The following is a 143115-nucleotide window of genomic DNA, read 5'->3' on the forward strand; positions in this document are numbered from 1 at the left end:
GAGTCTTGTTTGCTTTTTTTGTAATAGTGTCACACTGTTGACTCTCATTTAGCTTGTGGTCCCCTAGATCCCTTTCTGCAGCACTCCTTCCTAGACAGTTGCTTCCCATTCTGTATGTGTGAAACTGAATGTTCCTTCCTAAGTGAAGCACTTTGCATTTGTCCTTATTAAACTTCATCCTAATTACTTCACACCATTTCCCTAGTTTGTCCAGATCATTTTCAATTTTGACCCTATCCTCCAAAGCATTTACAAGCCCTTCCAGTGTGGTTTGATCTGCAAACTTAATTAGCATATTCTCTATGCCATCATTTAAATTGTTGATGAAGATATTAAACAAAACTCACCCCAAAACAGACCCCTGCGAAACCTCTCTTGTAATGCCCAGCCAGCAAGATTGTGAACTGTTAATAAATACTCTCTGAGAACAGTTATTCAGCTGATTATGCACTCACCTTCTAGTAGCCCCATCTAGAGCTGTATTTCCCTAGCATATTGATAAGAAGGTCATGTAACACAGTGTAAAATGCCTTACTAAATTCTAGGTATACTAGGTCCACTGCTGCTTCATTATCCACAAGGCTTGTTATCCCATCGAAGAAAGCTATCAGATTGGTTTGACATGATTTGTTCTTTACAAATCCATGCTGACTGTTCCCTATCACCTTATTACCTTCCAGATGTTTTCAGATGGCTTCCTTAATTACTTGCTCCATTATCTTCCCTGGCACAGAAGTTAAACTGATACATGTAAAGTAATGCACACTGGAAAAAATAACCCCAACTATACATATTATATGATGGGGGCTAATTTAGCTACAACTAATCAGGAAAGAAATCTTGGAGTTATCGTAGATAGTTCCCTGAAGACAACCACGAAGTGTGCAGCGGCAGTCAAAAAAGAAAACAGGATGTTAGGAATCATTAAAAAAGGGATAGAGAATAAGGCAGAGAACATCTTATTGCCCTTATATAAATTCATGGTATGCCCACATCTTGAATACTGCGTACATATGTGGTCTCCTCATCTCAAAAAAGATATACTGGCAATAGAAAAGGTTCAGAGAAGGGCAACTAAAATGATTAGGAGTTTGGAACGGGTCCCATATGAGGAGAGATTAAAGAGACTAGGACTTTTCATCTTGGAAAAGAGGAGACTAAGGGGGATATGATAGAGGTATATAAAATCATGAGTGGTGTGGAGAAAATGAATAGGGAAAAGTTATTTACTTGTTCCCATAATATAAGAACTAAGGGCCACCAAATGAAATTAGTGGGCAGCAGGTTTAAAATAAATAAAAGGAAGTTCTTCTTCACACAGCACATAGTCAACCTGTGGAACTCCTTTCCTGAGGAGGTTGTGAAGGCTAGGACTATAACAGGGTTTAAGAGAGAATTAGATAAATTCATGGAGATTAAGTCCATTAATGGCTATTAGCCAGGACGGGTAAGGAATGGTGTCCCTAGCCTCTGTTTGTCAGAGGGTGGAGATGAATGGCAGGAGAGAGATCCCTTGATCATTATCTGTTCAGTTCCTGCCCTCCAAGGTATCTGCCTCCCCCCCTGGGGCTCCTGGTATTGGCCACTGTCGGCAGACAGGGTACTGGGCTGGATGGACATTTGGTCTGTCCCAGTATGGAAATTCTTATGTTCTTATGTTATGTTCTTATGGTCTGTAGATTCCTGGGTTGTTCTTATTTCCCTTTTTATAAATGGGCACTAAATTTGCCCTTTCCAGTCTTCAGTCTCTCTCCCAATTTCCATGATTTTTCAAAGATGAAAGCCAAACGCTCAGATACCTCTTCTATCAGCTCCTTGAGTATTCTAGGATGCATTTAATCAGGCCTGGGAGACTTGCAGGCATCAAACTTTTCTAAATAATTTTTAACTTGTTCTTTTTTTTTATTTTAAATTCTAAACCTACTCCATTTCACAGAATTACAGAATCCTAGAGCTGGAAGAGACCTCAGGAGGTCATCAAGTCCAGCCCCCTGCCAAGGGCAGGACCAATCCCCAACTAAATCAACCCAGCCAGGGCTTTGTCAAGCTGGGACTTAGGAACCTTTAAGGATGGAGATTGTACCACTTTCCTAGGTAACTCATTCCAGTACTTCCCCACCCGCCTAGTGAATAGTTTTTTCTAATATCCAACCTAGAGCTCTCCCAGGGTATGTCTACACTACAAAGTTAGTTCGAACTAACTTTCATAGGCGCTACACTAGCGCTCCGTTAGTTCGAATTTAAATCGAACTAACGGAGTGCTTGGTTCGAACTAGGTAAACCCCATTCCACGAGGATTAAGCCTAGTTCGAACTTACTAGTTCGAATTAAGGGCTGTGTAGACCCTTAATTCGAACTAGTGGGAGGCTAGCCCTTCCCAGCTTTCCCTGGTGGCCACTCAGGCCAACACCAGGGAAACTCTTCTGCCTCCCTCCCGGCCCCGGAGCCCTTAAAGGGCCACGGGCTGGCTACACAGTTTGTGCCAGTTGCAAGGCTGCCAGCACCCGTGCCAGCACACCCAGCAGCTGACACCCCATGAGCCAGCCACCCGATGCCCCCCACCCCTCCCCCTCTTCCCAGGATCAGCCTGGCAGCTCCCAGGAGCCTGCCCGGGGCCATAAGAGGCGGGCGCCAGCATGGTCTAGTGCGGAGATCATGGACCTCATCGAGGTTTGGGGGGAAGCCTCCAATGTCCACGATCTCCGCACTAGCCACAGGAACGCGGCAGTGTACGGCTGCATTGCTGCCAGCCTGGCCGCCAGCGGCCACCAGCGCAGCCGGGAGCAGGTGCACTGTAAAATTAAGGACCTGCAGCAGTCCTACTCCCGGGCCTGCCTGCCAGGGGCCGACCCGGAGGCGTGCCCCCACTTCCAGGCTCAGGACCGCATCCTGGGGGCTCATGCCGTCCCTGCCCCCCGGGAGGTGATAGACCCTGGGGCAGAGGGACCGCTCCCAGATACCGAGGAGGAGGAGGAGGGCTCCGAGAGCGAGGAGGAGGGCTCCGAGAGCCAGGAGCCTACCGGCAGCCTGCCCAGGACCCAGGACCCCTGAGGCACCCCACAGAGCCGCTCGCCTGTGTCGTCCGAGGCCGGGGAGGTGTCCACATGTGAGTACCATCATGCTCCCCTTATGTGTACGGGAGGCTGGGGCGAGAGGGAGCTCAGGGACCGTGCGCCTGGGCCTTGCCCACCACAGAGCAGCAGCTGGGGATCCTGCAGGGGCCCTGGCCTTGCAGAGGGGGGCTGGGTTTCACACACCTGGGCCCCTGGGGTAATTGACCGCTGGTCTTGTTTCACCACAGCTGCAGGACCTGGGACTGCAGGGGGCACCACCCCGCCTGCAGCAGCCGCCCACGCCCGGGCCAGCAGGAGAGCCAGGAACCAGGAGGAGTACAAGAGGCCGCACCTCCGGTTCCTGGAGCACCAGCTCCACATCCAGGACCACTGGGTCTAGGAGAACCTGAGGCTGCGCCAGAGGAGCTTGGAGGCACTGGAGGAGCAGGGCCGTGCCCTGTGAGGCCACCTCCAGAGCCTGCTCGACCGCTTCCCAATTCCTCCTGCTCCTGCTCCCCCTGCTCCCGCTCCTGCTTCCTCCACACCCCCTGTCCCTCCTGCCCCACCCTCCACGACCATTCCCCACCGACGCCCCCGGACCCGCAGTGTTGCGAGACAGGAGAGGCAGACGGACCCCCACCCCTGAGCTTTCCTTTCCCTTCCTCCCTTCCCTCCCCTTCCAGCTCCCTCGTCCCAGGTTTCCCCCTCCCCTCTCCCACCCTCCTTCCTCCCTCCCCCCAACCCAGTTATGTTAAATAAAAAGACGTTTTTGTTGGAAAAACAGGTGTCTTTATTTGACAGTAGGTAGGGAGGGGAAAGGGGAAGGGGGGTAGAGTGGAAGAAGGCCCCAGTGGGGCATGCAAGGGAGAGGTCAGTCCTCCTCCTCCACCAGGAAGCTCTCACGTAAGGCCTCCCCGGATCTGGACAGTCCCCCGCTGGGCTTCCCGGATGGCGGCGGTGTGGGGCTGACCATAGTGGCCAGCCATGCGGTCAGCCTCAGCCATCCAGGCTGGCAGGAAAGCCTCCCCCTTTCTCTCACATAAATTGTGGAGCACAAAACATGATGCCACCACGGGAGGGATGTTGTGCTCGGCCAGGTCCAGACGGGTGAGGAGGCATCGAAAGCGGGCTTTCAGTCGCCCGAAGGCCCCCTCCACCACGATGCGGGCCCTGCTCAGCCTGGCATTGAAGGCCTGGCGGGAGGGATTGAGGTGCCCCGTGTAGGGCTTCATCAGTCACGGCTGCAGTGGGTAGGCGGCATCCCCCACCAGGCACACGGGCATGTCCACATCCCCAACCCTGATGTGGCGATCAGGGAAGAAGGTCCCGTCCTGCAGCCGCTGGCACACGGAGGAGTTGCGGTACACCCGGGCGTCGTGTGCTTTGCCGGACCAGCCCACATTAATGTCCGTGAACTGTCCCCGGTGGTCACACACGGCCTGCAGGATCATGGAGAAGTACCCCTTGCGGTTCACGTAACAGGACGCCTGGTGTTCCGGGGCACGGATGGGGATGTGCGTCCCGTCGATGGCCCCCCCGCAGTTGGGGAAGCCGAGGGTGCCGAATCCCTGGATGATGGCGTCCGGGTCAGCGAGGTGGACCACCCTGTGGAGCAGCACCCAGTTGATGGCCTTGACCACCTGCAGAGAGACAAAGCAAAGCGCCAATCAGTGGGGCGCCCGGGTGGCTGGGAGCATTCGTGCCCTGGCAGTGCCCACTCCCGGAAGCAACCCCCTGGCGGCGTGTAGTACAGCCGAGACAGACCGACCCCTCCAGTGTGGGGCGCTTTCGCCTCCTCCCGCCCCCCCTTTGTCCCTGGGGCGGCCCATCCCCTCCTTGCAACCCCCCTCCCCCCCGGCGCAGTGGCCGACGAGTGCCATACCTGCATGAGCACCGCTCCGACGGTGGATCTCCCCACGCCGAACTGGTTCCCGACGGATCGGTAGCTGTCTGGCGTGGAGAGCTTCCAGAGGGCGATGGCCACCCGCTTCTGGAGGGGGATGGCGGGCCTCATGCGAGTGTCCCTTCTGCGCAGAGCAGGGGCGAGCCACTCGCAGAGCTCCAGGAAGGTGTCCCTCCTCATCCTGAAGTTCTGGGTCCACTGTCGGTCTTCCCAGCGCTCCAGGACGATGCGGTCCCACCAGTCGCTGCTGGTGTCCAGACGCCAGATGCGGCAGGGCATGCTGGTGCCGGGGCGCCACCGCGGCTCCTCCACAGCCCCCAGGGCAGCCAGGTGGAGAGGCAGGAGGCTGACGTGCACCAGGTGGTGCCAGGCAGCCTTGAGCCATTGGTGGCAGGCTTGCAGCAGCAAGTCCAGAAAGTGCACCAGAAGGTGCAGGGTGAGCTCTGGCTCCATGTTGCCACCTGCGGCGGCGTCCCCGAAGGGAAGCACCGACACACACGGGCACAGAGACCAACACTTTGCTGTCCCTTGGTGAGGTTGGCAAGCAAGCAGGAAAAGCTGAGAACCGGCTGTCCAGGGGGGTCCCTTTAAGCACGAGCCTCAGATATCCTCAGACAGCAGCCACACAACCCAACTACTGACTTGATGCCCTGCCAGAACCGGTTTCAGCTGCCCTTAAATGCGCCCCTGCATCCAATCAGTGTGGACGCGCTAGTTCGAATTAGCAAAACGCTAATTCGAACTAGTTTTTAGGTCTAGCTGCGTTAGTTCGAATTAGCTTAGTTCGAATTAACTAATTCGAACTAAGTTAGTTTGAATTAGAGCTGTAGTGTAGACATACCCCCACTGTAACTTGAAACCATTCCTCCTTGTTCTGTCATCTGTTACTACTGAGAACATCCTCCATCCATCCTCTTTGGAACCCTCTTTCAGGTAGTTGAAGGCTGCTATCAAATCCCCCCTCAGTCTTCTTTTCTGCAGACTAAATAAGCCCAAATACCTGAGCCTCTTCTCATAGGTCATCTTCTTCAGCCCCCTTTGGCAGACTGGGCCGGGTCTGGGCACAGCTGAGGGTGTCCGCTCAGGGTGAATTGCTCAAAACTGGGGGCTCCATACAACCCCAGATTGGAGACCTTCCCAAATAAGCCACAAACTAGTCACACCGAGCACTTCAGCTGCCAATCTGGCCAGCCAGAAGCCTTACGAGCAAAATCCCTCCGACACCCCAGCTCTTCCTGTGCCCCCATCAGCCCCGGGCCTTACACACAGGTGAAGGGTTATAGAACCCAATCTCACCTACCCCGAACAGGTTCTTCCGGTCCCAAGAAACCAACCACAAGTCACAGGTCAATTAACACTCTGGATCTTACCCACAAGAGCACGCTGAGCCAATCCTTTCAAATCTACAATCTAAAGGTTTATTACTAAAGGAAAGAAAAGCATGAAAGTAAGGTTAAGAAAATACATTACATGCATCGAATCATCCAGTTCTCAATACAGGCTCTTAGCAGAGATGTTATAAACTGCTATCTTAAAAGGCTCTGGTGTACATCCTAGGTCAGCTACTCTGCCCCTCTGCTACCCCAAGTCGCCGCTGCCGCCTGCAGCCCCAGCTGGCCTGTCGCCGGCAGTTGCGCAGGGTTTTCCCCCCTCCCTGCAAAATGGCAGAGGGTTCGCCCCATGCTGCGCCGTTCCCTGCCAATCCCCCCCCCCCCTCAGACCCATCACAGTCCCCCTGCCGGAGTACCTCCTGTTACTATAGCATATCCAATAATCTGGCACCCCTTGGGTCCCAAAGGTGCCAGATTATCAGAAGTCTACTGTAGTTGGGACTGGTCCTGCCTTGGCTAGCAGGCTGGATTTGATGGCCTCCTGCGGTCTCTTCCAGCTCTATGATTTTGCTAGATGTTTAAAAAAAGCCTCATCCTGAAAAGGTTGTAAAAAGGACACTAAAAATGATGAGGGGTTCGAAACAGGTCCCATATGGAAAGAAATTTAAAAGACATGGACTTTTCAGCTTTGAAAAGATGACACTTAAGGGGGAATATGATAGAGGTCTATACGATCATGACTGGGACGTGGAAAATGTAAATAAGGAAAAGTTATTTACTTATTCTCACAATATAAGAACAAGGGGTCACCAAATGAAATTACTAGGAAGGTTTAAAACAAACAAAAGGAAGTTTTTCTTCACTCAGAGGTATCTGGGGTATCTGGTGCTGGCCACTGTCGGCAGACAGGATACTGGGCTGGATGGACCATTGGTCTGACCTGGTATGGCCATTCTTATGTTCTTATATGTTCTTATGCACCTCTTCTGCCTGGATAGGTGTCTGTAGTAGACCCCTAATATGACATCACCCTTGTTTTTTACCTCTTTTAACCTAACCCACAGACTCTCAACAAGTTTGTCTTCTATGTCCATCTCCACTTCAGTGCCAAGTGTATTCATTGTATCACAAGCTTTTTTGGGCACAACCCATTTTTTCAGATGATGAGCTGGAGAGAAATAACAGAAACCAAGTATTTTATAACAGGAAAAAAGGTACCAGTCAATTGTAGGACCAGTGCTTATGAGGCTAATTAAGTGGGCTGGAACAATGAGGTGTTAATGGCAGGCAAGACTAGCTTTATAATGCAACATCCAGGTGATGTCTTTGTTCAAGCCCGGAGAAACAGTGTCAAATTTGCAGATGAATACCAATTCTGCACTTAGGGTTGGTATTCATCTGCAAATGATAGTTTCCCTGGGCTTGAACAATTTATAGGTGCTGGGGTCATGCTCAGAGGCTTGCTATGTAGAATATTATGTGGTAAATAAGTGCTGGGGACACACACATTGACTAAGAGGGAAAAAAACAGTCCATTCAATATATAAAACAGGATCCCATTGAGAAAATATATGTGAACATGAACCTAAAGACTATCATAATGCACAAAAACAAGGGAGGGGAAAATTAAGGCTTAGGGCAAGGTCAACCTTACAAGCAGCATTTTGTAACTTTTCAGAGCTTGACTTTGCAACATCAATGTTCATAAGAACATAAGAATGACCATACTGGGTCAAACCAAAGGTCCATCTAGCCCAGTAGCCTGTCTGCCAACAGTGGCCAGGACCAGGTGCCCTGGAAGGGGTGGACCGAAGACAATGATCAAGCGATTTGTCTTGTGCCATCCATCTCCAGCCTCTGACAAACAAAGGCCAGGGACACCATTTCTATCCCCTGGCTAATAGCTTTTTATGGACCTAACCTCCATGAAATTATCTAACTTCTCTTTAAACTCTGTTATAGTCCCAGCCTTCACAGCCTCCTCTGGCCAGGAGTTCCACAGGTTGACTATGCTCTGTGTGAAGAAGAACTTTCTTTCATTAGTTTTAAACCTGTTACCCATTAATTTCATTTGGTGTCCTCCAGTTCTTCTATTATGTGAACTAATAAATAACTTTTCTTTATTCACCCTCTCCACATCACTTATGATTTTATATACCTCTATCATATCCCCCATCAGTATCCTCTTTTCTAAGCTGAAAAGTCCCAGTCGCTTTAGCCTCTCTTCATATGGATCCCATTCCAAATCTCTAATAATTTTAGTTGCCCTTTTCTGAACCGTTTCCAAGGCCAAAATATCTTTTTTGAGGTGAGGAGACCACATCTGTACACAGTATTCAAGATGTGGGTGTACCATAGTTTTATACGGGGGTAGTAAGATATTCTGTGTTTTATTTTCTATCCCTTTCTTAATAATTCCTAACATCCTATTTGCCTTTTTGACCACCGCTGCACACTGTGTGGAAGTTTTCAGAGAACTATCCATGATAACTCCAAGATCTCTTTCCTGATTTATTGTAACGAAATTAGCCCCCATCATACTGTACATATAGTTGGGGTTATTTTTTCCAACGTGCGTTACTTATCCACTTTAAATTTCATTTGCCATTTTGTTGCCCAATCACTCAGTTTGGTGAGATCTTTTTGAAGTTCTTCACAGTCTGCTTCTGTCTTGACTATCTTAAACAGTTTAATATCATCTGCAAACTTTACCACCTCACTGCTTACCCCTTTCTCCAAATCATGTATCTTTTCATGTAGCTTTTTGTTTGTTTGTTTGTTTGTTTGTTTGTTTGTTTTAATGTCATTATAAGCCTTCTGCCAATTGTTGTCAATGGCAAAAAGGACTGGGTTCAATTATCAGATGGTTTTGTCTGAAAACTTAATGAGCAACACTGGCTTGAGCCACCTTGAAACCAGGGAAAATTAAATACCCTCTCCTCTCTGCCCCCATTCCTCTTTCCAAGCACTCCTAATAGTCAATATTTCCCTTCCCAAGCACTGAGTATGTTGTACAAACAATGACAATTTTACTGGGGTGGGCGAAGGGCATAGAATAAACTGGGAAAGCCCATAACGATTAATCAGCAATATCTGTCTGCGTTTATACAGGTTGCATTTCTGCAATAGGCACTTGCCTCCCCTATTCACTGTTAGTGGAGTTCAGAGTTTGGGTAGATCTGTCTCCAGCCCCCAAGTTTGCTGGTTTACTTCCAGCCTACCACCTAATCCAACAGTAGTAATCACAACTGTTATTACAAAGTAATAGAGATGTAGCCGTTTTAGTCTAGTGTAGCTGAAACAAAAAACAGGACAATGTAGCACTTTCAAGAATAACAAGATGGTTTATTAGATGATGAGCTTTCGTGGGCCAGGCACACTTCCTCAGATCAAATTGTGGAGGAAAATAGGCATGACCATATATACCAAAGGATACAATCAAAAAAAGTGATTTGTCCTTTTTATATGTGTTCACTTTTTTTGATTGTATCCCTTTCGTATATATGGTCATGCCTATTTTCTTCCACAATTTGATCTGAGGAAGTGGGTCTGGCCCACGAAAGCTCATCACCTAATAAATCATCTTGTTAGTCTTTAAAGTGCTACATAGTCCTGTTTTTTATTATTACAAGGGGCACTCACTAGAGTCCTTCAGCTATACTACTGGAATTTATTATAATTTTAATGAAGAGCCATCCTCACAGCCCTTCTTTATAAAATCTTTTGAGAACCACAAGCAGTATACAGGACTTCAAATGGAATCTGTGCTATCTAGGATATGCTACTAGAACAAAATAAGACCTAATTTCTTTTTTTTCTCTTGGGTTATTTACATCCTTGTCCAGACTTTCCTACTTGACAGTCAATGGCTTTGATCAGGGTGACCCTCCAGCCCAGTTAGTGTGGTTTTCTTGCCTTTCGTTATCTGACAGGAAAAATAATGTTTTTTTTTAAAATTGATTGCTCATGTCCATTCCAGGTAGGTGTGCGCACGCCACGTGCACAGATTGCCGGAGAGTTTCCCCTTAGTGGTACCCATCGGCTTTTTTGGACCCCATGGACCTGTCAGCAAGCCCAGGGGAGTGCCCCTTCTGTTGTTGGCTCCTCATACTCTGGGCCTCGGATGCCGCCTTCGGCTACACTGCTGCCTCGGACCTGGCACACTCCAACTGAAGGGAATCCCCCAGAGCCTTGCTGAAACGGGTTGGGGACCAGGGCCCTCTGGATCACCCAGTGCCATCCTAGGCAAGAGCATGAGACTTTTCATTCTCCCTGGACGAAGCCATTGGCTTGGTTTCTCCATCCATTCCATCAATGGTTTTCTGGGCCCACCAGGACCTGCTCAAGAGGTTGGCACAAAGTCTGGGAGGACAGCTCAAGTGGGTATTGGAGGACTCCAACCTAGGAGTGGACATCCTAAATGCAGAAGCCCCGTCTTGGATGGCCCTGGCAGTAAATAAAAGGGTGGGCAGGATCACAAAGACCCTTTGGTAGATGCCTGCCTCCATTCCCCCCACTGACAAGAGGGCTGAGCAGAGGTATATCTTCTCTGAGATGGGACATGAGTACCTCTCCTCTCACCCTCTCCCAGGATCAATTGCAGTACAGGCAGCCAACCACCAGAAGTGCCAGAGTCAGCCTGCACCTACTCCTGAAAATGAGGCCAAAAAGTTGGCCCTCTTGGGTCATAAGGCCTATACTTTGGGGGGGAGGGGTCTCCTGCTCAAGGCTGTGAATCAACAGGTGCTCCTAAGCAGGTACACCTTTCACTCCTGGTCAGCAGTGGACACATTTAAAGAACTGCCGCCCCAGAACTCCAGGCAGGAGTACAAGGCCCTGTCTGAGGAGAGAAAGGTTGTCCCTAGTGGCTATGCAGGCTGCCTTGGATGCCACAGCTGTACCATGGCAACTGGGCTGGTTTTGTGGCAGAGTGCCTAGCTCCACGTTTCTGGCATTCTGCCAGAAGACCAAAACACTATCCAGGATCTGTGATTCAAGGGCACAGGCCTCTTCTCTGACAGCAGCCTGGATGGGCTGAAGGACTCTAGAGCAAACCTTAAGTCCCTATGGATCCACACCCCATCCCCGCAGTGGTGTTCTCTTCCTGGGGCCCCCCGTCGCTCATTCCATAGGTAAACAGGTCCATCTTTTCTAGACGCAGTGGGCGTAACAACAACAGGAATGGCAAGCAGCCATCCCATCCCTTTTCCGACTTAAGGGCGGGCCCCTCCAATAAGCCGTAGGGCCCCAGGCTGAACCTTTGAAGGTCTGCTCGGGGACAGTATACCAGCCACTATACAATGGCCCTTTGCCAATTGGCTATCCTCTTTCCTCCGTGCCTGGTCAGCTATCACGACAGACTACTGGGTCTTATGCACAGTGAAAAGCAGATACTCCATCCCTTTCTGGTGCCACCCCCCTTCTCATCCTCTTACCCCATCCCTCCTCAGGGACCCCTCTCACAAGCATCTCCTTATATTAGAGTTGCAACAGTGTTACCTACCAGCCCTGTGCTCTTGGGGAGCCAGGGAGTGGCATTCATGGAAAACCATCCCAGCCTTTCCCTAGGCCTCTGTTAGAATCATACAAAGCAATGAAAAGGCCAGGGAAGACACACTTAAACTAATTAAGGAAACACCCCAGCCTCATCTGCATTGAAGATAGAACTCACTAGCATACAGAATGGAGACCAGCTCTTCCAAGGCAGGAACTGCAGTGAACTATGCAGAGAAGCACCACCTGATGGGAAATCTCTACTCCAGATGCTAATGAACTCAGGCCTGCTCACACCCAAATTAGTCATTATCAGACCAATTCTAGTAATGATCCTATTGATATCTAAAATACTGAAACTGCCTAGTTGCACTGGGAGCTCGTTCAAGGAACATCACCCATAACCAGGCGTGATCAGTCTCTATTGTCTCGCCTCTTTCTCTTTGAACTATTGTCCTATCCCTATAAAAACTCCTACCTTTGCCCAAGAAAACTGTTCTGATACTTGGATTTAAACTGCATCAGTTCCATTGAGACTTCTTCATCTCCTGTCTGATCGTCCTGGGGGCTCTGCTCTGCTTGTCTCCTTCCCTCTGGACCCTTGGCTACCATCATCATCTGGGAACCCCAATCAGTGCAAGGTCCACGGAGTGGTGAGGTCTCTCTCTCTCCCACCACCTACCTCTCTCTAAGCCTAGCCTCCTGACTCTGCCCCATGTAAACTGTTATATGGTTAGCTAGCCCTAACATTTGTAATCAGTTCCAATTTAGATTTAATATATAACTGTTTTGTGTGTTTGGCTCCCAAAATATATATAAATATAACTTTCATTGTTAAGCTGGTTGCTTCTCTCTCTGGGTATGTCTACACTACAAAGTTAGTTCGAACTAACTTTCATAGGCGCTACGCTAGCGCTCCGTTAGTTCGAATTTAAATCGAACTAACGGAGTGCTTAGTTCGAACTAGGTAATCCTCATTCCACGAGGATTAAGCCTAGTTTGAACTTACTAGTTCGAATTTAGGGGTGTGTAGACCCTTAATTCGAACTAGTGGGAGGCTAGCCCTTCTCAGGTTCCCCCTGGTGGCCTCTCTGGGCACAACCAGGAAAACTCTTCTCCTCTCCCCCAGCCCCGGACCCTTAAAGGGGTAGACTCTGGCCAGACAGCACTGGAGACAGACAGCCCTGCCAGCAGTGTCTACCCCTGACTGAGTGGCCCCACCATGAGCCAGGCAGCCAGTGGCAGCGAGCCGTCCCCTGCCCAGTCCCCGAGCAACCAGGGGCCAGCCAGGGGCCGTAGACGGCGCGCGGCCCCCTGGACTAGTGCGGAGGTCTTGGATCTCATTGAGATTTGGGGGCAGGCCCCCAATCTCCAAGATCTCCGCACTAGGAGGAGGAACGCGGCCATCTACGGCTGCATAGCGACTGCCATGGCCCACAAGGGACACAGGCGCACCCAAGAGCAGGTGTGAATTAAACTGAAGCAGCTGCGGAAGGGGTACGCCAGGGCCACCAGGGGCGGCGCCGCTGCAGGGGATGACACCTGCCCCTACTTCCCCGCCCTCCACCAACTCTTGGGGGGCAGGGCGGTCCGTGCCAGCCCAGGGACAGCGAGCCGGGACTGGAGGGCCCTGACCTGGGCGCACCGGAGGGGCCACCGCCAGCTGTTCCAGCAGGGTCGTCCAGGGAGACCGTACCGGGTAAGTAGTTTGAATTAAGTAGTTCGGGGGGGGAGGTGAGAGGGAGACCAGAGACCGCGCGTGGGCCATGCCTTCCACGGATCACGCAGACACCTGTGCACGTGCGAGCACGTGCCATGCCACCCTTGGGCAGGTGGCTCCAGCTGCGTGACACCCAGGGGCCATTGCCCAATAGGCACATGCTTGTGCAAAGAGACGTGACATGCTCCCGACCCCGGGGCAGGACCCAGCAGGATGATTTCCCTTCACATGTCCCCTCTACACGGAGGCAGGGGACATCGCCCCTCCCCCCCACCGCCCCGGCCACACTATACATGGCACAGGGACATGGGTGCAGTCTTGGGGCAGCTCCCAGTCCCGGGGAGAGCCAGACATCCTGACCATGGCCTCTGTACAAGCACAGCGGCTGTGACGGTGCAGGACATGGTCACCCTCACGTTGCGGAGTGGGGGAGGGGGCTGGGCATCATCCTCTGCGTCCCCAGGGAGAACTGACCCCTTCTCTTCTTTCTCTACAGATGCACCAGCTGCTCGTGCAGGGCGCACCACCCTGCCCGGGACACGCTCCCGCACCCGCGGCCTGCTCCGGACCGCCAGCACGGAGCAGGAGTACCGGGACCAGCACCTGGGGTCCTTGAGAGCCGTGCACCGCACACTGCAGGCCTGGATGCGGGAAGACCTGCAGGTCCGCCACGAGCTGCTGGCTGAGGTCCGAGGGCTGAGCACCAACCTGCAGCTCCTGCTGCAGAGCATGGTGCCCCGTGCTGGTCCTGTGCCTGCTGCCCCCCCAACTGCTGCCCCCCCCACCTCTTCCTTCTCAACCCCCACAACCTCTTCCTCAATGTCCACACCCCCCACCTCAACCTCTGCACCTTCCACCCCATCCCCCCGGGGACGCCGAGGCCCCCTCCCTTGCCGTGCTGGGAGGCGGTTGGCCCAGAGAGACCCCCACCCCTGATCCTTGAGTTTCCCCACCCCCTCCTTTCCCTTGCTTCCCCCTTTCAGCTCCCTCCTCCCAGTTTTCCCCCTCCCCTCTCCCACCCTCTCTCTTCCCCTCTCCCACCTCCTTTTCCCAGTTTCCCCGAGTTTTGTTAAATAAAGAGAGTTTCTAGTTTTGACCACACGTTATCTTTATTTTGTACATCAGGAAGAGGGGCTAGGGAAGGGTAAGTGGAAGGAGGTGAGGGAGGAATGGGGCACGAGCCCCCGATGGGAAGGACTGGGCTGGCTCTGCGGGCTTCTGGGGGTGGAAGCTCTCCTGCAGTCCCCCAATTGCCCCCTCTCCCCAGATGGCAGCCTGCGGCAAGTGCAGCCGGGCTGATGTCCGAGTGCTGTGATGTGCCCAGTGTGGGTACTCCGGGCACTCCAAGCCAGGACTGCTTTGCAAGCGGGGCACCCCTGAGAACTGTCTGTCCGGGGTGGGGGTCGGGTCCCTTTAAGCGCAGCCCTGGGCTAGCCTGAGACAGCATCTCCACGCTCTAAGTCCTCCTCTGATGCCCTGCCGGCACTGCTTCCGGCCATCCTTAAGCCCGGTTCAGGGTCCACTTAATGTGGACATGCTAGTTCGAATTAGCAAAATGCTAATTTGAACTAGTTTTTTAGTGTGGCTCCGTTAGTTCGAATTAGCGCTGTAGTGTAGACATACCCTCTTTCTTTCTCTTTTGCTCATTCTTCCTCAAGGGGTGTTGTTTTGGCTTCCCAATTCGCTCTTCAACAATGCTTCTTGTACCCAAGGTACAGATCTCTGTAGTGCCCAGAATCCTGTGGGGTTTGCTCATCGTGTGATTTACCAGTGAATGACTGTGGTGTGAAAGTGGGGATTAGATGCTGAACCTGCGGGCATATGAGGGTGGCAGCTTAAAGTGCTGTTTAATCCAGCCCACTGAGTCCAAAGGCTCATGAGGGTGCAGCGTGGCATTGCTGTTAACCCAGCCGGCTAAGTCCAGGGACATATGAGGGGTCTGCTTGTGAGTGCTGAGTACACAGTCCTTTCAGGTGTGCTCTGGTAGTAGGTGTGAGTGTCTGTTTGTGTTAAGCACAGACCTAGTTCCTGCAGGAGAGCTCCAGTGGGAGGGGGAATTGGCAGCAGGGAGAATTCAGCTCCATATGAGAGCACAAGTAAGCACAAGCAGCACATCGATAGAATTGATAACCTTCCCCAGTCCCATAAGAGTAACCCTGATAAATGAGCATACCCCAGAGTATTGGGCAAATCTGGTAACAACAGAGCTGTGGAAGAGGTCCCAGCAGACTTCAGGAGCAGCGGGTTCTACACCCTCTGTTTATTGATTCCAAAAGCCAAGGATGGGGTTTGTCCTATTTTGGTCCTGAGGGGCCTGAATGCCTTTATAATGAAGTCAAAATTCAAGATAGTGATGTTGGCTTCTATCATCCCTTCTCTAGCCAGGGAAGACTGGTATGCTACCCTCAGTCTCAAAGATATTTATTTCCACATCTTGATTTGCGGACCCTCACAGGCACTTCCTCCAGTGCATGGTGGGTTGGGTTCATTATCAGTTTACGGCCCTTCTCTTTCGCCTCTCTGCAGGCCCCGGGGTGTTCACCGAATGCATGGTAGTCATGGTTGTATTTCTGCGAAAAAGACGGGTTCAAGGTGTACCTGTATCTAGATGACTGGCTCAAAAGGGACTCTTCTCCCTCCCAGGTTCTAGCTCACATATCCCTAGTCAGAGAAACCTTCCTCAGATTAACCCTCGTTCTGAACAAGGCCAAATCTACTCTGACTCCCACTGAAAAGATAGAGTTTGTGGGGACCTGCCTCGACATGACAGTGGCCAGGGCTTCCCTGCCAGCAGCTCATTTCCTAGTAATAAAGGAAGCCGTCCCCCGTCACCACAGCCTGGTATTGCATGAGACAGCTAGGCTGTGTCTACAATGGGCCACTTATTCCGGAAAATCAGCTGCTTTTCCGGAATAAGCTGCGAGCTGTCTACACTGACCCTTGAATTTCCGGAAAAGCAACGATGCTCTACTGTACAAAATCAGCTGCTATTCTGGAAAAACTATTCTGCTCCCGCTCGGGCATAAGTCCTTATTCCGGAACACTGTTCCGGAAAAGGGCCGGTATAGACAGCGCAGTAGTCTTTTCCGGAAAAAAGCCCCGATCGCGAAAATGGTGATCGGGGCTCTTTTCCGGAAAAGCGCGTCTACATTGGCCACAGACGCTTTTCCGGAAAAGGGGCTTTTCCAGAAAAGCAGCCTGCCAATGTAGACACTCCTTTTCCGGAAAAACTGAAAACGGAATAGTATTCCGTTTTAAGCATTTCCGGAAATTCATGCCAGTGTAGACACAGCCCTAGGGTTTATGATGGCGTACACGTATGTGGTGCGGCATGTCAGGCTCAGGCTTTGTCCACTTCAGCTGTGGCTGGTGCAGGTTCGCATCCTGGCTTTTCAAATCATGGATATGATGATGATGGTGCCCAAGGACATGCTGAGGTCCCTTTACTGGTGGCTGGAGGAAGACATGGTCTGTGTAGGGATGCCATTCAGCAACCAGGAGTGGTGTGAGGCTGGCTGCAGCAGCTGGTGCCCAAGGTGGAAGGCGCAATCGGCGCCCCCTCCTGCACGGCCGTTAATGGCCCTTATGTCATCATCAGGCATCCGGGCCGGCGGCACCCTAGGCAACTGCCTGGTTTGACTAGGCTCACGGGCTGCCCCTGTCAGCAACTCTTCCCCATCCATCTAGTTGGTGACAGACATCTCCAACACAGGGTGGGGAGCCCACCGCGGAACTACAGACTCAAGGTATGTGGTCCCCTGCAGATCTGTCCCAGCATATCAATTTCAGGGGTCAGGGTCAGGGGCCCCGGTGGCCACTGCTGGCTCTGGGCTGGCTGGCTTGGAGCTGGCACAGGCACTGCGGCCAGGGTCTACCCCTTCAATGTCTCCAGGGCTGGGGGAGAGGAAAGTAAGTTTTCCTGGTTGTGCCCAGAGTGGCCACCAGGGCTTCCTGGGAAGGGTTGGAGGCCCCCTATTTCGAATTAAGTGTCTACATAGCACTTAATTTGAAATAGCTATTTCGAATTTGGCATTACTCCTTGTAGAATGAGGTTTACCAAATTCAAATTAAGCGCCTGTATAGACGCTATTAAAGTTAATTCAAAATAACTGCTGTTATTTCGAATTAACTTTGCAGTGTAGACATACCCTTAGAGAGTCTCTAATGGTATTTTGTAGGTTGTGTACAAAATTCAAAATGTTAGTTCCTGGAAGGAGGGTTAGCTCCCTCCCATTGCTGATTTACTAACTGCAGGGGACCCCTAACTTTGTGGCCATACATCAGTTCAAAGGGTGAGAATCCCAAACTGGGATTTGGGACATCTCTATAAGCAAATATAGCTGTTGCAAAGCCAGGTCCTAGTCATTGGAGCATTTGTTCACGAACTTGCATTTCATGGCTCGTAAGTCCCATTAAATCTTTCCAGTGGGCCATTTAATTGATGGTGATAGTAGGTAGCAATTAGGTGTTTCACCTCATGAGCTTCCCAGAGGTGTTTCATGGCCTCTGCCAGGAAATTAGTCCCTGAATCCGTGAGGATCTCTGAGAGACAACCTACCCTGGCAAAGATATCTGTTAATGCCTGGCACACATTCCTGGCCGTAGTGCTCCCTAGAGCAACTGCTTCAGGCCGTCAGATGGCAAAATCCACAAGGGTCAGTATGAACTGTTTCCCTCTTCAGGTCTTTTTAGGGAAAGGCCCCATAATTTCAATAGCTATATGCTGGAATGGGACCTCCATAATGGGGAGAGGCTGGAATAGTGCCTTGACCTGGTCTTGGGGCTTTCCCACCTGCTTGCACAGCTCACAAGCCCAGACATAGACAGACACCTCTTTGCCTACTTTGGTTCTGTTCACCTCAGCATGGCCACTAGGGTGATAATGAGCTAAGCTCAAGAGCTTTTCCCAGTACTTAGTTGGAACTACCAACTGTCTCTGAGGACTCCAGTCCTCCTTGTGCCCACCAGAACGAGACTCTCGGTATAAAAGTCCTCTTTCTACCACAAACCTGGATCCGTTAGAGCAGTGTTTCTCAATCACTGATATGAATACGCTTAAGGGTACTCAAGAGAATCTGGGGGGGTACGTCAACACTACTGAAATTTAGAGAAAACTGAATTTTTGTTTTAAGCTTTATAGTGTTTTATTATTTTTGAACTTTTTACACCCAAATATTTCATCGCCCACCTGGCTATGATTAAGTTGTTTAAACAAATGTGTTGCAATGGTAGAAAAAAATTGGGTGTCTGAAAACTGTAGGTATTGGGAGTACTTATAATTTTTTTTAAAGGGGTACATTATAAAAAAAAGGTTGAGAAACACTATGTTAGAAGAGCTGAGAGACGGTAGGTCCCTTCTGGCTGCCATCCAAGCTCCCTTGAGGCTGTCATCTGTTTGCTGTTCTGCCCAGAACTGCTCTCTCGATGCCGGAGATGTTGGTTCCTTGCTGGGTTGTGGACTTGCTCTTAGTCCCCCTGGAAGCGATGCAGGTGAGGTGGTGCATGACCACTTTCTGCGGGTGCACTGGGTTGCATTACAAGCTCATGTGGGGCCTCTTGCTCAGATTTATCTGCTGCTGCAGGCACCATGGCACCCTCTCTGGCTGGTTCCGATCCTGACACCAGCTGCTCCATCCATTCCAAATCATGGGCTGGTTCCATCTGGAGTTCAGGAACTGGATCCGCTGCTGCTGTTATAATCACTTGTCTGGGGTCTGGCTCTGTCACCCCATGTGCTGGGGTGTCTGGGTGTGCAGACTGGTCCCTGGTAGGTGGCTCAGGAACAGTTTTAGGTGTGGAGGCCTGCTTAGCCTTGCTGCAAGTGACCACTTCCACCTTCTTAACTTGGTTCACATGGCTGGCTAAGTCTTCCCCCACCAGCATAGGAATGGGGTAATCATCCTAGAAATGCAAAAGTCCAAGTTCCTGACCAGTCCTTGTACTTAACTGATAACTCGGTGGTAGGCAGATCAAAAGGGTCTGCCTTGAAAAGTTGAATGGTGACTAGGGCTTCTGGGTCAATGAGTTTGGGGTCCACTAGGAATTGGAGGATCAGTGACACCTGTGATCTAGTGTCCCTCCACATCACAATCCCCCTTCTGCCCACACTCACAGTCTCACTTTGTTATGGGGGTATCTGTGAGGCATCTGGGCCTGAGGTTTCTTGGGGTGACTCCAGAGTGATGAGCTGCAGTCTGTTGGTGCTCTTGGGACAATTGGCCTTTACATGCTCTGGTTCATTACATTTAAAACATCGCATGACTGGTGTATCACTTGAGTGAGGTGGGTGGCTGGAGGATGGGGTGGAAGGAGGAGAGGGCATCCATGGCCTCCCTTGAGGTAGATAGGGCCCTTCTCGCGAGGTGGATTCTTGGATGGTCCTCTGCTGTGGGATGCCATCTCTGGGTGTCCCTTCTGATACTTGCCTGGCTGTTAGTTTTATTTTCCTCCATTACTTCCATCCACCTGGCTCCTATATATCCCGCCTCTCTTATATCCTTAGGGTTCCCATCTCAGATATATCTCTGGAGCTCTAGGAGCTGTTCCATCTGCATCAGGAGATCTAGCTCTTCCATAGTCTTCACATTTGCTCCTGATACCCAGGCATCCCAGTTTCTTTTAATCTCATACACAATTTAGGGCCCTGTCGTATCCAGTTTCCACCGTAAGGTTCTGACGCAGTAACAGGCATGTTCAACGGTGAGCCCCATCTCAAGTCTGACCCTTCATTTAAAAAGTTCATAGTCATTCATGTTTCCCTGGGCATTTCAACTGCCACTTGTGTAGGGGTCTATTGAATTGTGATCTCAGCTCCACGCCATGTACTGATCTTCAGGGATGCTGTACCCAAGACAGGTTCTTTCAAAACTTTCTACAAAAACCTCTACATCAGTGCTCACCAGCCAGTAGATCAGGATCTACCAGTAGACCTTGGAGCTTCTGGATACATCTACACTGTGTCTAAATTGGGTTGATTTTGCACAAAAGCACCTGCTTTGGCGCAAAAACATGCTGCCTGTCTACACTGGCGGGGAGTTCTTGCCCAAGAACACTGACGTTCTAATGTGTGCAATCAGTGCTTCTTGCACAAGAACTATGATGCTCCCGCTCAGGAATAAGCCCTTTTGCACAACTGTTCTTGCGCAAGAGGCCAGTGTAGACAGGCAACATGAATTTCTTGCGCAAGAAAGCCCTATGGCTAAAATGCCCATCGGCGCTTTCTTGCGCAAGAAAGCGTCTACACTGGCACAGATGCTTTTGTGCAAAAGCACATCTCTTGTGCAAAAGCACATGCCAGTGTAGACGCTCGCTTGTGCAAATACTTTAACGCAAAAACTCTTGCGTTAAAAGTATTTGCGCAAAATCTTGCCAATGTAGACATAGCCCTACACTGTAGCATTCTTGCGGAAAAGCTTATGCAAATGAAGCTCGGGGTGGAATATCACCATGGTTCATTTGCATAATTAATTCCTCATATTTTCAGGAAGAACGGCTCTTGCGCAAGAGAGGGGTTTTGCACAAAAAGGAGCTGACTACACGGCTCTTTTTTGCACAAAAGCCTCTTGCGCAAAAACGGCTGCTCATTAATTATGCAAATGAAGCTTCATTTGCATCAGCTTTTCCGCCAGAAGGCTACAGTGGAGATGTAGTCTCTGACAGGTGATCCTGACTGGTTTGGTCAGGAAGCTATCAAGTGCTGGAACTTCAGTTGCCCTTCCACCCACTGTCATTCTGCTCCTGCCCTCTGCCTTGAAGCTGCTGCCCTGGGAGCCTCCTGCTTGCCGTGCAGGACTGGGGAGAAAGAAGTGGGGGCACAGATATCAGGGTGTCCCTCTTCCCCCCACTCTTGTACCCTGTCTTCACATAGAGAGAAGGGGATGGAGGGAGCTTAGCAATGCAAATCTCTGTAACACTGTGTGTATCTGTCATTCCCACAAATGCACACTGTCCTTTACTCTTATCTCCCAACTGAACACATTCATGGGGGGTTGTTGTTACTTCTGTTACTGCTTGAAAAGTGTGTTTTGGGGGGTTTTGACTGGTCTGTGCATTTCATCATTTTCATTTCTCTCTTGTGGCTAAATTTAATTCTTTGAGCAGTGAGTTCTAAAATGCCGAAACTGTCATGGCTGGAGTCATTATCCCTGTTGTAACTGTTGCTCCTGGACATGGCTGGCATGTCCCTGCAGCCCCTGAGAGAGGCAAAGTAGGGGGTTGCCACAGTCTGTCCTTGCCTGCAGACACCACTCCTGCAGCTCCCACTGATCAGTAATGGGGAACCGTGGTCAGTAGAAGCTGTGGGCTCGGTGCCTGTAGATGAGGGCAGCACATGGCGCCATTGAGCCATTGCTGTGCATGCCAGCTGCTTTCAGCAGTGGTGCAGGGCCAGGGCAGGAGTAAGCCTGCCTTAACCCCACTGCTCCACCACCCGGAAGCCCTCTCAGTTAAACAATGCCCAGCCAGAGCCTGCTTCCTGAACCTCCTCCTACACCCACCTCCTGCCCCAAAACTGAGTCCCCCCTTGCAATCAAACTCCTTCCCAGAGCTTGTACCCTGAAACCCCTCCTGGACCCCAATTCCCTGCCCTGGGCTAAGCCCAGAGCCCCTCCCACACTCCAAAACCCTTGGCCCTAGGCCAAAGCCTGCACCCTAATGCCCTACTCCAGCCTGGTGAAAGTGCGTGAGGGTGGGGAAGAAAGGGGGATGGAGTAAGCAGGGTGAGGCTTTGGAGCAGGGGAAGGGCCTCAGAGAAGAGGCGGGTAGGAAGTGGGGCAAGGGTATTTGGGTTTGAGGTAGATCTTACATTACACTTAAATTGAAAAAGTGATCTTGTGGTTAAAAAGGTTGGAGACCACTGGTCTACACCATCTCCTACCTGGTACATTTCCTGGGCTGTGGAGCATTAGTTGAAGCAGGGTGGTTAGTCAGTGAAGTTGGAGTGCTGCTAAGCTTTCTCCAGTTCAACTTCTAACCACTTTATCTCCACTTCTGCTTGTTTTTGCTTCATTTGTAGTAAGTACTCCATCTCTTCATTAGTTAGGGATCTTCCTGCCTTAAGGGCACTCTCTCACAAAGAAGACAGCGATGAGGGAGAAAAAGGGCTGCCATCCGCTGCTCCTGCCCCCGCAAGGGGTATGTCTAGACTGCAGAGTTTTGTTGGAAAAACAGCTGTTTTTCTGGAAAAAAAAACCTTAAGACCACACTGCAAGTACATTCTTTCGAGTAATTCCTCATTTAACACTATAGATTCGTTTCAGAAAACGATTGTGTTAAGTGAAAATGTGTTATGGGTCAATTTTCCCATTAAAAATAATGGAAAAGGTGGAGGTTGTGTTTCAAGTGGTGGTGTCTGTTGGGACCGGGACATAAGGTTGGGGGAGAAAGAGGGCTGGGTTACTGCAGGGTGGGGAGGTGTTCGGCTCTGGGGAAGGGAAGGGGAGGAGAGGGGAGGGGGATTGGGTTGGGAGTATGCCCCTCTGACGGGTCTGTTGGGACCCGCACTGCGTCTGCGGAGGGGGGTCGCTGGGGAATGTTGTGGTGAGTGGCGAATCCTCCGCCACTTTGCAGGGAGGAGGAGGAAGTCCCACTCAGCCGCCAGCAATGGGACAGATGGGAAAACCCAGCCACCGGCCTGCAAGTGGGGGTGGAGGAGAGGGGGTAAGGCATCCTGCGAGGGGGAGTCAGCAGGGAATGGCGTGGCGAGTGGCAAACCCTCCACCACATTGCAGGGAAGCAGGGGAAGCCCCACGCAGCAGCCACCAATGGACCAGCTGGGGAAATCGTGTTATTCCGGGGACAGTCATGTAATTAAAAAAACATTCCCTAAAAAAAATATCGTGCTATCGCAAAAACGTGTTAACCAGGCATGTGTTAAATGACGAATTACTGTAAATCGAAAGAACAGAGAGCTTTTTGCGCAATTGATAACCCTAATTTTACGAGGAAGAGCTCTTTCACAAAAGGTGTGCATGAACAGGGAAGAGGGAGTTCTTTCTCAAGAAGAGGAAAAAGCACAGGTGCCTTGTGGCCATTCTGTCCATAGTAATTACAGCTTACATGCAAGATAGCATCCAGGCAGTCTGGATGTTATCTTTTGAAAAAGCACATCACTTTTTCAATGCACTTTTGCACTCTTTTGTACACGTTTTTTGGAAGATCTCTTCTGAAAAAGCTTCTTGTGCAAGAAGCCTGTAGTCTAGACATAGCCCAGGTTACTTCCCCTTGGCCTCACAGAGACATTCTCCTGACCCCCCTCCTTGGGGTGTGAATCTTCCTTAGAGGTGGACATCTTGCCCTGACCTGAGGCTGTTTTCACCTCGGGGTGTTGCTTAGGGAGGGTTGTTTGCTCTAGGGCTACTCTGTCCAACCTCAAAAGCATGGACTGGGCTGTTTCCCTGCCCTATTGTAACCTAGCTATCCAGTTGCCCTGAAAGCTAGAGAAAAAAAAATCCTGTTTGGATTGGACTGTCTGGATTTACAGGGTTAATCTTCTCTATGCCTTTCCTCCAGGAAACAACAGAAAAGAAGGAAGAGGGGGAAAAAAACCCTCCAAAACTTGCAACCAGTCAAAAGAAAAACCTGTGTCTTTTTAAAATTCTGGGTTCTCAGAATGATCCTACACCACTGCTCACCATGTCACGGCTCAATTCCCCAACCTGGCACTTTGAGTGTAGATATGGGGGCCAGCTATCAGAATAAACTCTGTAAGAACCTGTCTCTGTAACTTCCAGAGACAAACTTGTCTGGTCTTGGTAAGGAAGATGATCGGTCGCTCCCACCACCCAAGTGTAATTAAAAAAAAAATCCTTTTCCGGGGAAGAGATCACTTGGGAATCTGCTCCCTGAGGCAAAGCTCTCCCCCCACTTCTCCAATCTCTGTTTTGCTTGGAGTTGGGAAAACAAACAGAGGGAAGACTCTCCTTAGCAGCTCCTGTTTATGACACAAACATTCAATCATTTTCATCATTCAACAAAGTTTTGAGGCACAGGAGTTTAGTAAAAGCAAATTTTGTTTTCCAGCCCTAGTAGAATGATATGAGTGAGGGTTAAAAAAGGTACAGTTCCTTGATAGGATGGATCAACATCCATGGACTTCAGCAGTTATTGTCACAGGAGGAGGGCAGTGCAGGAGTATAAAGGTCTGTCTTGCAAGGAGGGAACAGCTGTTCAGAGTTGGCAAGGAGGTGTATTGCGAGAGACTGGAGAATATGGTGAATCTGAAAATAGAGCAATAGCTATCCTTTGAGATTAAGTAGAAATGGTATTGAAATGGGGTTATTCCAGGCCACCTGCACTTGTATCATTCACCACAGATTCATAAATTCCCAGACCAGACTAGACCATTATGGCCACCTACATTGTGATATCTTTTACTCCAGGTTCTTCTGCTGTGTCAGTGAAGCCTGGATTGTGCCCACGTGTCCATGGAGGTAATACATGGGGACCTGGTGGGCACAGGGGATCGCCAAGATGTGAGCATCCAAGTCATGTCTCATCTGATGAGTCTGGCTCCAACTCGAAGGAAAGCAGGGGCCAGGGTCATCGGAATCCTTTTTGTGGCTACACCCTGTAGGGGCGATGCAGATTGCAAAGGAAGCTGGAAGTGCTGTGCTATTGAATGGTGTGAGCAAAAGTGTGTGAAACCTCTCATTAGACAGCCAAGTCAGCAACATGGTGTACAATTAAAACTAGCATTTTAAAAACATTTTCCAGTTTGTGTGTCCATGTGTTAAGAGACTTCATGTAGTTTCTGGAGTTCCAAGTTCTCTCATTAGCCCCAGTTTGGATGTAGAATGTGCATAGCAGTGCCAGCTACCAGAGCTGGCCTTATGATGAGGCGAACTGAGGTGGCCACCTCAGGTGCCAGACTGTGGGAGGGGGCACCCCTAGGACGAGAGAGTAGAAAATTGTGTCTGCTGCTCGCCCAAGTGAGAGGGGGTATGGGGGCGTCATTTGAGCTCCCCGCCTCAGGTGCCAAAATGTTGTGGGCTGGCTCTGCCACCTACACATACACACCCTCTTGTTACTCAGCTTTTCAGGGGACTGAAGGCAATCAGTGGATTGTGAGGTGTCTTTGTTTTGTAATTTAGACACTTGTTCAACCAAAAGCCTCAGTCTCACTATCTCATCAGGAAAAATGACTTTGGCCACTCCCATCCTGGGCCAGTTTGGAATCGTCTGCCTACAGCCAAAAAATTCTAAATCCTATTCCTCAGGAACTTGGACCAACTAGTTCTTACTATGAGACCTGCTATTACGCAGATCAGTTCCAGTTATATGATTTCTTTCTTCAAATTAGCAGTCACAAAAGGGGTTAAACATATCTCAAATACAAGTTTTCATGAGATTGTTCCAAGTACTCCAGAAGCAGTGGAGACACTGAAGGTAGCCTATACTAGCCCTATTTGGTCAGCTAACAGAATGGAAAGATACACACTCTAGCAGCACTGACACATGCCCAGCAGGAGCGGCCCTAGACTAGCTGCCAGCAACTAGCACCCTAGGCGAACCATGCAATCGGTGCCCCCACCTCCAAACCTTTCAATGATATTGCACCACCATTTGGCACCCTGTGGCATTCCTTTTAACTTGACGCCCTAGGTGACCGCCTAGTTTGCCTACATTGACGGGCCGTCCCTGATGCCCAGACAATATAGGTCATGGTGAGAACACACCACCTCCTGCATCTCATGTTCTTAGATTCAGCTCTTGTTAAGATAAAATCTACACATGATCAGTCCTGACCTATTTCAAACATTAGAGGGCAGCAGTGCACAGAGTGGAGCCCTTCAATGCAACCATACTACTGTAACCCCCAAGGAGATTACTTAGATTCCCGGGGCCTTGTCTGCTGGCAGCTCAGGGAGAGGCACTCTGAGTTTGCCTTGGCTCCCCCTCCCTACCAGGGCCAGAGTCTGCCGGGCAACCCATAGGGAGTGAGATGCCCCTCCCAGGGGGAAGGAGAGGCCATTGTTGGGGGGAGTCTGGAGCCAGCAGGGCAAGGGGAGGACTGGCTGTGTGGGAGCTAGTAAGCCCCAGGCCTGCATGCAGGTTCCCCCTGAGAACTGGCCTCTAGGGTCCTGAAGGCAGGATCCCTCAGCTGGGTTTTATGTCTCCACCGCTGATTCCCAGTTTGTGGAGTTTGCTGGGAGGCTTCCCCAGCCAGGCTGAGTTGGCTCCAGATCCTTGGGTGAGACCAGTCACCGCATGGTCAGCTCGGCTCTAGCAGCGAGTTCAGGGCTGCTGCCTGCTGTGTGGGTCTGAATGCTGGGCTAGGAGGTTATAGTTTGAATTTTGGTGCCGTTGTGTGGCCTGCACCTTGAGCCCGGCACCCCTTCGCGGTGAGGGGAAATTCTAGGACGGAAGCAGCCTGACTCCTGCCTGAAGAGGATCCCTGAGAAGAGAGCAGCCCCTCTGCAGTCACTGAGTCATCTCTCAACCTGAGGCTCATTCATGGAGTGTGTGAGTGCACCAATTTTTAGTTAGGCAGGCAGGGAATCTGTTTGGGGATTTTATTACCTGCTGCATATTAAACCTGTGGAGGGATTTACTGCCTTCTCCCATGTGTGAGTCCTTTGGGCTGTACTGGACCTAGTCAGCCCCACTGCTAAACCACTGCAGAGAAGGATTGTGTGGTCAACAGTCATCAAGGGCCCCAACAAAGTACTCGTACCAACGGGGCACTGATCTTACAGTTGCTGGGCACCGGTGACCCTAAAAATAGTGTTTTGCCCTGTTCTGTTCTATTTGTCTCCTGTTTAATATAATTGCGTTTATTATAGTGTATGTGTTTGTGCTATTGTCTGGGAGTCTCCAACTATCTGGCAAATACGTGGGGATTACCCTGGGCTAGAATTTTCCTCCCAAGCTGCCCTGGTGACCCTGCCAGGAAGGAGTGAGGGGGGTGGAGGCACCGCCAAATAAATCCATCAGAAAAAATAGAGTGGGTGGCGGGATCCAGAAGAACCCAGACCTATCCATCAAAACCTGTAAGGAGATTGGCTTTAAAGAAGGTAACCAGGTGGAGAGGGGGCGCTACACTACAGTAAAACCGCTGTTATCTGGCATGCACGGGAATTAGGTCCTGCTGATTTTTTGAAATTTCTGGATCGGGGGGGGGGGGGGGGGGGGGGGAGGGACGACAGCTGTGTGGAGCCTAAGGAGGAGAGGGGAAGTCCTGCAGGGGCCAGGATGTGACCTGCTGGGGGGGGGGGGGGGAGGCACGAGCCACAGGACCAGGTGGCCTGCCAGGGGGAGGAGGGGCAGGAAAACCTCGAGGGGGCTGACCTGTGGGAGAGGGCCAGGAGGCGCAGGGGGAGGGGGGCTACCAAGGGGGCCACGAGCCATAGGGCTGCCAGGAACCACAGGGGGCTGACCTGCTGAGGAGGAGGCCAGGAGGCAAGGGGGAGGCGAGGAGGAAGCGGCCATGAGAGTGCCAGGCTGCCCGAAGCTGCGGGAGGGCCAGGATGCAGTCTGGCAGCCATAGCAGCCGTTCGCCCCTCCCCCAGATATGTGCTGCACATGCGACTTAAAGAGCCAGTTTCCTTCCCCTACCCCCCAGCTCAGAAATTTGTCGATTTCTAAAGTTTTCCGGCTAGTTAAGTGCCGCATAGCACAGGTTTTACTGTATTTGGAAGTTTGTCTGAAAAGTTATCATTTGCTTTGGTTTTTAATTTGTGGGGTGTCCTTTCACTCTGTGAAAAGACCAGTTTTCAGCCATGGAGTTTCAGAAGGGTTAATGTGAATTTATATAATTATTAATATTTTACAAAATTATTTGTCAATTTATTAACAGAAAGTTATAGTAAAAAGATTACAAATAATGGAGAACACGGCATAAAATCAGAGGAACATTTTCTCTTAGCATTTTCAGACATAATGAATTCACATCACCTCTGCAATAGATCTAATGGGTTCAGACGTGCTCCTTCAACACTGACCTATCTAGTCCATCACCAATTCAGTTAATCCAGGCTGTAGTGCAGCTCCAGCCACCTCTGTCTTTTCACATGATCATTCTCATAATGAAGATAATTAACAGCTTCCACCAAGTTGTTCAGAGAGAGGCTGGCAAAAGTTATTGTCCCCATTTTATAGACTGGGAATCAGAGCAGGTAAGGGCCTGAATTAGCGAGATGATGAGCACCCATAGTTGTCAGTCTTCTGATGGCAGAAAACCAAACACCCTTTCCCTCAAACCTCTGCCCCAGCCTTCTCTGAGGCCTCACCCCTGCTCACTCCATTTCCCCCCACCCATTGATTGCCCTCTCCCACCCTCATTTGCTTACGCTTTTCATTGGGCTGGGCAGGGGGTTGGGATGTAGGAGAGTGTGAGGGGTGAGGTATTCAGGAGTCTCGTGGTACCAGGCAGCTTGTCCCTCTGGCTCTTAGGTTCATAGTCTGCATAGCTACCGTGGGCTATGGGTTTTGGCCAGTGGGAGCTGGTGCTTGGAGCCCCCTGACCTTGGGTTTAAGAATAGGAGGGACATGTCAGCTACTCCTGGGAGCTGCATGGAGCCAGGGCAGACAGAAAATCTGCTATAGGACTTCTGTGCCTCTCTCTGTCTGTACTTCTAGCCTACTTCAGCTGTGCTGACTGGAGCTGTCAGGGTTCCTTTTCAATTGTTGCATCTGGTAAAACACTGGACACCTGGCATCCCTATCCACAGGCCGAGATGGAGTTTTTGGATCTCAGCATCTTTGAGAACAAGGCCACATTGATTTGCCCAAGGTGCCTGTGGGAAGATTTCCACTCCCAGAGAGCAGAACTCAGAAATCTGCTCTTGAAGCCCTCCCCTCTAATCAACAGACAACAGTGGCACTCTTCGGCAGAGATACATGGGTTCCTATCACCGTTAAATACAGCTGCTTGCTCCCATAACTCCTTGAAGATAACGTCCTCGCAGCATCCCCTTAGCCACTCCCAAAGGGAACAATTCACCCCATCTTATGCCCAGCCCTCACTTCATGGAGACTGAGCTCCTGCCTACAACCTTCAGTTCTGCCTCTTTTCCTGGAGCTGTTCTGAACCACATGCCTGTCAGGCTCCTGCTCATTTCTGTACTGATCTAATGCCACTTGGCACTCTCTCTGCTGAAAGAGTCAGGAACCAGCAGCAGGGGCAAGCAATGAACTCAGGTCTGGTAATGAGACAGGCCAATACATGGCCCTCCTTGCAAGAGTCATAACACAACCTGCCTATCCTCAGCCAGAAATGTTTTCTTCCCTGAGTGCCTCCCATTGGCCATCTCAGAGGCTTAGCTATTAGCATGGGTGGCAGGTTATGTAGCCAAGGAAAGGCACCTTTCCCAAAAGACTGGGGTGGTCCTGCTCACCCGTGCTCCAGCCAGCTCAGAAGGCTGCGGGCATGTGGCTCCCTGGGGCTGCATGGCTGCCCAGTTGCTCGGGGGGCCAGAGCCATGCAGCTGCCCAGGGGGTTACAGCGGGCCCAGGGCTGCATAGCTGCTCTGGTGGTTGGAGTAGAGCCAGGGTAGCTGCCCAGTTGCTCTGGCTGTCCTGACCAGAATGAGACCAGGTTAGCATGGCTTCCTGGCTGCTCTGGGGACCCGGGTGGATTGAGGAGGGGGGTTCCTGGCTGCTGCAGGGGTTCAGAAGGAATCCAGGGCTGCCCAACTGCTCCAGGGTTGCAGTGGGAGATTCTACACTTGGGCAGGGGCCAGTGGCCATGCTGCAGGAGTGAGAGGGGTGATGCTAGGCAAGGGTTTGTGACCTACAAGAAGTCTTATCTTCTTTATATTCCTGGAAACAAAATAGGAGAGGGAATAAAACTCAGGAGCTGCCTTTTCTCCACCCTGTTAAATTATAACACACAAATAGGAATGAAAGTAACACAGAAAGCAAAATACCCATAGGAATTTAACAGCAATACACTACAAAACTAATTTGAAATGCTATAACAAAAATATAGGACGATGTAGCACTTTAAAGACTAACAGGATGGTTTAATAGGTGCTGAGCTTTCGTGGGCCAGACCCACTTCCTCAGATCAGTCTTTAAAGTGCTACATAGTCCTGTATTTTATTTCAGCTACACCAGACTAACACGGCTACATTTCTCTCACTATTGAAATGCTATGTACTTCTAAGTTCTAATGCTTCTGTGATAAAGCTGATGTCACTGGAAGGTGGCCTCTTCAGCCTGGATTTATTTGTGCATCATATTCTAAAGTGAAACAAAAGAAAAAGGGTAAGTGCTACTTAATTACAAACCCATCAGTATGAAATAAGACTCAGTCTTAGGGTCACAGAGATCTATATATTCACAGAGCTGTGGATTTCTGCATCATATCTCCATTACAGTCCCATTTATTGCTTATAGGGCTCTCAAAAAGGTTTGCAGGTACTATGGGTGATGGACATTGTTATAAAAGCCTGGCTAGATAGATTACGTTTATGTGACTGATTTTGGGTGCCTCCATTCTGAAGTTCCCATATCAAAGAATCTAGTTATGTGTTGGAAACATGAAAATTTGTGGTCACTTTTTAAAATGTTGACCTTAATGTCTCATGGAAAGTGGGCAACATGTTCCTTTGGTTAGCATAGAATCCTGGAATGTAGAACACACGCACAGAGAGGGATTAAGGTATCCTATAATCAGGGAATGGATAGGGGGGAGAGGACTTTGTGAATAAGATGGGAAAGAGCATTGGAGGCTCAGGGAAAGAGCAAGATTTACTTACAGTGCAAGTCTTCAATTTCCATATTATCTTGGGAGTTGCTGGATCCCTCTGTAATGAAAAAAACCACCAGATAGTCACATCTCTGGGATTCCCTTCACTAAAGGCTTCAATAAGAAATTCAAAGGTCTGGATCAGCTGAACACGACACTGTAGGGGACCACTAAGCTGCCAGAGCCAGGTTGCAGGAGCTTCAGCCTACCCCATGTCACTCACATGCTGCTCAGAGCAGCTTTCTGAACACTGAGGTGAGGAGAGAAAAGGGGTGGGAGGGAAAGGCTTCTGATGCTGCCCCTGCCCTCAGTACAATCTTGCAGCTCCCATTGGCTGCTTTTCAGCCAATGGAAGCTGCCTGTTTGCAGGAGAGGAAGCACATGAAGTACCCAACCCCCTGCATGCTTACAGAGTGTGGAGCAGGGCTGGGCAAAAGATGATCTGTGGGCTAGATCTGGCCTGCAAGAGCCTCAGCAGGCTCCCTGCCTAGCACTCAGGAAAGCCGGCTACAGGTGTGTTTGTGAACGTGGAGGGCCTAGAGGGAAGGGAGAGGCTTCTCAAGCTGCCCCTGCCCCCAGCAGCCCCCATTGTCTGGTGTTAGCCAATAGCAGCTGCCTGCTTGCAGGACAGGCAGCATGTGAAGTGCCCCTCCTCCCTTGGGCTCAAAGCATTTAGTTCAGAGCAGTAAACGTGGCTTCTGTAGATCCCCTGAGCACGTATAGGGGCTGGAAGGCAGGTACTCTGGCTAAGGAACCTGCTAGGCTGCTGGCTGGAGCCAGGTACGGTCTCCCAGTCAGAGCCTGCCTCTGGCACCCCAGCCCCTGTCTCCTCCACCCCTCTTCCCCCCTTCTACCATCCTATCCCATGTACCCCAAACCTTCTACACCCCAGCTCCAGTCTCTGTACACCTTCCCAGACACTGCATCCCCACCTACACCCCTCCTCAGGTCACTATCCAGACCTTGCACCCCAGTCTGCTGTCCCTGTGTCAACCCAAATCCCTGCACCCTGTCCTGCACTCCTGCCCCAGGTCACAGGCCCTGCACTCCCTCCTCTTACATCCTTCCCCTGGGCCAGAATCCTCTCCTCCCAGACTCTCCTCAAACCCCCCTCCCAGACTCTGCACCTCAATCCCCTCTCCCAGGTCACAACCAAAACCCTGCACCAGGTCACACTCCCCTCCCAGATCCTGCACCCCCTCTTCATCCAGTCCATTGCCCTAGGTCATGATCACCTCCTCACCCAAACTCCCTCCCAGATCCTATACCCCAGTCCCTTACCCCAAGCTCCCTTCTGCACCCAACCTCCAGCCTAGACCCCCACACCTCCATTAATATAATGGAAGAGTGCGGCCCTCAACCACTTACCAAATTCTTGGAGTGGCCCCCTTATAAAAAATTATTGCCTATCTCCTAGTTTGGAGCCACAAATGGCACCTGCAGCTGTTGCAGGGATATGGAAGCTGGGCTTCTGGCCGAGAGCTGCCCAGGTAAGCACCTTCTACTCAGAGCCTGCCTTTGGCACCTCAGCCCCTCCATCTCCCAACCCTCTGCCTCCCTTCTGGACCCTACCCTCTCCCAAACCCTGTAACCTCCTGCATGTAATTCTGCACCCTAGCCTCCTGCCCCAGGTCACAACCCCCTCCTTCACCCCAACTCCTGCACAGATCCCATATACCGTCCTGCATTGCAATCTTTAACCCTAAGATCCCTCTGCACCCAACCTCCATCTCAGACCCCACACCTCATCCATTAATATCATGGAAGAGTGTGACCCATGACCACTTATTAAATTCCTGGAGTGGCCCCTCATCAAAAATTATTGCCTGCCCCTGCTGCAGTACCTGGGAAAGTGGATGGAAATGAGAAGAAGCCCGAGGGAAGACTAAAGTGACCCAAGTGTAGAGAATGGAGATTAGGGATGCCCTGAAAAAGGCTAGACAGGAGTTTTTTGTTCACAGTACAGTAAACTTCCGATAATCTGGCACCTTTAGGACCCAGGGGGTGCCGGATTATCAGATATGTCAGACTATCGGAAGGGGGAGCTATGAGGGGTCTAGAGTGGTGTGGGGGGATGCCACCCCAGATTCCTCATAGCCCCCCCCCTTCTGATAGCCCAGCTCTGCCCTAGGCGTCCCCAATTCAGCTGCTGCTGGTCAGTTTCAGCAGCAGCTGAATTGGGACGCCTATGGCAGAGCAGCTGGGGTGCTGCCAGGTTGGTCCGGTAGCGCTGCCCCTTGGCGCTGCGAGATCAAACCCGGCAGCACCCCAGTTGCTCTTGGGGACACCTGGGGCAGAGCAGCTAGGGTGCTGCTGGGTTGGTCACGCAGCGCCAAGGGGTGGCGCTACCGGACCAACCCGGCAGCACCCCAGCTGTCCCCGATTCAGCCGCCGCTGAAACTGACCAGCGGCTGACTCCGGGAAGCCCGAGGCAGAGCTTCTCTGCCCCTGATTTCCTGGAGTCAGCCGCTGGTCAGTTTCAGCGGTGGCTGAATCGGGGACAGCTGGGGTGCTGCCGGGTTGGTCCCACAGCGCCGAGGGGCAGCGCTACGGGACCTACTGGCAGCACTCCAGCTGCTCTGCCCCCGGCTTCCCCGATTCACCCTCTGGTCAGTTTCAGCAGAGGCTGAATCGGGGAAGCCGGGGGCAGAGAAGCTCCAATGGTCCGGATGCACGGAGTACTTCCGGGTTCCTGATGGTGCTGGACCATCAGGAGTGCCGGACCATCAGATGCCAGACCAATGGAGTTTTACTGTAGTTAGGATTTCCCATCTGGTTTGAATAAGCAACCATGCAAGGAACCAGCTGCCAGATAGGAGGACTCTAACCCATCCAAGGCTGCTACAACCCCTGTCTCTTTCCACCCACCCAAATCAACCTCTGATGCAGAGAGAACCTCAAATTCACTCCACTGGAGTTCAAATAACCTCCATCTAGGGACTATTTATCTGGACGTTAGAGCAGTGGTTCTCAAACTTTTTGGCCCGTGGACCACCTGGCTCAAAGCAAACCTCTCCACAGACAACCGGTTATGAATTGAAACTCACCGCTAATTACACACCAGCCATTTTGCTAGTGCTGCAGCTGGGGAGAATGGTTTAATTTAAGTTATTAAACAGATAAACTAACATGAGAATGTTAAAACACATTATCAAACTTCATTTTAAATAAAGTAAAATATTAATTTATGTCCAATACAAAAGGTTCCCAAGCTGTCTTTATTTATGGCAGAGGTGGGGAATCTTTTTTGGGTTGGGGACCACAGACACAGAAAAATCAGTTGGACCACACAAGTGAGAAGCAAAAAAACTCCTCCAAAAACCCCCAGTCCTCACTGATGTGGCCCCCAACTGAGTTACCTCACTTCTCTGGTGCTCCAGCCTCACAAGGCGAGGGGAAGGGAGGACTGAGGTTCAGGGTTTCCCATAGGCCATATTTACTTTTGGGGGGGTTCCAGAGTTAGTGAATTTTGTAGATCCCCCTAGGCTCTGGTGTGGATACAAAAATGAGAGGTTCAGTGTGCAGGACAGGGATGCCATTGAGTGGTATAGGAATGGGGGTGCAGGATGTGGGTGGGAGGTAGGTTGTAGAAGCAGGCTGGGAATAGGGTGTCTGGCCAGGGGGGAGAGAGCAAGAGCAAGGAAGGGCGCAGTGTGTGTCCAGGAGGGAGGGTACAAGAGCAACGGTGGATGCTGGAGCAGGATGGGGGTACCTGTTCAGCTGGGATGGAGGTACAGAAGCAAGGGAGGGTGCAGGAGTAGGCAGGGGGTGGGGTTTCTGGACAGGAGGGAGGGTGCAGAGCAGGGGTGGGCAATACTTTGATGGGGAGGCCACTCACAAGAATTTGGTAAGTCATCGAGGCCACAGATGCAGTGGTTTGGGATGGAGATTGCTGCAGAAGGGAACTTGGGGTAAGGAATTGGGGTGGGATCTAGGAGGGAGTTTGATTGAAGGGCAATGGAGTAGCGTGAGTAGGGGTCCAGTGTCTAGGAGGGGAGTATGACCAGGGACAGGTGTGCAGCGGTTTGGGCTGTGACCAGCGACAGTGGATTGGGTGCAGGGACTGGGAGGGGATTGTGACCTGAGCTGGGGCGTAAAGGGAGATGCAGTGTTTGGGAAAAGGTGTAGGGGGGCTGGAGTAGGGGTGCAGAAGGTTACATGGAGTGGAGGGGGGGCAGATGGTTGGGGGAGGGAGGGGCTGGGATGCCACAGAGACTGGCTGGGAAATCTTACCTGGCTCCCAGCCAGCAACTCAGCAGGTTCTTTAGCCAGTGTCCCTGCCTTCCAGCCCTTGAACATGCTCAGAGCAATTGCAGGAGCCATGTTTATTGCTCTGAACTGAATGCTCTGGCGGGAGCAGAATGAGAAGCCTCTCCCCTCCCTCCACACTCTCAGGGTAAGTCTACACTGCAGGCTTCTTGTTCAAGAACTGTTTTGCACAAGAGCTCTTGCACAAAAGGTCTTGCACAAAAGCATGTCCACACTGCCACGTGCTTTTGTGCCATAGATGTGCTTTTGTGCGAGAGCATCCATGGCAATGTGGACACTCTCTTGAGCAAGAAAGCTCTGATGGCCATTTTAGCCATAAGGGTTTCTTGTGCAAGAAACCCTTGTTGCCCATCCACACTGCCTTCTTCCGCAAGAGCTCTCCCTCATGGGTAGAGGAATAACTCTTGCTCAAGAAGCCCTCTTTTCCAACACTTTACTGTAAATTTATCTGAGCAAGAACATGAGTGCAGTGTAGACGTAGCCTCAGAGTTCAGAAACACACGTGGCCCTGCAGCCAGCTTTCCTAAATGCTGAGAGGTGATACAAAAAAGATCTCTTGCCCAACCCTGGTGTAGGAGCAAGCTGGGGGTGTGGAGTCTTGGTGGGAGGAGAGAATGAGGGGGATTGAGGTGCATGGTCTGGATATGGGTGGGTCCCAAGCATGGTCTCCCGCTGCTCCCAGTGGCTACATCTAGACTGGCATGATTTTCCGCAAATGCTTTTAATGGAAAAGTTTTCCATTAAAAGCATTTGCGGAAAAGAGCATCTAGATTGACACGGATGCTTTTCCGCAAAAGCACTTTTTGCGGAAAAGCGTCCGTGCCAATCTAGACGCGCTTTTGTGCAAAAAAGCCCCGATCGCCATTTTCGCAATCAGGGCTTTTTTGCACAAAACAAATCTGATCTGTCTACACTGGCCCTTTTGCGCAAAAGCTTTTGCACAAAAGGACTTTTGACCGAACGGGAGCAGCATAGTATTTACGCAAGAAGCACTGATTTCTTACATGAGATCGTCAGTGTTCTTGTGGAAATTCAAGCGATCAGTGTAGACAGCAGGCAAGTTTTTCCGCAAAAGCAAATGCTTTTTTCCGAAAAAGGAGCGTCTACATTGGCAGGCTGCTTTTCCAGAAAAGCCCTTTTTCTGGAAAAGCGTCTGTGGCCAATGTAGATGCGCTTTTCCGGAAAAGAGCCCCGATTGCCATTTTTGCGATCGGGGCTTTTTTCCGGAAAAGACTACTGGGCTGTCTACACTGGCCCTTTTCCAGAACAGTGTTCCGGAATAAGAACTTATGCCCGAGCGGGAGCAGAATAGTTTTTCCGGAATAGCGGCTGATTTTGTACAGTAGAGCATCGTTGCTTTTCCGGAAATTCAAGGGCCAGTGTAGACAGCTCACAGCTTATTCCGGAAAAGCAGCTGATTTTCCGGAATAAGTGGCCCAGTGTAGACACAGCCATTGAGTTTCTGTAAATTCCTGGGTATGTACACTTGAAACTGCTTGTCTGTGACCCTTCACTCTCCTTTAACTCAACTGCAAGAACATCTGTGGAAAGTGAACAACAAAGGGGTGTCTAGGTTCCTTGGCATTTTTGGTGGAACCCTTTATTGCTCAGTTCTACAGCATTGCTAGGCAGCTGGAGAGACCCCTCTTTTTGGGGAAGAAAAGCTTCAATATGCTGCCATTCCCCCAGGGGGAATGAGAAACAGTGTGGAGCTGCTAATGCTGCTCTTTTGAGCTGGTCTGGCGGGATTGGGGCTTTCTTCATACTCCCTTTCTCCCCCTCACCCACAGGGAAAACCTGTCATTATGCTTCCCGCCATTCCCCCAGCTGACCTGGGCAGGAGGGAGGAGAGAAACACAATGTGGAGCCACTTGTGCTGCTCTCCCTTTTGAGCTGGTCTGGCGGTTCGGGGCTTTCTTCATGGCTGTTTGGCAGACATGAGGTTAGAGTGCCAGAGCACACTCCCTGCTGCAGGGGGATGAGGGAGATTAGCTGGAGCCGCGGACCACATGGGAGTTGGCCACGGACCACTTGTGGTCCACAGACTGCACTTTGAGAACCACTGCCTTAGAGAGCATTCAGAGACAACACCAGAGCAGTCTTGTGTTATGGTGGTAAAAAAAGGAGACCAAAAAACAAAACTTACGTGCTCCCTTAGTCTCAGTTTCTCCATTCAAACTGGTGCTGGATTCAACTGCAGAAAACAACATTTAATCCATATGGTCAGTTCCACAGCATGAGCCTTTGTATAATGTACTGGATCACTTCTCACTAAATATGACCTTTCTTCAATTTATAATGATGTTCTGAGGACAATCCAGAACAAGGTATTGGTCAGAACTGAAGGACATCAGCAGAACAGTGTGAAAAGCCTAGGATTGGGACACCAGGCATATCAGAACTATGGTGCAAGAAAGCAGGAAGAGGGGGACAGAGTCAGGACTAAAATGGTGCATATTGCAGCAGTTGAGGGTTGAGGTGCACTGGTAGCACAACATGCCCGTGATTCATGTCTCCTGTAGATATTATCAGTGATAGAAATGTAGCCGTGTTAGTCTGGTGTAGCTGAAACAAAAAACAGGACTATGTAGCACTTTAAAGACTATCAAGATGGTTTATTATCAACATCTCATTTTATGATATGATGAACTGCCTTTTTCTGAATTTAAAATTAGAATTGAGATAAGTTCATAGATCCTCAGATAATGACACTACATATCATGTATATAACTATAGCACTTAAGAGCCCTAGTCATGCACCAGAACCCACTGTATTAGGTGCTTACACAGAACAAAAAGGTGATTTCTGCAATATTTTCCTAAATCACAAATTGTGTGCGCTCTGCATATCTTGAATAAAAATATTCGGGAAAACCCTGGGTTGAAGTCTTCTCAGGGCCTTTTATATTCCCATTGATGTTTATTGATGTTCAAAGCTGAAGGCAGACAATGCCAGAACACTTCTGTTATGGGGAACAATTTAGACAGACACAACTGTAGTTTGCAAACTAAATTAAAATAAATGAAAAAGGGCTTCTTATATGTTCCATCAAGCGTATATAATTCAGCGGAGATGGTCCTGGATTCATAAGAATAAAAAAAGCTACAGGAACATCTATTGTTGAATTTTAAATACTTAAAAAATAAAACCTCATAGGGCTGCAAGGGAGGATTCACATCATTTGCAAATCTGTTTGGGAAGCCCATGACTAAGACAGCAAGGGGTCTGCAAGGCAAGATTGAGGGGGCATTATCAGAGCATGAAAGGGACACAAGTGAAAGCCAATTAGCAGAACCTACAAAACTCTTTCCCAGTAGTATCAGCACCTGCTAGCAAGGTTTTCCAGGCAAATACTACCAATTTGTTATAGAGATCCACAAGGGGAAAAACTGAACTTGTGCCTTTTCTTTCCTTCTACCTGGGTATGTCTAGACTGCATCCCTCTGTTGGCAGAGGGATGCAGATTAGGTAGGTCGACATTGCAAATGAGGCAGGGATTTAAATATCCCGTGCCTAATTTGCATAAAAATGGCTGCTGCGTTTTGCTGACTCAGCACTTTGTTAGCACTTTGTCCGGAGGAGGATCTGTTGAGAGAGAAAGAGCCATTTTCGACAGATCCCTTATGCCTCCTGCAAGGAGGTATACGGGATCTGTCAAAAAAGGCTTTCTTTCTCGACAGATCCCCCTCAAAACTGCCACTTTTTGCTGACAAAGTGCTGAGTCAACAAAACGTGGCAGCCATTTTAATGCAAATTAGGTGCAGGATATTTAAATCCCTGCCTCATTTGTAATGTCGACCTGCCTAATCTGCATCCCTCTGCCAACAGGGGGATGCAGTCTAGACATACCCTCTGATACCTCAGAGGCCATTTCTGTGTATGTTTGTAGGGGCATTAGAGTTCCTCCCCTGCTTGTGTTTTTACTAGAAATTCAGCTCCAGTCCAAGCTGCAAGAATCTATGACTACTAAATAATTAGTAAAAATGCAAGACAAGAGAAAAGACTGTAAATAATGTAACTGAGAAGGATTTTTCAGACTGTTTACAACTTTGATTTTGTTTATTTGTGCTTGTTAATGTCTATTTAACTCAAACATACTGGAGAAAGGAAACCTTTTTGAAAGGCTGAACAGTCCCTCCAGCTCTCACCTTCAATCATGGTATGGAAAGCTAACAATACACATCTCCTGAGCACCCCAAGAATTCCTCCAACCAAACTAGAATTAATGCTAGGGCCATAAAAAGGAAGGAAGACAACTGCTCAGCATATATACAGGCCTTCCTTTTATGGCCTAAGCATTAATTCTAGTTTGGTTGGAGAATTTCTTGGGGGCACTCAGGAGATGTATATACACACGTCTGAGAGTCTGTTTAAGAACTCCTAAACAGTACAAGATAGGGCCACGAAATTTGGTATGCAGCTTCCTCTTATTTAATTTAAAGCAAGATCAAGGTTTGCTTTTGTCAGGACATTGGAAGCCCCAGGAAAGGGTCTGTTTTCCCTAACATACAAAGGGGCTGTGTCTAGACTGGCCAGTTTTTCCGGAAAATCAGCCGCTTTTCCGGAAAAACTTGCCAGCTGTCTACACTGGCCGCATGAATTTCCGCAAAAGCACTGACTTCCTACTGTAAGAAATCAGTGCTTTTTGCAGAAATACTATGCTGCTCCCGTTTGGGTTTGCGCAAAACTTTTGTGCAAAAGGGCCAGTGTAGACAGCTGAGATTTGTTTTGTGCAAAGAAACCCCGATTGCAAAAATGGCGATCAGGGCTTTTTTGCGCAAAAGCGCGTCTAGAATGGCCACGCCTGCTTTTCCGCAAAAAGTTCTTTTGCGGAAAAGTGTCCATGCCAATCTAGATGCTCTTTTCCAAAAATGCTTTTAACGGAAAACTTTTCCGTTAAAAGCATTTCCAGAAATCATGCCAGTCTAGACGTAGCCAGGGAGGGAAATAGTTCGGAGGGAAATGATACTGAGACTGCCTTCCCCTACTCCCAGTGGCCAGTGTCTCCACTAGGGATAGCTGTATCCACAAGGGAGTGGCCAGCAGGGTTGGGGCTCCACCATCTTACCTGCCAGCATGCTGGCTAAGTAGACTCCTACTCCAAACCCTTTTCCTCACTCCTAAACCGTGGCCACAGCACGAGGGGGGCAGGGAGGCCTCTTGCTCTCAGGGGCACTGAGAGGAGAGAAAATACTCCTGGCTGCTGAGGAGGCGGAGGGGGAGAGAGAAAACACCCTTAGCAGCCAGGGGGCAGGCTGGCAGGAGAGGAGAAACTGCCCTGCTAGACAGGGAGTAGCTGGGGGAGAAGGGGGGACAGAAGAAAAGGTGCTTGCTGGATGGGACCCCCTCATACATCCCTTGAGCCACTCTTTACCTCTCCAAACCTCACTCTCACCCCCCTCACCCTAAGCCTCCTACACTACCCCCTCATGTCCCCAAGACCCTGCCCTGACTCCTGCACCCCACACACTGCCCGTCCCCATTCCTGAAGGGCCCGAGCACACTAAGCAAGTCTGCTAATATCTCAAAGAAAAAAATCTCACAAGCCCAATTTTTAAAACATTTATATGACACTGTAATATGATGTGACTCAGCACCAGGGCATCTCCTGCTGCTCATTATGGGAATTAGCTTTTTGGTGCTGGAGAGCCACCTTCTTGCTGGTGTCTCCCCACACCTCTGCACTTTGGGTTCCTTCCTCTTTGGGAACCCCCAATCTCCTATGCCCACCTCACCTCAGTGACCAACTGCCAGTCTTCATCTAGCCCAGTGGTTCCCAAACTTTTCAGCATCATGCCCCCTTGTTGATTTGAGAAACCATCACGCCCGCATCCCAAAAAAGCAGCAAAACTTGAGGGGAAAAAAAAAAAAAGGAACTGACCAAGGCCAAAAAAAAAACAGTCACAGCCCCTTTAATTCCCAGGACCAGTTTAAAAAAAAAAGATGCTGGTACTCCAGGGGAAAAGGTGTTGACCAAAAAAAAAAAATTGCCTTTTTAAAAGCAGAGCAGGCATTACCCTTTTAAGGTGGCTATGTTGAAGTCTGCCTGGGATGCTCCATTCTCTCCCCCCCCCCCCCCCCGCCAGCCTGAGCTGCATATCTTCCAGCCAAGGTCCAAGCCCAGAAAGACAGAAAATACCAGACATTTCACATGGTATTTTCTGAATTATTTTATTGGACAGACCAGTCTCTTTCTTGGGAGGGATTGATGGGGGGGAGGGGGTTGCCTCACACACCCCTTGGAATTTCTTCATGCACCCTCCCAGTTTGGGAAACCTATGATCTAGCTCTTACTTCAGCAGCAAACTGCAGTCTGAAATGGCCATTCATCATTGGCAAGGGGCTGCTACCTTTTGCCTACCCTGGCTGGCTGCAGCCCTAGTAATCTCAGGCCTTGGCTCAGGCCCTGCAGCCTGGGAGTTTGCCTGCCTTTCCCTAGCCCTAATCTAGCTACAGCCCTAATAGTCTCAGGCATTGTCTCCAGAAGTCCTCAGGTTCCCTGTCAGCTAGAGCCCTCCTGCTCCCCAGCCAGAGCAAGCATGTGTCTGTCAGTAGCTCTTCAGGAGCCTTTATTTATATTGCCCTCAGTTGGGACCTAATTGGCTCAACTAGCCAGGGCTGCTGGCTCCACAGCTCCAGCCTTCTCCCAGGCCTGGCTTTTTACCTTTAAAGAGCCAGTGCAGGCAGATGCCCCATCACAGACACCTTTGACATTTTCCATCTTAATCTCCTCTCCATGTCACTTTGTCTTGTTGAATTCTAGAAGGTGGCTATTTTAGGGGAATAAGAGATACAATGAACAAATTGGATAAAGATTGGATATCTGGAAAATGAGTGTAAAGGGAACTTACTGGCTGTTCCAGTTGAATAGGCATCATTTGGGAGGGTGCTGGATTCAGCTATGGAAGAAACAACAACATTCTAAGCTAGTAAATAAAAGATCTGTGCAAAGCCTTCCAAACAAAATCCAGCCCTTATGTAAAGCACATCTATGTTTCAGGTTTCACTTTATGCAAAAATTTGGGTCCAATCAGGCAGACAGGGGGGAAAAGGTATTCTATTCAAGCCCTGCCCGTAAGCTGAAACTCTGCCTGCCATCCCATTTGTTTCAATGATGAGCAATAATTTTAAATTATCATTATTAGGATTCAAAGGGAAATGGTGAAATTCACACATTTACGAGCAGTGCATGTGGCTGTCTGAAGCCTACGGAAGACAGCACTGTGCACATTTTATTTTCAACCAGAAGAAGAAGAAGATATATTTTTTAAAGAAACAAATTCTGCAGAAAATTTTGCCAATCTCTGGAGCAGGTTTTAAAAAAGATTTGGATAAGTTTAATAAGTCATTCATATTTATAGTCTTAGGTGAAATTTAGTAGTTTTTCAACAGAGTTGTGGAAGAAGTAAAAAGATTTCAGACACAAAGGCTACATCTACACTGGCCCCTAATCACGGAAAAGCTATGCAAAAGAGGTAAGTCAGGATAGGGAAATCCGTGGGGGGATTTAAATATCCCCCGCGGATTTAAATAAACATGTCCGCCGCTTTTTTTCCGGCTTGGGGAAAAGCCGGAAAAAAAGCGTCTAGACTGGCGCGATCCTCCGGAATAAAGCCCTTTTCCGGAGGATCTCTTATTCCTACTTCAAACCCTACTTCCTAACCCTAACCCTAACCCAAACCCTAACCCTAACCCTAACCTTTTATGACAGGAATAAGAGTTCCTCCGGAAAAGGGCTTTATTCCGGAGGATCGCGCCAGTCTAGACGCTTTTTTTCCGGCTTTTCCCCAAGCCGGAAAAAAAGCGGCGGACATGTTTATTTAAATCCGTGGGGGATATTTAAATCCCCCCGCGGATTTCCCTATCCTGACTTACCTCTTTTGCATAGCTTTTCCGGAATTTGTGCCCAGTGTAGATGTAGCCAAAGGATACTTTAGCGTAGGACCAATGTGGCCAATAGCCACTGTGGCTACATCTACTTTGCACAGTTATTTCGGAATAAACTATTCCGGGATAGTTATTCCAAAATAGCTTATTTCAAAATAGCACGTCTACACTGCAGGGAAGCCTCAAAATTACTCCGAGGCAGGCTTCCCTAATGTAGACATGCTATCTCGATGTAAAGCCCCAGGAGGAATAACATAGAATGGCCCTGGTGAGGGGCTATTTCGAAATAGCAGAAATGGTGCACTCTTTATTTTGAAATAGCTATTTTGGAATAGGTGCTATTCTTCGTAGAATGAGGTTTACACAAGTCTGAATAATCCATCCATTATTTCGAAATACCAGAATTGCTGTGTAGACACTCGCATAGTTATTTTAGAATAACGGCCGTGCTAGAAGAGCAAAGTGTGTATGGAGCCAGCTTCATATTCCCGGAAGTGGTGGGCCTTGGATGGAAGCAGGCAGAGCAGTGCTTCAAAAAGGCCCAGGGCTCCAGCCAATGTACCTACTGTAGTAGCTTGTTGGCGGGCCTGGAGCAGGACTGAGAGGCACTGGCAGGGCTGTGAGGGGAGCCCAGGGCTGGAATAGCAGGGGGCTGCAGGGCAGGACTGAGGGACATGGGCAGGGCTGTGTGGGGAACCCAGGGCTGGAATAGCAGAGGGGCTGCACGGCAGGACTGAGGGGCACTGGCAGAATGTGTTGGGAACCCAGGACAGGTATAACAATGGATTGCAAGAGGTGGGGGGAGAACAAGAGCTCATAGGAGTTAGTCTATGACAGCAACAAGAGAAATTCAGGCAACTGTGATAACAAAGTAACCGAAAAATGCATGTGTAACTTACTGTAGTCACTCCACAGATCTCCACTCCCACTGGTGCTTGATTCCTCTAGAAAAGAAACCACAACAGGGTGTATAATAGGATAGAGATAGTTAATTTGACCTTAGATTCCAGACATGTAAGTGTCTATGGCCAGCAAGTTGAAGGACATAAGAACACTGGGAAATACCCAGATGAGACCCTCTGAAGTGAAGACACCTCAAAGTTTCTTTTACAGCAAAGATGATCAACTACAGAAAAAATAAATTGGTAAATAAATGGCTAGGCATAATTCTGTTGCTATAGATAGTGTCATATTCATGAGGCTTCTGATGTCTACTGGGGTTTTATTAAAATGTTCACAAAACCTGAACATTTCAGGAAGGTAACACAGATTTGTCTAAAAACGCTGTATGTTAATTTAAATTCTTCGATTTAAAATGTTTTAGCTGCCCATTTAGGGAACAGAAACAATACCACAAGGTGATCAATCATATCACAGATAACTACAAAGGGTTTATCTATCAAGCTACAAAAGCCTATCTCACCACAAGCATGACATGAGAAATATACATGTAATCCAAAGACATTCACTGAACTCTTCTCCAATCACAAAAGAGGTAGATGTACCTATGTGGAGAAATCTCTGTAATATTATATTTTGTATTAAGATCTTGTCCTTTTAGATATATCTTTGTTAAGTGTTCTTATAGAATCTCTGTAACATTTCTCCTAGAACTTTGTATTAAGATATATAGATCTTATAAGAAAAAAATGTCTTTTGAATGAGGTGTGAATGAAGAATGAAAGGGGAGCACCTCCAGCAGCAGTTGCAAGGGTGGAGAAGGTCTGGGAGCCAGATCTAAGACAATACCTGCAAAGTGAGCTCATTAAGAAGACTGGACATACAGACACCTTGGGAGTCAAGCAGCAAGTGCCTGCCCTTGGAAGAACTCTCTTTGAAGCAGCATTAAGAAAGGCGAGTTGATGACTAATTGGCTGCATGAGAGGGATAAATAGAAGGCATCTTGCAGAGGGACCCCGGCATCGATCCGGATCAGCAGAAGCCCGGCTCCACCCCTCCCCCATCTAACTCACCTGGCCAGTGCAGTTAGGAGGAGCAACTTTTGGTAACAACAAGACTGAGTGTGCTTGTGCGTGTGTGTGAGTGCATGAGAGTAATGTGTCATATGCATATGATAAGTATTGATTGATCTATGTATGTTCAATAAATGTGGCGTGTTGCCTTATCCCCCTGAAAAAGATCCCGGGTGCTTCTTTTAAGCACCACACCTAGAGAGAAAGAAAACACATCATATGCGTAACAGCTAGGAGAGTTGATTAATGCCAAACTCTTAAATAGAATTTTTCAAAGTTGGGTGGCCTTCTTCATCTATTTATACTGATGCACTCCAGTGCTTACTTGCCATCCAGGAGAGCTTGCTACTGGATGCAGGGGGGAAGGCAACAGCTGCATGTTAGGTTTACTGCACTAGCAGAGCAAGGAAGCAAGTGCACTCAGGGGTCTCAAACCATCACAGTAAATTACAAGAAGAAATAGGAACAGCTGTGAGTCAAATTGAGGGGCATTGGCAGAGGTCTCTGAGGCTGTGTCTACACTGGCGGGTTCTTGAACAAGAACACACCCACATTGCCATGGGCTTTTGCACAATAGCATCCATGGCAGTGTGGATGCTCTCTTGTGCAAGAAAGCTCTGATGGCCATATGGCTTTCTTGCACAAGAAACCCCTGCCGCGCGTCCATACTGCCCTCTTGTGCAAGTGCTCTTGCGCAAGAGGACTTACACTTGTTAGAAAAGAGTGTAGTTCTTGCGCAAGAAGCCTTGTCTTCTGACGCTCTCCTGTAAATCTTGTGCAAGAGCGGGCGGGCAGTGTGGACCCTCTGCGGGTTCTTGCGCAAGAGAACCCACCAGTGTAGACATAGCCTGAAGATCCCAAGGTTTGAATAGCAGGGAGACTTCTGGGCAGAATTGGAGGGTAGACACAGGGCAGAATGGAGAGCCCAGAAAACTGGGAAAGCAGGGGGATGCTGTATGGATGCCTCAGAATAGAAATAACAGGAGGCATTAACTGTGTGCATCAGTTCTCACAAAGGGTACATCTACACTGCAGGACAAAAGTCAAATTAAGCTATGCAACTGAGCTATGTCAATTGTGTAGCAGAAGTTGAAATAGCTTAACTCAGCTTCTGGTGCTGTCTACACAGCAGGAAGTTTAAGTAAGAGCACTCTTCCTTTGACTTCCCTTGCACCTCGTGAAATGAGGGTTACCATGAGTCTGAGTAAGAAAACCTCCTGCTCATCATTATTTTGAAATAAAGGCTTGTTGAGTAGATGCCCTCTTTGTTAATTCAGAATATCATAAGTTCTTCCAAAGTAACGCTGCTGTGAAAACATACCCAACGAGTCCAGTGCAGCATTGTTACTCCCATAGCGAATAGTAAAGAAATAATGATAACAAAGTAATAGGAAAAACAAAATAAACCTACCAGATCCAGTCTTGTACTTTCCTCTCAGACTAGTTACAGGAGCCTCTAGAAAAGCAGCATTTAATAAGAACCAAATATTGGAAAATTCAAAAAACATAGTGTCACATTACCGAATTGGAGGGAAGCAGCCAGATCGCTGCTGCACCCCTAGGTGGGGGTGTTGGTCCCAGAAATTGGTATAAAAGGGGGCCATGTGGGGTATTGAATGGGAGCTTATTGTTTGCTGATCCTGTGTACGCTATTTATGTGAGTGTATAATGTCTGTGTGTATAGGGAGGAATCTGTAATCTGTGTGGAAGCTGAATATTTCTCTGAATGTGGTTGAGCATTGCTATGGACAGGCTGATTAGCGAGGCCCTGTGGGACAATGGCACTCGATGGGCCAAGGACACACCTAAAGCATGAGGGTGGAGACCTAAGAGCTGCCAGCAGAGAGAGGCTGAGGGCCAGGTGACCGGCTGCATACAAGAAGAGGCCAGGGAGGAGGTATAAAGAGGCCATGTGGTAGATGCCATTTTGTTCTCAGCTCAGCACTTCATGCCAGAGGCAGCTATGCAGGGATCGAAGAGCCGGAAAGACCTGTGAACCCATCCTGATTCTAGGATGTGCAACAAGGACTTTTAAGCCAGCAGCTGTAACATCTCTGCTAGAGTCTGCATCGAGACCTGGGAGATTCGGTGCATGTAATGTACTATTCTTTAACAACCTTACTCTCATGCTTTTCTTTATTGTAATAATAAACCTTTAGATGTTAGATGCTAAAGGATTGGCCCAGCGTGATTTGTGGGTAAGATCCAAAGGGTAAATTGACCAGGGATCTGTGGCTGGTTTCTTGGAACCGGACAGAACTTGTTCGGGGTAGGTGGGATTGGGTGCTAGGACCCCCCACCCCCACCTGTGTATGAGGCCCGGGGCCATCTGGGGCACGGATATTGCTGGGGTGTCGGAGGGGTTTTGCTCGTGAGGCTTCAGGCAGGCAGCTGAAGCGCTCTGTGAGACTGGTTTGTGGTCTATTTGGAGAGGTCACCAGTCTGGGGGCTGTAAGGAGCCCCGGATTTGAGCAATTCGCCCTGAGCGGACGCCCTCAGCTGTGCCCAGACACGGCCCGGTCCGTCACACATAGAAAGTGTCTATGAATTTCCCCGTGATTAGATTTGGAATGAAAAGGGACAATGCAGATTGGGATTGACCCACCTGTAACCTCTAAGGTTGAATCTTCAGTAAAAGAAGTGGTTAAATCTAGGGAAAGTTAATACAAAAAATCATTAGTTCATTTAAAGAAATTCTTTTCTCATCTCTCTGCTTGCTAAGATTAAAGTGTGGTTCTGAAAAATCACACCTTGGAAAATAACTTCATGTGAATTTCACATTTATTTCCCCTCACTGTTAGAACTGGTTGGGAATTTTTCAGTGTGTATGAGTTTTTCACTGGAAAATGCAGATTTATCATGCAAGAAACTTTTCTCACAAAATGGATGGCTTCAGTAAAACTCTCATTGGGAAGGTTTCTGAGATCCAGGGTGAAGATCCTTGTCAGAGGCACCTGGCTTCTTGGTATTTGGAGCCATCAGCAAGCATGCAGGTGCCCATAGAGAGGCAGATTCAAGTTCTTGCTATGTTTAGGGGGAATGGGAATTTGAACCCAAATTGCTTAGCTTATGGGTTACAGAGTGTGTGTCCCTTACATGTGTGCCTGTTGAGGCTGTCCCACTACAGGTAAATAACTGACTATTCATTAGACCCAGGGCCGGATGGAGGCATGGGCGAGCCGGGCTGCTGCCCAGGGTGCCAACACACTGGGGGCACCTGATGGCAGCTGTAAGGGGCGTGCGGCGTCCCTTGCAGCTGCCATCAGGAGCCGCCTGATCAGCTCCTGCAGCACTGGCCCCGCGGCACTGGACAGCAGTGCCCTTGCCCCTACGGCTGCGAGGCCATGCACAGCCCAGCGCTGGCTGGGCCAGGCTGGGCAGCGCATGCACCCTATGCCCGGGGGCGGTGCCGCACACCCAGGCCCAGGGTGCCAAAAGGGCTCGGGCCAGCCCTGATTAGGCCAAGACAAGTAAGAGGCTAGCTCTGTAGCTTTTGCGTAAAATCTTGCCGCTTGTCTACACTGTCTGTGAGTATTTGCGCAAGAACCACTGACTTTGTAATGTACAAAATCAGTGGTTCTTGCGCAAATACTCTGACGCTCCTGCTCAGGGATAAGCCCTCTTGCGCAAGTATTCTTGCACAAGAGGGCCAGTGTAGACAGCAACATTAATTTCTTGTGCAAGAAAGCCCGATGGCTAAAATGGCCATCGGAGCTTTCTTGCGCAAGACAGCGTCTACACTGGCACAGATGCTTTTGCGCAAAAGCAAATCTTTTGCGTAAAGGCACATGCCAGTATAGACGCTCTCTTGTGCAAATACTTTTAACAGAAAAACTTTTAAAAGTATTTGCGCAAAATCATGCCAGTGTAAACGCAGCCTAGTTGTTTGAGCAGTCTTCTGGGACATAAGAGACTTATTTTCAAGTCTATCTAAGGCAGAGCAGATCTGGACTGGGAAAAACATTTCCTGCCTAGCTTTGGTCACTGGTCCAATGATTTTTTTTCACTACTCATTCTGCACACTGGGCTTTGGAAATCTAAATGTATTCAAGATGCATCATATCTGTTGTTAGAGGTCTGAATGTATCTGAAAATTTGCTGATGATGCATGAGAAAGAATAGACTCCTGTCCTTTCTCTAAAAGCTGCAGTTTCTCCAGAAGCATTTACCTGTCAATCATTTATTTCTGTTAATAAAATCAATCTGACTAACCATTTCACAGTAACTCATTGATTCAACAAATTAAGCCTTTGTTCATAAAATGGTCCATGAGTAATTTAGGACTTTCTCAACTATATTAATTATTAGATGAATGGTAATAAAAAGTCACTGTTAATCATTCTGAAGAGTTAATATTTAAAATGTAATCTGTATTTAGGGTTGCCAGATACTTTCAGAAAAAATACCGAACATGGCAGGGAAAACATTTGTTGAGCAAATAAATAAATAAAAATAAAATGAGGGGCCAAAGTTGTTGGTTTTTTTTTTTTTTAAAAGTCACTGTGCCTTTAAATCACCATGCACCCTGCTCTCCCTACACCCTCCAGGGAAAACTGTCCCAAGCAGCCTACTACTTTTAAGGAATAGGGGTTCTTTTTGAAAAAGGGTTTTTTTCCTAAAGAATCCCAACTAGACTGTGCTTTCACTTTCAAAAAACCCTTTTTCGAAAAAGCACTCGGACGTGAATATGCAAATGAAACATGGGAAATCTAAATCCACGCTTCATTTGCACTTTCATGTACATTCCTCTTTCGGAAGAGGAATGTAGTCTAGACATAGCCTAAGATGCAACAAAAGGAAAAGCTATGTGCTAGTATTTCAACGTCCAGTATAAGATTGCCAACTTTTCAATTGCACAAAACTTAACAATCTTTGCTCTACCACCTGCCCCATCCCTTCTCTGAGAATTCACCCCTGCTTCCTCCATTGCTTGCTGTCCCCCACCATCACTCATTTTCACTGAGCTGGGATGGGGCAGGAGAGGAGGAAAGGGGAGGGCTCTGGCTAGGGGTAGGGGCTCTGGGGTGATTCCAGGAATGAGGAATTTGGGATGCAGGAGGAAGTTGGGGTGGGGGTGAGGGCCAGGGTTTCCTCTAAGTTACACACTTGCACAGGCATGCAGAGAAAATTTCTATCCTGCCCAACTCCTAAGCAGAGCCGCGCAGCTGCGTGTGGCAGGTGGCTATTCCAGCGGCAGTGGGAAGCAGCTGGGTAGGAAGTCGAGGGGCAAGACACCAACATGGGAGAGCAGCTGGACAATGCCTGGGCAAGGGGCCCCCTCTCCCTCTTTGTGGGAAACTTGCTACCTGTACCCCTCTCTGTAGCCCGTCACCATCTGGGGATGTTCCAGTTCAGAGGAGAGCTTGGGGCCAGTTGGGTTTTTGGTGCAGCCAGGGAAGGCCAGTGTCTCTGACAGGACAGAGCCACAACCTTGCTTCCAAGCTGCACCTCCATCCCCAGGCTGGGTTTCCTTCAAGGTTGGACACCGAGCTTTGTAGCTGCTTCTTCTCTGGTCCCTCCTGTGTTCTGCCTTCCCTCTGCGCACTGACCCAAAGCAGCAGGTAGCCAAAGCTCCACCCAGGTTACTCGCTCTTGTCCTGGTGGGGGCCTGGCCTCTGCCTGGTGCATCCATACCTGCCAGCTCAGCTCCAGGAGGTTTTACCTCACGTCAGCTCTTAACAATACAGTCTGGGGCTTGGACACAACCAGGGCAGGGCCTCTGCACCCGCAATGAGACCTGCTAGGGCAGGGGGTCTCTGCAGCAGCTGTCCTCTCACCTGGTGCAGAAGAGCTTTCCAGCTGGGGGTGGGTGGGTGAAAGCTGTGAATTCCAGCAAATCTGCATCCCCTACTAGTCTTGCACAAGCCTCAGCTGCGGAGGGGGGCTGGGGGCGGACGGTGGAGGGAGGGAAAATGAAAGGCACAGGATGTGATGGGCTGAGTGGCACAGGTTGTAGTGGAGAGGGGATGCTGTAATTCAGTTGAGCAAAGAGATCCCAGTTCACAGGTAGGCACAGAAACAATCCCACACATGGCTCCTGTGACATCTCCAATCGGCCTTAGACCAGCCTGGGACATCCCCACGCCCACCTCTGCTCACAAGGGCTACAAACAGAGGAAGTTGGCTACTGTAAATTTTGCACTATTAATTTCCTTTTTATTTGACTTCATATTAAATAAAGATTTTAAAGTCATGTACCTTGTTAATTATCCCTTGTTATAGTATTCTTTCTTTCATAACATTATAGATCTCAGATATTTGTTAGTAACTGGTGGGTGCCACACTGGCACACATCCAAACAAGTGCACATGACCTCAATATTGGTGCCCAAGACAAAACTCACTCTGCTCATGGATGTAAAATCTTAGAGGGAACACTGATGAGGGCTCTGGCTGGGAGCAGAGAGGGTTTAGTCTGGGATGTGACCAGGAATGAGGAGTTTGAGATGCAGGAAGGGGATAGGGGATAAGGGCTGGGGATTGGAGTGTGCTGGAGGGGCAGGGCCTTCAAGCTCCAGGGAGTTTAGCTGTGGCAGGAGATTCTGGCCTGGAGTAGGAGGGTGGTGGGTGAAAGGGATGAGGGCTCTGAGGGTACGTCTAAACTACATGACTCCGTCGACAGAGCCATGTAGATTTGTTTGTTTGGCAAAGTCAAATGAAGTCGCGATTTAAATGATCGCGGCTTCATTTAAATTTACATGGCTGCCGCGCTGAGCTGACAAACAGCTGATCAGCTGTTTGTCCGCTCAGCGCGCTAGTCTGGACGCTCCCCTGCTGACATCAAAGCCCTTTGTCGGCAGCCCCGGTAAACCTCATCCCACGAGGAATAACGGGGATGCTGACAAAGGGCTTTGATGTCGGCAGGGGAGTGTCCAGACTAGCGCGCTGAGCGGACAAACAGCTGATCAGCTGTTTGTCGGCTCAGCGCGGCAGCCATGTAAATTTAAATGAAGCCACGATCATTTAAATCGCGGCTTCATTTGCCTTTGCCTATGTGTCTAATCTACATGCCTCTGACGACAGAGGCATGTAGTCTAGACACAGCCTGATTGATGGGTGCAGCTGGGGATGAGGGGCTTGGAGTATAGGTGGGGATGCAGGCTAGGGCAGGGGGTTGAGATGTAGGATGGTATTCAGGGTCTCAATGAGGCTTAGTATGGCTCCTAAGAAGCAGCTGCCATTTTCCTAGAGCTCTATAGGTGCATGAGTAGCCAGGGAAACTCCATATATTGCCCTTGAAGCTGCAGGTGCTGCCTCCGCAGCCAACTGGAACTGCAGAGCAAGTGCTCAAGGCAGAGGCAACGCATGGAGCCTCCCGGTACCTAGGGAGTACAGGGTCCTGGAAGCCACTTCCAGGCGTTATGTATAGTAAGGGCAAGTAGGAAGCCTGCCTTAGCACTGGTCCTCTGAGTCCCTGCCATCTAGACTTTCAACAGCTTGGTCGGCTGTGCCAACTGGCGTAGCTAGGGTTCGTTTTTGATCAGGTGTTCTAGCAAAAAAACAGATGCCTGGCAACCCTAACATTGGGTGTAGTTTCCAGGGAAAGTGGTGGAATCACCATCACTAAAAAAAGTCAAGTTAATACAGTAATACTCCGATGGTCCGGCACCATCAGGAACCCGGAAGTGCTCCGGGCAGCTGGACCATTGGAGTTGCTCTGCCCCCAGGTTCCCCGATTCAGCCGCTGCTAAAACTGACCAGCGGCTGAATCGGGGAAGCTGGGGGCAGAGCAACTGGGGCACTGCCGGGTTGGTCCCATAGCACCGCCCCTCGGGGCTGCGGGACCCAACCCGGAAGCACCCCAGATGTCCCCATTCAGCCGCTGCTGAAACTGACCAGTGGCTGACTCCAGGAATTCTGGGGCAGAGCAGCTCTTCCTCGGGCTTCCTGGAGTCAGCTGCTGATCAGTATCAGCAGCGGCTGACTTGGGGACACCTGGGGCAGAGCAGCTGGGGTGCTACCAGGTTGGTCCCACAGCGCCGAGGAGCGGCACTACTGGACCAACCCGGCAGCAGCCCAGCTGCTCTGCCCCAGGTGTCCCCAAGAGCAGCTGGGATGCTGCCAGGTCGGTCTCGCCACGCCAAGGGTCGGCGCTACCGGACCAACCCGGCAGCACTCCAGCTGCTCTGCTGCAGGCGTCCCGATTCAGCTGCTGCTGAAACTGACCAGCAGTGGCTGAATCAGGGACGCCTGGGGCAAAGCCGGACTATCGGAAAGGGGGGCTATGAGGGGTCTGGGGTGGCATCCCCCCCCCCATCCCAGACCCCTCATAGACTCCCCTTCCGATAGTCCGGCAAATCTGATAATCCAGCATCCCCTGGGTCCTAAAGGTGCCGGATTATCGGAAGTTTACTGTACTTGATGTAGAACTGTTAGAGATGGTTTGGGCACTGGGACTAGACAGACATCTGAAGGTTCATTAAAGAAATAGACTCACCCTTTGGCTCTGCTCTTGTCTGCTCAGTGTAAGAAGTGGTGAAGTCTGCAGAAACAAACAGCAGATGTTAACATTTCTGAGGCACATGTAAGGGAAATGAATCTTTTTTTTTTTCTTTTTTTTTCTCAGTGGACAGATATTGGAAGCACAGAGATGCAAGAAGATTTCAAATGGGTCTTTTTCTCATAGTGGGATTGATAGTATTCATTAGTAAATCTTTTTTTCATGACTTGTAGTGCCAAATATCATTAATAGTATTTGGAGACCTTGAGATGCTTCCACAAGACTCAATGACTTTCTGAGGTTTCTAGGAAACAAAATCATCTTGTTTTTCAAAAGAAGACTCACCAACAATCTCTGCTGTTGCCTCTTCAGTGTAAAATTTGGTGAAATCTACTGAGATAAAGAAAGAGAAAGAACAAATGTTACAAGCAATTGAGAGAAATGACTTAATTCCTTTTGACTCGAATGGGATAAAACTGGGGTATGAAAGGAAAATGCTATGAAAGGCCCATGAAGAAGGTGAACAACAATCTGAGCAATTTAGAGGATAAATCACAGAAAAACAAGGGTTAACATTTGTCTGAGATATTGTTTCTTAAGAATAATAGAGACTTGGTGGGATGGCTCACATGACTGGAGCACTGTCATGGAAGGGCATAAACTGTTCAAGAAGGGCAGGTGGGAGAGAAAAGGAGGAGTTGCACTGTATGTAAGGGTATGTCTACACTTGCCACCTACCTTGAAGTAGGGAGGCAAATGAAGCATACCGAAGTTGCAAATCAAGCCCGGGATTTAAATATCCCGTGCTTGATTTGCATGTTCCCGTCCGGTCGCCATTTTAGAAATTCACTAGCCCGGAGTAACCGCCCGCGTCTACACGTGGCAGTGAAACAGGAGTCCAATTTAAAGCCCCTAATTCATATTAGCTGGTAAGCCTCATTGCAGGAGGAATACCAGCTAATTCGAGTTAGGGCAGTTATTCCGGGCTAGTGAATTTATAAAATGGCGACCAGGCGGGAACATGCAAATCAAGCGTAGGATATTTAAATCCCGGGCTTGATTTGCAACTTCGGTATGCTTCATTTGCCTCCCTACTTCGAAGTAGGGGGCAAGTGTAGACATACCCTAAGAGAGCAGTATGCTCACTCAGAGCTCCAGTATACAGAGTCTTTGGGTTAAGTTTAGAGGTGGGAGCAACAGAGGTGATGTTGTGGTCAGTGTCTGCCATAGACCACACAGGTAGATGAGGCTTTCTTCAGACAACTAAGAGAAGCTTTTAGATCACAGGCCCTGGTTCTCATGGGGGATTATAATCTTTTGACATCTGCTGGGAGACCAATACAGCAGTACACAGACAATCCAGGAAGTTTTTGGAGAATGTTGGGGATAACTTCTTGGTACAAGTGCTAAGGGAACCAACCAGGGGCCATGCACAGCTTGATTTGCTGCTCACTAACAGGGAGGAACTAGTAGGGAAAGTAGATATGGGTGGCAACCTGGTCAGCAGAGATCATGAGATGGTTGATTTCAGAATCCTGACCAAGTGAAGAAAGGAGAGCAGCAAAATACACACCCTGGATTTCAGAAAAGCAGCCTTTGACTCCCTCAGAGAACTGATGGGCAGGAACCCCTAGGATGCTTACATGAAGGGGAAAGGAGTCCAGGAGAGCTGGCGGTATTTTCAAGAAGTCTTATTGAAGGCACAGGAACAAATCATACTGATGTAAAGTAAGAAAAGCAAATATGGCAGGTGACCAGCTTTGCTTATCAGTGAAATCCTTGGAGAGCTTAAACACAAAAGGGAAGTTTACAAGAAGTGGAAATTTGGACAGATGACAAGGGAAGAGTATAAATATATTGGGGAATGTCTACGCTGCCACCCTAGTTCGAACTAGGGTGGCTAATGTAGGCATTCGAACTTGCAAATGATGCCCGGGATTTAAATATCCCGGGCTTCATTTGCATGTTCCTGGGCAGGCACCATTTTTAAATGGCAGAGCCATTGGCCATTATCTTTGAAAACTTGTGGCAATCAAGTCAGGAGATGTCCCGAACAATTGGAAAAAGTCCCAGCATCTTTAAAAGAGGGAAGAAGGACTACCCAGAGAACTACAGACCAGTCAGCCTCACTGCAGTCCCTTGAAAAATCATGGAGGGGATCCTCAAGGAATCCATTTTGAAGCAAATGGAAGAGAAGAAAGTGATCAGGAATAGTGAACTTGGATTCATGAAGGGCAAGTCTGACCAATCTGATTGCTCCTGTGACAAGGTAACTGGCTTTGTGGACATTGGGAAGTCAGTGGATGTGATATAGTCTTCCATAGTATTCTTGCCAGCAAGTTAAGGAAGTTTGGTTTGGATAAATGGACTGCGAGGTGTATAGAAAACTGGCTAGATTGTGAGGCCCAACGGGTAGTGTTCAATGGCTCAATGTCTGGTTGGCGGTCGGTTTCAAGCAGGATGCCCCAAGGGTCAGTTCTAGAGCCAGTTTTGTTCAACATCTATATTAATGACCAGAATGAGGGGATGATTGCACCCTCAGCAAGTTTGCGGATGACACTAAGCTAGGGGGAGAGGTAGGTATGCTGGAGGGCAGGGATAGGGTCCAGAGTGGCCTAAACAAATTGGAGAATTGGGCCAAAAGAAATCTGATGAGACTCAAGAAGGACAAGTGCAGAATCCTGCACTTGGGACGGAAGAATCCCGAACATTGTTACAGACTGTGGACTGCATGGCAAAGCAGCAGTTTGGGAGAAAAGGACCTGGGGGTTACAGTGGATGAGAAGCTGGATATGAGTCAACAGTGTTCCCTTGTAGCCAAGAAGGCTAATGGCATATTAGAGTGCATTAGGAGGAGCATTACCAACAGATCTGGAGAAGTAATTACTCCCCTTTATTTAGCACTGGTGAGGCCACATGTGGAATAGTGCTTCCATTATGTTACAGAAAGGATGTGGACATACTGGAGAGGGTCCAGCAAAGGGCAACGAAAATGATTAGGCACCTTACCTACAAATAGAGGCTGAGGGATTTGGGATTGTTTAGTTCGCAGAAGAGTGAGCAGGGATTTGATAGCAGCTTTTAACTACCTGAAGGGGGTTCCAAAGAGGATGGAGAGAGGCTGTACTTGGAAGTGACAGATGGCAGAATGAGAAGCAATGGTGTCAAATTGCAGTGGGGGAGGTCTAGGTTGGATATTAGGAACAGCTAGTTCCCTAGGAGGATGGTGAAGCACTGGAATGGGTTCTCTAAAGAGGTGGTGGAATCTCCATCCCTAGAAGTTAAGTCCTGGCTTGACAAATCCCTGGCTGGGATGATTTAGTTGGGATTGGTCCTGCTTTGGGCAGGGGGTTGGACTCAGTGGCCTTCTGAGGTCTCTTCCAGCCATGGGATTCTATGATTTCTACTATGTAGGAAGTGTTTAAATCTAGGGACACCAGGGCTGTGTCTAGACTACATGCCTCTGTCGGCAGAGGCATGTAGATTAGACACATAGACAAAGTCAAATGAAGCCGCGATTTAAATGATCGTGGCTTCATTTACATTTACATGGCTGCCGCGCTGAGCCGACAAACAGCTGATCAGCTGTTTGTCGGCTCGCGCGCTAGTCTGGACGCTCCCCCTGTCGACATCAAAGCCCTTTGTCGGCATCCCCGTTATTCCTCGTGGGATGAGGTTTACCGGGGCTGCCGACAAAGGGCTTTGATGTCGACAGGGGAGCGTCAAGACTAGCGCGCGAGCCGACAAACAGCTGATCAGCTGTTTGTCGGCTCAGCGCGGCAGCCATGTAAATGTAAATGAAGCCGCGATCATTTAAATCGTGGCTTCATTTGCCTTTGCCAAAAAAACAAATCTATGGCTCCGTCGACGGAGCCATGTAGTCTAGACGTACCCCAGGAATACAAGATGGGAAAACCCTGAGCCATGATTGAAACTGTAGGTTATCTTGGGATTTTGATCTCATTGAATGTCACAATGAAAGTCAAAAAAGCCTGATCAACATTTGGATAGGAGACCATTGATAGATCTCACAAGGAAAGGTTGTAGAATCAGGCTTTCTGTGTTTCAACAAAAACAAGTAGTCCTGTAACACTTTAGAGACTACCCTCACCACACAGGGATTGCCAGGATCCATTCATTGGTGTATTCAGTTACACCATGCATACTGAAGCCCTTATCTTCAGTCCCATCCCAGAACAATGATTTAAATGAAAAATAAAAATTGAATTAAGAACCCATGCAACGCTGGTTCTCTGCATCTTGGGTTCTTCAAAGTATTTGAAGGCTTCAATATCTGAGATATTGGTGAGAGGATTATTCTAGGAGGGGGTGGGTGAGATTCTGTGGCCTGCACTGTGCAGGGGGTCAGACTAGATGATCATAATGGTCCCTTCTGACCTTAAAGTCTGAGTCTATGGGTAAATCTTCTAGTATCTTATAACGAATTATTAAGGTGTTAGAAGGGGAACTCACCAGTAGGACTTGCTGTTGTGTCATCACTGTAAGAGGTGACCATATCTAGAGACAATAACCATACATAATAATTAAACTTCTTTCATGAATTAATTCTTGCCGGTGCTAATCCACGCAACAAGTGGTCTATTTCTGAAAGATCCCAGTACCCCATTGTCTCTGAAGGACTCTCAGTCTGAGAAGTCATCTATCCAGAGCATCACTGATCACTTGAGGGCTTTTCTCTTACCCCAAAAATGGCTACATGAGATGTTGAGATCTGTAGTGTATTTCTGCAGTTCCACCTATACCCTGTGGGTCCCCTGATACAGTGAGAGAAACAGTCAGTTTGCATTTGTATTCTTCTTCACTTTCAAAAGAAAAAGGACTTAGTTACCAATAATGAATAATTCAGAGCATCCCCTCCACCAATGGTTGGGCTACAGCAGGTGATGTAAGGTTTGAGAAAGCTGGGGGAATACAGATTGAAAGAGTGCTCTTGTGAGGGGGGGGAAGGCCCACCACCCTCTATCAGCAGTTCTAAGGGAGTCAGTGTTACTGCCTGAAGGCTCTGCCTGCATTGTTTTTGGGTGTATAATCATTAGGGAACTTTACACACTCTGGCAATTGTCCTAGGGCTTCCTAGAAAAAACAGTCACAGGAAAAGAAATGAAGAATTTCCTCATCAGCTTGACTATTAGCAACCTTTCATTGGGAAAAGAAAATAGCCCAACCATTGAGAAATGGTTCAAAAACCTACAGGAGAATATAGTTATAGAAAAATTAACACACCAATTACATATCAGTAAAATTGTGGGAAGATAGATATTTAAATATTTGGTTACTTTTATTCAAAGAACATTCAATTTCAAAACAAAAATCAGCTTCCTTCCTTCCCTTCCCTTCCTTTCCTTGCTTCCTTCCTTTCTTCAATTGAGGGACATGCCTGGTCTGTTAGCGTTCACCCAATTTAATAAAATCTCTAGAAACAGTTAGGTGTTCCTGATGATTACTCTGTAATATGGCAATACCCTGTTAAACAGAAATATCCAATGAATAACTTTCTGTACCATATCTATTTAAACAAAAACTAATTGTTGTAACAATGATTTTGTTTCTGACAGCTACAGATCTGGGTTACATAGTGAAAGAGGTAATTAATGAGGCTATGTCTACACTACCACCCTAGTTCGCACTAGGGTGGTTAATGTAGTCATGCGGAGTTGCAAATGAAGCCCGGGATTTGAATTTCCCGGGCTTCATTAGCATATTGCCGGGTGCCGCCATTTTTAAATGTCCGCTAGTGCGGACTCCATGCTCGCGGCTACACGCGGCACAGACTAGATAGTTCGGACGAGGATTCTTTTTCTGAACTATCGTTACACCTCGTGGAATCTTAGTCCGAACTATCTAGTCTGTGCCGCGTGTAGCCGCGAGCATGGAGTCCGCACTAGCGGACATTTAAAAATGGCGGCGCCCGGCAATATGCAAATGAAGCCCTGGAAATTCAAATCCCGGGCTTCATTTGCAACTCCGTATGACTACATTAACCACCATAGTGCAAACTAGGGTGGTAGTGTAGACATACCGTGAATTCCTTTCCCCTCTTCTCCCTGGTGGGTGGACTTAACTAGTTCTGGCAAAAGAGGACGATCAATGTAGATGGAGCAATATGAAGGACCCAAACCCCTCCTCTGCATCTGTTACTGTCTCTGTAGGCAGAGCAGGAAATGGCCCTGTGAAGGCTACTTTGCTTCCCTCCTTGCTCTCATAGTGATCCCCAAAGAGCTGTAGGAGCAGTTCATATAAACAGGGATACAGACTCGGACCACAAAGCTCCACTGCTCAGTTACAATGGCAAAACCCAGCTGACAACATCCCCTCTTGCCCCTGCAACAATTGTACACTCTGAAATAGAAAATACATGGCACTTTTAGGAAATGTAATAAACTTCAGTCAACTTCAGTCAAATTTAACTTATTATTAAATACCACAAATTTTATGAAAATGGATGTCATGATAGAGAATTTAGGGCTCATTATAAAAATGAAGGTAATGACAGGTGAATTTGAATTAATTATAGACAAACTCTGTTCGTAGAACCATAGAGCTGGAAGAGACCTCAGGAGGTCATCAAGTCCAGCCCCCTGCTCTAGGCAGGACCAATCCCAACTAAATCAACCCAGCCAGGGCTTTGTCAAGCCAACACTTAAAAACCTCTAGGGATGGAGATTCCACCACCTCTTTAGGGAACCCATTCCAGTGCTTCACCACCCTCTTAGTGAAATAGTTTTTCCTAATATTCAACCCAGACCTCCCCCACTGTAATTTGAGACCATTGCTCCTTGTTCTGCCATCCATCACTACTGAGAACAGCCTTTCTCCATCCTCTTTGTAACCTCCCTTCAGGAAGGTAAAAGCTGCTATCAAATTCCCCCTCTCTTCTCTTCTGTAGACTAAATAAACCCAAATCCCTCAGCCTTTCCTCATCGGTCATGTTCTCCAGACCCCTAATCTTTTTGGTTGCCCTCCACTGGACCCTCTCCAATGCGTCCACATCGTTCGTATAGTGGGGGTCCTAGAACTGGACACAATACTCCAGATGTGGCCTCATCAGAGCTGAATAAAGGGGAATAATCACTTCTCTAGATCTGATAGAAATGCTCCTCCGAATGCAATCTAATATTCCATTTGCCTTTTTGGCTACCAGGGCACACTGTTGACTCATATCCAGCTTCTCATCCACTATAAGATCCATTGTGTTCCTCCTAGGGATCAGCAAATGGGGCTCTTGAAATAAAGAGTTGATGTGGTTTATTGGCTGAGAAACTAGAATAGCAGTCAGAAGTCCTTGATTCTATTACTGAGTTGATCACAAATTGGCTATCCCTTAACCACATTAAGCCTCTGTGTATTACAGGGACAATTATTTCCCTACCCTTGTAAACTGCTTTGAGAGCTAGGTTTATAAAGTGCCAGGTATTATTGTTAAACACCAAGTTGACTAGCACTTTAAAATACATAAAACACAGATAGGGAAACAAAATCTAAATTCTACATTTAATTGAAATGCAAGACAATTAAAAGCTAAGAAATTTAGCAACAAAAACACTAATTCAAAATACCTTTTAGTAAGTGACATTCTGAACCCTTAAAAATAAGAGTTTCCTATGGCATGCTGTTTCCTATGGCAAATGTAATCCTGCCTCCAGAGTATGCATTACAAAGGGGATGGTTCTCTATGGGATCATACCAGTCTCATCCAACCTCACATATCATTTCATTTGGCCAGCAGGGACAACAGGTTCCTGAGAGGTGCAAAAATAACTTATTCCCAGTTCATATCAAATTACCAGAGTCAGCAAGAAAGCTACCATGAAAAGGGGCTTATTACACTGAGCAATACAATAGTTGGGAAATAATATACAAATTGCACACCTTTTTCTGATTTTCTCTACGCCTGTTTCTCCCATTCAATTTCTTTTCATGTCATTTCTCTTTTTGTCTGGCTTTCACATGTCTCTTCCCCAACCTCTGTCCCTCTTTCTCTCTCTCTCTCTGCTTTTATGCAAACACTTATTCTTTTGATAGAAATGTAGCCGTGTTAGTCTGGGGAAGTTGAAGCAAAATGCAGGACAATGTAGCACTTTAAAGACTAACAAGATCCCACTCTCCCTACCTTTAATATCAGCAATTCACAGACACTTACCTTCCTTCCTCCCCCTTCCCACCCCCCCCCCCCGCACCCCCCTTCTGTTCTGCAATGTGATTTGTCCTTTTCATATGTGTTCATTTTTTTTAATTGTATCCTTTGGTATATATGGTTGTGACTATTTTCTTCCACTATTTGATCTGAGGAAGTGGGTCTGGCCCACGAAAGCTCATCATCTAATAAACCATCTTGTTAGTCTTTAAAGTGCTACATTGTCCTGCATTTTACTTATTCTTTTGTCTTCTCTCTGGATCTCGGTCTTTCCCTATGAGTCATAAGTGTGCATACAAGTGCATTTCTATATCATTGCCCATTTCTAATTTACTGGCAAGCTGACACCTATTGAATAGACTAACATCTTCCTCGGTGAGTGTCTGTGCATCTCTCCCTCTGTGTGTCCATCTCTGCATCCCTCTCTCTTTATAAAGCATAAGATTTACCTGGTATTTCTCTTGGGAAAGCCAGCGCCAAAGCTAACAAGGTCGAGGTAAACAGGAACTTCTTCAGCATGGTTATCAACTTGTGGGAAGTAAAAGCAACAGCAAAGGATGAGAGCTGAAGACTGTAGTCAAGTGTGCATTTGAGAGGTTCTCTGTTTCTACTTAAAACCTCTGGCCTTTGCAGGAAGCATCATTTCTATTGTTCAGGGCCCCTCCCCTTCCAATACTAGGAAAGAACCTGATAGGGAAGCCGGGGAAAGGGGTTTTCAGAGGGGTATGATAATTGCAGCTTGATGGCAGGGACATGGGGGAGGGTAACAAAGGATAATTCAAGGCCGTTCATAGGAGCCTTGCTGTTAAGCACTTTATTCAGTTTGCCTGTTGCAGGAGTGGCTCCCAAAACCACATTCCCACTTTTCATGTGCACAGCAGGCAGTGGAAATTCCTGTTTTTCTCCTCAGTCACTGGTTTGCAAATGCAAAGTAGATCCAAGGTAAGTTGGGGGGAGGGTTACTCACTGTGCAATTCACCTACATCTGCGGCATTATTACCCCTTTTAGAATTTGCATTCCACCTCTGTGAAAAAGAAGCCCATTAAGGGCTGTAGGCTCATCTTTTCAAAAGTGACCATTCACCTTGGATGCTTTAATTTTTGGGCATCCAAAAATGTCATGCCTCAAACAAGATGCCACTTCTGAAAAATTTAACCAAACAATTTAGCCAAACAGAATCTGGTGTTCATTGAACTCAATAGTAATGCTCCTGTTGATTCCATTGTGAACAGGTCAATAAAGTGAAGTTTGACTCTTTAAAAAGTGACTAAGGCTTTATCTATAATGGCACTTTGTCAGCAATTTTTTTGTCATTCAAGAATGTTAAAAAACAAACACACACCCTCCCACGACAAAAGTTTTACCAATGAAAAGGCCAGTGTGAACAGCACTTTGTTGGTAGGAGCATTGTCCTGCCGACAAAACCACTGGTGTTCATGAGGGTGGAAACTCTTCTGTCCACAGTCACCACCTTCCTGAGGAGCAGTAGTTATGTCAATGGGAGAAGCCCCCAGTGCTTTCGACACTGAGAATCAGGTCAGTACAACTGCATTTCTCAGGCTACATGTACACTGCCACTTTACAGCGATGGAACTTTTTCACTCAGGGGTATGAAAAAACACCCCATGGGTGCAGAAAGTTTCAAAACACTCTTCCAGCACTGGTGCTGCAGCTACTCAGCCATGTGAAAGCACTGCCACAGCAGTCCTTTAATGTTGTTAGGGAAGACATGCCCTCTGAGACATCGTTATCCCAACATATGTTGGCAGTGTAAACCAGAGCTTAGAGTCAGAGCAGCTGACTTGAATCAAAAGAATAAGATTTTCCTGTAATTGTTCCTGTTCACTCTGCAGTGCCATCACCACTGGAAGAAGGGAGCTAGGCCCAGATCCCAAAAAGTATTCAGGTGCCTCAATCCCACTGATTTTCATGGGAATTAGGAGTGTCTGAGCCCTGGAGCTTATTTCCTCCTTTGCATCATTTACCCTGAAGTTTACTAAATTCCTGTGCATAGTCATAGGCTGTGTCTACATGGGGAATTTTACTGTGATTACCATATTTGCTAATATTGTTTCTAATTTGGACCAAGCCTGTATTTCTTGTATGTTGGTTCTTAAGATAAACCATGCATCCCATATTTAGAGGCAGTTCATATCTGTTTTGCAGGAAAGGCTATGTCTACACTGCAAGGCTTTTGCGCAAAAATGGCCATTTTTACGCAAAAACCCGCAGAACGTCCACACTTCAAGTGTGTTTTTGTGCAAGTAAATCGATAGTAAAACATCAGAACAGAGGGCTTTTTCTGGTGTAGGTAAACCTCCTTCTATGAGGCATAACTCCTTTTTGTGCAAGAGGCAAATGTGGACTGTGGAGGAAGGAAAAGGGAATAAGGGAATTTGTGTGCAGCCATCTTGGTCTTGTTAGCAAGAGAGCAAGAGTCAAGCTAAGTCTGTGGCCTGACAATGCGAGATCTGTAATTAGACGCTGCCTTTGCCTCTCGCCTCCATACAGAGATAAGGATAGAATGCTGACTCTGGCAGGGACCTTGAGATAAGGAGCATCTGGGTGGAACTGAATAACTGTTAGCCATTGGTGTTTGTAATGGGAAGGAGACTAATTGTTATTGTTACTATATCTAATAGACAGTATATAAACTGCTTCATAATTGCTTGTATTCGAAGATCTGCCTCGGAAGGGGGGGTTCCCCCCCTGTCCGAACCAGTTTTTCCCTTGCTGCAGCTCGTAATAAAACTGCCTCTGGCTACTTGTTGCTTAAACACAACGCAGAGTGAAGGCTTGTTTTCTTCCACAGGTGCTCCACAGGGATTTCTTGCGCAAGAAACCCCTATGGGAAAAAGCACAGGTGCTCAGTATTCGAAGATCTGCCTCGGAAGGGGGGGTTCCCCCCCTGTCCGAACCAGTTTTTCCCTTGCTGCAGCTCGTAATAAAACTGCCTCTGGCTACTTGTTGCTTAAACACAACGCAGAGTGAAGGCTTGTTTTCTTCCACAGGTGCTCCACAGGGGTTTCTTGCGCAAGAAACCCCTATGGGAAAAAGCACAGGTGCTCAGTATTCGAAGATCTGCCTCGGAAGGGGGGGTTCCCCCCCTGTCCGAACCAGTTTTTCCCTTGCTGCAGCTCGTAATAAAACTGCCTCTGGCTACTTGTTGCTTAAACACAACGCAGAGTGAAGGCTTGTTTTCTTCCACAGGTGCTCCACAGGGATTTCTTGCGCAAGAAACCCCTATGGGAAAAAGCACAGGACGCTCTGTTGCGCAAAAACACATGGCTTTTGTGATGTGCTTTGAGGTGTGGATGCGCTCTTGCGCAAAAGGCTTCTTGCTCAAAAACCTTGCAGAGTAGATGACATAGCCAAACAGACTGGGAGCACAGACCCTGTTAATCAGAGATACAAAAGTTCCACAAATCTCTCTCACACTTTAAAAAGTTCTGTTTGTTTGGGGTCTAGTGTTAAGCCAAAACTAAGAGGGAAAGGGGCATAAGTCAATACTTATTGGGTGCATCTAGACTAGCAAGATTTTGTGCAAAAGCAGTCGCTTTTATGCAAAATCTTGCCAGCTGTCTACACTGGCTGCTTGAATTTGCGCAAGAGCATTGACGTTCTAATGTAAGAATTCAGTGCTTCTTGCGCAAATACTTCCATGCTCCCGCTCGGGAAAAAGCCCTCTTGCGCAAGAATACTTGCGCAAGAGGGCCAGTGTAGAGAGGGAAGAACTGTTTTGCGCAAAAAAGCCCCGATGGTGAAAATGGTGATCGGGGCTTTCTTGTGCAAAACTGCATCTAGATTGGCATGGGTGCTTTTCCGCAAAAAGTGCTTTTGCGCAAAAGCATCCGTGCCAATCTAGACGCGCTTTTGCGGAAATATTTGTAATGGAAAAACTTTTCCATTAAAAGTATTTCTGCAAAATCATGGCAGTCTAGACGCAGCCTTTGTGTCCAAATGACTTACAAAATATTAGATTAGTTTAAACATGAAGCAGGGTGCGGAACTATTTAGGGTGCAAGAAAGGAGGTATAAATAGGAATTAATGGATTGAACCTGAAAAAATGGGAGTCTAGATAATCAGGAAATATTTCCTAATGGTGTGGATCTATGGCACCGTGGTCTAATCTCCCAAGCAGAGTGGTAAATCTGAGACTCATTGGCTGCGTCTAGACTGGCATGATTTTCCGCAAATGCTTTTAACGGAAATGTTTTATCCGTTAAAAGCATTTGCGGAAAAGAGCGTCTAGATTGGCACAGATGCTTTTGCGCAAAAGCACTTTTTGCGGAAAAGCATCCATACCAATCTAGACGCAGTTTTGCACAAGAAAGCCCCGATCGCCATTTTCGCCATCGGGGCTTTTTTGCACAAAACAGTCCTCCCCTGTCTACACTGGCCCTCTTGCGCAAATACGTTTGCGCAAGAGGGCTTATCCCTGAGCGAGAGCATCATAGTATTTGCGAAGAACACTGACAATCTTACATGAGATCGTCAGTGTTCTTGCGCAAATTCAAGTGGCCAGTGTAGACAGCTGGCAAGTTTTTCTGCAAAAGCAACTGCTTTTGTGGAAAAACTTGCCAGTCTAGACGCAGCCATTTTGATTTGGCTAGGTAATATAGCTGAAGAACACATAAAAGCTTTCCATGTGTATTATAAAGATGCTATGCTGCATTGAATAATTTTGAAGAAACAAAAGCTTAATTAACTGAAGAGTTATAGTGATAACAATTCAGTTGACAGGAAAGCTTTTTTCGTTATTAGTAGGGGAGCTGACTGTCACTCTGGCCCCTAGGTAGGGTCAGGGAGGCCCAGCTTCATGCTCCTAGAAGAGGCAGAGCCTCAGGCAAAAGGAGTGGGCTGAGAGCATTTGGCCCCAGCGCTGCCCTGACTGTGGTGCCCCTCCCTCAGTGCTACCTGGAGTGTGCTGGGTGTCACCCCTGCCTTTCCCCACAGCCCTAAGAGTTGCCTGAAGCACATTGTGTGGCACTCTAGTTGCGATTTAAAAGAACTGGTTATTTTTTTAAACTGAGAAAGCTACAAAAAAGGCTTGTGGAGACACTGACGTGAAGAACATAGGGTTGCCAAATGGTTTCAACAAAAATACCGGACGCACATGACATCACATCGCAATCTACATTACATCTTATTTAGAAAATACCAGACATTTATATTTTCTCAATTTGTTTCCCGAACAGAAAGCTCAAATACTGGACTGTCCAGTTCCAAACCAGACATCTGGCAACCCTAAGAATATTGGGTAGGCCCATTATGATTTCAGTTCACATTATAGAACAATGTCTGACACTGGTATGAAATGATTTGTTCAATTCAAATCCAACTCCATATTTGAAACTGGTGAAGGGAGTCCCGCATTTACCTGAGTTCAGGAGGGAACAATAACAAATTCCAGACAATATTGTATTTATGCACAAGCTAAATAAGCTACAGTTTAGGGCCTCAGATTATGAAAGGCCTCTAAATAAAAATATAGTACTAAATTTTTTTTTTTTTTTTTTTTTGTAATGTTAGGTGCCTTTTAAACTTGACATAGTTTAGGACTTCAGAATGTCTTAATCCAGCTCCGATTCTACAGCTAGGTGACAGTAACCAAGGAGTAACCAGCTGCTATGGAGGAAGTACACAAAAAGATGCAGGGAGGGAGAACTTTCATAAAACATTTCCATTTTCACTTTGCTTTTACTCAGCTGTCTTTTAATCAGCTGGCACCTGGATGGTCTTTGATCACATGAATAAATTTAGTGCACCCTTGCATATACTTGAAGTTTTGTCATCATATTTGGTTTTGGTGCCTTATGCATGTACAAGAGGTGAGATTTTTATGTCTTGCCCTTCATTCAAGCAGACTGAGAACTTTCATTTTTTTTCTACTCAGACCCATACGAAAGGTTTTTTCATAACTGCATTGTCATTTCAGTCTCTTCCTCATTGGGAATCTTCTTAAGTAGTGAATTAGTTGCCTGATCTGCCAGCCTTTTGTTATGTGAGTAGCCCTAATGAAGTCAAGGCAATTAATCATATGATTAAGAATTGCAGGCTTCCATTCTATGGTTGCCATCGTCTTTAGGTCAATCTTATGTATAAAGTAGAAAGGTGGAAAATCAGAGTATCAATACAGATACCTATAGAAAGCTACCATCTCTGCTCTGTCAGATGATATTTAGACCCAGGAATTGGTTTGGTTTAGTTGTTTATTCCAGGCTATGTCTAGCCTACACATTTTTTTGAAAGACACTTTTTCAAAGTGAAACAGGCGTTCGAAATAAAGCTCTAGTTCGAATTACCTGTTATTCCCCCTGCCGCGTGTAGACGGGAGCAGTTACTTCAGGGCTTGTAAATTTCAAAAAATGGCGCCCAGCCGGGAAGATGCAAATCAAGCGCAGGATATTTAAATCCCGGGCTTGATTTGCCATTCCGAATGCTACATTTGCAGCCCTAGTTCAAATTAGGCTGCAAGTGTAGACATACCCTTACTCTTCTCCTCTGCAGACTAAACAAGCCTAAATCCCAGAGCCTCTCCTGGTAGGTCATGCACTCCAGCCCCCTAATTATTTTTGTTTCCCTCTGCTTTCCAATGCATCTATTAGGCCCCAAACAGTGGTAATGTGTTATTTTCCTGAGGCTTTTTGATGCTTTTTCCACAGCCACTTGAAATTTACTCTGCTGGGCTAGAAACTTACTTTTTTATTTAAAAATGAAGGCTGAAATAATCACATAGCCAATTGACTCCAAGGAGCTGGGGCTTTAAGGAAAGTAACAATTATCATGAGACCCATAAAGGGCAACAAAAATGATTAGGGGTTTGGAACAGCTCCCATATGAAGAGAGATTAAAAAGACTTGAACTTTTCAGCTTAGAAAAGAGGAGGGTAAGGAGGAATATGATAGAGAGCTATAAAATCATGAGTGGTGTGGAAAAAGTGAACAAGGAAAAGTTATTTACTTGTTCTCATAACATAAGAACTAGGGTTCACCAAATGAAATTAATAGGTAGCAGGTTTAAAACAAACACAAGAAAGTTTTTCTTCACACAGTGCATGGTAGGCTTGTGGAACTCCTTGCCCAAGGAGATTGTGAAGACCAGGACTTTAACAGGATTGAAGAAAGAACTGGATAAAGTCATGGAGGTTAGGTCCACGAATGGCTACTAGCCAGGATGCACAGCGGTAGCGTCCCTAGCCTCTATTTGACAGAGGCTGGAAATGGATGACAGGAGAGGGATCACTTGATGATTCCCTGTTCTGTCCAGTTCCTCTGTGACACTTGTCATGTGGTTTGATTTATTTTAGATCCAAGGGAAACCAAGACACTCCAGGGATACTTAATCACTTTCTTATTTATTGCTAGCTTTAAGCAGTTAATACAGTTATTTAAGTTTTACAACCCTTAAAAACAATTACTATACCATTTAAACCTTAAATACTATAAATTCTAAAGCAATTAATACAGCACAAAGCAATGCAAAAGCAATTACTAAAAGATCTACTATAATACAATAATAAAGCCTAATTCACTTACTCTTTACCCATACACTACCAGGCAGGAGGCAGTGGTTCCTTTTCTTTCCATACAATGGAACACCATGCACTGGGTTGCCAGTGTGAAGGGCCTATTTACTTCTAGTTACATCGAGTAGGACCTGTGCATCAATCCTGCCCATTCCCTCCTGTTGATTGTTCTTACTAAGCCCAATTTATAGCAAAATGAGACTTGGTCATTCTAATAATATTTACCAATTGATTACGTATTTTGTAGGACACCTAAAATGTCCAATACCCTATTGCAGGGGTTCCCAAACTTTTTGGGACCAGTAAATCCATTCACGAACTTTTGGAGGACCAGTAATGTTCATTTGTATATTTGCATATTCATTAATCAAATGATGAATATTCAAATAAATTGTTTCTGGTCCTTCCAAATCTCCCAGTGCCAGCTTTAGCAAAGCTTTTGATATTGTCGGGGACTTTAACCCGGACAGCCTCCATTCATTGTCTGACCGCAAAGAGACAGGCAACACCAGCAAGATCCAATCACAAGCTCTTTATTGAATAGTGCGTACTACAATAGAGAGCAGCCCATCTCCCAAGTGAACCAGCCACGATTTCAGTAACAAGTAAGATTATATAGACAGTTCCGTCGCGTCATAAAACATTTGCCCAAGCATCTCAGCCCCCCCTTAATTAGTTAGAAGCTTCTAGTGTTAATGCGTATACTTCATGGCCTTAAGCAATTCATAATGCGTCAACAGCTTTCTTATCAGCCTAGAAGGCAAGTACCAAACAACAAGGAGACAGGGAGTTAAAACAAACAGAGGGCAGAGACAGTTGGTTAAGATCAGGATGAGAACAGAAACAAGGAGTTACCTTATCAGTTCTCAAACTAGCTGTTTCCATCACAACCGGTATAGGAATGCAGCCTTTCACTTATTTTACTTCTGCAACTCAAGCAAGTATGTAGGGAGCGCCCCCTTGCTTGAACCATGTCTCTAGTTCTGCTCAGGGACTACCCAGAAACCTTTGTTAAACTCTTTCCTTGATCTGTCTTAACATAACTGCACTGGGCCCAATTCTCTAGGGCCTAACAATATGGTCACCCACAATATTCTTGCCAGCAAGTTAAGGAATATGGATTGGATAAATTGGCTGTAAGACAGACAGAAAGCTGGTGAAGCAAAATTCAGGACAATGTAGCACTTTAAAGACTAAGATGAGCTTTCATGGGCCAGACCCACTTCCTCAGATCAAATAGTGGAAGAAAATAGTCACAACCATATATACCAAAGGATACAATTAAAAATAATGAACACATATGAAAAGGACAAATCACATGTCAGAACAGGAACGGGTATTTTCTCAGTAGGTAAGTTGTATTATTACTAGATGTATCAGTTTGTAGTTTCGAACTGCCTGGCTGGTAAATGTGCTCAGGCTGCATGAGTGTGTCTACCAGCCAGATAGTTCGCAACTACTCGAGCGGTGTGTGTGTGTGTGGGGTGGGGGGGAAACGGAGGGACAGTAGAATCCCTGTGCCGGACTAACTCGTGCTTTGTGGGGAAGGGGTAGGGGGGGAACGGGGTCGGGTCAGTCCCACTCCCTGCAGGATGATTCGTTCCTCCCCCCTGCTCCCCTTGCTGTGCCTCTGGCCAGCCCCACTTCTCCCAACCCCCTCTCGGGCAGCCAATTCTCCCCCACTTCTCCTCCCAATCTCCCTTGGCCAGCCCCGCTGCCTGCGTCCAGCCCTCCTTCCAGCGGCCACTTCTCCCACCCCGCCCACATCTTCCCCGGCCAGCTCCCTGCCCCCAACCTCACCCCCCCCAGCAGCCCTGCTTCCACCAGCCCCCCAATCTCCTCAGCCTGCCCTGATTCCCCCGTCCAGTTCTGCTTCCGGTGGCCAGCTCTCCCCTGCTCCCCACCCCAGAATCCCCTGGCACCTGCACCTTCCCTTAGCCCTGCGCCCTCCTGGTGCCCCCCTTCTCCCTAATACCCACCCCCTCACCAGTCTCTGCCCCATTCCCCTCCTGCCCCTCTGAGCCCTCACACACGATTTGCTCCATCCTGACCTTGCTCGTGCCCCCTCTTCTTTCAAGCCTCCTCCCAGCACCTCCCCCTCCAGCCCCCAGCGCCCTTCCCCTCTCCCAGCATCCCCCTGTCCCTCTCCCACAGACATCGCCCCTCCTGCCCTTTCCCTCATGGTCTGCACTTGGCCCCCTGGGATTTGTCTCTCCCGCACCCCTGTCCCTTGGTGCCTTCCCCTCCCCCGCCCCCCAACGCCTCTCCTCTCCACCGCCGCACCAGCCGGTTCCCACCTTCTCCTTCCCTGTGGCGGGGCCACCCCGGAGGCCGAACCCAGAGCAAGCCAGGCCCCGCCACGTGCCTCGCGTGGGTTTCAAAACCCCGGGCCGTGACGTCACGTCCTCCCTGCCCATGTGCAACGTCGGGGCCGAGGGGGACGCTCTGGGGCCGGGGTGGAAGGACGCTCGGGGGGGGCCGCTCCAGGCAGAGCCGGGGAGAGACCCAGCCTCACAGAGCGCTGGAGCAGGGCCTGGCTTGTAACTCGCCGGCACTTCCAGGGTGAATGGGTCGAATCGGCCTAAGGATTTGCTGAGGCCCGGCCTTTTTTTCCCGCGGCCCGGTAGCGGGCTGCGGACCATAGTTTGGGAAACGCTGCACTATTGGAGTACATCCTGCTCAGGATGTTGCTGCTATGTGTGTAGTTGACAGTTTCATGGCTGCATCTGTAATGTTTGCTTACCAGAAACAGTACAAAGTTGCTTGTCATGTGTTCTTGACGTGGTCATACCACGCTTAATCTGCATTGTTATTCAAAACATTCCTTCCTCTCAGGCCTTGCCTGCATGCTTATGGGCACCAGACTTGAGACAGGCCTTAAAGGCAGACATTACCATTTATTGCCAAGGTAGGGTAGCCCAGGCTCCCTTACAGGCACCTAGCATTGTCCTCTGTAAGAAAGCAGGATACAGTCCTGGGCGAGATGGACCTTTGGTATGACCCAGTCTGGCAGTTCTTAGGCCAAACCCCTAGGCTACGTCTACACTGCAGGCTTTTTGCGCAAGAACGACTGTTCTTGTGTGAAAAATTGCGGAGCATCTACACTGCACGCGTGTTTTTCCCCAAGTAAGTTTACAGTAAAGTGTCTGAATACAGGGCTTCTTGCGCAAGAGTTATTCCTCTCCCCACGAGGAATAAGCCTTCTTGTGCAAGAGCTCTTGCGGAAGAAGGCAGTGTGGACGGGTAACGGGTTTCTTGCGCAAGAAACCCCTATGGTTAAAATTGTTACCAGATTTGCCCAATACTCTGGGGTATGCTCATTTATCAGGGGTACCCTTATGGGACTGGGGGAAGATTAACAGTTCTATCAGTGTGCTGTTGGTGCTTACTTGGGCTCTCATATGGAGCTGAATTCTCCCTGCTGCCAATTCCCCCTCCCACTGGAGCTCTCCTGCAGGAACTAGGTTCCTCAGGATGGGGTTCTTACCACCTTGGCAACACACACAGACACTCACACCCATTAACAGAGCACGTCTGAGAGGACTTGGGTACTCAGCACTCACAAGCTGACCCCTTCATATGTCCCTGGACTCAGCTGGCTGGGTTTCACAGCTATGTCACACTGCACCCTCATGTGCCTTTGGACTCCGTGGGCTGGATTAAACAGCACTTTAAGCTGCCATCCTCATAAGCCCCCAGGTTCAGCACCCCCTATCCCCACTTTCACACCACAGTCATTCACTGGTAAACCACACGATGAGCAAACCCCACAGGATTTTGAGCACTACAGGGATCTTTTGCTTGGGTACAAGCAGAGCGAATGGGGAAGCCAAAACAACACCCCTTAAGGAAGAGTGAGCAAAAGAGAAAGAAAGAGAGAGAAGCAACCAGTTTAACAATGAAAGTGATTTATTTTTGAGTAGTGAATAGATATCAAACTAACAATTACAATATTAAATAACCATATAACAGTTTACACAGGGCAGGGTCAGGAGGCTATGCTTAGAGAGATACTTGATGAGAGAGAGAGAGAGAGAGAGAGAGAGAGAGAGAGAGAGAGAGAGAGACCTCACCACTCCACGGAGCTTGCACTGATCGGGGTTCCCAGATGATGATGGTAGCCGGGGGTCCAGAGGGCAGGAGAAAAGCAGGACAGAGCCCCCAGCACGATCAGACAGGAGATGAAGAAGTCTCAATGGAACTGATGCAGTTTAAGTCCAGGTATCAGAACAGTTTTCTTGGGGCAAGGAGAGGAGTTTTTATAGGGATAGTTCAAAGAGAAAGAGGAGAGACAATAGAGACTGATCACCCCTGGTTATGTTCCTTGAATGAGCTCACAATGCAACTAGGCAGTTTCACTATTTTAGGTGTCAATAGGATCGTTTACTAGAATTGGTCTGATAATGACTAATTTGGGTGTGAGCAGGCCTGAGTTCATTAGCATCTGGAGTAGAGATTTCCCATCAGGCAGTGCTTCTCTGCTTTCGGTGTCCCATTGTTCACTGTGGTTCCTGCCTTGGAAGAGCTGCTCTCCATTCTGTATGCTAATGAGATGTCCCTCTGTTCCATCTTTAATGCAAATGAGGCTGGGGTGTTTCCTTAATTATATCACCCTTGTCTGAAGCAGTTTAGGTGTGTCTTCCCTGGCCTTTTCATTGCTTTGTCTTTGATTCTAGCAGAGGCCTGAGGGAGGGGAATGGTTTTCCATGAATGTCACTCCCTGGCTCCCCAAGAGCACAAGGCTGACAGGTGACCATGTTCTGGTTTCCCAAGAATCACAGAGCTGGTGGGTAACAAAAATGGCCATCAGAGCTTTCTTGCCAAGAGAGCTTCCACACTGCCAAAAGCACATCTCTTGTGCAAAAGCACATAGCGGTGTAGATGTGCTCTTGCACAAGAATTTGTGTGCAAGAACTCTTGTGCAAAACAGTTCTTGCACAAGAAGCCTTCAGTGTAGACGTAGCCTGAATGTTAGAGATACTGTCACTCAGGGCCGGCCCAAGGTATTCCAGTGCCCCGGGCACGGGCGCGCAGCGCCGCCCCCAGGGCGAACGGCGCACGCACGGCCCGGCTACAGCCGCTGGCGTGCAGGCCGGGGTCCACCCCCCGGGGTGCACGGCGCAAGTGTGGCCCAGTCCAGCCCGGCCAGCACTGCTGGCACACGCACCGGGTAGTGAGTGTAAGGCCCCAGGGCCATGGGGGGAAGAGCGCTGTCGGCCAGCGCCGCAGGGATGCAGGCGGGCCAGCGCTGCAGAAGCCGGGTGCACGGAGCGTGATGGCAGCTGTAAGGGATGCCGTGCACCCCTTACAGCTGCCATTAGGAGCCCCCCATCGGTTGGTGTCCTGGGCAGCTGCCCGGCTCGCCCATGCCTCCATCCGGCCCTGCTGTCACTACAAAGATATCCAGAAATTCAGAGACATAGCTGGGAACAGGAAAGGATGCTGGTTGTGAATGTCTTTTTCTATGTGGTATGAGGTGTCCTAGGAAAGGAAGGCTGGAGAGAGCAGAAGTTTCAGGAGCAAAGTTGCCTTTATGCCATTTGTTCATTCTTCTTGACCATAGCTCCAGCCCCAGCAGAAGCAAAGTATTAATTGTGTAAATTAAAACTGTGCTAATTTAAAAATGTTAGCTAACACGTATTCAACAAACACTTTTGTCTCAATTTAAACAGTGCCATAGTGAGGAAGAAAGCCTGTACCATGCATGGCTACACCTAAAACTGGAATAACCTACCTGTGGTCACTCTAGACTCTGAAAAACTTCATTTCCTGAGTACCTTAATAAGGACAACCTAACCCCTGCTGTAGACGTGGCTAGGTCAAGAGAAGAATTCTTCTGTCAGCTCAGGGAAGTGGATTAGTGACATTCATTTAGAAAGCGTCTATGCTGCTGTATTGCAGCACCCCAATTGTGCCTCTGTAGTTTAGGCATACCTTCAGTGACACTAGGAATAGAGGTAGCCGTGTTAGTTTGATCTTGATAAAACAAAAGGAAAAAATATGTAGCACTTTAAAGACTAACAAGATAGTTTATTAGGTGATGAGCTTTCGTGGGCCAGACCCACTTCTTCAGATCATATACTGAAAGAGAATTGGCATGACCATATATATAGCAAAGGAATACAATGAAGAAAGTGAACACATTATAAACTAATTATCTTTGGGATGGGTCCCTTCTTCATCTGCTGTTGCTGTTACTGAAATAATACACCATGCACTGCATGCTGCCAAAATTCTGGGCCAAGCCAATCATCTGTGACAGAGGTCACCAACCAGTAGATTGGGTAGATTTTGGAGCCTCTGACAAGTGATCCTGACTGGTTTGGCCAGGAAGCTATCAAGCACTGACACTTCAGTTGCCCCTCCACCCACTGTCATGCTGCTCCTGCCCTCTGCCCTGGAGCTGCCCTCCTGGGAGCCTCCTGCTTGCTGTGCAGGGTGTGGGAGAGAGAAGGGGGTTGCTGATGTCAGGGTGTCTGCCCCCCCCACTTCTGTACCCTGTCTCCACACAGAGAGAAGGGGCTGGAGGGAGCTTGGCAATGCAAATCTCTGTCATTTTCACACACTGGATACATCTAGACTGACAAGATTTTGTGCAAAAGTGGCTGCTTTTGCGCAAAAACTTGCCAGCTGTCTACACTGGCTGCTTGAATTTGCACAAGAGCACTGATGTTCTAACGTAAGAATTCAGTGCTTCTTGCGCAAATACTTTGATGCTCATGCTCAGGGATAAGCCCTCTTGCGCAAGAATACTTGCACAAGAGGGCCAGTGTAGACAGGCACCTTAATTTTTTGCGCAAGAAAGCCCGATGGCTAAAATGGCCATCGGCACTTTCTTGCACAAAGATGCATCTATACTGGGCACAGATGCTTTTGTACAAAAGCACTTTTTGCGCAAAAGCATCCGTGCCAATTTAGATGCTCTTTTGCGGAAATACTTTTAATGGAAAAACTTTTCCGTTAAAAGTATTTCCGCAAAATCATGCCAGTCTAGATGCAGCCACTATATGTGTCTGTCATTCTCACAAACACATGCCATCCTTTACTCTCATCTCCTGACAGAAAACATCCATGGGGGAAGGGGAAGTTGTTATTACTTCTGTTACTGCTTGCAAAGTGGGTTAGTTTGGGTTTTTGACTGGTCTGTGCATTTCATTATTTTCATTTCTCTCTTGTGGTTAAATTTAATTCTTTGAGCACTGAGTTCTAAAATGCCGAACCTGTCATGGCTGGAGTCATTATCCCTGTCGTAACTGCTGCTCCTGGATGTGGATGGCATGTCCCTGCAGCCCTGAGAAAGGTAGAACGGTGTGGCCACATGCTGTCCTTGCCTCCAGTGTCTGCAGCTCCTAGTGATCAATAATGGGGAACTGTGGTTAGTAGAAGCTGTGGGCTCTGTGCCTGTAGATGAGGGCAGCACATGGTGCCATGGAGCCATTGCTGTGCATGCCAGCTGCTTTCAGGATGATCTAAGGATCCTTCAATTACTTGAATGCCCAGCCTTTTGTTATTCTTAATATCCCTGCCCCCTCTTTTTATAATAAACTCCCTGCCTCCAAAATCAAAGCTGCAAGCAGCTGATGAAAGGCCAAGGCAGGAATAAGCCTGCCTTAACTCCACTACTTGGAAGCTGTCTCAGTGAACCAGTCAGTGCCCAGCCAGAGCCTGCTTCCTGAACCCGTGCCAGCCTTGAACCTCCTCCTGCACCCAACCTCCTGCCTCAGACTTGAGTCACCCTGCACCCAAACTGCTTCCCAGAACTTTCACCCTGAAAAACCTCATGGACCCCAACCCCCCCAGCTGGGCTAAGACCAGAGCCCCACCCACACTCCCTTGGCCCAAGACCAGAGCCTGCACCCCCAGCCTCTACCCCAGCCTGATGCAAGTGAGTGAGGATGGGGGAAGAAGGGGGATGGAGTGAGAAGAGTGAGGCCTCAGAGAAGGAAAGGATTCTGGCCCCCGGGAGGAGTGTAAAAGGGGGGGGGTTCTCTCTGGAGGGGGGGAAAGGCTTCATGCATGCCCCCACCCACAGACCAATCAGGGGTGTAACTTATGTTGTGCAGAACAGTAGCATAGTCCTGACCCTACGTGACAGAAATTTGGTGACATAAGTGGCGGTGGAGACATAGTCACTTAGGGTATGTCTACACTACCCCCGTAGTTCGAACTAGGGGGGGTAATGTAGTCATACGGAGTTGCAAATGAAGCCCGGGATTTGAATTTCCCGGGCTTCATTTGCATGAAGCCGGCCGGCGCCATTTTTAAATGCCGGCTAATTCGGACTCCGTGCCGCGCGGCTACACGCGGCACGGACTAGCTAGTTCAGATTAGGCTTCCAGTCTATTTCAGTCAATTTGGGAACTTGGAACCATGAGGAAAAAAGTGAGCAAACAAGTGTTTCCAGCTGTGATGAAAAACTGACCTCACCCTGCCTGACTGGTTCTACTACATAGTTGTTAAAGGCCCCAGGGAGAAAACACGGGGAGAAAGGAGAGGAAATATTTCTCCTCTTATAGTGAAAAGTAACAGGAATGGAGACTAGTGCTAGCACTGCAGGATAGATTCTCACTAAACTAGTGTGGCTATGTCTAGACTGGCATGATTTTCCAGAAATGCTTTTAACGGAAAAGATTTCCGTTAAAAGCATTTTCGGAAAAGAGCATCTAGTTTGGCATGAATGCTTTTCTGCAAAAGCACTTTTTGCGGAAAAGTGTCCCTGGCCAATCTAGACGCGCTTTTGCACAAAAAAGCCCCGATCGCCATTTTTGCAATCAGGGCTTTTTTGCGGAAAACAAATCTCAGCTGTCTACACTGGCCCTTTTGCACAAAAGTTTTGTGCAAAAGGGACTTTTGCCCGAACGGGAGCAGCACAGTATTTCCGCAAAAAGCACTGATTTCTTACAGTAGGAAGTCAGTGCTTTTGCAGAAATTCAAGCGGCCAGTGTAGACAGCTGGGAAGTTTTTCCGGAAAAGCGGCTGATTTTCGGGAAAAACTGGCCAGTCTAGACACAGCCGTGTATGTCTACCCAGCAGGGCTTCCGCAGACAGTGCAGCTAGCAAATTAATGCAGGTACACATAGAAGTGAATCCAGCATAGGTGGGCTTCAGAGTGGGCTAGTAAACTGAGTAAGTAACCAAAATGTGTACCACGCCTGCACTGCGCTCAGGGACACCATTTCAGATTTTGGTAAAGGATGGGGGAGCAGGGCCAACCTGTGCATGCCATGATGGGAGGGGACTGAGGACAGAGGCTTCAGCAGTGTTACTGAGAATGCTCAGTACAAGCCAAGCATCAAATAGAGAGGGGTGAACCAACTTTAACCAGTCTCCCGCATACTTATCTCCAGAGCTTGACAAATGGCATAAAAAACCGCTCTCCAGCCCCGTACTGTGCATGCGCAAGAGCCATATTGCGCATGCGCGCACCACAAATGAACCGGGCACACGGCTGAAATCGACTCGCCTCGAGTGAGTCGATTGTATAGTTTGTTGAGCCCTGCTTATCTCTATCCAGGGGCTACTAAGGCATTGGAAAACACTACTTTTTTGGCAGACAATTTAACAGTTAGCTGACAGCAGCACTGTATCTAATTCCTATATGAAAGAATGAAAATTGAATAAATATTAGACCAACTCAGCTTTAACACTAACATGACATCTTGTGGCAAGTCACTTAAGGGACACTGGTTAGCCTTAAAACTTTAATATATATTCTTACTTTGTTCCTAACTCTGTGGAGAGAGATGTACCCCTTCAGGACTTCTGGAATCTATCTCAGCTCTGGAAGGGAAGTGGGGTCTGGTGGGTTACAGCAGGGAGCAGATACATTTCAGCACTATCTAAAACCATCAGAATGGCCATACTGTGTTAGACTCAAAGATCCATCTAGCCCAGTATCCTGTCTTCCAAAGTGGCCAATGCCAGGTGCTTCAGAAGGATTCCCAGCTTCTGGCAAACAGAGGCTAGGGACACCATCCCTGCCCTTTCTGGCTTGTAGCCATTGATGGACTTATCTTCCTTGAACTTATTTTGTTCTTATTGGAACCTGTTATAGTTTGGGCCGTTCCACCATCTCCTGGCAAAGAGTTCCACAAGCAGATTGTGAAAAATATTTTAAATAATTTTGTTTGCTTGTTTTAAATCTGATACCTATACATTTAATTGGGGTCAGCTTCTTGTGTTATGTTAGTGAAGGAATAAATAACATTTCCGTATTCAATTTTCCACACCATTCATGTTTTTCTAGACCTCTAAGATATCCCCCTACCTTTTAGTCATTTCTTTTCCAAGATGAAAAGTCCCAGCCTTGTTAATCTCTCCTCGCATGAAAGCTGTTCCTTACTCCTAATAATTTCTGTCGCCCTTTCTGTACCTTTTCCAAATATAATATATCTTTTTATATGGGGTGACCAGATCTGCAGACAGTGTTCAAGATATGGGCTTTCAATGACTTTATATACAGGCAATATGGTATTTTGTCTTATAATATATTCATATTCTGTTAGCTTTTTAGATTTTAGACCACCGCTGCACAGTGAACAGCTGTTTTCAGGGAGATATCTGCAATGATTCCAAGATCTCTTTATTGAGTGGTAACCGCTCAATATCTATAGTTAGGATTATAGTTTTCCATGCACATTACTTTGCATTTATGAACACTGAATTCCATCTTCTCTTGTGTTGCCCAATCACCCAATTTTGTGAAATCTGTTTGTAACTCTTTGCAGTCAGCTTTGGATTAGTCCCCGTTCATCACTTTTTCCAAGTATATTTATAAGGTTAACATTTACAGCATTAACACAGTAATCCAAATGCAAATCCCAGCAGTACAACTCTCATTCCTACTCATTTCTCCCTTATCTTTTAAGTGGAGTACCCAGCAACATTTCAGGATGCTCTAAGGGTCCTTCAATTACTTTGTGGATAAACCTCTGCAACATTTCCACATAAGCATGTATCATTCTCATGTATGGATTAATCTCTGCAACATTTCCATATAACCATGCATTATTCTCATATAGCTTTGTATTAAGAGAAACTTTGTAAGTCTTTATATAGATAGATGTTGTATAGATCTTTGCTTCTTATAGACCATAGAAACTTTGTACTAAGCCATTTATGTGATAGGCCTTAGGAATAGGAAAATATCTTTTTCTAGGAGTAGAATAGATCTTTCCCCTTTCATTGATTGTCCTGTTGAAATGAATGAGGTGTGAATGGAGAAGCCTTGAGAGGTAAGCACCTCCAGCAGCATTTCCAAGGGTGGAGAGGGGCTGGGAGCCAGATCCAAAGATAAGAATAGTGATAGAAATGTAGCCCTGTTAGTCTGGGGTAGTTGAAGCAAAATGCAGGACAATGTAGCACTTTAAAGACTAACAAGATGGTTTATTAGATGATGAGCTTTCGTGGGCCAGACCCACTTCCTCAGATCAAATAGTGGAAGAAAATAGTCACAACCATATATACCAAAGGATACAATTAAAAAAAATGAACAAATATGAAAAGGACAAATCACATTGCAGAACAGAAGGGGGATGCGGGGGGGTGGGAAGGGGGAGGAATTAAGTGCGAGTTTCTTCATATGGTTGATGGATTTCCATTCCAAACGGCTAAATGTAGTGCCTTGCATGTAGAATAGTGATAGAAATGTAGCCGTGTTAGTCTGGGGTAGTTGAAGCAAAATGCAGGACAATGTAGCACTTTAAAGACTAACAAGATGGTTTATTAGATGATGAGCTTTCGTGGGCCAGACCCACTTCCTCAGATCAAATAGTGGAAGAAAATAGTCACAACCATATATACCAAAGGATACAATTAAAAAAAATGAACAAATATGAAAAGGACAAATCACATTGCAGAACAGATAACTTTCTTTCTACATTTTTTTAAAAATTGTCAATTAAGTCATCGTAAGAAATATTTTGAAAGAGGCCCTTGTTGAAAATGTCAAATGTTCCTGACTTCTTGTATTTTGCAAATAATTTTAACTCATTTCAATATAGAAAAAGAACATTCACCAGAAGCATTTATGGCCAATATTGTTAAAAATATTTTCAGAATGGTTTCTACATTTCAAATGGTTGCCTGCAAACCATCATTTTTAAGGCTATACAAATGCACTAATGGATCTCAAAACACAGACTTCATCATTTTTTATAAAAGAAATTAAATGTTTCACTTCATCTTCAAAATGATTTGTGTTTGTCCTTTCAGTAGAATTCATCTAATTTCTTACTGTAATGTCTTTTAGCATATTCATCCATATGTCTGTCAAAAAACCTGCAAAATAAATCAACAGTTTACCTTAGTGATTCACCGCCACTCTGCAATTGCACTATTACTGTGTCACAAATAACTCTGATAGTCTCAACGATGACCTTTTCTTTCCCTTCTAAATTGATTTCATTGTTTCTAGTGTAACCCTTCTGCCAGGTAGCACTGGCAACAGCCAGGGCTGGGTTCCGTATCTAGGGAAGGTGTGGGCAATAATTTTTTGCTGGGGGCCACTTCAAAAATTGGGCTGCACCAGAAGGGTCAGAGCCTCAAACGGAAGGGGCGGGGACATGATGCTTCCAGGCTTCCCTACCCCCAAACCATGATTGGTCTGAGGGTGGGGGAGCTTCCTAGTTCGAACTACCGTTACTCCTCGTGAAATGAGGAGTAACGGTAGTTCGAACTAGGAAGCCTAGTTTGAACTACCTAGTTCGTGCCCCGTGTAGCCGCGCTGCACGGGGTTCGAACCAGCGGGGTTTTAAAAATGGCGGCTCCCCACTTATGCAAATGAAGCCCAGGAAATTCAAATCCCGGGCTTCATTTGCAAGTGCGGTATGTCTACATTACCCTCCTAGTTCGAACTAGGAGGGTAGTGTAGACATACCCTCGGTGGGCTGAATCAACCCACTTGGTGGGCTGGATCCAGCCCATGGAGGCCCTTTTGCCCTCCCCTGATCTAGGAGTTCTGTTTCATCCATCCCACATAGAACTGGCTCAAGCCCCCAACCAGTAACCTGGGAAATTCACACACACCCCTGGTCACCTCTGGGAGGCACAGAGCCTGAGCATAGAAAAAGAAACTTTTAATGAAAGAGGGAGAGAGTAACGTGGCATTAACTTGGGAAAACGCCCCAGACAGAGTTCAGAACCAAATCCACATGTAAACATCCCAGCTCAAGTAGGTTGAGTAATGTCCTTTGGCTCTCCAGCTCACAAGTCCGGCAATGTAAGTGTCCCATTCACATGCCCAGCCCTTCTCTGCATCCCACTCATAGTTGCTGCCCTTGGTCAGGCCAGACCCAGAGCTCAGAGGTGATTTGCAGAGCTCACCTCTCATCCTGAGAGGATGGGATAGGAGGCATCTCACCCACTCCGCTAGTCACTCGCCATCCACCTGCTCTCTGGTGACACTTTGCTGGCCACCTGCCAGCCATTCCAACTAGCCCTTCTACATAATTTACATCTTTGAACAAACTTACACATAGAATTAATATGAGCTTTGGAAGTTTCATGATCAGCAATATCTCTTGCAACATTTCTCCAATTAGAGTGCCCATCGACAAATGTTTGTTTTCCTTTACTGTGTTCATGGAATAATTTGCAAACATGACAGTGTACTGCCTTGGTGGTCTCTGAAAAAATCAACCGATTTCTCATTTTTGTGGTCCCATTTTTCTTCATCCTCAGAAAATGAGACTCATGAAGACTTCTAAATTGCTTTCATCCTCCAAACTCATACTTTTTTCTCAAATTTTCCATATAACATATTTTTTTGGTTTATTTACTAAGAAATATTCTATCCTATCCAATTAAATAGATTTTGGCCAAAATACAATGTCAAGTAAGGATTTCTTCCCATACTTTGACAAAATTACCATTATTTTGTAGTTTCATTGCCACTTCACAGTCCACTTGTTCAACTTTTGTAGTTGTCATGGTATCCCCACCACTCAGCAAGTGATCAGATAATTAATATGTTTCCTCTTCCATACTTTTGATGGATCTCCTCTATTGAATACTTCAAGATTTTTAAAATGAGATAAGAAATTGTCTTTTTGCTTAGCTTCATCTTTTTGCCTCGCCATCATTTTTTTTTGTATTTTTGACTGGAGACTCATAGTATTGATTCATTATTGCTAAAAAAACTGTTCTTGATTTTTAGACAGATTAAAAATGTCTGAAAGAGCAGGGGTGTAGCTATGGTCAGCCATGGTATGGATCGCCCATTCCCCAATTAGGTTTAACATTAGTGGAACTGGAACATTTGTAATAGTGGGGTTCTGAAAGCCAGCCCCTGTCTCTCCTAGATACAGGTCCAGATGTGGGTGCAGTCCACAGTCACAGGAACTAAGGATTCAGGCAGGGCTGCTGACAGACTAGCCAGGCCCCTGGGGATGGCGTGGGGAGTGAGTTTGGCCCCCAGAACGACGGAGTCTCAGGTGAAAGGGGCAGAGCTGGTAGTCCAAAGCAAGAGCAGAGTCATCATGGTGGGACTGGAGAAGAAGACTAACAGAAGAGATATGAAGATCTTCATGGCTGTGGAGGACAACGTCAGGTGCCCCAGTGGCCCTGCACTGGCTGGTCCAAAGAAGTGAACAGAGGCCCACATGTGCTCCACTTGAAGGTGAGGGGTGGCAGAGTTGTAGCCAAATTGTAATTTAGTATGGTATAAAAGTATAAGTATGATTGTAATGGACAGGCAGAGTGCTAACCAGCACCCAATGACTAAGGGGTTAACTCAGGTAATTAGCAAAGGTGTTGTCCAGGGGGCCTGGAGCACCAATCGATATAGAGGGTTGAAATTTTAATTGGATATAGGTTACTTGCCTGCTTTCTTTATGTGGGAGAGATAAACCAGGAGTTGAGAGAGACTGAGGGTATGTCTACACTACAAAGTTAGTTCGAACTAACTTTCATAGGCACTACACTAGCGCTCCGTTAGTTCGAATTTAATTCGAACTAACGGAGCGCTTAGTTCGAACTAGGTAATCCTCATTCCACGAGGATTAAGCCTAGTTCGAACTTACTAGTTCAAATTAAGGGCTGTGTAGACCCTTAATTCGAACTAGTGGGAAGCTAGCCCTTTCCAGGTCCCCCCTGGTGGCCTCTCTGGGCACAACCAGGAAAACTCTTCTCCTCTCCCCCAGCCCCGGGCCCTTAAAGGGGTAGACTCTGGCCAGACTGCACTGGAGACAGACAGCCCTGCCAGCAGTCTCTGCCCCTGACCCAGTGGCACCACCATGAGCCAGGGAGCCACTGGCAGTGAGCCGTCCCCTGCCCAGTCCCCGAGCACCCAGGGGCCAGCCAGGGGCCGTAGACAGCGCGCGGCCCCCTGGATTAGTGCGGAGGTCATAGACCTCTTTGAGGTTTGGGGGCAGGCCCCCAATCTCCAAGATCTCCGCACTAGGAGGAGGAACGCGGCCGTCTACGGCTGCATAGTGACTGCCATGGCCCGCAAGGGACACAGGCGCTCCCAAGAGCGTGAAATGAGGAGTAACGGTAGTTTGAACTAGGAAGCCTAGTTCGAACTACCTAGGTCGTGCCCCGTGTAGCCGCGCTGCACGGGATTCGAACCAGCGGGGTTTTAAAAATGGCAGCTCCCCGCTTATGCAAATGAAGCCCGGAAAATTCAAATCCCGGGCTTCATTTGCAAGTGCAGTATGTCTACATTACCCCGCTAGTTCGAACTAGGAGGGTAGTGTAGACATACCCTTCGTTCGAATTAACGTTGTAGTGTAGATGTACCCTGAATGATTTAAACCCTGCCATGTGTCCAAGGAATTTGAGGCAAAAGAGCTTCAGGTACCCCCGGAGGTGATTACAAGTGTTCACCCCTGGTTTTTAGGGATAAAAAAAGCACTTAATCTGGCAGTGATGCCCCAAAATCTGTGCATTATGATTCTGGGGGGAAACATTTTGTAACCAGTGCCTGTAAAGGCAAAGTTTTGAAGCTCTGTTGTGGGCCCCCACCTTCTGCACTCTGAGTGCAGAATGGGGAACAGCCCTGACATGGTGGCAGAGTGGTAGGATCATCTTGAACCAGGAACCTCAGGATTTTAAAAGAACACTTCTTTTCCCCCATTGTTTTCATCTGTTTTGCTGTTTGGAAGTTTTGGAGAGGTTTTTTTCTTCTTTTTTTCTTTTCTGCTGCTTCTTTGAGGAAAGGCCCACAGAAGGTTAAATCTGCACAGCCAGAAAGTCCAGACTAAAGAGCATTTTTTCTTTTTCTAGCTTTCGGGGCAACTGAATAGATAGACTAGGCTAGAGCAGGGAAACAGACCAGTGCATGCAATGAGGAGTAACGTTAGTTCGAGTTAGGAGCTTTCATTCGAACTATCTAGTCTGTGCCGCGTGTAGCCGTGGGCAGGTAGTTCGAATTACGGGGCATTTAAAAATGGTGGCGCTCAGGAACATGCAAATAAAGCCCGGGATATTTAAATCCCGGGCTTCGTTTGCAAGCTTGAATGCCTACATTAGCCACCCTAGTTTGAACTAGGGTAGCAATGTAGACATACCCTAAGAGAGGCAGACGCGCTCAGTGTCGGATGGAGTTGAGAGGGAAAAGCAGTACAGAAATCAGCTTATGGGAGGACCAAAAGAGATGTCAAGGGATGACAGGTGACTAAGGAATAGTATAAATATTTACCTCAAAAATGCAGGGGAGCAATCAGGAAGGAGAAAGCGTAATTGGAATTACAGCTGGCAAGAGATATGAAGGGTAACAAGAAAGGTTTCTACAGGCACATTAGCAATAAGAGGGTGATCAGAGACGGTGTGGGACTCTTACTGGATGAGGGAGGTAACAGTGACAGATGATGTAGAAAAAGCTGATGTACTCAATGCTTTTTTTTCCTCTGTCTTCATAGACAAGGTCAGTTCCCAGACTACAGGCAGTCCCCGAGTTACGCGGATCTGACTTACGTCGGATCCGCAGTTACGAACGGGGCCGTTCCTCTCCCTGGTCTCCAGCAGACCAGGGAGAGGAAGCAAAGCGACGGAACACGTGGGCAGCGGACAGGGCTGTCAGCTGACCGTGCCCCCGGGCTTGGCTCTGCTTTGCCTCCCCCTCCCCCTGGTCTGCAGACCAGGGGGATGGGGGGGGGCAAAGCAGAGCCAAGCCGCGGAGCGCCCAGCCAGCTGACAGCCCAGACGCGGCTTGGCTCTGCTTTGCTCTGCTTTGGCCCCCCATCCCTCTGGTCTGCAGACCAGGGGAACGGGGGGGGCAAAGCAGAGCCAAGCCGCGGAGCGCGCGATCAGCTGACAGCCCAGACGCGTCTGGGCTGTCAGCTGGCCGGGCGCTCCGCGGCTTGGCTCTGCTTTGCCCCCCCCCGTCCCCCTGGTCTGCAGACCAGGGGGAGGGGGGGGCAAAGCAGAGCCAAGCAGAGCCAAGCCCGGGGGCGCGGTCAGCTGACAGCCCAGATGCGTCTGGGCTGGCAGCTGGCAGCGCGCTCCGCGGCTTGGCTCTGCTTTGCCCCCCCCTCCTCCTGGTCTGCAGACCAGGGGGGTGGGGGGCAAAGCAGAGCCAAGCCGCGGAGCGCTCGGTCAGCTGACAGCTGTCAGCTGGCCGCGTCCTCCGCGGCTTGGCTCTGCTTTGCCCCCCGCCCCCATCCCCCTGGTCTGCAGACCAGAGGGACGGGGGGGCAAAGCAGAGCAAAGCCGCGGAGCACACGGGCAGCGGACAGCCCAGACGCATCTGGGCTGTCCGCTGCCCACGTGTTCCGCTGTTTTGCTCCCCGTCCCCCTGGTCTGCAGACCAGGGGGACGGGGAGCAAAGCAGAGCAAAGCCACGGAGCCCGTGGGCAGCAGGACAGCCACGGCGCGTCTGGGCTGTCCCGCTGCCCCCGTGCTCCGTGGCTTTGCTCCGGACACCTGTGGTACAGCAGCTGGGGCGCTGCCAGTTGGTCCCGTAGCGCCGCTCTGGGCGCTATTGGACCAACCGGGCAGCACCCCAGCTGTTGTGCCCCAGGCGTCCTGATTCAGCCACTGCTGGTCAGATTCAGCAGCGGCTGAATCAGGACGCCTGGGGCAGAGCAGCTTGGGTGCTGCTGGGTTGGTCCAGTAGCGCCGAGGAGCGGCAGCGCTACTGGACCAACCCAGCAGCACCCCGGCTGCTCTGCCCCAGGCGTCCCCAAGTCAGCCGCTGCTGAAACTGACCAGTGGCTGACTACAGGAAGCCTCTGCCCCGGGCTTCCTGGAATCAGCCGCTGATCAGTTTCAGCAGCAGCTGACTTGGGGATGCCTGGGGCTCTTAAGTTGAATCTGTATGTAAGTCAGAACTGGCGTCCAGATTCAGCCGCTGTTGAAACTGATCAATTTCAGCAGCGGCTGAATCTGGATGCCAGTTCCGACTTACATACAGATTCAACTTAAGAACAAACCTACAGTCCCTATCTTGTACGTAACCCGGGGACTGCCTGTACTGCACTAGGCAACACAGTATGGGAAGGAGGTGGGCAGCCTGCAGTGGAGAAAGAACAGGCTAAGAGCTATTTAGAAAACCTAGACATTAAAAAGATCTATTAATGCATCCAAGGCTACTGAGGGAGTTGGCAAATGTCATTGCAGAGCCTTTGGCCATTATCTTTGAAATTTGGTGGAGATGGGGAGAGGTCCCAGATGATTGGAAAAGGCAAATGTAGTGCCCATCTTTTAAAAAGGGAAGAAGGACAATCCAGGAAGCTATAGACTGGTCAGCCTCACCTCAGTCCCTGGAAAAATCATGGAAGGGATCCTCAAGGAATCCATTTTGAAGCACTTGGAAGAGAGGAAAATGGTCAGAAATAGTCAACATGGATTCACCAAAGGCAAGTCATGCCTGACCAACCTGATTAGCTTCTATGATGAGGTAACTGGCTCTGTGGACATGGGGAAGTCAGTGGATGTGATATACCTTGACTTTAGCAAGGCTTTTGATACTGTCTCCCACATTATTCTTGCCAGCAAGTTAAGGGAGTATGGATTGGATAAATGGACTGTAATATGGATAGAAAACTGGCTATATTGGTGGGCCCTGTCATCAGTCAGGGTTCTGAGGTTGTCCTGGTTCATTTCTGACAGGTCCTCTACTCCGTCGGTGATGATATACTTTTGGCTGCGTTTGTGCGTGTATGCAGGGCTGGCCCGAGCCATTTTGGTGCCCGGGGCCCGGGCGCACGATACTGCCCACAGGGCGCACGGTGCATGTGCAGCCCAGCCACGGCTGCTGGCACGCAGCCCGGGGCCCGTCCCCGGGGCGCACAGTGCATGCGCTGCCAAGCCCAGCCCGGTCACCGCTGCTGGCACATGGGGGAAGGGCGCTGCTGGCTGGCACCGCAAGGCCGGCATTGCAGGAGCATTGCAGGAGCCGGGCATGCGGCACCTGATGGCAGCAATAAGGGACGCTGCACGCCCCTTACAGCTGCCATCAGGCGCCCCCAAATCGGTTGGCGCCCTGGGCAGCTGCCTGGCTCACCCACCCCTTAGTCCAGCCCTGCGTGTATGTGCTCCTTTTATCATCCCTGACAGACATTTATCTAACCTACTCTCGAGGTCACTTCCAGTTCTAGTGTTCTATGATTCTATGATTCCTGAAGGGAGGTTCCAAAGAGGCTGAAGAAAGGCTCTTCTCAGTGGTGACGGATGGCAGAACAAGGAGCAATGGTCTCAAGTTGCAGTGTGGGAGGTCCAGGTTGGATATTAGGAAAAACTGTTTCACTAAGGGTACGTCTACACTACAACGTTAATTCGAACTAACTTAGTTCGAATTAGTTAATTCGAACTAAGCTAATTCGAACTAACACATCTAGAACTAAAAACTAGTTCGAATTAGCGTTTTGCTAATTCGAACTAGCGCGTCCACATTAAGTGGACCCTGAACCAGGCTTAAGGAGGCTGGAAGCAGTGCCGGCAGGGCATCAGAGGAGGACTTAGAGCGTGGAGATGCTGTCTCAGGCTAGCCGAGGGCTGTGCTTAAAGGGTCCCAACCCCCACCCCGGACAGACAGTTCTCAGGGGTGCCCCGCTTGCAAAGCAGTCCTGGCTTGGAGTGCCCTGAGTGCCCACACTGGGCACATCACACCACTCGGCCATCAGCCCGGCTGCACTTGCCACAAGCTGCCATCTGGGGAGAAGGAGCAATTGGGGGGTTGCAGGAGAGCTTCCACCCCCAGAAGCCCACAGAGCCAGCCCAGTACTCCCCATCGGGGGCTCGTGCCCCATTCCTCCCTCACCACCTTCCACTTACCCCTCCCTAGCCCCTCTTCTTGATGTACAAAATAAAGATAACGTGTCTTCCAAAATGGAATCTGTCTATTGAACAAAACTGGGGGAGACTGGGAAAAGGAGGTGGGAGAGGGGAAGAGAGAGGCTGGGAGAGGAGAGGGCAACTAAAATGATCAGGGGTTGGGAACAGGTCCCATATGAAGAGAGGCTAAAGAGACTGGGACTTTTCAGCTTAGAAAAGAGGAGACTGAGGGGGGATAGGATAGAGGTCTCTAAAAGCAGGAGTTGGGTGGAGAGGGTGCATACAGAAAAGTTCTTCATCAGTTCCCATAAAGAAGGACTAGAGGACAGCAAAGGAAAGGAAGGGGTAGCAGGCTTCAAACTAGTAACAGAAAGTTCTTCTTCACAAAGCAAAGAGTCAATCTGTGGAACTCCTTGCTGCAGGAGGCTGTGAAGGCTAGAACTGGAACAGAGTTTAAAGGGAAGTGAGATCAAGTCATGGAGGTTGGGTCCATGGAGTGCTATTAGCCAGGGGGTAGGAGTGTTGTCCCTGCCCAAGGTTTGTGGAAGGCTGGAGAGGGATGGCACGAGACAAATGGCTTGGTCACTGTCTTTGGTCCATCCCCTCCAGGGTCCCTAGGGTTGGCCGCTCTCGGCAGACAGGCTACTGGGCTAGATGGACCTTTGGTCTGACCCAGGATGGCCATTGTAAGCTCAGGGCTCAGGGTCGGGGGTCTCAGTGGACCCCCTTGATTCTCTTGCACACATGCTCCTGCGTGGCCAGGCTGGCAGCTCTCCTGCCCAAGCCAGCCACTTTCCTGTGCCTAGTGCGGAGATCGTGGACGAGGTCCACGATGTCCACACTAGCCCAGGCGGGTGCCCGCCTCTTGCGGTCCCGGGCAAGCTCCCAGGAGCCGCCAGCCTGGTCCCGGGAAGAGGGGGAGGGCTGGGGGGCATCGTGTGGGTGGCTCGATCCGTGCGAGGTGCAGGGTCTGCTGGCTGGGTGCCCAGGCTTGCACCTGGCACGGGCACCGTAGCCAGCCCGTACCCCTTTAAGGGGTCCGGGGCCGGGAGGGGGGCAGACGAGTTTCCCTGGTGTTGGCCAGAGTGGCCACCAGGGAAACCTGGGGAGGGCTAGCCTCCCACTAGTTCGAATTAAGGGGCTACACACCCCTTAATTTGAACTAGCTAGTTCGAACTAGGCTTAATCCTCATGGAATGAGGATTGCCTAGTTCGAACTAAGCGCTCCGTTAATTCGAATTAAATTCGAACTAACGGAGCGCTAGTGTAGCGCCTACACTAGTTAAAAATCACTAGTTAAAAGAACAAGTTAAAAATCACTTAGGAAAGTTAGATGTCAGCAAGTCACCAGGTCCTGATGAAATGCATCCCAGGATACTCAAGGAGCTGATAGAGGAGGTATCTGAGCCTTTAGCTATGATCTTTGAAAAATCATGGAAGACAGGGGAGATACCAGAAGACTGGAAAAGGGCAAATATTGTGCCCATCTATAAAAAGGAATAAGAACAACCCAGGAAACTATAGACCGGTCAGTTTAACGTCTGTCCCAGGGAAGATAATGGAGCAGGTAATTAAGGAAATCATATGCAAACACTTGGAAGGTAATAAAGTGATAGGGAATAGCCAGCATGGGTTTGTGAAGAACAAGTCATGCCAAACTAATCTGATAGCTTTCTTTGATAAGATAACGAGCCTTGTGGATAAGGGAGAAGCGGTGGATGTCATATACCTAGACTTTAGTAAGGCATTTGATACAGTCTCGCATGATATTCTTATTGATAAACTAGGCAAATATAACTTAGATAGGGCCACGATAAGGTGGGTGCATAATTGGCTGGATAACCGTCGTCAGAGAGTTGTTGTTAACGGTTCTAAATCCTGCTGGAAAGGGATAACAAGTGGAGTTCCTCAAGGGTCTGTTTTGGGACCCGTACTGTTCAATATCTTCATCAATGATGTAGATATTGGGATAGAGAGTACGCTTATTAAGTTTGCAGATGATACCAAACTGGGTGGGGTTGCGACTTCTTTGGAGGATAGGGACATAATTCAAAATGACCTTAGCAAGTTAGAGAAATGGTCAGAGGTAAACAGGATGAGGTTTAATAAAGAGAAATGCAAAGTGCTCCACTTAGGAAGGAACAATCAGTTCCATACATACAAGATGGGAAGCGACTGTCTAGGAAGGAGCATGGCAGAAAGGGATCTAGGGGTCATAGTGGACCACAAGTTGAATATGAGTCAACAGTGTGATGCTGTTGCAAAAAAAGCAAATATGATTCTAGGTTGTATCAACAGGTGTGTTGTAAGCAAAACTCGTGAAGTCATTCTGCCGCTCTACTCTGCACTAGTTAGGCCTCAGCTGGAGTACTGTGTCCAGTTCTGGGTGCCACATTTCAAGAAAGATATGGAGAAATTGGAAAGGGTACAGAGAAGAGCGACAAGAATGATTAAAGGTCTAGAGAACATGACCTATGAAGCCAGGCTTCGTGAACTGGGCTTGTTTAGTTTGGAAAAAAGAAGATTAAGGGGGGACATGATAGCGGTTTTCAAATATCTAAAAGGGTGTCACAAGGAGGAAGGAGAAAATTTGTTCCTCTTGGTTTCTGAGGACAGGACAAGGAGTAATGGGCTCAAAGTGCAGCAGGGAAGGTTTAGATTGGACATTAGGAAAAAATTCCTAACTGTCAGGGTGGTCCATTATTGGAATAAATTGCCAAGGGAGGTGGTGGAATCTCCCTCTCTGGAGATATTTAAGAACAGGTTAGATAGACATCTGTCAGGGATGGTGTAGATGGAGCTTGGTCCTGCCTTGAGGGCGGGGGGCTGGACTCGATGACCTCTTGAGGTCCCTTCCAGTCCTATGATTCTATGATTCTATGAAAGTTAGTTTGAACTAACGTCCGTTAGTTCGAACTAACTTTGTAGTGTTGACATACTCTAGGAGAGTGGAGAACCACTGGAATGGGTTCCCTAGGGAAGCTGTGGAATCTCTGTCCCTAGAGATTTTTAAGTCCCAGTTTCACAAAGCCCTGGCTGGGTTGATTTAGTTGGGATTGGTCCTGCTTTGGGCAAGGGGCTGGACTTGATGACCTCCTGCGGTCTCTCCCAGCTCTAGGATTCTATGATTCTATGGTATAGGTGGGGACGATGCTTTCTTCTGCAGACTGACCACTACATATTAAGTTGGCTTCCCACTGTCAAGGAGACTAACAAGATACTCTTTTGAGCTTGTCTCTCCAAGATTTTGACTTTGACTTCAATGTACAATGTATTTCAGGAGCTTCTAACAAAGCAGATGATCCCATCTCTAGAGAGGCATTTCCAGACTCAGCTAATTAGAACTCTCCCTGTATATCAGTCATTGTACTCCAGAGATGTGAAAGGAGTTTGTTTGATTCTCATATATTCAGTAGAAAATGTAAAATTTCCAAGTACTTTATTAACTATGTTTTATCCTAGATCTCCAGGAAGAAATCACAACCAGTGTGGGCCAGCCTGCCCAGCACTGTCTGAGATTTGGGGGGTATGTAATGGACAGGAGGAGTGCTGAGAAGCACCCGGTGACTAAGGGGTTAAACTCAGGTAACTAGCAAAGGTGTTGTCCAGGGGGCCAAGGGCACCAATTGAGATAGAAGGTTGAAATTTGGATTGGATATAGGTTCCTTGCCTGCTTTATTTGGGTGGGAGAGAGAAACCAGGAGTTGAGAGAGACTGAGGGTATGTCTACACTACCCTCCTAATTCAAAATAGGAGGATAATGTAGGCATACCGCAATTGCAAATGAAGCCCGGGATTTGAATTTCCCGGGCTTCATTTGCATAAACGGGGCGCCGCCATTTTTAAATCCCCACTCGTTCGAACCTCGTGCCGCATGGCTACACGGGGCTCGAACTAGGTAGTTCGAACTAGGCTTCCTAGTTCGAACTACCATTACTCCTCGCGGGGATTTAAAAATGGGGGCACCCCGCTTATGCAAATGAAGCCCGGGAAATTCAAATCCCGGGCTTCATTTGCAATTGCGGTATGCCTACATTACCCTCCTATTTCGAATTAGGAGGGTAGTGTAGACATACCCAGAATGATTTAAACCCAGGCAGGACTGCCATGTCTCCAAGAAATCTGGGGCATGGGTGTGGACTGAACAAAGAGAAGATTGAAAGCAGGTAAAGGGAAAAGTGAATCCAGCCACATTCAGGATAATTTTTCTTTATTTTGTGGTTTGGTTTGAAATGCTCTGTATAAATGTATGCATCCCCTGGCTATTTTCTACCTCACATTGTGCCCAGAGACTTTTCTCTGAGTTTTAGTTTGTTTTCCTTAGTTGCTCTGTAACATCTAGCAACTAAGTATGCTTTATCAAGTTTATCTCCTGACATAAAGTTGCTATGTGATGCAAAACAACATCACCCTTCCCATTAGTTCTCTTTTTAGTTATTTAAAAGTTATAAAGTGCACACAAATGACTTATATTCAACTCATTCAATTATAAATAAACAAACTTTACAACTGTTAAAATTCTACTGGTTAAATTGTAATTAAGATTTATGTTATGTACTGTTATTATTGTGAATAAATAATACACAGTGAAAATGTATTCATTTTTCATGCTTTTTCTTAATATGCATTTATATTTTTGGGCTGCAAAAAACAGTACTAACAAAATGGATTCCAACTAAAGTAAAAAGTGTGGGAAACCCTGGTCTAGCCCGCTTTCTATCCATCTTACAGTCCACTTATCCAATCCATATTCCTTAACTTGCTGGCAAGAATACTGTGGGTGACCATATCAAAAGTTTTGCTAAAGCCGGCATTGACGGCTTTGGGAGGGCCAGAAACTTATTTGCATATTCATCATTTGCTTAATGAATATGCAAATATGCAAATGAATGTTACTGGTCCTCCAAAAAGCTCGTGAATGGATTTACTGGTCCGTGTCTCATGATTTACTGGTCCCCAGCATGAGCCAGGCAGCCAGTGGCAGCGAGCCGTCCCCTGCCCAGTCCCCGAGCACCCAGGGGCCAGCCAGGGGCTGTAGACGGTGTGCGGCCCCCTGGACTAGTGCGGAGGTCATGGACCTCATTGAGGTTTGGGGGCAGGCCCCCAATCTCCAAGATCTCCACACTAGGAGGAGGAACCTGCAAGGGACACAGGCGCACCCAAGAGCAGGTGCGAATTAAGTTGAAGCAGCTGTGGCAGGGGTACGCCAGGGCCACAAGGGGCGGCGCCGCTGCAGGGGATGACACCTGCCCCTACTTCCCCGCCCTCCACCAACTCTTGGGGGGCAGGGCGGTCCGTGCCAGCCCAGGGACAGCGAGCCGGGACTGGAGGGCCCTGACCTGGGCGCACCGGAGGGGCCACCGCCAGCTGTTCCAGCAGGGTCGTCCAGGGAGACCGTACCGGGTAAGTAGTTTGAATTAAGTAGTTCGGGGGGGGAGGTGAGAGGGAGACCAGAGACCGCGCGCGTGGGCCATGCCTTCCACGGATCACGCAGACACCTGTGCACGTGCGAGCACGTGCCATGCCACCCTTGGGCAGGTGGCTCCAGCTGCGTGACACCCAGGGGCCATGGCCCAATAGGCACATGCTTGTGCAAAGAGACGTGACATGCTCCCGACCCCGGGGCAGGACCCAGCAGGATGATTTCCCTTCACATGTCCCCTCTACACGGAGGCAGGGGACATCGCCCCTCCCCCCCACCGCCCTGGCCACACTATACATGGCACAGGGACATGGGTGCGGTCTTGGGGCAGCTCCCAGTCCCGGGGAGAGCCAGACATCCTGACCATGGCCTCTGTACAAGCACAGCGGCTGTGACGGTGCAGGACATGGTCACCCTCACGTTGCGGGGTGGGGGAGGGGGCTGGGCATCATCCTCTGCGTCCCCAGGGAGAACTGACCCCTTCTCTTCTTTCTCTACAGCTGCACCAGCTGCTCATGCAGGGCGCACCACCCCGCCCGGGACATGCTCCCACACCCGCGGCCTGCTCCGGACCGCCAGCACGGAGCAGGAGTACCGGGACCAGCACCTGGGGGCCCTGCGAGCCGTGCACCGCACACTGCAGGCCTGGATGCGGGAAGACCTGCAGGTCCGCCACGAGCTGCTGGCTGAGGTCCGAGGGCTGAGCACCAACCTGCAGCTCCTGCTGCAGAGCATGGTGCCCCGTGCTGGTCCTGCGCCTGCTGCCCCCCCAACTGCTGTCCCTCCTCCCACTCCTGCCCCCCTCCCACCTCTTTCTCCTCAACCCCCACAACCTCTTCCTCAATGTCCACACCCCCCACCTCAACCTCTGCACCCTCCACCCCATTCCCCCGGGGACGCCGAGGCCCCCTCCCTCACCGTGCTGGGAGGCGGTTGGCCCGGCGAGAGCCCCACCCCTGATCCTTGAGTTTCCCCACCCCCTCCTTTCCCTTGCTTCCCCCTTTCAGCTCCCTCCTCCCAGTTTTCCCCCTCCCCTCTCCCACCCTCTCTCTTCCCCTCTCCCACCTACTTTTCCCAGTTTCCCCGAGTTTTGTTAAATAAAGAGAGTTTCTAGTTTTGACCACACGTTATCTTTATTTTGTACATCAGGAAGAGGGGCTAGGGAAGGGTAAGTGGAAGGAGGTGAGGGAGGAATGGGGTACAAGCCCCCGATGGGGAGGACTGGGCTGGCTCTGCGGGCTTCTGGGGGTGGAAGCTCTCCTGCAGCCCCCCAATTGCCCCCTCTCCCCAGATGGCAGCCTCCAGCAAGTGCAGCCGGGCTGATGGCCGAGTGCTGTGTTGTGCCCAGTTTGGGTAGTCCGGGCACTCCAAGCCAGGACTGCTTTGCAAGCGGGGCACCCTGAGAACTGTCTGTCCGGGGTGGGGGTCGGGTCCCTTTAAGCACAGCCCTCGGCTAGCCTGCAGCAGCAGCTCCACGCTCTAAGTCCTCCTCTGATGCCCTGCCGGCACTGCTTCCGGCCATCCTTAAGCCCGGTTCATGGTCCACTTAATGTGGACATGCTAGTTCGAATTAGCAAAACGCTAATTCGAACTAGTTTTTTAGTGTGGATCCGTTAGTTCGAATTAGCTTAGTTCGAATTAACTAATTCGAACTAAGTTAGTTCAAATTAATGTTGTAGTGTAGACGTACCCTATGAGAGCACAAGTAAGCACAAGCATCACATTGATAGAATTGATAACGTTCCCCAGTCCCATAAGAGAAACCCTAATAAATGAACATTCCCCAGAGTTTTGGGAAAATCTGGTAACAGCTCTGCCGACGATCAGCTAATCCGGCACAATGCAGCAGTCTAGACGCAGATCTGTCAGTTGGGGAAACCTTTGCCGACCGATCCTGTAAACCTTGTTTCACGAGGCATAAGGGATCGGTCGGCAAAGGCTACCCCAGCTGACAGATCCGCATCTAGACTGCCGTGCTGTGCCGCATCAGATGATCGTCAGCACAGCGCGGTGGCCATGTTTATTTTAATGAAATGGGGATTACTTAAATCCCCACTTCTTTGCCTATGCTGCATAAACTAGTTTTCATGGCTCCGTTGACGGAGTCATGTAGTCTAGACATACCCTGTAGGACAAGAAAATGAACTGGCAGTATGTAACCTCTAGAAGAAGAAGGACAACTCAGGTACCCCCCATTCCTGTAGAGGTAAGTAACTGCTTTCAGGCTTTCTCTACAGTCACTACAGTAGAGAATGCTTTGGCAGGGACCTCTCAGGGAAGAAATCAGAAGGGAACACCATCTACCAGAAGAAATGAGATGCGTAGTCCTAGAGATGAGGGTTCCATTACCACCACCCCCAAAAGAAGAAGATGGGTGGTGGTGGTCAGTAACTCCCTCCTAAGAGGGACTGAGTCATCCATCTGCCATCCAGACCTGCAATCTCGAGAAGTGTGCTGCTTACCGGGAGCTCGCATTCAGGATATGACCGAAAGTCTTCCAAAACTCTTCAAACCTTCGGATCGTTACCCCTTCCTGCTTCTCCATGTGGGAACTAATGATACAGCCAAGAATGACCTTGAGTAGGTAACTGCAGCTTATGTAGCACTGGGAAGAAGGATCAAGGAATTTGGAGTGCAAGTGATGTTCTCGTCCATCTTTCCAGTTGATGGAAAAGGTCTGGGTAGGGATTGTCGAATTGAGGAAAGAAAATGCATGGTTGCGCGGTGGTGTCGGAGAGAGGGCTTTGGTTTCTTTGACCATGGGATTCTGTTCCAGGCACAAGGATTGTTAGGAAGAGATGGGATCCACCTAACCAAGGGTATGTCTACACTACAAAGTTAATTCAAACTAACGGACGTTAGTTCGAATTAACTTTGATAGGCACTACACTAGCGCTCCGCTAGTTTGAACTTAATTCGAAGTAGCAGAGCGCTTAGTTCAAACTAGGTAAACCTCATTGTACGAGGCCTAAGCCTAGTTCGAACTTACTAGTTCGAATTAAGGGGTGTGTAGCCCCTTAATTCAAACTAGTGGGAGGCTAGCCCTCCCCAGCTTTCCCTGATGGCCACTCTGGCAAACACCAGGGAAACTCTATTGCCCCCCTCCCGGCCCCGGACTCCTTAAAGGGGCACGGGCTGGCTACGATGCCCGTGCCAGGTGCAAGCCAGCCAGCACCCAGCTAGCAGACCCTGCACCTGGCACAGCTCGAGCCAGCCACCCGATGCCACCCAGCCCTCCCCTTCTTCCCGGGACCAGGCTGGCGGCTCCTGGGAGCTTGCCCGGGACCGCAAGAGGCGGGCCCCCGCCTGGTCTAGTACGGACATCGTGGACCTCGTCCACGACCTCCGCACTAGGCACAGGAAAGTGGCCGTCTAGGGCAGGAGAGCTGCCAGCCTGGCCACCCAGGAGCAGGTGTGCATGAAAATCAAGGGGGTCCACTGAGACCCCCGACCCTGAGCCCTGACCTTACAATGGACATACCGGGTCAGACCAAAGGTCCATCTAGCCCAGTAGCCTGTCTGCCGACAGTGGCCAACCCTAGGGACCCTAGAGGGGATGGACCGAAGACAGTGACCAAGCCATTTGTCTCGTGCCATCCCTCTCCAGCCTTCCACAAACTTTGGGCAGGGACACCACTCCTACCCCCTGGCTAATACCACTCCATGGACCCAACCTCCATCACTTTATCTCACTTCTCTTTAAACTCTGTTCCAGTTCTAGCCTTCACAGCCTCCTGCAGCAAGGAGTTCCACAGGTTGACTCTTTGCTTTGTGAAGAACAACTTTCTGTTACTAGTTTGAAGCCTGCTACCCATTCCTTTCCGTTGGTGTCCTCTAGTCCTTCTATTATGGGAACTAATGAAGAACTTTTCCGTATGCACCCTCTCCACCCCACTCATGCTTTTATAGACAACTCTCTTATCCCCCTCCGTCTCCTCTTTTCTAAGCTGAAAAGTCCCAGTCTCTTTAGCCTCTCTTCATATGGGACCTCTTCCAAACCCCTGATCATTTTAGTTGCCCTCCCCTCTCCCACCCTCTCTCTTCCCCTCTCCCACCTCCTTTTCCCAGTCTCCCCGAGTTTTGTTCAATAAAGAGAGATTCTATTTTTGACCACACGGTTTCTTTATTTTGTACATCAGGAAGGGGGGCTAGGGAAGGGAAAGTGGAAGGAGGTGAGGGAGGAATGGCTTATGAGCCCCCGATGGGGAGGACTGGGCTGGCTCTGCGGGCTTCTGAGGGTGGAAGCTCTCCTGCAACCCCCCAATTGCCCCCTCTCCCCAGATGGCAGCCTGCGGCAAGTGCAGCCGGTCTGATGGCCAAGTGCTGTGATGTGCCCAGTGTGGGCACTTAGGGCACTCCAAGACAGGACTGCTTTGCAAGCGGGGCACCCCTGAGAACTGTCTTACCGGGGTGGGGGTCGGGTCCCTTTAAGCACAGCCCTTGGCTAGCCTGAGGCAGCAGCTCCTCGCTATAAGTCCTCATCTGATGCCCTGCCGGCACTGCTTCCGGCCATCCTTAACCTTGGTTCAGGGTCCACTTAATGTGGACATGCTAGTTCGAATTAGCAAAACGCTAATTCGAACTAGTTTTTTAGTCTGGATGCGTTAGTTCGAATTAGCTTAGTTCGAATTAACTAGTGCTGTAGTGTAGACATACCCTAAGAGAGCAGTATGATTGCTCAGAGTTCCAGTATATATATATAGAAAAGCCTTTTGAGAGTCTATGGGTTAAGCTTAGAGGTGGAAGCAACATTGGTGATGATGTGGTTGGTGTCTGCTATAGACCGCTGCATCAGGTGGATGAGGAAGACAAGGCTTTCTTCAAACGACTGGGAGAAGCTTCCAGATCACAGACCCTGGTTCTCATGGGGGGCTTTAATCACATCTGTTGGGAGACCAATACAGCAGGACACGGAGAATCCAGGAAGTTTTTGGAGAATGTTGGGGATGACTTCTCGGTAGAAGTCCTGAGGGAACCAACTAGGGGCCGTGCGCAGCTTGACCTACTGCTCACAAACAGGGAGAAACTAGTAGGGGAAGTAGAGGTGGGTGACAACCTGGGAAGCAGTGATCATGACATGGTAGATTTCAGGATCCTGACAAAAGGAAGAAAAGAGAGTAGCAAAATACACACCCTGGACTTCAGAAAAGCAGCCTTTGGCTCCCTTAAAGAACTGATGGACAGGATTCCCTGGGAGTGAGTCATTATGCAAAGTGGGTCTCTCAACCTGTCTGACCAGAAGTGGGTCTGGCCCACGAAAGCTCATCATCTAATAAACCATCTTGTTAGTCTTTAAAGTGCTACATTGTCCTGCATTTTGCTTCAGCTACCCCAGACTAACACGGCTACATTTCTATCAGCTACCCCCCAGAGAGAGAAACAAAGGAAGGTGGAATGCCGCCCCTGGCTGGGGGCAGGGCTGGAAGAGAGTTGGTTAGTCTTTGTCTGGGATCATGGAGGAAGCAGCCTAAGCAGCAGGCTGGGGGTTTAGAAGCCGAGACCCCCCCCATATCAAGGGGGGCTGAGGCATCCTAGGCCGGCCCTGTAACCAGATAACATCTGTGCTGTGCTGTATCCTGGAGAAGCAATAAACTCCCTCTCTTCTACTGGCTGGTGGAATCTGTTCGTGCCATTTCAGGGGTGCAGGAGGTGGCGGAACCCCAACGCGTCATCACAGCGAGCTGTAACCTAGTGACAGACGATGTGGGAAAAGCTGAAGTACTCAATGCTTTCTTTGCCTCTGTCTTCATGGACAAGGTTAGCTCCCAAACTAATGCACTACACAACGCAGTAGGGGAAGGTGGTGGACAGCCTTTGGTGGGGAAAGAACAAGTTAGGAACTATTTAGAAAAGAAAGACATACACAAAACCATGGGTCTGGATTTAATGCATCCGAGGGTACTGAGGGAGTTGGCAAAAATCATTGCGGAGCCTTTGGCCATTATGGCTGTGTCTAGACTGCACCCCTTTTGCGGAAAAGGTATGCAGATTAGACACAGCGCAATTGCAAATGAAGCGGGGATTTAAATCTCCCCCACTTCATTTGCATGAACATGGCTGCCGCTTTTTTCCAGCTCGGGGCTTTGCTGGCAAAAAGCTCCAGTCTTGACGGGGATCTTTCGGAAAATAAAGCCTTTTCCAAAAGATCCCTTATTCCCGATTTTAAGAGCCTATCTGTGAAAACTCGTGGAGATCAGGAGAGATCCTAGATGATTGGAAAAAGGCAAATGTGGTGCCCATCTTTAAAAAAGGGAAGATGGACAATCCAGGGAACTACAGATCAGTCAGCCTTACCTCAGTCCCCAGAAAAATCATAGAGAGGATCCTCAAGGAATCCATTTTGAAGCACTTGGAAGAGGGGAAAGTGATCAGGACTAGTCAGCATGGATTCACAAAGGGCAAGTCATGCCTGACCAATCTGATTAGTTTCTATGATGAGGTTACTGGCTCTGTGGATATGGGAAAGCCAGTGGATTTGATATACCTTGACTTTAACAAAGCTTTTGATACTGTCTCCCACAATATTCTTGCCAGCAAGTTAAGGAAGTATGAATTGGATAAATGGACTATAAAATGGATAGAAAGTTGGCTAGACTGTCGTGCCCAACTGGTAGTGATCAATGGCTTGATGTCAGGTTGGTGGTCGGTTTCTAGCGGAGTACTCCAAGGATCGTTTTTTTCAACATTTTCATTAATGGGTTGGATGAGGGGATGGATTGCACCCTCAGTAAGTTTGCGCATAACACTAAGCTAGGGGGAGAGGTAGATATGCTGGTGGGTGGGGATAGGTTCCAGAGTGACCTAGACAGATTAGAGGATTGGGCCAAAAGAAATCTGATGAGGTTTAACAAGGACAAGTGTAGAGTTCTGCACTTGGGACGGAAGAATCCCACATATTGTTACAGGTTGGGGACCAACTGGTCAAGTAGTACTTCTGCAGAAAAGGACCTGAGAATTACAGTGGATGAGAAGCAGGATATAAATCACCAGTGTGCCCTTGTAGCCAAGAAGGCTCATAGCATATTAGGGTGCATTGCCAGGAGGTCTAGAGAAGTGATTATTACTCTTTATTCAGCTCTGGTGAGACCACACCTGGGCTACGTCTACACTGCAGGCTTTTTGCGCAAGAATAGCTGTTCAAAAACTTGCTGAGTGTCTACATTGCAGGTGCATTTTTGCTCAAGTACATTTACATACAGCATCGGAAAACAGGGATTCTTCCAGAAGAGTTATTCCTCTCCCCATGAGGAAGAAGCCCTCTTGCGCAAGAGCTCTTCCACAAGAAGGCAGTGTAGACAGGCAACATGATTTTCTTGCGCAAGAAACCCCTATGACTAAAATGGCCATCAGAGCTTTCTTGCACAAGAGAGCATCCACACTTCCATGGATGCTTGTGACGGGCTGGCAGTGGCCCGCACGCTGAATGGCCAGAGCTGCTGGGAGACGAGCAGCGCCACGGCTAGAACCCTCCCATGCTGCGGGGCCGCTGGAGAACAGCGGCGGGGCTGGAACCTGCTGTTGCGCCTGTGCCAGCGGGAAGCTCCCGGCCCCTCCCCTGAGAGGGCGCAGGGGGGTCCATTGCAGGGAGCGACAGCCAGAACGTGGCTGGGGAAGCTGCCACGTCACTGGAGGGGTGTGGCCTCCAGATCGCATCTGGCCCGGCGGGCCATTTCAAAAAGGCCCTCCGGCAGAGTGGGAGGGGCAGCCTCCTCTCAGGAAGGTAGAGGCGAGCCAGGGCCCAGGACGGACTGGGTGCATACTCAAGACCGGCAGGCAGCCCGTCCCCGTCCCAGGGGTTCCCGGGATGGCCCCCGCAGCTGGCGGTCGACCAGTCCCGGGTCGGAGGATGACCAGGACAAACCCCGCCGGCTCCGGAAGGAGCGATTCGGCCAGGACAAGGTCCGTGGGACCAGACCAACCTGTGGGACTTCTGCGGAGTCATCCCGAATCCAGACCCCCGAATCCCAGTAGGCATTGGGGAACGGCAGAGGTGCCTGAGGGGTCACATGAAGGGAGGAAGCAGCCTGGGGCAGGGCCTTCTGGCGACCGTAGGCAGACGTGTTACAGGAGGAAACACCCCTTGTCTGCTGTGCAGGGGTGATAGTGAGCCCCTGCACTTAGGGCCCCAGGCTGGGACCTGGAGAGAGGGTGGGCCCGGGTCCCTCTCCCCACCTCTCCTGAGCACCCAACCCCTTTCAGAACAACAACGCACACAAGCGTGCGACCTGCGGCGGCCGGACAGCAGGGCCGCCTAGGGTATCACCCTCTGAGGGGCAAGACTCAGGGCACAAGCCTCCTCCCTGCGCGCTAAGGCATGGGATAGACACGGGGTCCGCTGAACCCCCCTATCTTGCACAGCAAGGAGGGGGTGATCGCACCCTACTGACGGAATGTATGACTGGGAATCCTGACCGTGGGCCCGGTCAGAGGACGAAGGGGTTCGCTGAGCCCCCTGCCCTTCCGGTAGGGGGTAATCGCACCCCACGAATCGTCCACAATGCTCTTTTGCAAAAGCACATCTCTTGAGCAAAAGCACAAGGCAGTGTGGATGCACTCTTGTGGAAGACCTGTTGCACAAGAACTCTTGTGCAAAAGAGTTCTTATGCAAGAAGCCTGCAGTGTAGACGTAGCCCTGGAGTTTTGTGTCCTGTTCTGGGCCCCCCACTATAGAAATGATGTGGATGCATTGGAGAGGGTACAGCAGAGGGCAACCAAAATGATTATGGGGCTGGAGCACATGACCTACGAGGAGAGGCTGAGGAATTTGGGTTTATTTAGTCTGCAGAAGAGAAGAGCGAAGGGGGATTTGATAGCAGCCTTCAACTTACCTAGGGAAGTAGTGGAGTCTCCATCCCTAGAGGTGTTTAAGTCTCGGCTTGACAAAGCCCTGGCCGGGTTGATTTAGTTGGAATTGGTCCTGCCTAGAGCAGGGGGCTGGAGTTGATGACCTTCTGAGGTCTCTTCCAGTTCTATGATTCTATGATTCTATGAACTTCCTGAAGGGAGGTTTCAAAGAGGATGGAGAGAAGCTGTTCTCAGTAATTATGGATGGCAGAATAAGGAGCAATGGTCTCAAGTTGAGATGGGAGAGGTCTAGGTTGGACATTAGGAAAAACTATTTCACTAGGAGGGTGGTGAAGCACTGAAATGTGTTACCTGGGGAGGTTTTGGGATCTCCATTGTGACAGGGTGTTCGCCCTGCACTGGCCCTTTAAGGGAAAACCCCAGCCCTGAGCAGGGCCTGGGAGTTTAGCCCCAGCTGAGGCTGTATTAAGTGGTTAGGGCCCAGCTGGGCGCTATATAAAAGCATGGGCAGCTGCTCCCAGGGAGGGCAGTGAGAGCCTGGCTGCTGAGGGGAGCTGGAGCTGGAGCTGGAGCTGGAGCTGGAGCTGGAGCTGGAGCTGGAGCTGGAGCTGGAGCTGGAGCTGGAGCTGGAGCTGGAGCTGGAGCTGGAGCTGGAGCTGGAGCTGGAGCGTCAAGGCTAGGCTAGGCTAGCGGAGCTCTGGCCAAGCAAACCCCCAGACTGCAGGGCCTGACTAACGGCCTGCTGGAGAAACAACAAACCCCGGAAGGGGGGCTCAGAGACTGACTTGGGCACTGCTGGAGGGCAGTGCGTTGAAGAGGACGACGCGGCCTGGAAGAAAGAGGGGAAACACCATCTGAAGGAAGGTACCCTGCCAGCAGAAGGAGCTGATTCCGGAGACAGATGGCAGACGCCTGCTACGGTGGTGAGTGAACCCCTCACATCCGTCCCTAGAGGTGTTTAAGTCTCGGCTTGACAAAGCCCTGGCTGGGTTGATTTAGTTGGGATTGGTCCTGCCTTGGACAGGGGGCTGGACTTGACGACCTTCTGAGGTCTCTTCCAGCTCTGAGTCTATAATTCTAATGGCTCCCCCCAGGAAAAGTGGTGGGTCCAGCGGCATCTGGTGGTTCCCCAAAGGTATTGTCCCAGGCTGCTGTACCTGGCCCATGACATCCCATTCTTGGGGCACTTGGGGATCTGGTGCACCCGGCTGAGGCTGCTCCAAAACTTGTATTGACCGAGGATATTTGTGGCTGTGCAGCAGTACTGCTAGTCCTGTAATTCCTGCTAGAGGGCACGGAAAGACCAAGACTGGGGGAAAGTCTCTTGAGGCCCCTGCCCATAATAGAGGAGCCTTTCCAGAAGGTAGCATTAGATATAGTGGTGCCGACGGTGCACCGGAGGGGAAGCACGCACCGGTGAGCTGCCGCTGCGGTGTCTGGCAGAAACTGGCTTCTTCGCCGGAGACCTGCCCCAGGACTTCTTCACCCTCTTAGAAGGGGGAGAGTGAGACCGGTGCCTTACCCCCAAGGGGGAAAAGAAGAAAAAGAAAGAACCTAACTAACTATACAAACTATTTACAATGTGAGAAACAGGAACCATTAACTAACTAAGCCTAAGCTGATAGGGGGAGAGAGACGCTCCAACGACCGTCACGGCAGTAAGAAGGAACTGAGGTGGGACAGCGCCGGCAGGGGTACTTATGCCCCGCCATGGCGACGCTACTCCACGGGGCTCCCCGCCGGCGCTACGGGTACCGCTAGGGAAAATGCTCCGGAAGACGTGGTGCATGCGGCGCGCACACCTACTTCCAATGGACATGAGCAACACATCTCGAAGAACAACAGTTACAGGTAAGTAACCGTTCTTTTATCACATCTTGGAGGATGGTCATACTTTGAAAAGTGACTATATAAATGGCATTGTGAGGCTCCATACAGATAAGCTTTCTGGAACTCCAATTAAAATGAATAACAATAAAATTGTTGTATTTTCTAGCTGCTAACTCTGCAGACTCAGCCTGAGCTTCATGAATCAAGCAAGGTTCTTCTTTTCCCATATACCACTACTGTATAAAAGCACTCCAGACCAACTTCTGCCCTTATTAACTCCTGTAAAGTCCCATTCCCATCAATGGCTTTACACAGGTGTTATCAGAAGTCAGTAAGAATCCTGTGGATGATGTAGAAGAAGGCATAGGCTACGTCTAGACTGGCATGATTTTGCGGAAATACTTTTAACGGATTTTCCATTAAAAGTATTTCCACAAAAGCACGTCTAGATTGGCACGGATGCTTTTGCACAAAGTGCTTTTGCGCAAAAGCATCCGTGGCAACTCTAGATGCGATTAGGCACAAGAAAGCCCCGATCGCCATTTTAGCCATCAGGGCTTTTTTGCGCAAAACAATTCTTCCCTCTCTACACTGGCCCTCTTGAGCAAGTATTCTTGCACAAGAGGGCTTTTTCCCGAGCGGGAGTGTGAAAGTATTTGCACAAGAAGCACTGATTTTGTACATTACAAAACTTGCCAGTGTAGACGCACCCCTAGAGTCTAGCTTCTTCTGTTTGGACTGTGCTGGCTCTTCAGGATGAACATGCATAAAAACATTTTTAGTCACTAAAGTCAGTCACTCTGAGTTTGAAACATGCACAGAGCAGATCTGCTGAAATGACTTAAATGATGATCATTTTTGAAGTTACTTTTCACAATATAATGACCCTAAATACTTCATTAACAAAATAATCACAAGTATTAGAAATACTCAACAGCTCTCATGCTAATGCTCTGCACACTGGGGCTGTGTCTAGACTGGCCAGTTTTTCCGGAAAATCAGCTGCTTTTCCGGAAAAACTTGCCAGCTGTCTACACTGGCCGCTTGAATTTCCGCAAAAGCACTGACTTCCTACTGTAAGAAATCAGTACTTTTTGCGGAAATTCTATGCTGCTCCCGTTCGGGCAAAAGTCCCTTTTGCACAAAACTTTTGCGCAAAAGGGCCAGTGTAGACAGCTGAGATTTGTTTTCCGCAAAAAAGCCCCGATCGTGAAAATGGCCATCAGTGCTTTTTTGCGCAAAAGCGCGTCTAGATTGGCCAGGGACACTTTTCCACAAAAAGTGTTTTTGCGGAAAAGCGTCCGTGCCAAAGTAGACGCTCTTTTCCGAAAATGCTTTTTAATGGAAAACTTTTTTCTGTTAAAAGCATTTCTGGAAAATCATGCCAGTCTAGACGTAGCCTGGCTGTGTCTACACTGGCGCGATCTTGTGCATAAGCACAAACTTGCTGTCTGTCTACACTGGCCACGTGTTCTTGCGCAATAGACACTGACGTTCTATTGTGTAAAATCAGGGCTTCTTGCACAAGAACTCTGACGCTCCCGCTCAGGAATAAGCCCTCTTGCGCAAGAGCTCTTCCAGAAGAGGCCAGTGTAGACAGGCAACATGAATTTCTTGTGCAAGAAAGCCCTATGGTTAAAATGGCCATCAGAGCTTTCTTGCACAAAAGAGCATCTACACTGGCATGGATGCTCTTGCACAAAAGCACATGCCAGTGTAGACGCTCTCTTCTGGAAGAGTTTTTGCGTGAGAAAGCACCAGTGTAGTTGTAGCCATTCATTTTTCAATGGTGATGTTGTGCTTCTCATTTTGAGGCTTGAATTTTCCTTCCTTATGTGAAGGGAGGAAGATTAATCCATTTCAATCTATTTCATATACTATAGGGAGAGAAATGCTATTATGAATGAATACAAATTGAATTGGATCCTGTAGTCTGGAACAATGTTCCCTCTAATTTTCCCCACTCCTGAGAGAAATGAATGTGTGGAGGCGATAGGGAATATGGAGGCAATGTACAATACATCACCTTCATATTGGTGCACATAAAGTCATGTGTCACAGGGACAAGGGGTTTGTGGGGTGAGGGAGCTCAAGCCTGTAGCAGAAGGCTGAGAAGCTAAGAGAGCTCTAGTTAGAGGTGCAGGTTCTGGGGTGAGGCAAGGATGAGAGGCTTAGGGCTGGGACAGAAGGTTGGGGTACAGGGATGTAAGGGCTCCAACTGAACGTACAGGCTATGGGTTGGGTGCAGGTTCAGGAGGGTTTAAAGTGAAGGATTGTACTGTGGAGCTACTGTAAGGAGAGAAGACTCACCTAGCTCTCTCTTCTCCCAGAAGCACCTGCACTGGGCAAGGAGAATTGCATGTCTGTCCACTGTGGCAGCTCTGGGCCTGGGCCTCTCTGACTGCAGCAGGGTCAGGATTGGAGCCAGGCAGCCCAGGCCCCTGCAAGATCAAGGCTGGGGCCGTGGCAGAATCAGGGCTGTGGCAGGACAATGCTGACAAATTGAAGGGTGGGGGTAGGAGGGTGGGTGCCTCAGTCTTCTGGAGCATCTATGCAGGGCTAAGTAGATAGCTGCACAGCCTACAGGGAACTTAGGTCTAGAGCCAGTGTGCTAACAGAGATAAATTAAATACAGGCAGTCCCCGGGTTACATACAAGATAGGGACTGTAGGTTTGTTCTTAAGTTGAATTTGTATGTAAGTCGGAACTGGTACATATTGTAGGGGAAACTCTAGCCAAACATTTCTCCAGAGCTCAGTTTTATTCTCCCACACCTCACTTCCCTCAGTCCTTTATTCTCAAGCTGAGGTGTCTGCTGAGAAAAGCAGACCAGGGAGACACGGAGCAGCTTTTCTCGCTGCGGAGGACACAGGCGGTGGGACCGCGGCGCGTCTCGGCGGTCTGCTGGGGGGGAGGGCGCAGCTAGTGCGGGGTTGCCTCACCCCGTTTGTAAGTAGGAATCCAATGTAAGTCGGATCCATGTAACCCGGGGACTGCCTGTAAAGACTTATAATATCTAAATCCCACATTTAACATCTTTCTTAGTGGGATTTTATTAGTTAGTTATGGATGTTATGGGGATTATCCAGATGCCATAAGAGACGTAATGGGCTACCACACCACAAAAATGTGCAGATTGGAAAAAGGTACAAAGCTGATGCAGCCTATGCTCTGGACCTTGTGTCCTCATGTCAAGAAATCCCAAGAAATGAGCAGACTATTAACCTCAGAGAAGAGCAGCAACTTGGATGTAGTAACCTGCATTGCTTTATGAATGATTAATAAGAAGAGATCAAAGCTGGAAACCTATCCAGATGCCATCCTGAATGTCAATGGTGCAGATACAATGGCACTGTAGTCCAAACAGATTTTGTGTTTTGTAAAACACATTCTAGTATGTCAAGATTTGGCAAAACCAAAATCCACCACGGATTGTTCTCACTTTCAGCAATTAAAACCCTGGCCTCTTAAGCCAGGAGGCGATGGGAGCTCACCAGTGACAAGACATCCTGGATTCTTTAGCCTTCAAGGAGAGGAGTAAAATGGTGCTTGCAGAAATGATAGGACTGTGATCTTTTGGAGGAGAAGAGGCTCTAGTCCCATGGAATCAGGAAATGAACTGTACACAGTGTAGGATGCTCTCATTTACTTCTGCTTTTTGCTTCCCTTCCAACGCTTCCTTGGGATTCAGAAGTTAATTTCTCACTAGGATGTGCAGAAGCCCTTTGATTTTCAGGGTTAAGTCTCAGATTTTTTTCACTGTAGGTGACTTCAGTCTCCCTGAGAAAAGCAGTGGAAGTGCATCTGTCTCCTGTAAGTGAATTCTACTCTCATCTGTTGTCTAATCTGCTCTCTAGCAGCTGAGGTGCGGGTTCAGGATATATCGTTTATCTCAAAGGATCATGGATCCCGCAGAATGATACTAATACTTACTCTCAGGGCTCTCTAAGAGCCTTGACTTTCACCAGGTCTTTCTCTAGGCAGGTAAGTAGATAAATGTAAAGGCAACGATAAAGTAACAAGAGTTTACTTACCTATAGGTTGCCCACTGGACTTCCAGCCTAACTTTCCACTGACTTGTCCATTAGATTCAGTACTTGATTCTTCACTAAGTTCTCCACTTGCTTGCCCAGATTCAAAGGCACCAGATTCCTCTTGGAGAAACAAGAAAATATATAAATAATTATCAGGTGACCACTCTTCTTTAGTAATATAATTCTCATGCTTAGGGTTCTAGTCCCATGAGATCAGGAAATGAACACAGTGTAGGATGCTCTCCTTTACTTCTGCTTTTTGCCTCCCTTCCATCCCTTCCTTGGGATTCAGAAGTTAGTTTCTTACTAGGCTGTGCAGAAAACCTTTGAAAAACTGAAAGTCAAGGCTCTTAGGGTATATCTATATGGCAACTTCATTGATTTCGGTGGAACTATTCCATTTGTCCGCATCATTCATGATTTTCTAGACCTCTAAGGGTCTGTCTACACAGCAAAGGTATTTTGAAATAACTTTACTAGCGTCTACACAGCCAAACCGCTATTTCAAAATTAATTTTGAAATAACGGAGCGCTTATTTCAAATTTGGTAAACCTCATTCCCCGAGGAATAACACCAAATTTGAAATAGCTATTTAGAAATAAGCTCTGTATAGACATTTATTTCGCAATCGGGGGCCTCCAGCCTTCCCAGGGTGCCCTGGTGGCCACTCCAGCCTCAACCAAAAACAGTCCTCTCCCTCCCCACACCCTGGAGCCCTTAAAGGGGTTGACTCTGGCCACAGTGCCTGTGCCAGCTCCAAGCCTGCCAGCCCAGAGCCAGCAGTCACTGCCCCTGACCCAGTGGCTCCAAAACAGGAGCCAGCAAGCCACTGGCAGCCAGCCCTCCACTGTTCCACAGGAGCAGTCTGCCAGCTCCCAGGAGCCTGCCAGGGCCCAGAAGGCAAGCACATTCCTGGTCCAGGATGGAGAGCATGGACCTTATTCAGGTTTGTGGGGGATGCCCCCAACATCCATGATCTCTGCACTAGCTGGAGGAACACAGCCATCTATGGCAGGATAGCTGCCAGCCTGGCCACCAAAGGCCACATGGGAACCCAGGAGCAGGTTTGCATGAAAATCAAGCTGGTCTGGCGAGACTCCCACCCATGAGCCCTGAGCTTCCCCTCCCCCTTCTTTCCCCTGCATCCCCCTTCCAGCTCCCTCCTCCCAAGTTTCCCCCTCCCCTCTCCCACCATCTCTTCTCCCCTCTCCTGCCTCCTTTCCCTAGTCTCACCAGAGTTTCATCCCCTCCCCCCATTTTGTTAAATAAAGAGTTTGTGTTCATGAAAATACACCTCTCTAACCCCTCTGCCTGATGTCAAATAAAATACATGTAAGTGGAAGGACGTGAGGAAGGAATGAGGCACAAGTCCCCAGTGGGGCAGAGCAGGAAGGCTCTTAGGGTATGCCTACACTTGCATCCTAGTTTGAACTAGGGATGCAAATGTAGGTATTCAAAATAGTCAATGAATTGGGGATTTAAATATCCCACGCTTCATTAGCATGATCTCGCTGGTGCATTACTCCGATCAACAGGTGTTTCAAAAGTGAAAGTGCGCACCAGGACGCGTTAGTTCAAACCAAACAACGCGTCCTGGCGCGCACTTTCACTTTTGAAACACCTGTTGGTCGGAATAACGCACCAGCGAGATCATGCTAATGAAGCTTCATTGACTATTTTGAATGCCTACATTTGCATCCCTAATTCAAACTAGGGTGCAAGTGTAGACATACCCTGAGTACTCCTCAGGCTGGAAGCTCTCCCTCAGGGCCTCCTGGATACTGACAGCCCCTCGATAGACCTCCCAGATGGCAGCTTGCAGAAAGTGCAGCCAGGCTCACAGCAATGCATCCAACAGAAGCACCAGAGTGCCCAGGGACGGCTCCAGCTCCATGCTGCAGAATGCTGTGGTGTCCAGAGTGAGGATTTAAATATCCCGGGCTTTATTTGCATCTTCCCGTCTGGGAGCCATTTTTAAATGCCACTAATCCGGACTAACTGCCCACAGCTACACGCAGCAGTTAAATGGCAATTCAAACTAAGTCCTTAGTTCGAATTACCTGTTACAGCTCATTCCAGGAGGAGGAACAGGTAATTCGAACTAAGGACTTAGTTCGAATTACCATTTAACTGCCGTGTGTAGCAATGGGCAGTTAGTCTGGACTAGTGGCATTTAAAAATGGCAACCGGATGGGAACATGCAAATAAAGCCCGGGATATTTAAATCCCAGGCTTTATTTGCAAGTTCAAATGCCTACATTAGCCTCCCTAGTTCGAACTAGGGGGCTAGTGTAGACATACCCTCAGAGACAAAATGCTTTGCTGTCCCTCCATCGAAGTAGGGAAACCTGAGAACTGGCTCTCCGGGGGGGCATCCCTTTAAGCACAGGCCTCAGATAGCCTCAGGCAGCAGTCACACAAAGTAACTCCTGACCTGATGCCCTGCCGGACCTGATTCCAGCCAATGTTAAATGCGATTCAGCATCCACTCAGTGTGGACGCGCTATTTCGAAATAGACAAATGCTATTTTGAAATGTGTTTTGTGTGTAGACGTGTTATTTTGAAATAACTTACTTAGAATTAACTGTTTTGAAATAAAATATTTCGAAATAACGCTGTAGTGTAGACATACGCGTAGAGAGCCCTGGGAGTAAGTATTAGTGACATTCAGCGCAGTGGGCTCCATGCTCCTCTGTGATAAATGATAAATCCTGAACCTGCACCCCATCTGCTAGAGAGCCTGGGATACTTTATTATAATTAGGCTGATTGCTAAGGAGGTTAATCAAATGGACCAGAATATAGTAAAGGATGGATACACTCACCAGATTTGTCCCCACTTAGATCCTCTGTTAAAATAAGAGAAGTTCATCAGAATAGATAAAAATGTGTCCATCTCACAAATATACCCCCATATTTAGGGCTCATGTCCCATCTGAGTGTGCATGGATCTGAGTGTGCACACAAGGCAAAGATTACTGAGGTTAACTAGAGCATGTAGGCAATAGAACAGACCTAGACATTTTGGGGTATGTCTACACTACAAAGTTAATTCAAACTAACATCCGTTAGTTCGAATTAACTTTGATAGGCGCTACACTAGCGCTCCGCTAGTTTGAACTTAATTCGAATTAGCGGAGCGCTTAGTTCGAACTAGGTAAACATCATTGTATGAGGACTAAGCCTAGTTCGAACTTACTAGTTCGAATTAAGGGGTGTGTAGCCCCTTAATTTGAACTAGTGGGAGGCTAGCCCTCCCCAGCTTTCCCTGGTGGCCACTCTGACCAACACCAGGGAAACTCTATTGCCCCCCTCCCGGCCTCGGACCCCTTAAAGGGGCACGGGCTGGCTACGATGCCCGTGCCAGGTGCAAGCCTGCCAGCACCCAGCCAGCAGACCCTGCACCTGGCACAGCTCGAGCCAGCCACACGATGCCCCCCAGCCCTTCTCCTCTTCCCGGGACCAGGCTGGCAGCTCCCGGGAGCTTGCCCAGGACCGCAAGAGGCGGGCACCCGCCTGGTCCAGTGCAGACATCATGGACCTCGTCCATGACCTCCGCACTAGGCACAGGAAAGCAGCCGTCTAGGGCAGGAGAGCTGCCAGCCTGGCCACCCAGGAGCAGGTTTGCATGAAAATCAAGGTGGTCCACTGAGACCCCCAACCCTGAGCTTAGAATGGCCGTACCAGGTCAGACCAAAGGTCCATCTAGCCCAGTAGCCTGTCTGCTGACAGCGGCTAACCCTAGGGACCCTGGAGGGGATGGACCAAAGACAGTGACCAAGCCATTTGTCTCGTGCCATCCCTCTCCAGCCTTCCACAAACTTCGGGCAGGGACACCACTCCTACCCCGGGGCTAATACCACTCCATGGACCCAACCTCCATAAATTGATCTCACTTCTCTTTAAACTCTGTTCTAATTCTAGCCTTCACAGCCTCCTGTAGCAAGGAGTTCCACAGGTTGACTATTTGCTTTGTGAAGAAGAACTCACAGGGTATGTCTACACTAGAAAGTTAGTTCGAACTAACGGACGTTAGTTCGAACTAACTTTCCTAGGCGCTACACTAGCGCTCCGTTAGTTCGAACTTAATTCGAACTAACGGAGCGCTTAGTTCGAACTAGGTAAACCTCATTTTACGAGGACTAATGCCTAGTTCGAACTAGCTAGTTCGAACTAAGGGCTGTGTAGCCCTTTAGTTCGAACTAGTGGGAGGCTAAGGCTTCCCAGGTTTCCCTGGTGGCCACTCTGGCCAACACCAGGGAAACTCTATTGCCCCCCTCCCGGCCCCGGAGCCCTTAAAGGGCCACGGGCTGGCTACTCACTTTGTGCCAGTTGCAAGGCTGCAAGCACCCGTGCCTGCACAACCTGCACCTGCCACACAATGAGCCAGCCATCCGAGGGCTCCCAGCCCTCCACTGCTCCCCAGGACCAGCCTGGTGGCTCCCGGGAGCCTGCCCGGGGGCGCAAAAGGCGGGCGCCCGCCTGGTCAAGTGCGGAGATCGTGGATCTCATCGAGGTTTGGGGGGAAGCCTCCAATGTCCACGATCTCCGCACTAGCCGCCGGAACGTGGCCGTCTACGGACGCATGGCTGCCAGCCTGGCCGCCAGGGGCCACCAGCGCAGCCGGGAGCAGGTGCGCTGAAAGATTAAGGACTTGCGGCAGTCCTACTCCCGGGCTTGCCTGCCAGGGGCCGACCCGGAGGCCTGCCCCCACTTCCATGCCCTGGACCGCATCCTGGGGCCTCATGCCGTCCCTGCCCCCCGGGACGTGATTGACCCCGGGGCAGAGGGACCGCTCCTGGAGACGGAGGAGGAGGAAGAGGGCTCTGAGAGCCAGGAGCCTGCCGCCAGCCTGCCCAGGACCCGGGACCCCCGAGGCATGCCACAGACCCGCTCGCCTGCATCGTCAGAGGCCGGGGAGGCGTCCACCTGTGAGTACCCTCGTGTTCCCCTTATGTGTACGGGGGGCTGGGGTGAGAGGGAGCCCCGGGACCGTGCGCCTGGGCCTTGACCTCCACGGAGCAGTAGCTGGGGATTCTGCAGGGGCCCTGGCCTTGCAGAGGGGAGCTGGGTTTCACACACCTGGGCCCCTGGGGTAATTGACCGCTGGTCTTCTTGCACCACAGCTGCAGCACCTGGGCCTGCAGGGCGCACCACACCGCCTGCAGCAGGCGCCCGTGCCCAGGCAAGCAGGACAGCCAGGAACCAGGAGGACTACAAGAGGCGGCATCTCCGGTTCCTGGACCGACAGCTCCGTCTCCAGGACCACTGGGTCCAGGAGGACCTCAGGCTGCGCCGGAGGAGTCTGGAGGCCCTGGAGGAGCAGGGCCGTGCCCTGCGAGGTCACCTCCAGAGCCTGCTGGACCGCTTTCCATTTCCTCCTCCCCCTCTTGCTCCCCCTCTTGCTCCCCCTGCTCCTCCTGCTTTCGCTCCTGCTTCCGCTCCTGCTTCCTCCACACCCCCTGTCCCCTCTGCCCCCCCCTCCACAACCATTCCCCACCAACGCCCCCAGACCCGCAGTGTGGCGAGACGGGAGAGGCAGCCGGACTCCCACCCCTGAGCTTTCCTTTCCCTTCCTCCCTTCCCTCCCCTCCCCTTCCAGCTCCCTCGTCCCAGGTTTCCCCCTCCCTTCTCCCACCTTCATTCCTCCCTCCCCCCACCCCAGTTCTGTGAAATAAACAGACATTTTTGTTGGAAAAACAGGTGTCTTTATTTGACAGTAGGTAGGGAAGGGAAAGAGGAAGGGGGGGGGGTAGGGTGGAACAAGGCCCCAGTGGGGCATGCAGGGAGAGGTCAGTCCTCCTCCTCCTCCACCTGGAAGCTCTCCCACAGGGCTTCCCGGACGGCGGCGGTGCGGGGCTGACTGTAGTGTCCAGCCATACGGTCAGCCTCAGCCATCCAGGCTGGCAGGAAAGCCTCCCCCTTCCGCTCACACAAATTGTGGAGCACACAACATGCCGCCACCACGGGAGGGATGTTGTGCTCGGCCAGGTCCAGACGGGTGAGGAGGCATCGAAAGCGGACTTTCAGTCGCCCGAAGGCCCCCTCCACCACGATGCGGGCCCTGGTCAGCCTGGCATTGAAGGCCTGGCAGGAGGGATTGAGGTGCCCCGTGTAGGGCTGCAGTGGGTAGGCGGCATCCCCCACCAGGCAGACGGGCATGTGCACGTCCCCGACCCTGATGTCGCGGTCGGGGAAGAAGGTCCCGTCCCGCAGCCGCTGGCACACAGAGCAGTTCCGGTACACCCGGGCGTCGTGTGCTTTGCCGGACCAGCCCACATTTATGTCCGTGAACTGTCCCCGGTGGTCACACACGGCCTGCAGGATGACGGCATGAGCACTGCTCCGACGGTGGATCTCCCCACGCCGAACTGGTTCCCGACGGATCGGTAGCTGTCCGGCGTGGAGAGCTTCCAGAGGGCGATGGCCACCCGCTTCTGGAGGGGGATGGCGGGCCTCATGCGAGTGTCCCTTCAGGGCAGGGGCGAGCCACTCGCAGAGCTCCAGGAAGGTGTCCCTCCTCATCCTAAAGTTCTGGGTCCACTGTCGGTCGTCCCAGCGCTCCAGGACGATGCGGTCCCACCAGTCGCTGCTGGTGTCCAGACGCCAGACGCGGCGGGGCACGCCGGTGCCGGGGTGCCACCGCAGCTCCTCCACGGCCTCCAGGGTGGCCAGGCGGAGAGGCAGGGGGCTGACGTTCACCAGGTGGTGCCAGGCAGCCTCGAGCCATTGCTGGCAGGCTTGCAGCAACAAGTCCAGAACGTGCACCAGAAGGTGCAGGGCGAGCCGTGGCTCCATGTTGCCACCTGCGGTGGCCCCCCCGAAGGGAAGCACCGACACAGACGGGCACAGAGTCCGATGCTTTGCTGTCCCTCGGCGAGGTCGGCAAGCAAGCAGGAAAAGCTGAGACCCGGCTGTCCAGGGGGGTACCTTTAAGCACGAGCCTCAGATAGCCTCAGACAGCAGCCACACAAAGCAACTGCTGACCTGATGCCCTACCAGAACCGGTTTCAGCTGCCCTTAAATGCCCCCCTGCGTCCAAACGCTAGTTCGAACTAGTTTTTAGTTCTAGACGCGTTAGTTCGAACTAGCTTAGTTCGAATTAACTAATTCGAACTAAGTTAGTTCGAACTAGCGCTGTAGTGTAGACGTACCTCTGTTATTAGTTTGAAGCCTGCTACCCATTCCTTTCCTTTGGTGTCCTCTAGTCCTTCTATTATGGGAACTAATGAAGAACTTTTCTGTTTGCACCCCCTCCACCCCACTCATGCTTTTATAGACCTCTATCATAGCCCCCCTCTGTCTCCTCTTTTCTAAGCTGAAAAGTCCCAGTCTCTTTAGCCTCTCTTCATATGGGACCTCTTCCAAACCCCTGATCATTTTAGTTGCCCTCCCCTCTCCCATCCTCTCTCTTCCCCTCTCCCACCTCCTTTTCCCAGTCTCCTCCAGTTTTGTTCAATAAAGACAGATTCCATTTTTGACCTTTATTTTGTACATCAGGAAGGGGGGATAGGGAGGGGTAAGTGGAAGGAGGTGAGGGAAGAATGGGGTATGCGCCCCCGATGGGGAGGACTGGGCTGGCTCTGTGGACTTCTGGGGGTGGAAGCTCTCCTGCAGCCCCCCAATTGCCCCCTCTCCCCAGATGGCAGCCTGCGACAAGTGCAGCCGGTTTGATGGCCGAGTGCTGTGATGTGCCCAGTGTGGGCAGTCCGGGCAATCCAAGCCAGGACTGCTTTGCAAGCGGGGCACCCCTGAGAACTGTCTGTCCAGGGTGGGGGTCGGGTCCCTTTAAGCACAGCCCTCGGCTAGCCTGAGACAACAGCTCCATGCTCTAAGTCCTCATCTGATGCCCTGCCGGCACTGCTTCCGGCCATCCTTAAGCGTGGTTCAGGGTCCACTTAATGTGGACATGCTAGTTCGAATTAGCAAAACGCTAATTCGAACTAGTTTTTTAGTCTGGATGCGTTAGTTCGAATTAACTAATTCGAATTAAGATAGTTCGAATTAGCGCTGTAGTGTAGACATACCCTTGGAGACTTGCCAAAAAGGAGACTTAAATGCCAATGATTTAAACCAGCAGCTCATACAAAACAAAAACTGTCTTACACTGAAATCCTGATATGCAAACAGACCATATTTAGGGGAGCAGGGACTAACTGTGCCTTTAGCTCTGACTTTTACAGCAATGAGCACATTGTCAGTGAGATAACAAATGACAATACTGAGGTAACTGGATTTACTGTGTAAGAAGCACAGATGATGTATTCAGGTTACCTTGTGCTTGTATGAGAAGAGGTATAAGCAAAACAAGTGGGGCTTGGAGGGTCAAGATGTTCAGCATAGTTGGTATCTTATGTGAAGCCTTTGTGGCAGATGAAGAGGAAAAATGATGATTTCAGTGTTTAGCTGAATTGAGCCGGGAGTATATGTAAAGCAAATCCCCAGTCCTGCCCTCTCTCTGCAATCTACCTGAAAGCAAGAGGTTCAGGTTATACACATGTAGGATAAACAGTTTCACAGTGCCCTCTGATAACTTGTCTCTGAAGTACCCTGTAGGAACAATGCATTCAATTCAACCACCATCCCCTGAAAAAGGGTTTACAATTTTCCATATCAAGAGATTTCAAATGCTCGTCAAGTCACTCAAATGTTGGATCTAGACTATGCCTGCTGAACAAGGTCACTCAGTCCTGCTTGTATTCTTTTAATTATCTTGTTTAACACTCACAGAGTTAATATTATGTGGATAATATGTGAAGAGAGGCAGTACTTATCAGGAAAGGCTAAGAGAGTAGGTAAAAGGGCAAAGAGAAACCCTGAGACAGAACCATCAGAAATCAGAGCCATTGAACTGAGACCAAGAAAAAAGCCAGGACCATCTAAGCAGCCCGCAGTTGCCAAACCAAAGGAGATAGATGAAAAGTAAAAGAGAGAGAGAACCATAATGCTGTGACACCAGCTTTGATCAGCATATTTAATTGTAATAGCTATTTATTTTGATTTCTAATATACAATGGGTATATTTAGAAAAATTCTCTCCTTTTTGCAGACAATTCCACTGTCTCAACAGGTATGATGTGATACTTTGAATTTCTAAAACCCTTCTACTCAAAGTTCTGCAGATTTTATAAGTATTCATGAATTAATCTTAAAACCCAGGTGAGCATTAATATTGTTTGCATGTTACAGATGAGAAAACTGGGACATACAACAGAGGTGAAGTGATTTGCCACATTCATCCAGGTAGACTGTGGGCAGAGCCAAGAACAATGCCCAAGTCTCCTGATGCCAGCATCTGTGATTGAATGTAAGGCCATTTCCTATTCTCATTTTCCTTTGCTATGTTTTTTCCTATTTTCTTTTATCACCCTCATTGATCACTTATACAGTTCCTCCGTTCCTTAGCATTTCAGCTGTTATTCATTCTTCTTCAGAAAGGCGACTTCCAAGTTTTTGCTAAAGTTTTATAATTAAGAAAGCTTGGTGAGCCTAGCTTTTAGCACTTCAGAAAAAGAGATTGCCATATCACTCATTAGGGAGGAAAATGTCTTGAATTAAAGAAGTTTTATATGTTTGGTGTGCATGCATGCTTTTGTGTGTGTGTGTGTGTGTGTGTGTGTGTGTGTGTGAATGAGATTTTTTTTGCCAATTTCTGAAGAGCCAGAGATTAAATTATCTTGCTGTGGAGCCTAAGAAGCTGTGGGCAGGGAAGCAAGTCAGTACCAGAGAATCCCAAACTGATAAATTAAAGACCTGATCACTGATCTGCCCACAACATCCAAAATGAAACCAAAGCTAACCAGGGAACCAAAAGAACCTACCTGCCCATCCATCATTCATTGATTTTTGTCTGCCAGCAACCATTAACAACCAGATAGTTTTGGACAGATGATAAGAAAACCACTAAGTAGAAACAAGACACTGAAAACCACAAACTCCACTAAAAGTCCAACACACACAGTAATATCTTCTCTCTGCTGAGAACAAGAGAGAGATTAAGCTTCTCAAGTAAAGATGTCTAAAACATTGTAATGGGCTATGTGCCAAAGCCACATGCCAGCAGACAGGACATGGGAGCCCTGTGGCCAATTTTCCAGTAACCAACAAAGATGATACCTTAAATCTTTTAAATTCACAATTTCTTATTTTTGTCAGAAGATTTTCCCCGTTTCAGCTTTAGTGAGTTGCACGCAGTTCTCTGTGCAGTTGTTCATAATTACCTTTCAGAAGATTGACCTCTCCATTGAAGATGTTTCTCCAGCAACCTGACACTTGATTATCTGCTTGTGTCTGTCTGGCTTATAGAGAGTGAAGATTTCTAATTGGTTTGAAAATTGTTTCTCATCTTCATTTTTGCATATACACAGTTTATTATGGAACTTCCTATTTCTGGACGAATGACTTACTATAAGGGTTAGCAGTTAACTGAAATGAGATTTTTCCACTCCATAATTCTGCTGCTGATTGTTACCTTTCGTTTCTGCTGTTTTATTTGACAAATGATATAAAACTCCATATAGTTTTAAAATCCATATATTCATAGACTTCTCTTACTTCTAATAAGGGACTAATTAATTTAGGTTGGAGATTTAATTTGTTAGTGTAAGTTTATTTGAGAGCTGTAAATTAAAGATGGTGTTACTAAAGAGATACTTCAACTTTAGTTGAAATCTCGTTTAGTTGTAATCTCGTTTTTCAGCTGCATATGTGAGGCTATCTGCCAATTTTTAGGATTAGATCAATTACATTTCCCTAATTAAAAAAATACTCTCCTCTCTTGCTGTGTGAAGTTATACCAGGCATGATTTTGGCCTACTGCATGCATCTGAGGTATACAAAATGAAGTAGTGAACATGCTGGTCTCAATACAAAATTTAATATCTTTGTCTTATCAATACATTGTACTATTTTTCCAGTTTCACTACTATTTCCCTTAAGAATAGCTGCCAAAATGATAATCTTGATCTGGGTTTTAATAAAATTGTTTATTGATTTCTGGTTAACATTTTATAAAGAAAACACTTCCTCTTTCCCATCTCCCTCTCCTTCACGGAGTGTGTGCTGTGACTGGCAGGTGGAAACTGTTGGCTTCTAATTAAAGTTTGAATTCTAGAAGCCTCTGATGATTGGCTGAGCCTTGGTAGGAGGAGGGGCTTTCAGGCAGTCCAGGGCTTTATAAAGCAGTGAGCAAGCAACCAAGGAACTTGCAAACAGGACAGCAGGGATGGATGGTGATAGGTCTGCTGTTGTTACCTGCACAGTGTGTGCCATGTTTGTCTTCCTCCCGGAAAAAAGAACGGATTTCATCTGCACTAAGTGCAAGCGGGTCACCATTTTGGAAGAAAAAATTAGAGGACTGGAGGCCCAAGTGTCGATCCTACGCTCGATCAGAGAGGATGAAGACTTCCTCAATAGAAGACCGCATTTAATCCTGCAAGCACGGCAGGTGGAAGAGCCGGAGAGGGCAGTACGGGACCAGGAAGAGAACTGGCAGCATGTAACTTCTAGAAGAGGAAAAAGGCCAGCACAGGAATCCCCCAGTGCTATAGAGGTAAGTAATCGCTTTCAGGCTCTCTCCACAGGCTCTGCAGTGGTGAATGCTTTGGAAGGGACCTCACAAGGAAGAAACCGCAAGGGAACACCATCTACTGGAAGGCATGGGATGCGTAGACCTAGGGATGAGGGTTCCACGACCACCTACCCCAAAAGAAGACGATGGGTGGTGGTGGTAGGGGACTTCCTAAGAGGGACTGAGTCATCCATCTGCCGGCCGGACCTGGAACCTCAAGAGGTGTGCTGCTTACCAGAAACTCAAATTCAGGATGTGACTGAGAGGCTTACAAAACTGATCAAACCTTCGGATCACTACCCCTTCCTGCTTCTCCACGTGGGAACTAATGATATGGCCAAGAATGACCTTGAGCAAGTTACTGTGGATTATGTAGTGCTGGGAAGAAGGATCAAGGAATTTGGAGTGCAAGTGGTGTTCTCGTCCATCCTCCCTGTTGAAGGGAAAGGACTAGGCAGGTATCATCGAATTGAGGAAGTAAATGCGTGGTTCCACAGGTGGTGTCGCAGAGAGGGTTTTGGTTTCTTTGACCATGGGACTCTGTCCCGGGCACAAGGATTGTTAGGAAGAGATGGGATCCACCTAACCAAAAGTGGAAGGAGCATCTTCACGGGCAGGCTTGGAAACCTAGTGAGGAGGGATTTAACCTAGGTTCATTGGGGGATGGTGACAGAAACCCTGAGGAGAGTGGGAAAGTCGGATACCAGGAAGAAATGCAAAGAGAAACGAGCAAGAAAGGAGAACCCCTGATTCAAATGGAGAAGATAGGGCAATCAACTGGTTATCTGAGGTGTTTGTACACTAATGTGAGAAGCCTGGGCAGCAAACAGGAAGAATTGGAGGCCCTGACCCAGTCCGAGAAATATGATTTAATTGGGATAACAGAGACTTGGTGGGAAGACTCGCATGACTGGAGCGCTGTCATGGAAGGGTATAGACTGTTCAGGAAGAACAGGCAGGGGAGAAAAGGAGGAGGAGTTGCACTATATGTGAGAGAGCACTATGAATTCTCTGAACTCCAGTATACAGAGGGAGACAAACCTGTTGAGAGTCTATGGGTTAAGTTTAAAGGAGCAAACAACAGCAGTGATGTTGTGGTTGGTGTCTACTACAGGCCAGCAAATCAGGTGAATGAGGTAGATGAGGCTTTCTTTGGACAACTGAGAGAAGCTTCCAGATTGCAGGCCCTGGTTCTCATGGGGGACATTAATCACCCTGACATCTGTTGGGAGACCAATACGGCAGTACACAGACAATCCAGGAAGTTTCTGGAGAATGTTGAGGATAACTTTTGGAGAATGTTGCTGAAGGATCAGACCAGGGGTTGTGCACAGCTTGACCTTCTGCTCACAAACAGGGAGGAACTAATAGAGGAAGCAGAAGTGGGTGACAACCTTAGAGGCAGTGATCATGAAATGGTAGATTTCAGGATCCTGACCAAAGGAAGAAAAGAGAGTAGTAAAATACACACCTTTGACTTCAGAAAAGCAGATTTTGACTCCCTCAGACACCTGATGGGCAGAATCCCCTGGGATGCTAACATGAAGGGGAAAGGAGTCCAGGACAGCTGGCAGTATTTTAAAGAAGCCTTATTGAAGGCACAGAAAGAAACCATCCCGACGCGTAGCAAGAGAGGCAAACATGGTAGGAGACCAGATTGGCTTACAGGGGATATCCTTGGTGAACTTAAGCACAAAATGGAAGCTTACAAAAAGTGGAAACTTGAACAAATGACTAGGGAGGGGGTTAAATGTATTACTCAAGAATGCCAGGAGGCTATCAGGAAGGCGAAAGCGCAATTGAAATTGCGGCTGGCTAAGGATGTGAAGGATAACAAGAAAGGTTTCTACAGGCATGTTAACAAGAAGAAAGTGATCAGAGAGGGTGTATGGCCCCTACTGGATGAAGGAGGTAACCTGGTGACAGATGATGTAGGGAAAGCTGAAATACTCAATTCTTTCTGTGCAGCTGTATTCATGGACAAGGTCGGCTCCCGGACTAATGCACTAAGTGATGCAAGATGGGATGAAGATGGACAACCCTTGGTGGGTAAAGCACAGGTTAGGAACTATTTAGAAAAGCTAAACATACACAAATCCATAGGTCCAGACTTAATACATCTGAGGGTACTGAGGGAGTTGGCAAATGTCATTGAGGAGCCTTTGGCCATTATTTTTGAAAAATCGGCATATTTGGCTTCAAAAATCGATATCAGCCATCACGGCCAGGGGGGTTGTTTTCGGGCTCCGGACGTTGATTTCGGCCTCCACGGCCCGGGTCGGCATTTTAGCTTCAAAAGTCGATTTCGGACATCGCGGCCTGGGGGTGTTTTTGGGCTCCAGACGTCCACTTCGGCCTCCGCAGCCCGGTTCGGTGTTTTTGGCTTCAAAAGTTGATTTCGGCCATCACGGCCCGGTGGGTCGTTTTTGGGCTCCGGACGCCTATTTCGATCTCCGCTGCCCAGGTCACTGTTTTTGGCTTAAAAACTCGATTTCAGACATCGTGGCCCGGAGGAGGGGCTTTTAGGCTCCGAACGTTGATTTCAGCCTCCGCAGTCCAGGTCGCCATCTTAGGAGTCAAAAGTCAATAACGGCCATCACGGGGGGGGGGGGCGTTTTCAGGCCCCGAACGTTGATTTTAGCCTCCGCGGTCCAGGTTGGAGTTTTCAGATTCAAAAGTCGATTTCAGCCATTGCGGTACAGAGGGGTGTTTCTGGGCTCTGGACATTGATTTCGGCCTCCGCGGCCCAGGTCGCCGTCTTAGCAGTCAAAACTCAATTTTGGCCATAGTGGCTCGGTGGGTTATGGTTTCAAACTCAGGACATCGATTTCGGCTTCTGCGGCCCGGGTTGGAGGTTTTGTCTAGAAAACTCGATTTCGACCATCACGTCCCTGTGGGGGCATTTCTGGGCTCCGGACGTTGATTTCGGCCTCAGCGGCCCGCGTCACCATTTTCGGCTTCAAAAGTCAATTTCGGCCAACGCGTCCCAGGGGCTGTGGTTTTCTGACTCTGGACATGAAATTAGACCTCCGCGGCCTGGGTCGGCGTTCTCTGCTTCAAAAGTAGATTTTGTCCATCGCGTCCCGTGGTGGCGTTTTTGGATTCCGGATACAGATTTCGGCCTCTGCGTCCTGGGTCGGCGTTTTCAGCTTCAAAAGTCAATTTCGGTAATGGCCACCCAGAGGGGCATTTTCAAGCTCAGAAAGTCGATTTTGGCCTCTGTGGCTGGGTCGGACTTTACGGATTCAAAAGTCGATTTCGAACACAACGGCCAGGGGGGCGTTTTCGGGCTCTGGACGTTGATTTTGGCCTCCGCAGCACAGGTCAGCGTTTTCGGCTTCAAAAGTAGATTTCGGCAATTGCGGCCCGGGGGGCGTTTCCGGGCTCTGAAGGTCGATTTCTTCCTCCACGGCCCGTGTCGGCATTTTCGGCTTCAAAAGTTGATTTTGGCCATCGTGGCCTGGGGGGGCATTTATGGGCTCCAGATGTCGATTTCGGCCATCGCTGCTCCGGGGGGCGTTTTCAGCTCCGGATGTCGATTTCGGCCTCCGAAGCCCGGGTCGACGTTTTCCACTTCAAAAGTCGATTAAAGACATCGTGGCCAGGGATGGCGTTTTTGGGCTTCTGACGTGGATTTCGGCCTCCGTGATCCGGGTCGCCGTTTTCAGCTTCAAACGTCAACTTCGGCCATCACAGCCTGAGGGGGCGTTTTCGGGCTCCTGACGTCGATTTCAATTTCAAAAGTTGATTTCGGCCATCATAGCCTGGGGGGCGGAGGCGTTTTCAAACTCTGGAAATCGATTTTGGCCTCTGCAGCTCGGGTTGCTGTTTTCCGCTTCAAAGTTGATTTCGGTCTTCGCTGCCCTGGGGGGCATTTTCGGGCTCGATACGTCGATTTCGGCCACCCAGGTCACTGTTTTTGACTTCAGAAATCGATTTTGGCCTCCGTGGCCCGGGGGACCATTTTCGGGCTCTGGACGTCGATTTCTACCCTTGCGGCTCGAGGGGGCGTTTTAGAGCTCTGGATGTCGATTTCGGCCATCGCGGCCCGGCGGGGTGTTTTCGGTCTCAGGACGTGGATTTCTGCCTCCACAGCCCAGGTTGCCGTTTCCGGCTTCAAAATTCGATTTCGGCCATCGCGGCCCGGGGGGGCGTTTTTGGTAATAGGACGTGGATTTTGGCCTTCGCAGCCCGGTTCGCTGTTTCCAGCTTCAAAGGTCGATTTCAGCCATCGCAACCTCGGGGGGCGTTTTCGGCCTCCGGACGTGGATTATCGCCTTCGCAGCCTGGGTCGCCGTTTTTGGCTTCAAAAGTAGATTTCGGCCATCGCGCCACAGGGTGAGATTTCAGCCTCCGGATGTGGATGTCAGGCTCCCCAGCACGGGTCGCCACTTTTGGCTTCAAAAGTCGATTTCAGCCATCGCGGCCCGGGGGGCAGGAGATTTCGGGCTCCGCACATGGATTTTGGCCTCCTCAGCCTGGGTTGCCATTTTGGCTTCAAAAGTCGATTTCGGCCATTTCGTCATGGAGGGGCATTTTTGGGCTTGGGACATGCATTTCTGGATCCGCAGCCCGGCTCATCATTTTCGGCTTCTAAAGTCGATCCCGGCCATCGCGGCCCGGGGGGATTTTTCGGGCTCCGGACGTGGATTTCTGGCTCCGCAGCCCGAGTCGCCGTTTACGGCTTTAGAAGTTGATTTAGGCCATTGCGGCACAGGGGGGGGGGGGCATTTTTCATCTCCGGACATGCATTTTGGCCTCCGCAGGCCGGGTCGTCATTTTTGGCTTCAAAAGTCGAATTTGGCCATCGAGGCCTGAGGGGGGCATTTTCGGGCTCTGGAGGTGGTCGCCGTTTTCGGCTTCAAAAATCAACTTTGCCCATTGCGGACTGGGGGGGGGGGAGATTTCGGCCTCAGGACTTAGATTTTAGCCTCTGCAGCCCGGGTCGCTGTTTTTGGCTTCAAAAGTCGATTTCGACCACCGGGGGGATTTTTCAGGCTGCGGACAAGGATTTTGGCCACCTCACCCTGGTCGCTGGTTTTGGCTTCAGAATTCGATTTTGGCCATCGCGGCCCGAGGGGGGCATTTTCGGGCTCCAGACGTGGATTTCTGGCTCCGCAGCCTGGGTCCCCGATTTCGGCTACAAAAGTCGATTTCGGCCATCGCGGCCCGAGGGGAGTGTTTTCGGGCTCCGGACGTGGATTTCTGGCTCCGCAGCCCGGGTCGCCGTTTTCAGTTCAAGAGTCGATTTCAGCCATTGCGGCCCGAGGTGCGTGTTTTCGGGCTCCGGACGTGGATTTCTGGCTCTGCAGCCTGGGTCGACGATTTCAGCTACAAAAGTCGATTTCGGCCATCGTGGCCCGAGGGGAGCGGTTTCGGGCTCCGGACATGGATTTCTGGATCCGCAGACCTGGTCGAAGTTTTCGGTTTCAAAAGTCGATTTCGGCGATCGCGGCCCGAGGGGGTGTTTTTTTGCTCAGGACGTGGATTTCTGGCAACGCAGCCTGGGTAGCGGTTTTCAGCTTCAAAAGTCGATTTCGGCCATCGCGGCCCGAAAGGGGCCGTTTTCGGGCTGTGGACTTGGTTTTCTCGCTCAGCGGCGTGGGTCGTTGTTTTCAGCTTCAAAATTTGATTTCAGGCATCGCGGCTCTGGGGGGGAGTTTTCTCGCTCACGACTTGGATTTTGGCCTCCGCAGCCCGAGTCGCAGTTTTCGGCTTCAAAACTCTATTTCGGCCATCGTGAACTTTGAGGCTCAAGATGTGCATTGTGGCCTTCGCAGCCCGGGTCACGGTTTATGGCTTTAAAAGTCGATTTTGGCCATCATGGCCCGAGGAGGGCGTTTTTGGGCTCCGGACGTGGATTTCTGGTTCGGCAGCCTGGTCACCGTTTTAGGCTTCAAACGTCGATTTTGGCCAACGTGGCCAGGGGGGATGTTTTTGGTCTTCGGACATGGATTTTGGATTCCGAAGCTCCTGTCGCCGTTTTTGGCTTCAAAATTCGATTTTGGCCATTGCGGCCCGAGGGGGGCATTTTCGGGCTCTGGTCGTGGATTTCTGGCTCCGCAGCCAGGGTCGCCGTTTTCGGCTTCAAAAGTCAATTTCGGCAATCGCAGCCCAATGAGGGTATTTTTTGGCTCAGGACGTAGATTTCTGGCAACGCAGCCCGGGTCACGGTTTTCGACATCAGAAGTCGATTTTGGCCATCGCGGTGAGCTTTCTAGTTCAAGATGTGGATTTTTGCCTCCGCAGGCTGGGTCGCCATTTTTGGCTTTAAACGTTGATTTCAGCCATCGCGACCCGGGAGGGGGGTGTTTTCGGGCTCCAGACGTGGATTTCTGGCTCAGCGGCTCGGGTAGCCATTTTAGGCTTCAAATGTCGATTTCAGCCATCGTGGCCTGAGGAGGGCGTTTACTGTCTCCGGACATAGATTTTGGCCTCCGCAGCCCGGGTCACCGTTTTCGGCTTCGAATATCGATTTCTGCCATCGCTGCCCGAGAAGGGCGTTTTTGGGCTCCGGACGTAGATTTTTCGCTCCGTGGGCTGGGTCGCCGTTATCAGCTTCAAAAGTCGATTTCGGCCATCGCAGCCCAAGGAGGTTTCGGGCTAAGGACTTGGATTTCTGCCGTTTTTGGCTTCATAAGTCGATTTTGTCCATCGCGTGCTGTGGGGGAGCTTTCGGGCTCCAGATGTGGATTTTGGCCTCCGCAGCCCGAGTCGCCGTATTCATCTTCAAAAGTTGATTTCGCGTCCTGGGGAGGCCATCGCGGCCCGGGGAGGGCTTTGTCGGGCTCTAGACGTAGATTTTGGCTCCGGACAAGGATTTTGGCCTCCTAAGCCCGTGTCACCGTTTCCGGCTTAAAAAGTCGATATCAGCCATGACGGCCCGAGGAGGGTGTTCTCATGCTCTGGACGTGGATATCTGGCTCCGCAGCCCAGATTGCCGTTTTCGGCTTCAAAAGTCGATTTCGGCCATCATGTCCTTTGGGGGAGTTTTCGGGCTCCGGACATAGATTTTGGTCTACGCAGCCCGAGTCGCCATTTTCGGCTTCAAAAGTTGATTTCCGCCATCGCGGTCTGAGGAGGGCGTTTCCGGGCTCCGGATGTGGATTTCTGGCTCCGCAACCCGGGTCGCCGTATTCAGCTTCCAATGTCGATTTCAGCCATCGCGGTCTGGGGGGAGTTTTCAGGCTGCGGAGAAGGATTATGGCCTCTGAAGCCCGTGTCGCCGTTTTCCGCTTCAAAAGTTGATTTCTGCCATCGCTACATGGGAGAGGGGGGGCGTTTTCGGGCTCTGGATGTGGTTTTCTTGCTTGACGGCCCGGGTCACCGTTTTCGTCTTCAGAAGTCAATTTCGGCCATCTCGGCCCAAGGAAGCAGTTTTCGGGCTCCGAACGTGGATTTCTGGCTCCGTAGCCCGGGTCGCCGTTTTCCACTTGAAAGGTCGATTTCCGCCATCGCGGCCCGAGGAAGGAGTTTTCAGGCTCCAGATGTGGATTTTGGCCTCCGCAGCCCGGGTTGCCGTTTTCGGCTTCAAATACCGATTTTGGCCATCGTGACCCGAGTGGGGCGTTTTCGGGTTCCGGACGTGGATTTTGGCATCCGCAGCCCGGGTCACCGTTTTCGACTTCAAAAGTCGATTTCAGCGATCGTGGCCCGTTCGGGGTGCTTTCAGGCTCCGCACATGGTTTTCTAGCTCCGCGGCCTGGGTCGCCTTTTTTGGCTTCAAAAGTCGATTTCGACCATCGCGGCCCGAGGAGGGCGTTTTCGGGTGCCAGACATGGATTTCTGGCTTCGCAGCCCGGGTCGCTGTTTTCTACTTCAAAATTCGATTTCGGCCATCGCGGCCCGAGGAGGGCGTTTTCGGGCTTCGGATTTACATAGTGGCCTTGGTAGCCCGGATCGCCATTTTCGGCATCAAAAGTCGATTTCGGCCATTGTGGCATGAGGAGGGCATTTTCAGGCTCCGGATGTGGATTTCTGGCTCTACGCCGTTCACCGTTTTTGGCTTGAAAAGTCGATTTCGGCCACCGTGTTCTGCGGGGGAGCTTTGGGGCTCCAGACGTGGATTTTGGCCTCCGCAGCCCGGGTAACCGTTTTCTGTTTCTAAAGTCGATTTCGGCCATCACGGCCCAAGGGGGGCGTTTTCGTGCTCCGGACGTGTTTTTCTCGGTCCGCGGCCTTGGTCTCCGTTTTCGGCTTCAAAAGTTGATTTCGGCCATCGCGGCCTGGAGGGGACTCTTCAGGCTGCGGACAAGCATTTTGGCCTCCGGAGTGCTTGTCGCCGTTTTTGGCTTCAAAAGTCAATTTCAGACAAAAGTCAAAAGTCAGAGGAGGGCGATTTTGGGCAACGGACGTAGTGTTTGGCCTACACAGGCGGGTCGCCGTTTTTGTATCCAAAGTCGATTTTGGACATCGCGGCCCGAGGAGGGCTTTTTCAGGCTCGAGACTTGGTATTCTTGCTCCGTGTCCTGGGTCGCCGTTTATGGCTTCAAAAGTCGATTTTGGCCATCGTGGCCCGGGGGAGTGCTCAGGACTTGGATTTTGGCCTCTGTAGCACGGGTCGCCGTTTTCAGCTTCTAAAGTCGATTTTGGCCATCGTGGTCTGAGTGGGCGTTTTCGGGCTCCAGATGTGTATTTTGTTCTCCGGAGCCCAACTCACCATTTTCGACTTCAAAAGTCGATTTTGGCCATCGTGGCCCGAGGCGGGCCTTTTAGGGCTCCGTACGTGGATTTATGGCTCTGCAGCCCGGGTTGCCATTTTCCGTTTCAAAAGTCAATTTTGTCCATCGCGGCCAGGAGGGGAGTTTTCGGGCTCCGGACACGGATTTTGGCCTCCGCAGCCCATGTCGCCGTTTTCGGCTTCAAAAGTCGATTTCGGTCATCGCGGCCGAGGAGGGCATTTTTGGGCTCTGGACGTAGATTTTGGCCTCCGCAGCACGGGTCGCCGTTTTCGGCTTCTAAAGTCGATTTCGACCACCGCGGCCGGGGGAGAGTTTTCGGGCACCAGACATGGATTTTGGCCTCCGAAGCCCGTGTTGCCGTTTTCAGCTTCAAATGTCGATTTCGGCCATCGTGGCCCAAGGAGGGCGTTTTCGGGCTCAGGACGTAGATTTTGGACTTCGCAGCCCGGATCGGCCAAAATCCACACCTTGAGCCAGTAACCCCCCCCCCCGGGGCCGCGGTGGGTGAAATGGACTTTTGAAGCCGAAAATTGCAACCCGAGCTGTGGAGGCCAAAATCCACGTCCGGAGCCCGAAAGTTCCCCCCAGGATGCAATGGCCGAAATCGACTTTTGATGCCGAAAATGGCAACATGAGCTTCGGAGGGCAAAATCCATGTTCGGAGCCCGAAAACTCCCCCAGGGGCTGCGGTGGTCGAAATCAACATTTGAAGCTGAAAACGGAGACATGGATTTCGGAGGCCAAAATACTTGTCCGCAGCCTGAATACTCCCCCTCCAGGACGCGATGGCCGAAATCAACTTTTGAAGCAGAAAACAGCGACCCGAGCTGCGTAGGCCAAAACCTATGTCCGAAGACTGAAAACGCCCTCCTCAGGCCGCGATGGCCGAAATCGACTTTTGAAGCCGAAAACGGCGAAACAGGCTTCGGAGGCCTAAATCCACGTCCGGGTCCCGAAAGCGCCCTCTTCGAGCCGAGATGGCCAAAATTAACTTTTGAAGGCGAGAACGGCAACGCGGGCTGCCGAGCCAGAAATCAAAGTCCGGAGCCCGAAAGCGCACCCCTCGGGCCGCGATGGCAGAAATCGACTTTTGAAGCCGAAAATGGCGACTCCGGCTGCGGAGCCAGAAATCTGCGACCGGAGCCCAAAAATGTCTTCCTCGGACCACAATGGACGAAATCGACTTTTGAAGCCGAAAATGACTACCCTGGCCCTCGAGCCAGAAATCCACATCCGAAGCCCGAAAACGCCCCCCTCGGGCCGCCATGGCAGAAATCGACATTTGAAACCAAAAACAGCGAACCCAGCGGCGGAGCCAGAAATCCACGTCTGGAGCCCGAAAAAGCTCTCCTCGGGCCAATATGGCCGAAATCAACTTTTGAAGCTTAAAACGGTGACTTGGGCTGCGGAGCCAGTAATCCACGTCCGGAGCACGAAAACGCCCCCCTTGAGCCGTGATGGCCAAAATCGAGTTTTGAAGCTGAAAACGGCGACCCTGGCCGCGGAGCGAGAAAATCTCATCCAGAGCCCGAAAACGCCCTTCTCGGGCCGCGATGGCCGAAATCAACTTTTGAAGCCGAAAACGGCGACCCGGGCTGCGGACCGAGAAAACCACGTCTGGAGCCCGAAAAACCAATATGGCCAAAATCGACTTTTGAAGATGCAAACGGCGACACGGGCTTCGGAGGCCAAAATGCACGTTCGGAGCCAGAAAATGCCCTCCTCGAGCCTCGATGGCCGAAACCGACTTTTTAAGCCGAAAACGGAGAAGGGTCTGCCGAGCGAGAAAATCACGTCCGGAGCCTGAAAACGACCTACTCGGGCCGCGATTGCCGAAATCGACTTTTTAAGCCAAAAACGGCGAAATGGGCTTCGGAGGCCTAAATTCACGTCCGGGGCCCGAAAGCGCCCTCTTCGAGCCGTGATGGCCGAAATTAACTTTTGAAGGCGAGAACGGTGACGCGGGCCGCCGAGCCAGAAACCAAAGTCCGGAGCCCGAAAGCGCCCCCCTCAGGCCGCGATGGCCGAAATCGATTTTTGAAGCCGAAAACGGCGACTCCGGCAGCGGAGCCAGAAATCCACGACCGGAGCCCGAAAATGTCCTCCTCGGGACACGATGGGCGAAATCGACTTTTGAAGGCGAAAACGGCTACCTTAGGCACCAAGCCAGAAATCCATGTCCGGAGCCCGAAAAAGCCCTCCTCAGGCCACGATGGCCGAAATCTACATCTGAACCCGAAAATGCCGACCCGGGCTGCGGAACCAGAAATCTACGTCTGGACCGTGAAAATGTCCTTCTCGGGTCGTGATGGCCGAAATCGACATTTGAAGCTGAAAACGGCGACCCAGGCTGCGGAGCGAGAAAATGACATCCGAAGCCCGAAAAAGCCCTATTCGGGCTGCGATGGCCAAATTCGACTTTGGAAGCCGAAAACTGTGACCCACTCTGCGGAGCCAGAAATACATGTCCGGAGCCCGAAAAAGCTGTCCTCGAGCGACAATGGCCGAAATCGACTATTGAAGCCGAAAATGGAGACATGGGCTTCGGAGGCCAAAATGCACGTTCGGAATCCGAAAACGCCCTCCTCAAGCCATGATAACCGAAATCGACTTTTGAAGCCGAAAAGGGCGAAACGGTCTTCGGAGGCCTAAATCTACGTCAGGGGCCGGAAAACGCCCTCTTCGGGTCGTGATGGCCGAAATTAACTTTTGAAGCCGAAAACGGCGAACCGGGCTGCCGCGCGAGAAATCCATGTCAGAAGACCGAAAACGCCCCCCTCAAGCAACGATGACCAAAATCGACTTTTGACGCCAAAAATGAAGACCCCGGCTGCAGAGCCAGAAATCCACGTCCGGAGCATGAATACGCTCTCCTTGGGCCGTGATGGCCGAAATCGACATTTGAAGCCAAAAACGGTGCCCCGGACCGCGGAGCGAGAAAATCACGTTCGGAGTCCAAAAACACCCTTCTCGGGCCGCGATGGCCAAACCGACTTTTGAAGCAGAAAACGGAGACCTAGGCCGTGAAGCCAGAAATTCATGTCCGGAGCCCGAAAACGTCCTCCTACGGCTGTGATGACCGAAACCGACTTTTGAAGCCAAAAACAGCGACCCGGGCCATGGAGAGAGAAAATCACATCCAGAGCCTGAAAACGTCCTCCTCAGGCCACGATGGCCGAAATCGAATTTGAAGGCGAAAATGGTTACCCGGGCCGTCGAGCCAGAAAAGCACGTCCAGAGTCCAAAAACTCCCTTATCAGGCCGCGATGGCCGAAATCGACTTTTGAAGCTGAAAATGGCGACCCGGGCCTCCGAGCACGAAAATCATGTCCGGAGCCCGAAAACATCCTCTTCGGACCGCGATGGCCGAAATCGACTTTTGAAGCCGAAAACGGCAGCCCGGGCCGAGGAGAGAGAAAATCACATCCGGAGCCTGAAAACGTGCTCCTTGGGTCTCGATTGCTGAAATCGACTTTTGAAGGCGAAAACGGGTGCCCGGGCCGCGGAGCGAAGAAATCACGTCCAGAGACCAAAAACGCCCTACTCGGGCTGCGATGGCCGAAATCGACTTTGGAAGCCGAAAACGGCGGCCCGGGCTGCGGAGCCAGAAATCCATGTCCGGAGCCTGAAAACGTCCTCCTCGGGCCGCGATGTCCGAAATCGAGTTTTGAAGCCGAAAACGGCGATCCGAGACGTGGAGCGACAAAATCAGGTCTGGAGACCGAAAACGTCCTCCTCGGGCCGCAGTGGCCAAAATCAGCTTTTGAAGTCGAAAAAAGCCCTAGCCGCAGAGTGAGAAAATCACGTCTGGAGCCCGAAAATGCCCTACTCGGGCCGTGATGGCCAAAATTGACTTTTGAAGGCCAAAACGGCTGCCCGGGCCGCAGACTGAGAAAATCACGTCCGGAGCCTGAAAACGCCCAACTCGGGCTATGATGACCAAAATCGACTTTTGAAGGCCAAAACGGCGACCAGGGCTGTGGAACCAGAAATCCATGTCCGTAGCCCGAAAATGTCCTCTTCGGACATTTGTCCGATATCGAGTTTTGAAGCCAAAAACGGCGACCCGGTCCGCGGAGCAATAAATCACGTCAGTAGCTCGAAAACGTCCTCCTCGGATCTCGATTGCTAAAATCGACTTTTGAAGGTGAAAACGGGTGCACAGGCCGCGGACCGAAAAAATCACGTCCGGAGTCTGAAAACGCCCTACTCGGGCCGCGATGGCCGAAATCCACTTTTGAAGTCGAAAACGGCGACCCGGGCTGTGGAACCAGAAATCCATGTCCGGTGCCCGAAAACGTCCTCCTCGGGCCGCAAAGGCTGAAATCGAATTTGAAGACAAAAACGGTAACCCAGGCCGTCGAGCCAGAAATCCACGTCTGGAGCCCAAAAACGCCCACGTTTGTATGCGATGGCGGAAATCGACTTTTGAAGCCAAAAGCGGTGACCAGAAATCCAAGCCTGGAGCCCGAAAACATGCTATTCGGGCCGCGATGGCCAAAATCGAGTTTTGAAGCTGAAAACGGCGACCCGGGCCGTGGAGAGAGAAAATCACATCCGGAGCCTGAAAACGTCCTCCTCTGGCCACGAACGCCGAAATCGACTTTTGAAGCCAAAAACGGCGACACGAGCTTCAGAGGCCAAAATCGACGTATGGAGTCCGAAAACGCCCCCTTCGGGCCGCGATGGCCGAAATCGACTTTTGAAGCCGAAAACGGTGACCCGGGCTGCGGAGCCAGCAATCCACGTCCGGAGCCCGAAAAAGCTCTCCTCGGGAAACGATGGCCGAAATCAACTTTTGAAGCCGAAAACGGCGAACCGGACTGCGGAGGCCATAATTCACGTCTGGAGCCCGAATACGCCCTCCTCGGACTGCTATGGCCGAAATCGACTTTTGAAGCTGAAAACGGCGACCTGGGCTGCGGAACCAGAAATCCTCACGTCCGGAGCCCGAAAACGTCCTCCTCGGGCTGCGATGGCTGTAATCGACTTTTGAAGCCGAAAACGGTGACCCGGGCCGCGGAGCGAAAAAATCACGTCCGGAGCCCGAAAACGTCCTACTCGGGCCGTGATGACCAAAATCGACTTTTGAAGGCGAAAATGGAGACCCGGGCTGTGGAACCAGAAATCCACGTCCAGAGCCCAAAAACGTCCTCCTCGGGCCGCGATGGCCGAAATCGACTTTTGAAGCTGAAAACAGCGGCTCGGGCCGTGGAGAGAGAAAATCACATCCGGAGTCTGAAAACGTCCTCCTCGGGTTTCGATTGCCTAAATCGACTTTTGAAGGCGAAAACGGCTGCCCAGGCCGTGGAGCGAAAAAATCACGTCCGGAGCCCGAAAACACCCTACTCGGGCTTAGAGGGCCGAAATCGACTTTTGAAACCGAAAACGGCGGCCCGGGTTGCCGAGCTGTAGCCAGACAGACTGCCCAATCTCAAACAATCTTTCTTGCTCTCTGAGATGTCTGTATACAGAACAGAGAAGGAACAATAAGAAGATCAGCATAGCCATTAAGCTTTGATCTGCTTTGACCAGGATATGCAAGGTTCTGACTCTGAGTAACGATTAAGGAAATAAGCTAAGCTCGAGGCTGCAAGAAGTGTCAGGCTGACACCTATGTTGATTCGAACACACACAGTCCCTGGGAGAGGAATTTCCCACTGAGAAAACAATGTCCCGTACTTCCAATTTAATCATCTCAATTCTCTCTTACAAGTGTAAATTAAGTTCACAACTCCCTTGTAAGAACTGGTCTCACAGCAGACAGACCAGCATCAATTGGCATTACAGATAAGAAAGAGAAAATACGTGACCCAATGGGTATATAAGATGGGCCCAGCATACACTCACTTTGAGTGTCAATCTACCATTTACCTGCTGGTCGGGTTAGGTGGTTGAGCTCCCGAGGTCCACGGGGAGGAATTGAGGGACCAATCCTGGCCTGACACGCTGGGACCGAGTGACGCAGAAAGGGGTAAAAATTGTACCTGTATTTGTCCTTTTGTTTTAGTGCATTCATAGAATAGAGCTCTTTAAAGATTAAGCTGTCATTTGGTACCATTATTTTCTATTTTCTATCTTTATTTCCCTTGTAACCATTTTTTTAAGATCTATCTATCTATCTATCTATCTATCTATCTATCTATCTATCTATCTATCTATCTATCTATCTATCTATCTATCTATCTATCTATCTATCTATCTATCTTTGCCAGCAGATAAGAAATAGAACAATAGTCATTGCAACCACATGATTTATAAGCTTCCTCAAATAAACCTGTAACTGTTTAAGCTTTAACCTGACTCCTTCAGTTTCTGTAATAGAACCATGACTCCTTCAGTTGCTGTAATAGAACCAAGCACAATTTAAAAGAACTTCAGCCGGTCATAAAGGGACAGATATAGGGAGAGCTTGGGCGTTTGGATTTGTGTCACACCCAGGTGGCAAATTCCGTTGGGGCGCTTCTCAGTCTCAATTCTAGCAGCTGAAATCTGAAGCGTAATAAGCTCTCTCTGTACACTTATTGGGGCGCCCTTCAACCTCTTCCAGGTTGCCCACTGCAAGGGACCCCGGTCTCAGCAGTTGAAGTCTCGGGTGTATAATACACACACACACACCACTCACTGCCCTGACCGTCGGCTGACAGAATTGGTGTAGTCGGCAGGATTGTGCTACTTGTTCACATACAGCAACATGAAGCCTGTCATGATAGACATGGATTTTAGTGGTATAGAGAAAGGGTTTGCCCGAGAGGGATGGGGTAACCCTAAATGGGACAAACAGATGTTAGAGAAAGATTGGGGGAAATCCCAGGAGATCTGGGAACAGTTTCATAGCTGGCGAGCCGCTTGTAAGATCAAAAAGGGAAAAGGGAAAGGCGCTTGCATCTGGCTGTTAAAGGGTGCCTGGCAGGCAGCCTGTGCTAGCTACTGGGACTTAGAAACTGAGCTGATAAAGGTTAGAAATGAGAAGGAGGAACTGCGGAAACAATGTCAGAACTTAGATACCCAGGTGCGGACACTAAGTAGGGACATGGAGCACCTACAGGGGCGGCTCCTCCCAATGTTAGAAAAGGAAGGGATTGCACGTAGAGAGAAATTGGAAGCCAAGCCACGAAGCATTAACAGAGCCAAAGTAGAAACTGTTCTGTGGTTAGATCCAGATGATTGGGAAGGAGACATCTGGGATTCCTCTAATGGAGAATCAGTTTCCTATTTGCCTAACAAAAGGAAAGCAGCCCCAGTTCAGATGAGACCAGTTGTCACCTTTAAAATATCAGGTGAGGAGGATGGAGGAAGCTCAGGCAGTGAGGGGGAGGGAACTACTGTCTCTGTCAGCTCCGATGGGTGTAAATCAGACAGTCAGAGGAAGAAAGGGAGCCGAACAGAAAGGACCACACGATCCTACAAGCCCGCAGAATTACGGGAAATACAGGCAGAATTCACTAAGAGACCTGAGGAAGGAATCATAGATTGGCTAGTCCGTATATGGGACAGCGGAGCCGGACACACGCATTTATCCTCCTCAGAGTGCAGTAGGCTTAATCTGGGTGCTGGAGTATTTCTCAGCCACCCAGACGACCAAGGCCCAAAAACTCTCTGGGTGGGTGGGTTACAGGAATCTTTTGGGCAGACCGAGGCGAGCCTACCACTACACCGTGGGCGAATGTAGATGAAGTTAAGCGGGCCCTGCAAATAGCAGCCACTATCAGCCTGTTGAATCGGATCAAATCCAACCCCGAGCGGGAGATAGGGAACCCCTGGGAACAAAAGGGCCTATAAGATGAACTCAGACCGCTTCTGAAGGGAGCACCCAGTGCCCATAAGGCTATGTCCCTAAGTCTCCAAGACACCGTCCGAGCGGAGCCAGGCACCACCTATCAAGGGTTACTGACAATGATGATACAGTACTTCCGGGAGTTTGGGGAAGGCGGTGCACCACCGGCTAAAGCCAAGGTGCGGGAGCTAAAAGGAAACCCCAAAGGTAAACCAGAGGGTTTCAAACCCAGGCGTGAGATAACTCCGGAAGAAAAGGAGCTCCGAACTAGACTCTGGAAGCAGTGCTTAGCCTTAGGCTACCCCAGAGATGTAATTCACGGACTACCAACTGGAAGATTAAAGCTCCTGGCCACTTTTAAGAAAGCTGATCCAGAGAGGGAAAACATAACTCCTAGTGCCCCTCCTGCTACAGACACCCCTTATACGACACTGCGACAGCAACTACATGAGCTGCCACTTTCCCTGGTTAGCTGCGACCAGGGAAACTAAATAGTGGGGGTCAGCCTCCCCTCCACATAAACGAGCTCAAAGGGGAGGAAAATCCCAGCAATGACCCCCGGATCCAAATAATTGTAAATGATAAACACACAGTAACTTTTCTGGTGGATACTGGAGCTCAAATATCCATGATTAGGCAGAAAGATTTTCATGGCCTGCCACCTTCTGGCTGAAAGCAAATACTAGTTATCGGAGTAAATGGCACAGTTACAACTTATCCCCTGGTCAAAGTAAAATTGGATATTCCCTTAAAACCCCACAGACAGCCCCGAAAGCATGAAATAGTCCTTGGAAATGCCAACATATTTGGCATGGATATCTTAAGAGGAAGGGAGGGAGTGATTAATGGAGAAAGACGGGCTTTTGGAGCTGGCCTTAAGTCACACGTGACTGTCCTGGGTGATACAGACACCCCTCGCTACAAGATTAGTTTGCTGACTCAAGCCCCCGCTCTCCCGCCTTCCACAGTAACAACAATGAAACAGTACAGTATCCCAGCCGAAGCTATAGCTCCAGTCTCTGAACTAATCAAAGACTTGGAAAAACGGGGAATCCTAGTTCGCACTTACTCCCCATATAACTCACCAGTATGGCCAGTAAAGAAGCCAAATGGGAAATGGAGACTCACTATAGACTATCGAAAACTAAATAGCAGCACGGGACCTTTAACGGCTGCAGTTCCTAGCATAGTCGACATTGTAAACAGTATACAGACTTGGAATAAGCAGTGGTTGGCTGTACTAGATGTGAAGGATATGTTTTTCATGGTTCCCCTGCAACCTGAAGATCGGGAAAAATTTGCTTTTACCTGGAAAGGGGTTCAATATACTTTTACCCGTATGCCCCAAGGCTATAAACATTCCCCAACAATCTACCATGGGGCACTGGCAAGGGTCCTAGACGGTCTGACCCTGCCACCGAGTGTCCAAATATTGCAGTACATAGATGATATCTTAATAGGAGGAGATTCCCCCGATGAGGTCCAAGAGGCCATGAATCAAGTAAGAACAACATTAGAAAGTCTTGGTTTAGATTTACCGCCGGACAAATGCCAAGGCCCCTCTCATGAGGTAAAATTCCTAGGCACTGTCTGGATGGGAGGCAGGAGGATGGTCCCGAATGAGACAGTACAGGAACTTAGCCAAGCACCATCCCCCGAGGATAAAACACAGTTGAGACAATTGCTAGGAATTTTGGAGTTTTGGAGGAAACATGTACCTGGCTTTGCGGTCATAGCTCGACCATTGTACAATTTGCTTAGAAAACATGCTAGATGGGAGTGGGGTCCTAACCATGAGGAACAGCTCATAAACGAAATACACACTTATCAGTCCATGGGCCCCATACACCCTAATGCCCCGTTCCATTTGTACCTTACCGTGGGAAATACAGGAATGTCCCATGCCTTATGGCAGGAAGGTGAAACTGTACTCCGTCGTCCTATACAGTTTGGCTCAAAGTCATGGCAGGGGTCACAGTCAAATTACTTGCCTTATGAAAAGGTGCTTCTGGCAGCCTACACAGCCCTAAGGGAAACAGAGGAGCTAACCCAAGCTCAACCATAACCCTACACACTCCTCTTCCAATCATTAAGCCCGTACTAGAGGGAAAGGAGTTGCCACCAGGCGTAGCCCAGAAAATGACTGTACAGAGATGGGCACTTTATTTGCACCACAGGGTAGGTGGGGCAGATACTGCACAAAACCCCACCATGATTAAGGAGTCCCTGTGGAGGGTAGGAATGCCTGAGGAATACCATCAGCCCCCACAGCAATCTCCCATTAAGGATGCAGCCCCATTTAACCCGTCACAACCCGAGGGAGTATGGTTCACAGATGGCAGTGCCAAACTAGTGAAAGGAAAGTGGACAGGGAAGGCTGCTGCTGTATCAGCAGACACATCTGCTACACCCCTGACCACAAACATAGAGGGATCAGCCCAGCTTGCAGAGGTGGCAGCAATTAAACTGGCTTGTGCGGCAGGCGCTAGAACCATCTATACTGACTCCTATGCTGTATGGGCTGGAGCCACCCAGTGGATAACTAACTGGAAAAATAATAACTGGGAAATAGGAGGAAAGCCTGTTTGGGGAGTAGAATATTGGAAATGGATGTACCAGCATGCAACCCAACATGCACTGAGCATAGGCCATGTGGCAGCTCACCAAAAGAATAACACCCCGACTGCACGGCTGAATAACCTGGCAGATGCAGTAGCACAGATCTCTGCTGTTCAGGTGGATTGGAACCGCCTGTACATTTGGCTACATGAAACCTTGGGACACACAGGAAGCGATGAACTAGTACGGCAGGCACATGCCAGGGAGTGGCCTATCACCCACAAACAAGCCAGAGATTTGGTCCAAGCTTGCACCCTGTGTGCTGAGCTCAGGAAACATATAACAGAAGGACAACGGTTTGCCAGACTAAGAGATGGAAAGGTACTATGGGCAACCTGGCAAGTAGATTATATTGGTCCACTACCCACCAGTAAGCAAGGGTGGAAGTACGTTTTAACTGGAGTACAAGTTATTTCAGGAATTGGGTTTGCTTACCCAACTCGAGTGGCAACAGGATTATCTACAGTCATGGGACTAAACTGCTTAATAGCCCTTGTCCCAACGCTCCAAGAAATCCAGTCCGACAACGGCTCACATTTTAAAAACAAGCTGGTAAATGAGTGGGCCCTCCGCAATGGAGTCCAGTGGACTTTCCACCTCCCGTATCGACCCCAGTCTAATGGCATAGTCGAACGCTGGAATGGACTGTTAAAATCCCACCTGAGGCCTACGGATGGCAAATGGGGAAACAGACTGGATACTGTGGTGCAGAGATTAAACAACCGGCAGACCCCTACGGGCAGTCCACTCCACAAGGGATTCTTCCCTACAGGGAGAACCCCTCCTAGCCCCACTGTACCACTCAAGAATCCTAAATATGCACCTGGAGACACTGTGGTAATCAAGCACCCCAGCTTGGGGACACAAACACGTGTACTACACTCCTACAAGGGAAAAGGAGTCTGGACCACTGCCGATGCTGAACTAACACCAATAACCATTACTGAGGCTTGGATCGTATCCAAGACCGGCTGACCTTATGTTTTATTCCAGGAAACTGAGGCAATGATCCCGGACAGTGCTCCAGCAGAATGGACCCTTCCCAATGCTGACTTGAATCCGGGAAGCTGCTATGAACTTGTTGTATATACATCACTCCTTGCTGTGACGCTTGCAATTGCTGTTGCTAGCCATAGACTAAACTTTGAGAGAAACCCTAAGCTGAAGCAAGACGTGGTACTCCGACTTGCCATGGTTTCCATCCTCATCTCAACTGTTGCTGCTACACCAGAACATCCGCTCAAAGGTGCCATTCAAGCCATCGCCTCCGCTGCTGGGGCCACGAACTGTTGGATGTGCACCTTGCTCAATTCATCCACTGGACTAGGAATCGAGTTCATCCCTCTCAGCACGAATGACTGGTGGAACAAGAGTGATGTTTTCCAATGGGGGCCGGTATGGTTTGACGACAGCGACCACCACACTCCTAAAAATGACTCTCGGGGGGAACTCGGGGGGTGGCAAGGAAAGTGGCAACAGACGGTATGGGGTAAGCCAATAGAATATGTAACTGGAATCTCCACAGACATGTACCCCATTTGTTTCGAAAATAAGGAAGGCAGTGGACCTCAACTAGGTAGTTTTGAGGACCACCAATGCACCCACATTGCAACTTTTAATAAAGAATCAGGAGCCTGGGATATGTATTCACATCAGGATAGCCACACCCACCAAGACACCCTAAACTGCTGGGGGAACATTCTCAATGTCTCCCTTGACCACAGACTCTTGTTTGGCATTAGCAATGCCGCCATTATCCCCCTAAACTTTAGTCAATACCCAGAAAGTAAGACCTGGCATAATAATTCCCTCTTCATAGTCCCTAGCACTGGATACATTTATAACCCTACACTGGTAAAAAGCAATAGCCTGCTGCCTGGCCAGTGTGCTAAGGCAAATATTTTTCGACCAGACCAGATCCTACAGGACCTATTAATTGCCCTCCAGTGCTCCATCACTAACAACAGCTACTGTGCTGCATATCATGCCCCCAAAGAAAAGCCCCTGGGGAAGGGATGGTATAAGGGACCATATTCCCCTATCCTTAACAAGGAACCTGGACTATTTTTAATTTGTGGGGAAAAGGCCTATAAATACCTGCCAGTAGGCTGGACAGGACGGTGCTCCCTGGGACACGCTGTGCCCGGAGGACTAACAGTACACCCACACATCACGGCTCCAGGTATTACCAACCTCGGAAGCTTCCTACACAGATCCAGGAGGAAATTCACCCTAAACCCTCTCATAGAACACCCCTCAGGTTTTCACGCATTTGGCCGTGCATTTTGGCCTTGGCTTGGAGTAATTGAGCTTGAACAAGCATTAGTAAATGTTTCAGGACAGCTGGAAATAGCCCTCAACCACACTGCAGATGCTCTAGGCATACTCAACGAGCAGATTCAATCTGTAGCACGCTTTGCCCTGCAAAATAGGATTGCATTAGACGCAATTTTGGCTCAACAAGGAGGAGTTTGTGCTGTAATCAATCAGTCTTGCTGTTTTTATGTAAACCATTCAGGGCAGATAGAACAAGATGTGTCTGCCATAAAAGATGCAGTTAAAGTGCTACATGCTGTAACTAAAGACGGAAAACTCTCATGGCTGAGTTGGTTAGCCCACCAGCTGGGACTCTATTTATCTCCCCTTCTGCATTTTATTATAACCACTATTCTGATTATTCTGATTGTAATAATTGCCTTTTGTATAATATTGTGTGTTGT

At 49.3% G+C, this 143115-nt stretch overlaps 2 protein-coding genes across 9 annotated transcripts in view; one reads left to right on the forward strand and one right to left on the reverse strand.

Moving 5' to 3' along the window:
• Positions 1-28262: 28262 nt before the first annotated feature.
• LOC149525642 (uncharacterized) lies at positions 28263-62591 on the reverse strand. Of its 8 annotated transcripts, XR_016347512.1 has the most exons (12): positions 62363-62590; positions 58232-58276; positions 54104-54151; positions 53756-53800; positions 47925-47969; positions 46731-46775; positions 44246-44290; positions 42311-42358; positions 37605-37652; positions 34237-34273; positions 31200-31247; positions 28263-30681 (listed from the first exon to the last, which is right to left on the reverse strand). XR_016347512.1 is itself a non-coding variant. In XM_089771788.1 (11 exons), coding segments are annotated over exons 1-11 (486 nt in total). In that variant the 5' UTR covers positions 62433-62587; the 3' UTR covers positions 28263-30679. The 8 variants fall into 8 exon arrangements, 7 of the variants coding, with proteins under 7 accessions (XP_089627914.1, XP_089627913.1, XP_089627916.1 ...); XM_089771788.1 differs by lacking the exon at positions 34237-34273 and having other exon boundaries at positions 54104-54148; positions 62363-62587; XM_089771787.1 differs by lacking the exon at positions 34237-34273 and having other exon boundaries at positions 62363-62584.
• Positions 62592-140909: 78318 nt separating this feature from the next.
• The window catches only part of LOC142826776 (endogenous retroviral envelope protein HEMO-like), a 2324-nt gene continuing 118 nt past the window's right edge, over positions 140910-143115 (forward strand). The window contains exon 1 of the mRNA XM_075919802.2: positions 140910-143115. This exon is cut by the window's right edge and continues 118 nt beyond it. Coding sequence (XP_075775917.1) covers positions 141401-143115 — 1715 coding nt within the window. The 5' untranslated portion in view covers positions 140910-141400.

The sequence above is a fragment of the Pelodiscus sinensis genome, chromosome 1 (genome assembly GCF_052426305.1).
Source record: "Pelodiscus sinensis isolate ZL-2025 chromosome 1, ASM5242630v1, whole genome shotgun sequence".
Lineage (NCBI taxonomy): Eukaryota > Metazoa > Chordata > Testudines > Trionychidae > Pelodiscus > Pelodiscus sinensis.

Bases quoted from the DNA above. Each gene is read 5' to 3' on its own strand.
- LOC149525642 (XM_089771787.1), bottom strand. From the start codon at position 62,432: ATGCTGAAGAAGTTCCTGTTTACCTCGACCTTGTTAGCTTTGGCGCTG. The intron at 47,970-53,755 runs GTGAGTCTATTT...AACTTTCCCTAG, and splicing joins GACAAGAGCAGAGCCAAAGG to ATTTAACCACTTCTTTTACT. The intron at 44,291-46,730 runs GTAGGTTTATTT...TTTCTTTTCTAG, and splicing joins AAAGTACAAGACTGGATCTG to AGGAATCAAGCACCAGTGGG.